At 39.7% G+C, this 144,179-nt stretch overlaps 1 protein-coding gene across 8 annotated transcripts; it reads left to right on the plus strand.

Annotated features, from left to right (window-relative positions):
* Positions 1-13,957: 13,957 nt before the first annotated feature.
* On the plus strand, positions 13,958-74,784 carry ELAVL2 (ELAV like RNA binding protein 2). Of its 8 annotated transcripts, none has more exons than XM_075725880.1 (7): positions 13,958-13,972; positions 19,877-20,117; positions 43,152-43,255; positions 64,557-64,710; positions 67,228-67,453; positions 73,943-73,981; positions 74,415-74,784. In XM_075725880.1, exons 1-7 carry the CDS (start codon positions 13,958-13,960, stop codon positions 74,782-74,784), a joined length of 1,149 nt encoding a protein of 382 aa, XP_075581995.1. The 8 variants fall into 8 exon arrangements, with proteins under 8 accessions (XP_075581995.1, XP_075581998.1, XP_075581999.1 ...); XM_075725883.1 differs by having other exon boundaries at positions 74,457-74,784; XM_075725884.1 differs by lacking the exon at positions 13,958-13,972 and adding an exon at positions 17,356-17,439 and having other exon boundaries at positions 74,454-74,784.
* The last annotated feature ends 69,395 nt before the right edge of the window (positions 74,785-144,179 follow it).

Genomic DNA, 144,179 nt, shown 5'->3' on the forward strand with positions numbered 1-144,179 from the left:
GAAGAGAAGGCTCAGAGGGATCTCAGTGTGTATAAATATCTGTAGGGAGGGTGCATAGAGGACAGAGCAAGGCTCTTTCCGGTGGTGCCCAGTGACAGGACCAGAGGCAGTGGGCACAAACTGAAACACAGGAAGCTGTGTCTGAACATCATGAAACGCTGTTTATTGTGGGGGTGACTGAGCATTGACACAGGTTGCCCAGAGAGGCAGTGGAGTGTCCCACCTTGGAGATGCTCAAAAGCTGTCTGGATATGGTCCTGAGGAACTGGCTCTAGGTAGCCCAGTTCGAGCAGGGGAGTTGGACCAGATGATCTTCAGAGGTCACTTCTAACCTCCACCATTCTGTGATTTAGTTGGTCAGGTATTCTAAGAATACTGTGTATGGTGGTTCATTGAGCTTAGAATTTCAACTTCGGAAAATCTTTGGAAAAAGATGTTACTGCAGGAGCAGCTGTGGGAGTTGAAACATGGCTGGGTCTACAAAATCAGGCTTGCAGGTGAAAGGTCTCTTTTGTCTGTGTTCTGTGCATAGATTCTGAAATCTTCTATAATTCAAATTCAGTTAAGTTTGTGTTTTGTTTTTTGTTGTTGAATTCTGCTTTTTGCAGGTGACTGTACATTTCATAGACACTGGGATTAAGAACCAATGTCCCTTACTAGGACTTCAGTCTTTTTTCACTTGGTAACAAGACACAGTTGATGTGCTAAGTTTAGAAAGCCCCCACAAAGCCCTCTAGCTAGAGTAAAAGTATGGTGTGGACAGTCTGGGTTTCCAGACAGGATAGAGGCATGCTCTTTCTAGGAGCAGTGATTGGATTGACCGCTCAGTACCACTGACAGTCTTGGGATGGCTAGCGTGTGTCTAAAAGCCATTTCCTAAAAGCTGTTGAGACACATCCAACTATAGCAGGCTGTGAGGATTGATAACTGGTAGCTTTTTTTTTTTAAAGGCGTAAATGAAACATTCAAATATGCGAGTCCTGGAAATAAAGATTGTGTGTAATGGAGGGCTCCCAGCATCCTAGAGCTCACCTGATGAAGATTTTGTTCATTTCTCACTGACATCACTTACCTTGTACTGATATCATTTAACATTTTATGTCAGTTTTGATGTGGGATATCCTTCTCTTCTTCTTGAAGCTTCTTATTGTAAATATTAATAGTAAAATGTTGAGGTGTTGAGTCTTCAGTTCATTTTTTTACACCTTCAGGAGCACCTGTTTTTAGCTAGAAAAACTTGACTAATATTCTCTTTCTGTTTTACAATCTTGTGCAGCACCAGTGTTTGGGGGACACAGCTTTGTGGGGTGAAGCAGTTTGTTTCGTGGCGGTGGTAGTGTTTCCCTCCATGATGGACTCCGCAGATCCCTTGATTATGTGCTGTTGAATCACTGAATCACACACACCTTGCTGAAAACCACAAAGATCAAGCAGTCCCAGGAGCAGATTGCTCCCTGAGGTGAACAGAATTTGCTAGGTCAGTTTGCACTGGCGCAGTTTATTCTGGGTCAGGTAATCCAATTGTGATAGGCTTGCAAAACAATTGATGCCACTTTTCTCCACTTGTCAAGCGGGCTCTCGCAGCCAGCTGAATCACTTCTACCACTTACTCCTTTCTGAGGTCTGTTGAAAGATTCCTGCTGCTTCTTTTCTGCCACCTGTCTCAATAAATGCAAAAATCCACCCCCAGAGTCATACCTTTTCTTAGTGCTTCAGAGAAGAGTTTTGCTAATAATGTTGGTTTGTGTAGCTAATCCACTTACTGTAGCGGTTCTGTAGAGAAATATAACAATCTGTACTTTGCATAAGCAAATCAGAATGTAACAGACTGGTGTGACAGTTGGGAGACTGTACCACTTACTGTTTTTTTAAAATATTGGAATGAAGGGTAGTTTTTGGGTTTAGTTTTGTGTGTCTACCATTTTATATTAGTTTAAAGACTGTTTTCCATCCAACACTGTTGCTGCTGGGTATGGGAGCCTGTAGGGGGTGGTAGGGGGAGAAATCCTTGCTACCTGTGTTGTAAGTCAGCTATGAGGAAGCGCTTCACTGAACAGATAGTGCTTACAGATGCTTTTTTGAAGTTCTGGATAAATAGAACATAAAATGGTTTTGGTGCTGTGTGGAAAGTCAAAAGGGAAGAGAAATACAAGAGCAATTCTGGGGGAAACAATCCTCCCTAATTTTAGGTTGTAGTGCTTGAGCATACTAACATACTTCCGAAATACCTGTTAGTGTCTCTTCAGCTGGAAGACTGTTTAAAGGCACTGCTGCTGTGTGCTACAGCTTGATGTGTGCTTGATCTACCTCTCTTCCTTGAGGCTTACGTGACTGCCTTCTGAAGGCTTTATTTAAGGATGCTGACTTGTGTATTTTCGTTGACTAATGAAGTAGAAAGCTCAAAGCTCTCTGTAGCACAAACAAAAAACAAAGTTTATTGTTAAACATTGTGGAACAAAATCCTTCTTGTTTGTCCCTTGTTCTGTCTCTCCTCAGTAGATTTGTGAATCTTTCCATGTGTTAAATGCTGTTGTGAATCAAGGAGTGTAGCTGTCAAGAGTAAATTGGTGAAGTTTCTTGTATTGAGTGTGTCACTTTCTTGTTACCAGAGATGGAAGGGAGACCTTTAATCTTACTGATTTTCCATATAGACAGTGCTTTTTGAAACGCCTGGTGTGGATCAGTCTTTGTCAAAGCTGAGTGAGTAGCTTCTGAAGCTTCTCCTGGATCACATCCCTTCCTTCCCTCTCCCTTTCTGACATAGAAGATGAACAAAGATGAACTAAATGCATTTAACTTAGTCTTGAATACTTTAGATTACTTAGTATGTTTTTATATTTATGTATTTTATGTACTATATGGTTTGGGACTGGATAACTTGCAGTCAAATGACTTAAGCCAGGAGACACTCTGGAGACCAGAAGTGTTTTGTAAGACTGGAAAAATGCTTGTAAAATGTTGGAGGAGGATATGATTAACTTCTTGACACAACCCTGGTCTTAAACAACACCTTCATAAAAACATACTAGTATATCAAAGGCCAGTTGATGACTCCCAGTTGTTGCCAGTAAACTACTCAAGCTCAGGTTTGATAAGTTCTTGGTGGAAAGAACTGACAATATGCCAAAGTCTTGACTTCAGTAGTCTGTCACTGAGACTTAGTGTGTGCTGTACACTTACGATCACTTTTATTTAAAACTTTTACATAGTTCTGTGTGGGAATCTCTAAATAGGGTTTTTTGTGTAGAACTAATGCACGGATGTGTTCTTAACCACTATTTGTCCAAGTTGCATCAAGACCTGATATTTTTAGATCACCCATAGTCACCTGTTGGAAAGATGAGCTTGAGAGTCCTGCAGTCAGCTTGAGTTGTTCACCTGATTTCAGTGTGGCTATTCACAAGCTCCTGTGTCGAAGCCTGTGTATGAGTTATCTTTACAAGAAGGACTTGTTTGTCTCTGTAGTACAGACATCATTCAGTAGCTGATGCTGAGTATGGCCAACTGAAGGATGCTGGAAACTTAGCCACTGAGCTCTGGGCTGTGTTGCTTTTATTGTAGTAATAAGCTTTTCTTTGTGGTTCATTAGATGCAGCTGCAGTGAATTAGAACCAGCTTAAATATAACTCAGCTGATCTACTTTGAATGCTCTAGGTATTTTTGTCAGAAGTTACAGGCTTGCTTTCCTTTCAGGTCCTTACTAGAAAGAATGTTTAGTTGTGGAAGCTAAACACACTTTGAAGGGGACACAGTTTTTGAGTTTGAGCTATGTTAGTTCTAAAAAATACCCCAACTTGCTTTTTCTTTATGCAAAGGATAAAAATCAGCTGAGGAGCTGGTAGTTTGGAGGCACCCATGTGATTTCTCTAACCTCTGATACTTAACAGTCTAAAAATAGTTACCATATGGGATGTCTTTATTGTGAGGACAGCCTCTGCTACTTGAGAACCTTTCTGTGTGTAAGCACTTTCTGTGCCTAAGCATTTTTAGCTATTTCTTCAACTAGATGAAGTCGTCATATGGTTTTGAATGAGAGCTGCTGTCATTGTCCACAGATCGAGGAGGAAAGGGAGTTATTTTCTCTGAATTTAGTAGGGGTAGATATGGCAGCATTCTGTGTTTGATCTTTTTTTCTGCCTGGTCTGTTTTAGATCTCAGTTAAAAACAAAATGTAAAAAACTTTGATCTTACACCAGTGAAAAATGCAACAAATTTTAATCTTAACACCTGACTTGTATCTGTTTCAAGCCTGTCTGTTACAGTTGTTTAACCTTCTAGCAACCTACTGAGAATTTGTAGCTTCAGTGGAGGTTATTCAGAGATATGCCTGACAGACCCTGCTTCAGTAGTTGTTCTTGCTGCTGTAGGGAGTTCACAGACTGCTGAGAAAAGTAAGAAAACATTTGATACTTGGCCTATGCTGAGTCCATTTTCCATTAAGCTGTTGTATACAAACAGAATAATCCTTACAGAGCAGTTGCATGTCCTTTCAAAATGCACAGTAAAGAAAGCAAAATCTAAATTTGTGTACACTTGTGTGACACAGGTTATAATTAGTGTATGTAATCTATTTAGTATTTTTCTGCTGGCAGTTTGTGGCAGGTTTGGGACAGAAGTTACCAATACTCTACTTTTTGCAAATTGGAAATAGTTACTGTACTACAAGGTCTTTTCATCATCAGTCAAGTGATGCTTGATGGTAGGTCCTTGGTGTCAGGATGCTGCTCTTCATGTTTTACTTGTGAGGTATCCTGATCTCAGCCTCCTTTTATCCCTATTCTCCTGGTGGCATGGACTTTCTCTAAAGTGACTTGTAGGTTTGTGACTTCAACTTTTCCAACCTTTCCATCCACTGGCTTTTTAAAAGTCTTTGCAACATCAGGCTCCAGAGCTTTTGTATGATTAAATTAACTTCTGCAGTCATGAGTCTCTAACCAATTTTCTTTTAATAATTTTTTTCTGTAAATTAAGAAGTTTACTGCAGATGCAGCGACTGCTAATCTTAGGCAGCTAGCCCTCATGTGCGCTCTCTGCCTAGAGTAAAAGAGCTGTAAAGCTTTTGCATTACCCATTATATGTAGGCTGAGCACTTCCAGATCTTTCAGCTGAGGCGCTGTCTTGCAGAACTAACTTGCAGGTAACTTGTAGTGACCATGCATTTTGTACAGTATTTATGCAGGATTTGCAGTAAGAAAAGTTTGAATACCTTGTTCCTTACTGCTGTTGCTAGGAAGCATACTTGAACCTATTTTTCTACTATTTTCCCCCAATACTTCAAAAAGCAATGAATAAAATTCTGAAGGTTAAAAGTTGAGCATTGACTGAAAGGTCCATTTAATGTAGAATGGTGTAACATGCCTGCAGAGTGAAATAAATAGATGAACATCCTTTTTGACTTCTGAGTTGGCTTAAAAATAACCTAGCAACCCTATGTTCTTGTTCTTTTATGTTGTACCTATCGGGACAACGAAATACAGTTTTGATCTTTCAGGCAGAGATGTGTGGGTCATTAATATCAGGGCTTCAGGACTGGTTGGTGCTGGTTGGTGTATTAGGAAATAGGTGGAAGACAGTTCCAATATATTTTGACTACTTTTTGGTAGCAAGAGGGGAGGTGGAATGATGGCACTACTTCTAGGACAGTGTAATGTCTTTAAGTAGTTAACCTACAGTGCAAAATTGCTTTCTGGCTGTGAGACAATATAGCACTTTGTATAACTGACTTCTTTCAAATTTTGGCTAGCCTGACTATGAGTTCATTTCCAGAAGTGGATGATTTGTTTGTCTTATGCCTATGTTCTTAGTTAGGCTATTCTTTTAAATGCCCACATTTAAAATGTGGGCAGGAGAGCTTAAATGAACAGCCTGTCCAAATGAATAGTGTGGAGTAAATAGTTTTCTTCCTGATTGGCCTTCCTTTAGAGCTAGATCATGCTGAGACCTAATGAAACAGACTTTTTCAAACTCAGCTGCTTCTGTTACGATTCGAAGAATCTGTTCAAATGTAACCTGGATGGCACTTTTCTGACAGTGGTACCTATGGAAGTTCAACTCCTACAAACTACTTAAAACAGTAGAAGTTACACAACTGTTTGGGACTCTTGTGTATATTTAGTGGGAATGTATAATCATATAGGATGGTGAGAAGCCATGTCTGATGCCAGCAAGGACTTTAATACTGACAATAGCAGTTTGCTCAGACTTCTCCGTAGCACTGATGACTTTTGACCTGTTGTCAGCATGTCTCCACTGCTTACTTTTGATTTATTGTTTTTCTGTTGTAGTAAAACACATTCTTTACTTGATGCTGGTAAGGTGTATGTATAAGTACCCTGTACTTTAGAACATTCTGTATAAACCACTGTCATCTTTTTTTGCAGGATAAAAATGCCAGGAGGGAAGATGTATACTGTTTATGAACAGCCTTTATTAATTTATTGATGCCTTTGATTCACAAGACATCCCCTTCCCTCCCCAAGCATAACGTTCACCTGTGAAAGTTTTGGAAGTAATTCATTATTGAAACAAAGACAAAAACTTCCAAACTCACATTCCTCTCTCCATGTCAAAGGGATGTCACAGCATAAAATCCACCATGTGGTTTATTTTGAGGTGTTCTTCAGTGCTTGAGAGGGTCAGCCTTTGGGTGCCATGGCAAATAACATGATTTGTCAGGTCTGCTATAAAGTGTGCTGGAGATAAGCAAGGTCTTAACTTCCTGATCGCAAACTTGGGTGCTGGGTGAGAGCGGCTGCCCTTCTCCCATGCCTCAGAGTTGGTGCATTACTGTAGTGAAATGGTAATAAAAACATGCAGGTTAGCCCATGTAAGAAGCAAGGGTATCTTAAGTCAGATAGCATCAGCATCATATTTTCCACCTGTTGATGTTCTCAAAGTAAATTTCTGGTTGCTGCTGTATGTCTGATTTCTCTGTCCAGGTTCTTTTTTGTCCTGTAGTGTGTGATACAGCGAGATTTTTGGGGAATAAGGGGCTTCATAGTGTTTGATGGGCATTGATGCAGGGCAGGAAAGCATAAGTTTGTTCAGAGCTGTGTGCTGTTGGACTGCCTTTGTTCTTGCTGTCATGCTATCTTGAGACTTCTCACCAACTTTTTTTGTAAACAATTCACTTCATTTTTCCTTTGATATTAAAGTTTGAAGGTGAGCACAGGAGAATAAAATAAATTGGGAAAGATAGGATTCTGAGTATTTGGGAGCTCTGTTGCAGTGGTGTACCTCTGTGACTACTATTTCTCTTGCTGTTGGATTAGGCATATAATTAGTTTTACTATGAAATGAGGTATTACTTCATTTTTTGATGCAGTGATAAATATCTTAATACACTGAAGTTAGCTTTTCAAAACTAATTTGAAAGAAAATCATGTAATCTAGAATTAACTGTTACAAGGTCTAGATTTCACTAATATGTATATACAGTGTTTAGTGGGTTAGACATAGATAATAGAAATGTCTACTGCATAAATATATCAAGTTGAAGTTTTAGTAGGTTTGGGTATAACAATACATGAATCATATAGTGTAAAAACCAAATAAAAACATGTAGGTTAGCCCACGTAAGGAACAAGGGTATCTTAGGTCAATTTAAGTGATACTTAGTTTAATGGAAACTGGAGCACTGGAAAAACAATAGAGGTGGAAGGCAAATTAGATACAGTTTTCAATAAACAAAAGGTTAGGAGAAAGAGCTACAGTGTGTGGAAGCCAAATGGCCCCAGAAACTTTGTATGTTCTGGATATAACAGTAGGAAAATATGATTAGCAGTATTAACTATGATGTTTCCAATTCTTAGAGAGTTAACAAAGGGTTCTAGCATTTTGGCTGCTGTGTTTATCTGTTCTTGAATTTATGTTTGTGCAGGATTCCCATCCACAGAGGTCAGAAACCTTACAACTTGGCTAAGATGTCTGTGCTGGCTGAAATCAAGGCAAGATTATTTTAAAATAGGAAAACTTCTTAAGTATCCATCTCTCTGCATTTTAGTTAAATTACACAAGTAAAGATTTCTGCACTTAAGTCCTCTCAGTACAGCATATGGATCTGTCATGTTATGTGTGGCATTATTCATTGCTCATGGTAGCAGGATTAACAAATTAAGTTCTCTTCATCTGCTACTGGAAGTCTATGCTGTGTTCATGGAACGGCAGTGACTTCTTACTCCTGGTGGGGAAGGCAGGGAGGAGTCATAGCTGCCTTTAAGCTTGTTGCTTTTTCTAAAAGGTGTGATTATTAACTTCAGACCATTAAGAATGCTACTTGGAGACTGAATAGTCAGTCTTCATCTGTAATAGGTGTTCAGAGTAAACTGGCTTTCAACATACTTTTTCACATTAGTTCGTTGTGAATGGTTGGACAAGAAAGGCTTGTTGATATCTTCACTCTTTCTGGATGATCTTAAATCTTTTTTAAGAAGTGAAGTAATGGAAGTCTCCTTAAGGCTGTAAGTGAAGTTTGAACTGCTCTTGACTTATGAGGGCAGAAAACGCTGACTGGAAGTGTTTTGGTTTGAACACTGTTCCTTTTGCTCTTCTAACCCCGTATGCACAGCTGTGAAAAAAATTGTGCAGCTCAAGTCAGTTGGTGCCACAAATCCCTATTTTTTGCCTTACGTGCTACTTTGAGGCCTATCACGAATGAGGGAGGCAGGTAGTATTCAGGTAGTGCTTTAATATCTGTAAAATGTGATCCTAGGTCACTGAAGCAATTTTGGACAACATCATGTCCCAGGCTGTTCAGGTAGTTTGTTTGCTGTTGTATCTGTTCTACTGCTGAGTTCACAGAAAACTCTGGTGCCTCTTGCCCTATCCTCCTAGTTGAGCTCTTTACTTGCTGAAGATCTCTACTTCCCCAGAAGGTTTAACGGAAGGTTTAATTTTTCCCTTGGAAAAAATGACTTGATTCTGTGTGTATGTAATGGTGCATGTTTCAGTTTGGTTTGAATGTTTTTTTTGTATTGTATGTGAGCTTTGCTTGTCACCAGTTTTAGAACTAAAAGAAGGATGCAGTTTCCAAATTGTGACATGGCTGTCTGTCAGACCACTGGTGATCTGGGCTATTGGAGGCATATAAGTGCACAGGCTTTGTGTCGCTGTCCCAGCCTGACACCAGTTTGAAAGGACTTGTAAAGAAGGGTATGGTGGAAGGGGGAGGCATGGAGGCTGCTGGTTTTTGACCTTCAGCTGCTTGCTTTTTTCCCTTTTCATATGGGATTGAGGATGTCAGTTGCTTAGCTAACTAGCTGTGTATGTGAGGGTTTAAGGGCTAAGGGTATTCAGTCATGCAACTTCTTCCTTGCCTGATCTACATTTGAGGTCAAAGTTTACCATAACAAAAACTCCCCTGAAGGGAGGAAATGGAGGTGATTCATCCTGTGGTTTGAACGGTAGGGCTGTGATAGACATACACGAAGTTCTCAAAATCTGGCTCGCTGGTGCAGCGTCTGCAATAGTGCTGGGTTTTGGTCCCAGCCATCTCTCCAGTTTACCAGCGAGCTGTGAGCAAGAGGAGTGCTGCCATGAAAAATCAGTAAAACAGAAGTGTTCCACTAACCTTGTTGTCTTCAGCTTGGAAGATGAGTCGTGTCATCCACTGCTGGGCCCTGCTGCACTGAGGAAAATTGGGTGCATGAGGGACAAAACTTTTAGCTACGTGCTTCAGGGAGAGGAATGGGAGAGTAAATAGAGTAGTGGGTGGCCTGAAGTTGGCACATGCTTTCTTAATCAGAAAGAAGCTGTTTTTCTAACTTTTTTTTTAATTTGGGCATTTCTTCAGAGTCAGACTAACCTGCTTTGTTTCTTTTCCTGGCTATTGGTAAAACCTCAGCTTTTGAAATGGCCAGTGGGGCAGAAGGATGTAACTGCAGTGTGAAAGAGGAAGAAATTTTACATAGCTGTATTGGGCTTGCATGACAAGGTTTTGGTAGCAGGGGGCTACAGGGGTGACTTCTGTGGGAAGCTGCTGGAAGCTTCCCTTGTGTCCGATAGAGCCAATGTCAGCTGGCTCCAAGGCTGAGCTGCTGGCCAAGGCTGAGCCCATCAGCAACAGTGGTAGCACCTCTGGGATAACGTATTTAAGAAGGGGGAAGAAAACCCAACAGGACACAACCTGGTAGCTGGAGTGAGAATGTGAGGGAGGAATGCCTATGTGGACACCAGGGTCAGTGAAGAAGGAGGGGCAGGAGGTGCTCCAGGCACGGAGCAGAGATTCCCGTGCAGCCCCTGCTGAGGCAGCTGTGCCCCTGCACCCATGGAGGCCCACGGGGGAGCAGAGATCCACCTGCACCCGGGGAGGGCCCCACGCCGGAGCAGGGGGACGTGCCCCAAGGAGGCTGTGACCCCGTGGGAAGCCCACGCTGGAGCAGGCTCCTGGCAGGGCCTGTGGGCCCGTGGGGAGAGGAGCCCACGCTGGAGCGGGTTTGCTGGCAGGAGTTGTGGCCCCGTGGGGGACCCACGCTGGAGCAGGCTGCTCCTGAAGGATGGCACCCCGTGGGAGGGACCCACGCTGGAGCAGTTCGTGAAGAGCTGCAGCCCGTGGGAAGGATCCATGTTGGAGAAGTTCATGGAGGACTGTCTCCTGTGGGAGGGACCCACACTGGAGCAAGAGAAGAGCGTGAGGAGTCCTCCCCTGAGGAGGAAGGAGTGGCAGAGACAATGTGTGATGAACTGACCCTAACCCCCATTCCTTGTCCCACTGTGCTGCTCAGGGGGAGGAGGTAGAGAAATTGGGAGTGAAGCTGAGCCTGGGAAGAAGGGAGGGGTGGGGGGAAGGTGTTTTAAGATTAGGTTTTATTTCTCATTACCCTGCTCAGTTTTGGTAATAAATTAAACTGATTTTCCCCAAGTCAAGTCTGTTTTGCCCTTGACTGTAATTGCTGAGTGATCTCCCTGTCCTTATCTCGACCCACAGGCTTTTTCATTATATTTTCTCTCCGCTGTCCAGTTGAGAAGTGGAGTGATAGAGTGGCTTTGGTGGGCACTTGGCATCCAGCTGGGGTCAAACCACTACAATAGTCCAACCAGAACAGTGAGGTAAATGCTGAAAAATTGAAATAGGCATCATAGCCAGTTCAAGTGCAGCAGGCACTGTATTTCTAAAAGTGGATGTTGACTTTGAAACCCTTCAAGCTATCAAGATGCTGTATTTGAAGAGTACTCAAGTTGTCTCCTTTCACCCCATTGAATCTGTTTTCTTCTCTTACTCTCAGTAGGCTCCAGGACTGCAGATGTACAAGGCTGAAGTGAAATGTCTGCAGTAAGATACTGTTACTTCTTGCAGGATACATCCAGGGTTTGACAGAATTGCATTGCCTTGGAGAGCAGTTTGCTAGAAGGCTGGGAGGTAGCACATGAGACTGGGACAGCATGTGCAGGCGTTTAAATGAATAAGAGCAAAAATGGTAGTTGGCAAGATTTTGTGAATGGTAGGGTGCAGTTGAAAAGTCATATCCTTTCCTTTAAAATGGTCTCAATTAAAGTATCAATTAAGTGTGGAATTGTTCACAGCTTGTTTGAGGTTCGCTATTTGTTTCAGGCCTGAACAGCTGTCTGTGATCCAGTGATAGTTTTGGTGGAACTCTTGCTGAATGTCAGCAATATTGGCTGTGTTCAGCAGGCTCAACTTGACATTTAGTTAGTCTTTTGAATGTAACAAAAATAATCATTTCCTCTCAGCTGACTTTAAACTTTTTTAAATGAAACAAGGCAATGAAAAGGAAGAGTATGATTTTGTGTTGAGTTCTTTCATCCTGTGCATAAGCTAATTAATGCTGCATGTTGATGCTTTCTTGCTCAGGGAATAAGTTGTTATGTTGGTAGAAGTGGTTATGTGTCTAAATTGACCTGAGTAATTAGGAACATAAAAATGATTTTACTTTTTTGGAGTCTCACTTGAACTGATCACTTAGCAGAATGCAGGTGTTTGTTTTCTTCACAGAAGGCTGTTAGAGTTGATATTTATAGTATGGTTTCTAAGATAACTTAAATTACCCTGTACATTTCCCTCCCTTTACTGCAGTTAGTCAATAACTGCAGTCAGACAGAAGAGCTCCTGCATGGTCTCTGGATTACTTCATTGTCTAGCAAGATACTCACCTCGGTGTTCATGCATTATTTTTTCAGAACTGCTTGCAAGTCTTTATGCTGGCTTCTTTCCTGATACACTAGCAGCATTAGTGCGGCATTTAGAGCATCCCATACATTCTTAAGCATTTTACAGGAACGCCAAGAGTATCCAAAAGCATTGCATACTGTGTGGAGACATTTTTTAATCTGTGTATACTTTTTTAATATTCCCTGTAAATGCTTATATTCAGTAGATAACTGCCCTTTCTTCCTTGTGCCCTTTAGTACAGTCACCAGGACTGTCAAGCTCTTTTCCTGATAGCAGAACTCATGCCTCTACTGATGGCTGTTTCTTGTTCAGCTGTCTGCAGTTGTCCACTTGTCTTCTCATTGCCTACTTGGAATGGGCAAGTCTGTCTTAGCTGCCTCTTCATTCTTGCTGAAAGCTTCTGCAGATGAACTTTTGCAGCACCAGTCACAAGGATGAATTAAAATCCTTTTGCTTACATCACATATGGGTTTTTTCATATCTGTCTTCCATCTCTTCACTCACTTTCTCACCACGCCTTTGAGGCCAAGGTATGGGGGTGTTAAGCAGTATTACTTGTTCATCTTCTAACCTGTCACCTTAGAGAGGCTATGTAGTTGGGTTTTATTGTTGCATAGGACTCCTCTGCTTTGTGGTCATACAATTGTCTGTGTTTATATTAGTAACTTTATAAGTTACTTTGAAAATTTTGAGACCACCTTATTATCAGAAGCTAATTCTAAGTTTTCTGTGAGTTTGCTTTTATTTCTTTAATCAGTATTAGATCACAAAAGTTCTTCCTCATAACTCTGCATAAATCAAGAGATACTCTACTGGTTGGTTCTCTTGGGCTGAGTGAGGCTCCTCCTGGTGCAGTACCCTAATCTAGTTCTGTAACAGATTTTTTTCAGTAGTGTGATGGAGGGAATGATACAAATGAATGGACATGCAAGTGGGGAGGGCTGCTAATGGAGAAGTGCTGGTTTATGCTGTTTTAAAATAACAGTGAAAACACAGACTAAGAAATTAGTGGTGTTTAGCTTGTTTGTGCAGACTCACCAAGCACAATATGCGCTGTTAACATACGGATGTCAGAGTAACCATCTAGCTCCCCTTGACAGTTATCCTCTCTACAGGGAAACTGAAAGACTGAGTAGTGTTTTGTTCTGACAGGCAAGGTGGCTGACTAAAGAAGTGCCCTCTGTCCTGTGTCTGCCTTTACCCATGAAGAAGTTTGGGATGTTGTAGCAGCCTATGTAATAGTTTTGCATATGCTGGATTCAACAGTCTCCATTATCTCTTACTGTACAGCTTTTTTGAGTGTGCACGTATTAATGCTGCACTTTCATGCAGGCTCATAAGAACCTTGACCATTTGCAGAAAAAAAAGAGCCCTTCAAATTAACACTCCAGTAAAGATAAAAGTCAGTAAAGAGGAAGCATTAAGAATTGCAGCTATTCAAAACAGAAATAACTATGCACTTAAATATTTTTTTGGAGGTATTGAAATTTTTTGCCGAGTTCTGTTTTTTGAAGCAAAATTCAGCATCTAGGTTATATTAGGGCTATTACCTTTCACTGAGCCCTCAAATAATGATTTTTTTTAAGTTGTTTTAACAACACTTCTTACAGACAATAAACAGCTTATCCTTGGTAATTAGCGTCATTACTGTTGTGAGGCAAAGTAGGTGGTATAAATCCTCTGTAAAATGCACTGAGTATTTAAATTTTAAAAAGATAATAACTTTATTACAAGCTGAGACTAAAATTCTGGTTTAGACCTTCAGGTCTGGAAGATATAAAGGACATTGTACTCAGCCATGGGGTTCTGCTTCTTCTGCTATATGGTATTATGAAAACAAAATCTGTAACATCTGTTTATCCAAATAGCAATGTGATAATTGTCACATGCTTCCATTGCACTGTCCTACCCAAGAGGAAAAAGGGCAAATACTGAATTCTAAAGCATGATCTGAAAGTCTCCTGGTGTGTAACTCTTCAGGGGGATCTTCAGGAGCATGTTTAGGATCTCTTAGGATTTTACCAAGAACACTGTATCAGCTGTGCCACTTGAGGCTGGAAGCATCTAATAGTGCAGCTTCAGTTGCCTCTGAACAGTGGTTACCTGTTGGAGGACACAGATGTCTTTAATATCTGGTGTCTGGCCACTTAGATTCAGGGTGCTGATTTTTTTCTGTAATCACCTTTATGTGGTAATGCCATTCAGAAGTATGTAGCTTAATGAGGGCAGGCATCTGTGCAGTGATTCTGGTGTGGTGTGTATAAATAGAAGTAAATTCTGTATATAAAATCTATGTGAAATCATTTTTTTCCTCAATGATAGGGATGCACAGGTATGAATCAAAACAGGTGGTAGAAAGGCTGTGTTGCACTAAAGGCTTCTCCTTAGTGTATGCACCTGAGGTGGTAACAGTGACTGAAGGCTTTTCTGTTTTGTCACCTCACCTTGGTTCTGTCTCAGCACTGCCAGGATCCAACCCCAGCTTCCACTTTCAGCTGAAGATGAGCAGCTGAGTATGTTACATACCAAAATACCTGTTTTGCAGGGAAAATTAGTAGACCACTGTGACTGTTGTTTTGCTGGTCTTCATCTTGCTAGTTCTGCTTTGTTTTCTAAAGCTCTCATATAAAAATCTAGTTGATATAATTGGAATTGTTCTATGGCAACCACTACTAATCGTGTAAACCATATTGCTTTTTAACTCCTGATGTCTTTGGTCTTTCAGGGGGAAAAAAAAAAGGCTAGTTGCTTCTTGCTGCTAGGCAAACATTAACTCATGACTTGAACTGCAGCTAATTAGAAACTGGGATCCACAAACAGTGTTTAAGAGTATTTGGATTTAAAATCTTAAGTGTGCTTGGTGAATTAAAAGTAAGTTTATGGAAAGGGAGATGCTTCCAATGCCCTGTATGTTAACAAAGGGAACCACTCATGGTTTGCTGAACAGTTTTGTCTTCAGTTCTGCTTCCTTTCAGGACTGTAAAGAAGGAGCAGATTTCCTTTTCCAACTTCACTTAATTTTTCTCTTAATCTGAATATATTTCAAGACAAACTTACATTTGTTTAATAGGCATAGAGCCCTGTTTCCTGAACTTACTAATTTCTGTAGGTTTTGAATGCAGTAATTGCTGAGCTATTTTAATAATCCACAGTGTAACACTGTCTCTGAGGCTAATAGTCAAAAACTGTGTTAGCTTGTTTAATGGTACTAGTGATTCTTCAGTAGTTTAGTATTTTAAAACTTTTTTGGAGACTAGTCAAAGCTCGAATTCTATGTTAAAGTGCTATTTTAATCTTTAAGTGTAGTGTTTAGGCTGGAAACAGATTTTAAAAAAATTACATTTTTTTTTCCTTTGGTATAATTAGCTATATCCCTTATTTTTTTCAAGGTCAGGTAGAAGTGTAAGGAAAAGGGTAAGAACTCTAGTTTTTCAAACTAGATGTAAAAGAGCATTCTGCGCAGGTTCGAAAGTAATAAAAATGGTAAAAGAATTGTGAGAGCAAAGTTTGGTTTTGGGACCTAATGGTGTGGTAGTGAGAAAACTGGCTTGTTCTACGTTAATGTATCTTGTGGAACACTTCAGTGAAGATAGATGTGGTGTGCAAGCTGGAGGTACTTCAAATGAGAGGTGCTCTTTGCTTTTTTGAGAAGTACTGCGATTCTCAAGGGCATAGTGAAGAGTAGACTGAAGTCCTGTGCACACAAGAAAGATATTGAAATACTATTGGAGTTTTCCATGTGCAGCCTGTGGCTCACAGGAAGCGAATAATCTGTCTGGTTGTGCTGCTTTGCTGAGAGCTGTAGAGATCCAAATACACCATCTTATGCACATCACTACAGTGTCTGTAGGAGAAAGAATTTTGTAGATTGCTACTTTAATGCAGTCCCTTAATAAAGCTTGTGTGGACTTAAAAGAGGTCAGTTGAGACTTTCAGTTTTTTGCAATAATAAGCAATTCATCGAACATACTGGCCTGTATACAATGGAGAACTTCAGAAGTGCAGTTGTTAGCATTGTTTTTGGGTTGAGAAAAGAGAGAATGGCTTGCAAGCTTGCAGTTGATAGCAAAGTCTGAATAGTTTGCATAAAAAAGGATGATTAGAGGTCTTTATCAACCTAAGTTAGAAATAAAGACCAGACGTGAAACCAGCTAACCGTATGGACTTTGGTAGCAAACTGAAATGAAGACTAATTTACACTGCTTTAAAACAGGAGAAGTTGTGTTGAAATATGTGTTTATATAAACCCTGGATGCAGCAGCCTTACAAGATCTGAGTCCTTGGGTTTTTTTATCAAGTTTAGACTTACCTCATGTGGTAACCAGGGGCAAGAAGGATCTCTTGTATTTACACCAGTTGCAAGCTGTGGCAGCAGTCAGGAGTCTTCCTATTTGTGCCAGTATTGTGGTTATATTTAACATCTGGACTACTTGTAATCATCTGCAAATGGCCCATTAGCTTTCATGGTATCCTCCTAGCACTGTTCAATTCAAATCCAACTGGGTTTGCAATGGCATTTTATTTAAAAGCAAATGACAATGTGCTTGGGGACAAAAATACCCTTATGAACAACTCTATCTGGCATATTTTGCTACAGTTATTCCACTTGAGAAAGCCTTGAGTCTACTGCCACTTTTATGTCCAGTGGCACTCTTAAACAGCTGTTGCAAGGAAACTTACTGAATATCATCTGTGCAATATTTTAATTTACTTAATTTTTAAAATGTAGGATTTTAAGAACAGACTGGATTTTAGCAAAGTAGTTTGTCATCTTGTGTATTTTTTTTGTGGGCTGGGAAAGGCATGTAAGGGGAGTTGTTTTTCAGTGGTGCATGGTCATCTTACATGCTAATGGAAAATGAACTTGCTGCATTTTCTTTCTTTCCTCTTCCTTCAGTCTTGAACATTTAAAAACTTGGTTTGTGGTATAGTTCCTTTTAGGCATGGTGTGGTTCTGGAGGTAGTTTCCAGGGTAGATACAGGGGTAACTAGACTGCATTATCTTTTAAATCTTCTTAAAAATAAGCATCTTATTTCATGTAAGAAAAATAAATTAGAACTGATTTTGGAAAGATTAGATTGGAATTGCCTCAAATCCAATTAAGCCACACTGCATGGACGTGCTGGGAATATAAATGCAATTACTGTAAATTTGTACAAACTGATTTGTTGCATTATCTTGCTAATCTAACATACGGTACTTTTTGTGTCCATATTGCAGACGGCAACTCCAAACTAACATGGCAGTCAGACTGTGTGATGTGGCTTCTCTGCTTAGAAGTGGTTCGTGGGCAGCAGAGCCTTGGACTGGGGTCTGTGGGATTTTTCTTAAATTCTGTAGGCTGCTTTTTTACATGTTTATAGTGCTGAGGCCATACCAAACTCTCTAATCTTCCATTTGGAAAGTTAACTCTCTTCTACGTTTCGTTATAGGCTGTAGGTTGTGTCCCTATTCTGTGAGACCCTAGAGCGCACTGGCATACTATGACAACTTTTCCTATAATATGGTGATCTCCTGTGCAAATTATACTGCAGTGGCTTGCCTTTCTTCTAATGTCAATTAGATTTTAGTACTAATTCAAAATACCTGGTGGATAATTGAAGAGTAGTATTGTACTAAAATGGTTTTGGTATGGTCTGAATACTAAATTGCAGTAACTTTAAAACCTGTGTACTGTGTATTTATGATTACTATTTTAAAAGTATATTTACAAGTCTTATTCTAAGAAATTGTTTGAAAACTGTAAATTTATCTCTTAAACTATTTTTCTGGGTGGAAATATTTAGTAACTGCTGAAGAAGTGCTTTGTGTTTTATGAACAGTTGTATTCAACCTATCAATGGAATATGTATTATTTGTAAAACATATTAGTATCACTTTATTCAGAGCAGATGGTTCTATAGCTGAGAAATGCTGTAATTTCAGCACACACAGGCTACTGCAGCTGTTCACTTGAATGTTGGCTTAGGATCTCATTCTTGCCACCTGAACATGAAAATAAATGTGCAATTAAGTGAGGATTGTTTGTTGTCCTTGCTAAATCCTGTTAATTTTTATCAATGAACACTTTAAATTTGAGAAAAAAGAAAAAGAGGAGGAAAAAAAGTAATCCTAGAGAGCCTCAGTCAGAGCATGGCATTTGTGCCTACTAGCTCTGCCAGATACACTAGTGTTTCGAAAAGTAATTTCTCTTAATTGGGATCATCTACTTTTCTCATCTTTTCAGCAGACTTGTTTCGTCACTATGCCAGGAGCAGGTTACCCCTTGGAGTTTGTCACAAGGGAAGAAAATGTTGTTCCAGTTGTAGCTCCTCAGAAAAACTAGATCACATTTTTATATTAAACGTTCTTAATAGATGCATCATCCCTTTTTTGTGTTGTGCTGAACTAACCTCTTGGAAAATAATTCTGTATGCAGAACATAGAAATGTGTTCCCAGGAATGTCTGAATTGTAGTTTAAGACACTCAACTTACCCCCCTCATGTTTTTAGGAAACTCAAATTTGCGCTCCCTGAGTACAGTTGACCTAATCAGCTGATTGGGTATTCATTGATTGCATATGCTGCTTTGAACAGGACAGATAACCTCCAGAGGTCCTGACATTACAGTGAGATTTTGCAATAGGCTTTTTTGCGTGAGAACTCCTAGAAATTTAAGTATGAAGTTGGATTTCAGTAATTGCTGGATTTTTTTTTTTTTAGTGAAGCTTCTTGATGAGTCATGCTTCTGTGTTGAAATGTTTATTACTGGAGAATTAATATATAGCATTTTCTGTTGGATGTTGTCCTATATAGTTCGTCTCAAACAGGGTAGGCTGCCCAAGTCTTGGATATTAGACTGCCATTAAAATCTACTGTATTAACCAACTATGGGCATTCAGTGACTGACTGAGATGGCAGAGAGCCTTTTGTACATGCTGGAGCTTGTAGGCAAGTATTGACCCTTCTCCAAATGATTGCTGCTCTATCTGCCAATCATACAGTCAGTTACTTTGAGGTGAAACACGTTAGTTCCTGGAGTGGTAATCACCCCCTTATTTTGATGTCTAAAAGTAAATCAAGTTAAAGTATAAAATTTAACTGTTTTCAGGGTGTGGGGGAGGGAAGAAGTGAGAACCAGGAATTGTCAGTTTAATCAAACAAAAGCATTTAGAAACCTGTGGTGACACAAGGTTGACCTAGAGGTTATCAAGGAAGAGTTTGTTTTCCATCCCAGTACACTCATCTATTTCTTCAAGTATCTCTTCAAATTATTAATCTTGCTTTCTGCTATTGCTTATGAGAAATAGGCTCAGGATGCTGTTAACACCCAGCTCTTTTTGAAAATAACCAAATACTATCACTTCAAAAGCTATATTTCATATCCTTTCAGTTACCAGTTTTAAGTTACTAGAACTGATTACCCTTGCAACAGGCAACTTCTGCTTGGTAACTTCTGTATTAGAAAGGCTGTGGTGCCCCTAAATGAAGGGAATTGGGGGAGAGTGGAAACTAAGCTTTGAGTGTTGACTTCATTGAGAGAACTCTTAGAAGATTTTAGTGACGCTTGATTTGCCTGTAAGTTTTTTAAGTATTGCCTTGACTAACAGTTAAAATCCTTCTGTATTGGTGGGGTTGTTTTTGCATATGTATATGGCCCTGGCAATACCACTTCTACATAGTGACAGGTCTTTTAGATTCTTGTCTGGACTCTCCTAATGGATGGTGAGATATGAATTTTGATGGTTCTTGTTTTCTGTGTTTTTCAGCAGGTAATTGCTGCCATGGAAACACAACTGTCTAATGGACCAACTTGCAATAACACAGCCCATGGTTCAACCACCATAAACAATTGCTCATCACCAGTTGATTCTGGGAACACAGAAGACAGCAAGACCAATTTAATAGTCAACTACCTTCCACAGAATATGACACAAGAGGAGCTGAAGAGTCTGTTTGGCAGCATTGGTGAGATAGAATCCTGCAAGCTTGTCAGGGATAAAATAACAGGTATGTTGGTTTGGGGATTTTCTGCATCTTTTCATTTTCTAAGCAGTGAGCTGTCAGATGGTGTTTTGCAGTTGTCTTAAATAATGAAATAAAGTCAGAAGAAACTACTGCTGATGTGGCTAGTCAGAAGGAACTTAAGTTCATCATTATCTAGATTCTACACCCAAAAATTAAGTGTATGTATTTGTATCTCATCCAGCTTTGTATGTATGAGTGTTGTAAATGCTAACAGGGCATTTAAATGTTCTGAGCTTTAGAGCCTTTGGCAGGACATGGAAAAGCAGATATTTATACAAGGTCTACTTGAAGTTTTTATCCAACTCCATTGGAGTCATGACTGCATTAGCCCTAGTTGATGCAAAACTTCCTTTTTCAGGGATGCAGGTAATTAAACTTGTACCCTGGGAAAATGGTGAATTTCATTTATTCAGCTTTGTAGGTAGAGCCACTTTTGCATTGTAGCACTTGAGCAATTTCTTTAGGATGCACACTTAAATTGGTACATGCTGTCTGAGACTGCAAGTATGAACTGCAGTGTCATGTATTCTGTTAGTACTTTTTTTTAGCAACAGCTGGTACACAGGTTGCATGTATTTAGACCAGTTGTTTAAGTTTTGAAAGAACTAACAGATAGATGCCTGCACTTTAAAACAAGAATGAAAGGATGGTTGGCAAAGTTTACTTTGTCTCATCTCCATTTTTCAACTCTAAGCTCTCTCAAATTGAAAAACATGGGTGTACCACTTACGTTGACATTTCATTAGTTTTGTTCAGAAATGTTGACTTTGGTACTTTATTTCCTGGCTGCTTTTGGCAGAGCTCAAATAGCTTGCTTTCAAGAACACACCTTTAACATATGTTCTTGATTGTGACTCTTAAATGTGCTGGTTAGCTTCTGTGTGTCTAATACTACACCTCTTCAAGGCTGCATGTTCTCCATGCTTTGGTTTAAGGGATGGAGGTCAATACTTTCCTGTTACTGAAAGGTAGTGGCAGAACTTGAACATTTTTCTCACACTAAATAAATTTTTTTTTTGTGAATCAGTGTTCCTCCAGCAGCAGTGGTGGGAAGCAGGAAGACAAAAGCTTTAGTTGATGAAGATTGCATGTGGCTTCAGCCCCTACTGCATGTTTGTGTTCATGGCTTGGGTATGCTGGAGAGATGTGTTCTCCAACTGTGTACATGAATAGTAGAGGACAAGGCCTAAAAACCTTCAGGCAGCTCTGGCACCAACCCCAGGACTTGTCTTCGGCATGCAGCACATGCTTTCTTCTCTTGTCCTGATGATATATTTGCTCCTCTAGCATGGCAGAAACATGTTATGCCACCTTTTCCCACATGATGCAGACGCTACTGTGTCATCAGTACAAGGATGATGCTTAAAGAAGAATCTGGCAGCAAAAAGATACTAAGGGGAATAGTTCTCAACTGTTTTGTTCATCTACATCTGCACCTGTGGAGGGTGAGCAGAGTGATCTCCTGTTAGGGATCTCCTCTCCTAAATTTGACCATTTAGTCTGCTGCACAGTGAGACTGACTTTAGCCAGAGCCTGTACCTTTTTTGAATCATACAAAGTAGTTTAATTGCCAGTGTTCGCACCTGCATTCTGCTAATACACAATTAGTGAACATACTGATATGACACTGAATAATTAGTCTTTTTTGAGGATGCTTTTGTCTGTTATCATTCTCTACATGCTGGAGACAGCATTTGTGACCATATCTGTGAAGTTTTTTTACTTGTGCATGGTGTGAGAATAATCTGTTACATATAAAGGGATATTTTTGGTATTGGGCACTCTTGATAATAGGTCTTGGTTACTGTCCTCCACACAGTTCTGTTGTCAAAGTACACTTCTGTGTCCCCAGTCACCAGGTGGATTCTCAAGCCCTGCTTCTGGGACTTCCTGAAGTTTATGCTTGATTTCAGGTACCTTATGAAGTAGAAACTGAAGAAAAGCAGAAATGCCATACTTAGGCCCAGAGAGGTGATGCTGTACTTCTGAGACTGCAAGAGTGGGATTTTTTTTTTAAGTCTTGATCTTTCCTACTGGCTATTCTACACACAGTTTGTTAGTTTGAAAGCAAATTCCCCCAAAACAAGGGAATCCTGCCTGAAGAGCAGACTTTTAAAAGACGACTGCCAGGAAGTGTATCTCTGTCTTGGTGAATTCACTAGGCCATGCTTCATGGCTGTTCCTCATTTCAGTTAGTGACTGCTGACAACTCACTCTCCCTGCGGTAGCGACCATTTAGTGGCACAAAATGTCAAGCTAAGAGGCTGCTTGAAACCCAACACCGATCCTTTGGCTTCCTTCTTATTGAACAGTCTGTGGCTGACTTCTGTGCCTTTGAAGGTTGCTTTGCCTCCCCTTTGGATTTGAACAACCAGCACTTCTTACCGTAGCAGGTGGTTTGCTCTTAAGACATTAGGTGGTGGAATGGTTAAATCTGTGAAGTACCCTACTTCAGCATGGTAGCCTTGGCTAATGAAACCACTGCTTTCTGACCAAACTTCAAAGCAATCTTTACTCTTCACTGTGAACTATACTGAATGCCAAAGAAACTAGACTGGGCTGATGCCACACCTTGCCGTCTTCAGCTGAAGGCTGGCTGGTGCAGAAAACAAGCCTGTGTTTTCTATAGGTAATGACTTTGGTGCTTCAAAAGGAAAAGTCCTTTACTTAGCTGTTTCCTGACCTTTTGTTCCAGGAGTGGAAAGATATAACTGGTACTTGATCAGTTAGTGGGATGGCTATTCAAAGTGTTTATCTCTGTCTTGCAGATCTGTGTTCACATATTTAGCATTCCTTATTAAAGTTGCTTAAGGATTATGTGCTTCTCCCAATTAAGAGGCTGCTGCAGGCACACAGAAGCAAGCCTCAAGGTCTTAATAATGGATATGCAAATTGCCCACATCCTTAAATGATAGTTTTGATATTTTATATGCTAGAAGCTCACACTGCTGCTATTTAGTGTCAGAAGACTCCTTGCTTGGGAATGGAATGGAGCAAGACTTAATTGCAGGCCTCTTGTTTGAAGGTGTGATGTCTTATGTATAGCATAAATTGATACCTAAGAAGGATCCTGAATTTAAATTACATTCGTAGTAGGTGAGAGTGCCAGGGTTAGAACTATTGGCAATATAGTTGGTGTTTCTCCTTTATCAGAGAGCAGCTCATCAGCTTTGAGGCATGCTTTGAGGCATACTTTCAGCTGCCAGCGAAAACATTGCATCAGTCTTGTTCCAGAACATTTTAGTGTAAATGAGATTGAGAAATGTGGTGTCTGACCTTATAACTGCATTGGGAGCAATGCTTCTGATTTAAGTAGCCTGGGGCAAGATTACCTTGTGTTTGTGGATGCTGGGGAGAGAATGCTCTAGCTCCAGCACTGGTCTTACTCATTTCCAGGTTTTCTACAGAGTACTTGAAAAACAAATTTTCCTTTTCTTTTGACAATTCAGAACAGGGATTGTTACCAGGTTTATGTGAAGGAATAGACTTGGCATGAATTTCAGAATTATACTGGTTTAATTCCTGTGTTAAAAGAGCAATTTTTTTCATCTTAAATGAGCTGTCATGAGTACTAGATACTTGGTGAATACATTTAATTGATGAGAAGTTTAGGGGAGCATAGAAATGGAAACACACTTTCATACAGGCTAATGCAAATGAGAATCGATAAGGGGCAAAGCTTTGGTCTGCCTTTGACTGTCTAATTCAGGTTGGTCCATATCAGTATTGGATGCATCCTCTGGCTGCTTCATAAGGTGAAACTTCATTTATGACATGCTAGAACCGAGAGCTGTTTGCGAAGCAGTTGAAACAGCTCCAGTATAGGAATACTAAGAAACCTGGTAGTAGCTGCGTGGGTGAATGAAATGGAACATGCAGGGGAACCGTTTCTTAGCAGTGAAAGATTACTTGATGAAGAAAACAAGAAACTCTAACCTATCTGTCCATATTAGCAGGCAGTATCAGAGTCCCAGACCATAGCCTACTGATGTGATCCACTAATAAATTTCAAGATGTGAAGAAGCCTGCTACATACGGGTCACCAGTGCCACGTGTTGAAATTCAGAGGGATCAAGGATGGTTACTGCCATCTTGACCCAAATACTTGTCAGAGTATCCTGTAGATTTGAGCCAAATTATCTCCCACGCTGTTATTTAATATCCAGTCTGCGGTCACATCTGCAACTCTGGAGTGCATGTAAGACTGCAGTATAGTAGTGCCTCAGTTCCTTGAAGGTGTCTGCACACTTCAGGATTGGAATCATTTGAGCTTGAGGGCCTCCCTGCCTCTGGAAAACCTGCTGGAGGGAAGGGAGGCACCCTAGAGTTCACTTTCTAATTTCATGAGAGCATTTTGAAGCCCTGTTTCTAAAGGGCTATTCTAGTAGTTTCAGTAATGCTTTTTTCATGGAGTGGAATTTGTTAAAAAAACATTTTAGTTTTTTCAGCCAGTGGTTATAGTTCCTTGCAGTGTACTGTCAACATAAAATTTGTCCCTTACGGATTTTTATATAAGGGTTTAGTTGTGAGGGAGGTAGGGAAGAAAGCTGAATTGCAGGAAGTTCCTGCCAGTCATCTCCAAGCATGCAGTTCATGGGCACAACTTGCTGTTGGGGCAGCATTGATAGCTGAAGTGGTTTACTTGTTCAGCTAATGGAAGAACACTGAAACTGTTCTCAGCAAGAATTAAAATAGCTGATTGCTGTTCTGTTGTTTTACTGAAGGTAGAGAAATTAAAACTTGATACTAATAAAGATTCTAAAGGGTGCTGAACAAGAGTCTCTTCATGTGAGAATCCCATCAACAAGAGCAGCATCTGAGAAGTGGGTCATGAATGTCAATTATCTTCACTTGCTAAACAGAGAATCTGTCTGGAATGAGTCATTGTGCCCAGATATTTTGGAGTCAATGTTAACTCTTAGATGCTTTTGACTAATGCAGATGTATGTCTATACAAGGTATAAAACTACCACATGACCTGGTCTCAACACAGGTTCATAACTGAATTCTTATCAGCTGCTCTAGATAACTGTTTAATTTCGTTTAAGTGCTTTTACATATTTAAAAGCAGCAGATAACATTTTACTTAATCTTCTAATGTCAAATGTGTAATTATAAAAATTAAGCTAAGATATTTTAAATGTAAGGGAAGAGGGTAGAATGGGATGAAGTCTCATTATCAAACTGCCCCTGTTTAAGCACTTAAAAGCACAAGCTTTCTGCTTGTGCAAGACAGATGGATTTAGCAGCTGTTGACAAAATGCAAGGGACAGTAGTAGCTACAAGTTAAAAATGAACACTTACCTTAATATGGAAAACTGCATTTTCTAGACCTACTTTTCTGAAACTTGATTATAGGTGAAAATGGCAATGAATGTGGTGTCCTTACAAAAAAGAAGACTGCACTTTTTAATGCCTGCTGTCTTTAGTGTAAATTCGGTTGTATGTGTGGAAGATACATGCTTAGTTTTCACGTTGTGGAGTAATCTCCATGATTTCAGATTGTTGTGTCTTTGTCATATACACAGGAGTACCTCTGGAGTTTGTTAGCTGAACCGAAACTTTGTGGAATTCAGAGTCTTATTTCAGAGCGCAGCTGAAATCAGATGCCATAAATTTGGGAGAATTCTTTGGTTTTCTTGGCTTTAAAGCTGCTGTACTGTTCTCCTGTTATAATAATCAATGCTCATAAAATTCACAACTTTCTCTAAAAGAGAACCTGTTTGTTAATAGGTCAGTTTTTCTGTGTTTGAACCACTCTTAATGCATATTTGTAGACTTCATTTGTCGTTTAGCATGTCTGCTTGTACTACCTAGAAAATGAGGCAGAATGTGTTTAGAGATCTAGCCTGGAACAGTATTTCACATTTGTAGACTTGCATAGCTGTGAAGCCCTGGTAACGCTTCCATTTAGTACAAGGAGACAGGTGCTCCCCACCTGAAGGTTTCTTTTTGCATCACTTCCTGCTGTCAAAGTTCTTGCCTTCTAAACATAAAGACAAAGAGGTCTATTTCAGGACATTATTGCTGATCACTGTTATATGGTCCTGTTTTTCAAACCTGATCCAGCTGCCTTACTGTGAAGCTTGTGTGTTGGTTGAAAGCCTGATCCTTTTGCACACCTTTTTCCAAAAATCTGTGTTCCCATCTGGCCTGTGGCTGATACCCCACTGCAGTGTGACAGATAGTTTTCTTTGTGGTCAACGTTGTAGGCTCTCAGAGTAAAATTCTTCAGGTTTTATTATGTGACCCTTAAATTTCATAGACTTTTACAGTCTAGAAATAGTACAGTGTGATGGACAGGCATGTAGAGGAGGGGTCACATTTCTTTCTCCTGTCCTGTTAACTTTAGTCTTATGGAAATGGGCATATCTTGTTTAATTGTGCATATTTCACCTTGCCCTCTGCAAATACTAATTTCTCAGATACTTGGAAATACTGTCCCATTACTATTTTGCACATAGTACAGATGCAAAATGCAACACATAGCTCAGCAGGTGTCCAGAACTACAGGTTTGAAAAAAAATAGCCTAGAAGTTGAACACTTCCAGAAAATTGCTGATGCAGCTGTAGTTAGTATGTTTGCAATTAGTGTTTGTACAGAAATAGTTTGTAGTTGTTAATACAGAAATTTGTCATCCACGTTCTCTGTTTTCATTGAAGAGCCATGGTAATAAATGCAAAGAATTCTGGGTTGGTTACAGAAGAAAATAGAAAACATGTATGGAGTTGGACATCATGTCATCAGAGTTGAGCTCATGTTGTTAACAGCACTAATAGTTCTAGTGACATCAGTCATAATTCAGTGTGTGCAATGTATATGCATACAGTCAGTGCAACGTTAGGAGGGACTCAATGCTGTCAGATGCACAGTTAGAGTACTATTCTCTGGTGCAGAGTCTGAGGAAACACCTGGTGGCAATGCTAAATTGTAGTCTGCCCAAACAACTGAAGCTGTGAGATGGAGAAGGGTGCTCTGTCTCAGTAGTGCATGGATGAAACACTGATCTATTATAGCTCTTATGCTTGCTGTGACTTCTACAGCAGTCTTCTGGTAATCAAGGGAAAGATACTGTGTGTCCTCACTGGAAGCAGTAGCAAGTGTGTTGCCTGATTGGCTGCTTGAATCTAACACATGAAACTCATTAACATCTGTAGTTTTCTCTACTTCTGTCATACTAATGCAAAAACTCCTAACCCTTGTTAATGTCTGGCAAGAGTAGAACTGTTGGAAACCTTATCCCTTATCAGTGCTACTGCAAAGCTCCTGACTTTCTGTATGTGAGCTTTCTGAGTGATCCCATTGTTCTATTGAGCCTAGGCTGGCAGTTTCTTTCCAGTTTCTTGCCACTGTTGCTTTGAACAGTGTTAGCTTACTCTCCAACCCGAAACCTTTCACTTGCCTTAATGTAAGATTAATTCCAGGGCATCTAAACGAACCTTACAGGAATACGGGAAGAAAGTATGGTCATATACTTATCTGAGACTCTAGACTTGTTGGCGCCTTGAAGTGTACTGTATGTGGAAATGAGGTAGGAGACAAACTAGGCAAGTTGTTTTCCTTTTTTTTTTTTTTTTTTTGTCCCAGAGGAAGAGAGGGGACACAAATAGTATGGCATATCTATGGAGTGGCTTAGTCTGCAGAGTGACTATTTATGTACAGTGTAGAAAGCTTTCAACATTCCCATGACAAAAATGAAAATTTTGAGGATGGTAGGGCAGTGAGTAGCTGCAATTCCAGCTATTTGTTTATATAGCACAAGTGCCAGATACAGGGAGGACCACATGAATCAACAGACAATTACAACTGCCTCTTTCCAAAAGAGGTTTGCTGTTTTTGCGGAACTCCCAGCTCTTTTTCCTACTCAGCCTTTACTCCAAACGTGCATGATGTTTGCAGTCCTATACCACTCTAATCTATCAGATGTTTCTGCAGGGTTTTGAGTGCACTTGTCATGGGACAGTAGAGTAGCTTGGCTGCTAAAGGAGGAGCTAGCTGGATGCTCTTTTGTAGTGTGTGGAGTCTGTGAGAGGCAGCGGTTCTTGCTAGCTGCTGCTTAGTGGTGTGGTGAGATAAGGAATATGAGCTCTGGCAGCCTGACAGTTTCTGATTTGGGCAGGAATGTGGACAAAAGGTATTGCCTGGCAAACTGTATCTTGCCAGCAGGATGACTTGTGCAGACCTTGACTAAAATGTGGAATCAGAATAAAAATGGAATGAAGAATAAAAACCCAGTGGAGTTGGAGGCAAATTTATACTTACGTATGTTGACTGTTTGATCTCTTCTCTGGAGCAACTTCCTCGAGACCTTGAAGCGTAGATTTTCTGGGGATGGGTGTGAAGAGGAGGGTTTTTCTTAAAATCAACTTTTTAATTTTCAAGGTAGTCCATGTTTTGAACCCTGCAGCTGTTAAAATGCAGTCTGTAATGTGGCCGAGGGACTCTGTTTTGTAGCACTAAGGTGATAAAGTAATTTTGAACTTTGTGTGCTTGTTGGAGGAAAGTGCAACAGCAGAGCGTTGGCCTACTTAGCTGGTAGTTGTAGTACTGTTCTATTGTCTGGACTGCAGGAATAATCCTGAAGGAGTTACATTTTCAAACAAGTCTTATGCATGGATACAGAGCACTATTAATGGAGACTTGTCTTAAGCCTGTTAATATTGTGTCCTATAGTTACTTTTCTCTGATTCTGCATATTGCTATTTAATGTTATTGAAAAGGACTTAGAGGCATTTACTGTGCTTTTTCATAGTGAACTGCATAATTTATTGCACTTTGCATGTCTCCTGGAAGTGAGTCATGCAAGCAGGTGGAAGCAAAGGAACTTGTTTCATCTTATGTTAATCAAGATAGCACTTGATTGACTTTGCACTTCCATGCACTTGCATTTTCACTCTTTTGCAGGCACGACACTGTTTTGACCTTTTAGAAGTTTATAGGCTTTGTTTTTACAAATACAAAGGTAGCAAAAAGCTTTTTGACTAAACTTGCATAGTCTGTTCCAGGGATTCGATTAAGTGCTTAGTTAGTTCTTACTACTGACATTATGGAAACAAGCTATTTTTAAAATGGTTAAACAGTTTATTCATCCATATATATTAACCTGAATTAATGAGCTGATCTCAATATACAGTATAAGCAAGGACTTAATGTTTTAAAACTGGAACTGTTTTTATAAGGCTAAATACGATTAGGGACCTCTCTGAATGTAGTGAATCAGAAAATAATCATTAAATCACTCTGCTTTTCAGCAAGCACTGTGTTTTTTGATGGGGATTAATGCAATATACATTCTCTTGCACTCTTCTGCAGACAAAATTCATTCTTGTCAGTGATTGCAGTAAGTTACATGAAGCCCCTGAAAGCATTGGGTCTTGTAAATTGGCACTGGTATGTACTGTAGTGATGTGGGATATCTTGTGTGAATTTAGCAGAGGTAGTGCTCTTTGCTTCCACCTTGGGAGTCCCCAGACTGCCTGTTCGGTGTGTCTTATCACTGCTTACTCTTTCATAGGTGTTTGTAGGTGTATGCTGCTGTTATGTCCTGGTGATTCTAGGTCAGCTGTTTGAATAAATGTTAATTCTAGTAGAAACTAGTGTGTGTTAGAGGCCTCAGGTAATCTGTTTTTATAGGCACCACTGCCTTTCAAGGTAACTGTATTGTGAGATTAATGCAACATATTTATAATAATCAAGGTGTCTTTCAGTGTTAACTGACCTGCATGTCCTGAAGCCCTTTTACTCCAGTGGTGTCATGTGGGTTATAAGGACCTGGGTATCCCTACAGAAAGTGTGTATTTCCTCTCAGCCACCCTAAGCAGAACAGTAAGTAATAAGACTTCAAGCTGCAGATGGTCCTAACTGGCTCATGGTTGGTCCATTATGTATCAAAGCAGCTAGTGTGTGTATGTATACATATATATGCAAGGAACTTCAATTCCATGTATTTATACTTACCTTGCTATATGAAAGCACTTTATATTTTCTTTCATCATGGTACACTACAACTGGTGGTTCTTAGAATACCAATTTGCCAGGTTGACATCATGTTTCTTTGTGTGCAACTGCAGAAAAGGATTTATTATACTATTTTCTATGGATTTTTTGTCGTCTTGGAGTATGCCAAGTGTGAGTAGAAGTAGGTAGAAAGTTGTAGAAGGCAACAAAAGAAACATGTGCAAGCCTCTAGCTTTAGTGACATAATACTTTAATCCATATGTAAAGGCAAAATAACTGACACAAATCCAGCTCAGATGCTGCATTTTGTTTTATGATACCTTTAACAATTTTTGCAAATCTGTCAACTCCCAGAGTTATCAAAGGCACAGCCATGTTATCTTCAAGCTTTCCACGCTATTGGCCAGTTGTTGCTGTTAACTTTGTTTTTACCTTTTCTTATTCGAGACATTTGGTAGAACTGACTAAAATAGAAAGAGGCTTGTAATTGGAGTTCTTTCCTGTCTTCTGAGTTTCTGGAGCTATTGAAGATAAAAGTGGCTATTTTTTTCTCCTGGTCTTTCTGGTACCTATGGCTTTGGCTTCATGCAGGTTAAACCACAGCCCTTTTTGAAATGCAGTTGAAGCCTAATGTAGCTGCACAGTGGTTATGAATTCTTGCATCTGTAGCAAGAAGCATTGATTATTCCCCCTTTTTTAATAAAAAAAGCTTCCTTCCAGAAGAATTGTGCTGTGTTCTTATAAGAATTACTTTGTGGAGACATATCTCAGTTTGAAGTAATGAAAATGTCAGCTTTTCTCAGCATATCCTTTTCCTGTGTGTATTTAACAAACAAGAACTACTACTAATCTGTGATACCAAATAGTAGAAAACAAGCCATTTCTCATTGTAGTTGGTAATCACAGCTATTAAAACTGAAAGAAGGATATTCCCCTTTGACATACTTGCAAAGACATATTTTTTGAGTTGACAGTTAACACGTAAGCTAGGGAAAGATTTTATCTTTTGACAACAATTTATCATTTTGTTACTGTTTTTCAATCATCAGTAAAGGCCAGGAAAAAAAAAACATTTCTGAAAGCAGCACTCTTAAGTTAACTTTTGCAAAATGTGCCTTGGGGGGGGGAAATAGTTTTTTCAAACTTCTCATCATGGCACATTTCAGGATGTCTTTCAAAACTCTTGAGATTAAGTAGCAGAGAGTCTCAAAGAAAAACAAAACAAAACCCCAACAATAGTGTATGTTAATGTGAAGTATGGGAAAAGGATTTATGTTCAAGTGTCGTGCTAGTTTATCAGTTGGATGCACAAATTACTACATGCTTCTAAACACCCCAGCAGCAGAACAAGATGCTTTATCCATCTGCTTATTATTTAAGGTGACTAGGTGATACAATAGGGCAAAATATTTAATACTGCTGGCTTTATTCTGACAAGGAACAAATTGACTACAAAAGACAAAACTTCTCAGCTGCATAGAACATGTTACTACTAATAGTGGTAAAAATTAAAGGGTAAAGACAGCTTTCAGTAAAGTAACTGATGTAGCAAATTTCATGGTGTACTTTCACCTTAGCATAATAAGGAGTTTCTACTTGTAATATGACAGGCTAGTTTGTTAGAAAGCATGGTACATAGGTCAGTCATTGTTATTTCAAGTAGTTCATAGTTGTCACTAGTTTGAACACAAGAGGCTGTAACAGGCAAGACTGTCAGTGTTCAGCCTCCTGTAATCTCCATAAGCAAACAGCCTGTTACTTTTGCTGGTGTGAAGGCATACGCTTTCCCATGCAGTCCCTGCTTCCAACTGTGTTTTTTGGGGTTGAGATTTCCTGTTTGGACACAGTGTTTCTGTTAGTAACTGTCAGCTAACATATCTTCTGGCTTACTGAAAATCTTTGATTAGGTTCATGTAAATCTTAGCGTCCACAATATCCCCTGCCCTTGAGTTTCTCTGCTGTGGGGAAGAACCAGAGCTGCACCCTCATGTCTGTACCTGACATCAACAAGCTTGTGTTGATGAAGCAGCAGATGATGATGTTCCTTACATGTGAAGAACCATGCAAGATACAGGGCAAGAGGATGGCACTAAGTTAATAAAAGGGTAGAGTTGAATGTGGTTGAGATGAAACTTCAGTTTCTCTTCCTGAAAAACTCTGATTTTTAGGATAACTTACAGCTCTGTTAATAGCTGTTTAATTACAGACATAATCTTATTACTGCATGGCAGGATAAACTGTCAAGTACTTTGATCAGTGTTTGATCCTTTTCATTCAGTCTTCGACTTTCATTTTTCCAGATTCAGAGCAATAGCTGAGAAACTGGGTTTGGGAGAAAGAGGCATCAAAGTAGTGATCATGGTTTACATAAGCTTGCTAGCTCAGTGGTGTATGAATTATGAGAGTTTCAGTAGATGGATTCTATTTATTGAACAATGAGTAAACTGCACTTAAATTGGGGATTGCTCAGTGGCTCATGTAGTTTCCCTTATTTTGCTGAAACTGCTTTTCAAATGCAATTCAAGCCTGAATGCAAACTTCAAAGGACTGCGAAACTTGAACAATAATTTACGTTAGAAGTAAACGGGAAGAAAGCAATACCAATGGTATTCTGTGCTTATTCTTTCAGCCATTCTTGTTAGAGAGACCATAGGTATGTAGGTAGTTTTAGGTACAGTTCTGCAGTTAAGTGAATTGCATGTCTGTGTGTGTGCCTTCTGGCCTAATTCAGTGTGAAAATAATATCGTGGTAGTCTCAGTGGCTTAAACTGGATGCAGTTGGCAATGGTGACTTATGAGGATGCAGTAACTTTGAAAAAGCGCTGGTACCAACTGAGTGATCCCCCTATCTTGGCACAGAAGTGCTCTGTGGGCTTGTCTCTCACGAGGATCAATCACCCTAGCGTATTGTGGAACATTTCGATGTCTTGAATTGCAAATCCAGACAAACGAAAGGTTTGAGTGATTCTTAGTCCTGTATCTGAAACTGTTTTATCAAACTTCTCATGCTCCTGAAGTTGGATAGGCCAGAAGTGCTGTTGATCTTCCCATGGCCACACTGGCTTGCCTGCAGGATGTCATAGGCTATGACTACTTGGAGTTTTTAGGTTGATCTTAACATAATGCTGTGTCTCTTATGCAGTGCCACTTCTGCTTTTGTGTGCTGGTCAGGGAACACATCTCCGCTCTGAAATTTTAGGAGACTTGAGAAAAATTAAGCATCCATGAGATGGATTCAAAGAGCCTTTGTATATAGGCTTGTGATGTTGTTGTGTATGCTTCTTCTAACAGTGTTCTTCCACCAATGTGTATAACTTCAGGAGTGATGAAAGGCAGAATAAAGCCTAATGTCAAGTTGCTGTGAACTTACCTTTGTAAACAGGACCAAGTCATGAAGTTGACTTGTTCTTAGAGTACTTTAGTGGATCATTACCAATTTACTTCGTACACAGAGAGAGAAATTTATGGCTTTAAACAAAGTTATGCTTAGTTTTTGAAATAGTGTTTGATATAAAATGAACACTTGCATGGCTGGTGGCAGAAGATGTATTAATGTTCACTAGGAAATGGACTGTTCTCTTTCAATTAAGAACTGGCTGACAGATATTCAAGGAGTAAAGCTCTGAAGGCACCATATGTAGCTGAAGTAAAATTATAAAAAATGAAGTCCCCGGTCTGCTAGAATTTTTATGGTCTTTTTTCTGTAGACTTACAGACATTGAATTACAGCTCCTAGACTTTATTACTTAACCTCAGAAGTATGTTCTTCACTGTCATATATTGATGCAAATATTATGTAATTTTTTGGAAGACAGGCTTTTTTAGCGTTTCTTCTATGTGATAGTGTAGTTCTTGCCCGTTATATTCCTTTAATTTATTATTTTGCAAGAAGATCTTTATTGCATAAGTTGAAATAGCCTGAAATGTCTGCAATGTCACCATACTGAAATCAATGACTGTATTGTAGAAAAATCTTTTTTTTTTTTTTTTTTTAAAAACCTGTTTATCTTAAAATTTTTTGATTGCCCTCTGTGGAAGGTAAATGTGTGACTATATATTATTTGCTATTGAGATTTTTAATTTTCCAGAGTATGATTAGCATGTGCTTGTGGTAAATTTTTGTGCTAGACCGTGAAGCTAGTTTTATAGCTTAGTGGTATGTATTAGTTTTCAGATGTATTATTAACCAAAAGTGTTCTTCTGGGTTTTTTTTTTTGCTTTATATTTAATATGTGTATCGGGATGATTGTTTGAAATAAATTATTTTTTGGTCCTTTGTCTTCTAAGAATTAGCATTGATAGCACTCAATTAGTGGGGCTTCTTTTCTTACATCACTTTTACCTGTTAAGCAGATCAATAAGTGGAGAAGGGGAGGTGGAACTTACAAATCTAGTTCTCCTTCCTCCTTAAAATGACCCAGTTTGTTTCATAGAACTCATTCAGTCTTACCTTATAAGAAGTTGAGTACATACTGAAAAGGTTTTGAGAGCTCAGCTGATTGTAGTATTCTTTTTGGCTCTATTGTTTTGTGTGTGTGGAAAAAAAAAAGATTACCTGAAATTGTTGGTTTGGTCTGCAGACCTTACAGGAATGCTTAAGAATTCCAGACAAGGCGCAGGATTATCTGGGTGGTCTGGTAATTTAATCAACAATTACTTCCAAAAGGTAGTTTGCTCATCCCTTGCATTGGGTGTTTGATAGCTCTGATGGGAAACAGCAGCCAAGGACTCCCTCGTGTGGCGGGTGTGCCAAGCTTTCAAAGGCATCTTGCCGCATTGTTAAAAGGCGAGTGTTTCGGTTCACGCGAGGAGGGAGAGCATGTTCAAATAATGCAGGCAGTTGACCCTGGGAAGAAATGCAGCAGTAGAAACTCTTCTAGTACCGAAGTTCCTGTTTTTTCAGCACCTGTTAGTCATCTGGTAGTAATACCATTGTACACTAGTGAAGTAGTGCTGAAAAAAAATACTAGCTGTGTGCTGAAGCAAAGATAAAGTTCTACAGTATTGGCTCTGGATTTTGTCAGCAGTAGCTAATTAGAGAGAAGCATCATGAGGAGACAAATTCGGTAGACAACTGGACAGCAAGAGACTTCAAGAACAGAAGACAAGTAGGCTTGATATTGGCTAGAAATTTCTGGGGTCAGACTTCATGTTTCTGCCCAAAAAACATCCAGAGAAGACCTAGTAATTTACCAAGATGGTTTAATCAGCCGTGAAATAAAACTACCATACTAATCAGCTGCTCTCTAATCATGATGTTAAGCAGAAAACAATATGCATTCTTTTTTTAGGAGTGATAAAATGTTGCAGTACTGCTGAAAATGCAGCACTTCACTGTGTAACCTCACATTTGTAACCTCGCAGGGATTTTTCCTGTGCGATAGACCTCTCACAGCATTTCAGAAGCAGCTTTTGAAAGGACTTACTTAACATCTGTTAAGTTAAAGCTCATACTTGTCTACCTTTCAAGCCTTTGTTTTAAGGTGTAAATGACACTTAAGCACTTCCAAACAAACTCTTGTTAACAGGAATGCATAGTTCAGGTGACTGAACTCTCTCTTGCTATGCATCCAGCCCAGTAGCACTGAGTAAAGAGCTGCCGAAGATGTTGCCTTTGGCACTTGTGTCTGAAATACTATTTCTTCTTGGTTCTGAGGTGCCTACAGGCTTTAGGGAATGTTCCTCCTGAAACTGAGTGGTAGCTCATGGGTTGAAAACACAACAGAAGCATTTTACAGTCATTGTGCACTCCAAGGTGTGTTATAAAATAGACTGTCATCCTTTGGCTGCTGCACAAGTGAGCAGCTACACAGAGACATTTCTGCATATCTGTCTAGTTAGAAATGTTTTCTCTTGTTGTGTGCTGTAGTCCCACTTTTTTATTTACTTTCACCTCTTTTCCAGCTTTACAGGTACAGTAGTCAAAAGGGAGAGGATGTCTTTTAACTTGGCCTTCAAGGGAGCTGTCTGACCTGATGGCTCTTGTTCTTTCTGCCCTTCTTTTTGGAAGTGCAGCATGCAGGAATTTAACTGTTACGTGGCAGGTATATTAAAGATTTAGAAGACAAGCCACTGTTTGTGGCTGTTGCAGCTGCTTCCAAGGAGAAAAAGGAAGGAAATGAAGACTGGCAAGTGTACTTCTTGCAAGAAAAGTTGTCAGGCAGGCCACTTCCCAGGGAGGTTGAGAGGAGAGATGAGGCTGTAAAACATCTTAGTTGCTGGCCTGTGGTTTGCTAAATGGTCTGGTTCAGCTGTTTGTGTAACTCCTTAACATAACAGTAGAATCTTAATGGAGGTTTGTTGGAAAGAAGAAAACAGGCTTGGTGAGGGTATATAATTTAGTTTGGAATGCCTTTCAGTTTTCTTACATTCCAGTGTAGTTGAATTACTGTTTGGAAATAAGTTCTGGATGTCCCAGAGAAATGGGGAACTTAAAAGATGCAGTAAAAAGTATTTGAGAAGAACAAACTACAAAGAGGTGGTAATTAAGTATAGATTATCTAGGGACAGCAAAACCTTTGTCATGTTATCCTGCACGTGTTTTAACTGTTCATTACTATTTACAGGTCCTGCCCTCAGTCCAGTTGAGGCATATATTGCTGCCTTGGACAGGTGATCACCCTAGTAGTCCAGCCCTTAAAACTGTCTGTCATTAGACAGACGGCAGCAAGGAGACACCACCAGCTTTTAGAGTGCAGACACTTCATTGAATCGAGAAAAAGAATTACGCCTCATTTTAGAATCAGAATATATGATCTCTAAATTGATAATGAAGTAGAAGGGGGTGTGTATGCAGCTGAGAATGGTAGCAGACACTGCAAGAAACAAGTGAGGTCGGATTCAGATGGAGGAGATGAGCTGTAATTACTGTGGAAGTGGACTTCAAGGGAAATGTTTAGACTACAGCAACCAGCAGGAAAACAGGTGACCTGTTGCTCTGCACTGCTACTTGATGACATCATATTAATTGTCCTGTCTAGAGCAATCTCTAGTCTTACATGACAGGTCTCACTAGCTAGTCCCCCAACACTGAACTGGGGGATGCTACAGGACACCTGGGCTGTTTCATGCAACCAAGTGTTTCAGGCATGAGGACTTTTCTAGGTAGTAAGGTGCGTCAGTGTTCAGACAGCTTCAGTACTTTTTCTTTCATGTCACCAACTCTCTTGCTTATCTCTCCATTATGAATAATTTGGGTAATAACAGGGCAATAGGAAGAATTGCCTTGTCACTAGATCTCCTGTTCTCCCAAGTTCATGAGAGCGCTTTGCGTAAGTAATTAACAGTGACCAAGTGAAGTGAGCTGGCTTGTAATTGCTTTTGAGCATTCAGTAACTCAGCAGTAACCTCTTGTAGATGGTGTAAGTAGTTGTGCCTCATGGAAATGTACAATGCAGTGTAGTGATGCCTTTTTTTTTTATTCCACAATCGTTCTGAGTTACCTTAAAGAAAAATTAGACTTGGCTTGGATTTTGCTAAACAACCAGTTAAGTTTCTCAATCTTTTTGTCATTTCTTCACTTGTCACATCTCCAATATTCCAACCGAGGTCTTGATTTTTACTTTTAAAATTCAGTTCTTGCAACAGGACTCTGCTATAATCTGTCTATAATCTGTCTCCTTAAAAATGTTGAAGCAGTTGCTGGAAATAACCAAGGAGTCCTTTCACATACGTAGAGTTCTAGAGTGAGATTATTCCTATTCAGAAAGTTGAATGATTTTGTTGTCAGAAAGAGGAAAATGTTGTTTTACCAATTATATTAAAAGGGCTCTATTCTGCTTTAAGGACTATTGCTGCTACTTTTAAAAGCAAAACATTAAGAATAGACAACAGGTGTCACTTCTTTACATCTACTTTCTATGACCATTTCCTCTGGATAGCATCCGTTTGGGACTTCAAACATTGTATAGCAGAGGATTTTCTTTGGGTTTTTACAGCTATGTGCAGTATTTAAATAGGCTTCGTTTATAGTAAACAAGTAAACACTTATGAAACAACTTGGGCAGGATAGAACTAGTTTAGTTGTGATTCTTCCTCTGATAAATATTGTGAATTCGAGCCTGTGCATTTTTAAAGCAAAAAGAGTGACATTTTTCAAGGCACAGTAGTAAGTTCAGGAGCACTGTGACCATGGCTATACCTTCCTACTTGTTTATTTCCCTCTTCCTACTTGAAACTTTTTTGGTCTTTCTCTGACCAGTGCCTGTGAAGTCTGTCTACTTTTCTTTCCTAAATATTGAATCACTGTTACTTACTTGCTTCTTATTTCATGATAAATTACTTCATCTACACTTTTCTAGTGTTACATGTGGACTTCCACTCAGTGTCTTGAGTAGTGCTTTCAAAGACTGATTAGAATTAAATTGGTTGAAATTACTTTTTGCCCCTCTCCTCTCAAAATCCTTTCTGTATATTGACTGTAATTCCAAAAAGTAACTTGGCATTATTTAATAAATCACTCTTTAATTTGCATCATCATCCTACGTGGTGGTCAAGTGATACTTGTGAAGCTCATAAACTTGAAACATAAATGGAACAGTTTCCCCTATTAAAGTGAGTAGCATAGTGCTTTCCAGCTCATGTTTTCTTGTAGGCCGCATACTTCGAGGCTGAACATTTGTCAGTGACCCACTTAGTGGTGTATATAGCATGCCTAAGTTCAAAGAGATGCCTGACTAACAGGATTTTTTTTTTTTTGCCACTTACGCTTGAATTTGATTTTGTGGCAAGTTTCCATTACATATGAACTTCCAAATCCTAACCTTTGCTCGAAGTCCTTCGCTGTGTTACAGGCTTGTGAGGTGCATTTCTGCTGCTATGTGGGTTTGGGGTTTTTTCATCAGATTTTGTTGAAGCAAAATTCAAGTCAAACTGCTTTTCCTCATTCATTTCCTCATTCCTTCCAGATCATTTTGTCATTCTGACTTTTCCTACTTCAAGTGATTTCTTCTTTTACCAGTCATTTAGCTAACTGTTGTTTTATTCTACACCCATTGTTTAATACTCAGTGTCCTAAGCATAAAATCTAGTAGAAAGTATACGGAAACAGCTTTAAATAGTGCTGTGAAATAGCCACAAGAACTATTGAGAAGAAGCTCAACTGACAGTTTGGGCATGTAACTTCTGAAGTATTGCTCACTTCTGCAAATGAGGAGGGTATTTCCCTTGAAGGTGGCAAATTATTTTCTTCTTACTGGCATAAGTAATAACTCACAAAAACTAAGAAATTCACAGTCATTTCTTTCTTTGGGGTAAGATAAACTTGTTACTGTTTATAGGTCTGAGTTATGGAATAAATAGCTGATGTGCACAGATAGTCTCTTGTGTGTGTTGAGGTTGAGTAGGCCATAATCTTGAAGGCCTAGGAAAAGCTAAACTGAATATTCAGAATACCTCAACATGTAATAGTAGACAGAGCACCAGGACAGCTCACTTGGAGAGGTGTCAGAGATTTTCCAGACTGTAGTGTCATTAAGCACAAGTTGGAAAAACAAAACTGAGGCAAGAAGCCAGATGGAGCTGACCCTGTCTTAAAAACAGTAGGAGACTAAGCTGCTTTTTGATACACATTTAAGTCTGAGGATTATTTAACTTGTGGATGACGATAGATTTACCTTCTTTCTTCCATCACCCTGTTGTGGACTCAGACACAAAATCTTCAAGTGTGTTACTAGACTTGGAAACAAGTGTGTGTTCTGCAGGAGATTTCTGTCTTGGTGAATGGAGTTTGGTGTAGAAGAGGCACAGATGGAAGAGTGCAGAGCTGTTTTCTCAGTGTTCAGTTTAATCTTTGGCTTCAGGCAACACAAATTAGTCATTACAATTATTAAATAATGAAGTTTCTCTTTTTAGATATTTTGAGTGGTGGCTGATTTGGTTTAAGTGCATCTAGCTTCTGCTTGGTTTGTCTTAAAACCAAAAAGTTTAGATATTCAGGAGGGCGAAAAAGCTGCACAGGAGAAATTGTTTGAATTCTGCTGACCAGGTGTGTCTAATTTTATTTGAGTAAAGCTTGTGGGCAGTGGGTATACTGCTTTTCCTCCATCTGAAATCCACAATCGGGCGGGACTTCTGTCTGGCTTGTACAGCCACAGTGGTACTAGCATAAATTTGGACTGAAGTCCTGTACATCAGTGACACTTAGGAAGAACTGAGCTTCTAAGTTCTTGTAACTGAGTTGGCACTTTCCCACCAAGTGAGAAATACCACCAGCTGTCAGACATACTTTGCAATAATTGAGATATCTGATCAAAATAGCTGCTTCTGCTGCATTTTGTGAAATGCTGGCCTGGATTTTCTAAAACTCGGCCATCTGTATATGAACTGGCAAACCTCTAAAACAAGCATCTTCCCTTAACACAAGCAGGAAAACTTAGGAGTGGTCCCTCAAGCATCTGATTCCAGAAATAAGGTTCAATTTCCAATTATTTGTATTGGTTGTTGAGAGCCAAGATTCATCATATGTGCTTCTGTAACAGAAGTGATTTTTTATTCTGAATTATTGATAATGTGTGATTGAACCGCTAATCTTCAGGCAAAATTTCGATCTCTTTAAGAAGTTTTAGTTTTTCTTAACCTTTTAAAATACATAAGGCCTTTGGAATGTCAGATATGAACACCTTTGAATTTTAGATGATAGCCCAAATTAAACAAAACTGAATTAAATAAATAATTTACATAATCATTGGGGGCGGAAGGGACTTCTGGAGATAATCTAGTCTCATGAATTGACTAGAGGAGGGAGTTGACTCTCCTCAGGCAGGTTCTCCCTGAGCAGGTTGCCTGGGACCGTGTCCAGTCTGACTTCGAGTATCTCCAGGAATGGAGACTTCACAACCCCTCTGGGTCGCCAGCTTCAGTGTTTCACGAACCTCACAGTGAAAGCTTTTTTTAATTGCAAAATTGCAGAATAAAGCTGCAGAAATGAGTTCAAGCTTGTCCTGAATAAATTACTGGATTTTGTTTGTGCAGCTGCTTAGGTTATCTACTAATATTCATCAAGCTTAACTAATAGAATGTCTGCAGAAGAACTGGTCATGAATTTATCCTCTGTAACAGCTGGGTATGTTCTTTGCCTGCAGTGGTCCGGGTGTTTTTAATGTGAAAAATAGATCACATGAACAGAGGGGTAGCAGAAATAATTTCTGCACATTTTTTTTGTTCACTCTGGAATTAATGAGTAGTCTGTTGGGAACATCTTACATGAAATAGCTTTCTCTTAGAGATTTTAACGTCTTTTAAGATTGTGGTTTAAATGGGTTCCTTCCTAGAAGATTAATAATAACACCAAAAATCAGCATTTCTGTATTGAGAGATAAGACTAAAATAAAAGCCATGCACAAAAAAGAGACATTCCTTTAAGATGCTCTTTTTTGGAGACACTGCTGGAAAGAGCTTCTGCAGACAGTGGGAGTAATGGAGGTGACAAGTATAGAAACTGCTCTACTGTAATCATACTAATAAGGAAAAAGGCTCTTCTAGGATAATGAACTTAGCTGTATCCAGGTAGAGCTGTAAATGAACACAGAAATGCTTCTGCATATTTCCATATTGTTTGTTACAGAAACACTGAATTACTGAGGTTAGAGGCACTTCTGGAGATCATGTAGTCCAACCTCCTGCTCAGAGCAGGGTTGTCTAGAGCAGGTTGCTCAGGACTTTGTCCAGTTGGGTTTCATATGTTTTTTTGTTAATAACTTTGGATATATGAACCTATTCATGGCTTCATCTAGAAAATTTATTTGTGTTTGTGTGTGCTGTTTTGGGGAGGAGATAGGGAAGAATGGAGGTAGCTTGAGGTGGGTAGGGTGGTGGTGGCGTCCTCCAGCTTTTGGTGCTATGGTGGACTAATTTGTACAAAACTATTAATGCCAGCAGTGGTAGGCTTGTTACTAAACCATCTCTTGTCTCATTTAATCAATTACAAACTTCCCATCATTTTTTTACTTTCTATACTATTCAATACATGCTTTATAGATACAGCATAGGTTCTTTTATATCTTTGCTGGCAATAAATGAATTTGTCATTTGTGTTTTATGTAATAGTGTTCGTCCTTTTATATTTTTGTGTCTCTAAGCTAATCTTTCAAACTAGCATTTTGTGAATTAGATATATTGGATGCTTTCCTTTGACTTGTTGACTGATTTTTGGACCTCATCATTTCTGTTTCTAAAAAAAGAATGGTCAAGGAGTATGAGAGAGTGTTTCTGAAAAGGTTCATGCTAATGAAGGATAGTATTCTTACTAAGTGGTATCCTTTTGCTCTGCTAATTTTTTCTACCTATTTGCGTTCTTATGCACTAAAATATTTTTAAACGTGTATGCTGAAGGCAGGTGGTTAAGGATGGAATACCTTAGGTTTTGAAGTTGTCAAGAATGACTACTGCTAAACTCTAAGTGTTTAGTAAGTGCTTAGACAGAATACACTGTTAGAAATGGGCTGTGGTTCAGTGATGAAGAGCTAATTAAAAATGCTTTATGTCCTTCTATCATCTGAATTATCAATGCTAAAAGAACCTGAAAATGTTGAATCTTTGGATGATATTTAGCTCATAACCAGTTACTTGTGCTAGTCGTTTTGAACATAGGAACAAAATGAGCCTTTAAACTCCTTGTTACTGAGAGGTTCTATCTCGTGTGTGAATAACATCCGTAGAAATGTTCAGCTTCAAGTTTGGCTCAAATTCTGATACTGAAATATATTTGAAACACGCTCATTTTCAAGCATGGGTCCAGAATTTTGCCACTCTACTGTCTGTTCAATTAGAAAGTTCAAAAGTGAGTAATAGATTTAAGTTTTTCATTAAACTCACTGTAGGCATTTCTGCGTTGAGCTTAGGGCAATCCATGGGAACCGGGGAAGCTAGATAAAAACACTAAACTTACTAGAACAAGTAGGTATTGTGAGCCTCTGAAACTTTGTTATCTGGGACAGATACTGTTCTTTAACATAAGCAGCTTTTGCTCAGTGTGTCTGTATAGATTTTAAACACCGTTAGTTATCCGTTATGTAGCACTGCAGTACTAATGATCACTATTCTTCCTCTTTTTTAATCAGGACAGAGCTTGGGTTATGGTTTTGTGAACTATGTTGACCCCAAGGATGCTGAAAAAGCTATCAACACTCTGAATGGATTGAGACTTCAAACTAAAACCATAAAGGTATGTAGTCTTAATTATGATTTAAAGAAACAGAAGTGGTTTGACTTCTTGTTGATCAGGCACATGATTTGTTTTCCATTTCCAGGTGTAACTTAAGCATTCTGCTAATGTCAGTAGAATAGACTAGGACTTCACCATGTAGCAGATGGTTAGTCCTCTGTATTCTCTTTAGACCTAGAGGTAGTTTATGATTAAGGATAGAAAATGTTGAATTTTTTTTTATGCACTTGATAACATTTTAGATGTGCATTTGAATTGGTTTAACTGAGAAATTGTATGCTGTAGTTGCAGAAATGCGATATTGCATATATTCTGGGCACTGCACTTTGTTTCCTCCTTACTTTTTCAAAGAATATGGTATAACTTGCTTATTAATACTCCCTCTTTTAGGTTGCTAGTGTCTTGTTTCTCTTACAAATCCTTAAAATGAAATGCTGAAATAACTCTTTTGGTTATGTATTAATTACTGGACTCCTAGGGCTCTAGTCTCTAGGTCTCTAATGTTTGGGATTCCTGGTTTTTTGTTTGTGTTGTAACTCCTGCACCTCTTGTTTACTAAATTCAGTTTCTTGAATTTCTAGAAGCAGAGATCTTAAGAGTTGCTTTTTCTCATCTACTGTCTTGTTCCATTATCAGAAGAGCGAGGATACTCATTTGAGCAATTGTTTGGGCTCTGAAATGTTGAGAGAGAGAGGAGATGAAATAAAATTTATCAGGGGTTGCAGACTTTTGAACATGTTTCACAGGTGTTTGTGCCTGAAGGCAATCCATGTTCCAACCAGCCCATTCTTCCTCATTAAACAGCAGGGTTTGCTAGCTGATGACTTGGATAGTGACTGCCCTTTAACTAGGATCATGTTTGAGCCGTAAGATAAACTTGCCTCTGTAAAGGTTTGAACTTAAAAAGCGACGCAGAGCCACTTGAAGATGACTGAGACAAAAACAAGACAGCAGTAATTATGGTTAGAATGCCCTACCTGTTCTGCATTTGTAAGATTTAATAAAGTGGATTACACTATTTGAAACTTAAATACTGCTGTTTAACAAATGATGAATCATGGCTCAAATAATAATAGATGAAAGACACGGATAGATGCTTTGCTGCAGAAAGGTCCTTATGTGCTTCTGGCAGATTTCTTGCCCACAGGCAGTCTTTCTCATTTTCTGCTTTGGGGGAAAATTGAGGAAAGTAATTTTGTGCTCCAGGTTTTTTGAAGCTGTCTTTTGGGTGGTGGTGAGAAAGGGAGTGGGTTTGCGTTCCAGTAGTATTGCAGGTACACTGTATCTTTGCATTTAATGTCTTGGATTAGATGAGTAAAAAATGCATCTGTCCAGAGTGATAAGTTGGAAGTTCTGGTGACTATATAGCCAGGCAAAAAGGATGTTATTATGGAGAATCAAGCCAGGTCTCCCAAATCAAAATGATCCCTTAAGGGGGCTTTCAGTGACTTACGGTATGCTGCCAGTATATGAATTCTTAATCCTCTTTCACCTTGCTACGTGATTAATGCAAACAGTCACTGTATTTCTGCAACTAAAAACTGGTTGGAAAAAAAAAAAAAAAAGTAGTCCGGGGGAAAAAAGTTAAAATGGAGTAGACAGATGTGGGTGATGACACTGGCGGTTTTCCTTTCCTGCCTTCCTAGGACATAAAAGTAGAATTGTAGGTTACAAACAAATACCAGATAGTGGCCCTTCCAGTGAGACTAAAGCTTATGTGTAAATTTTCAGGGATGTATACCTTAGATGTCCTTAGCTAAAGAAAATCTGAAACATTTGAGTTATCACAAGGTGAAATGATGACCTCTTCACCAAAATAAAAAAAATCTCTGTTTAGTTAGGAAAAAAAGTATCTGTAAATGTTGCTTGTTCATGTTACATGTAAAATTCTGACTCTAGCTACCCATATTTAGCCCTGTTTAAATTCAGCATCTTTGTGTTAGTGTGCATGACTTGAGGGGAAAAACTGCTTTGCTCCCTTTACTCCCTTTACTCTTCTTCCTTCTTGGCCTGAAACGCAGCTTGTGTCCAAGTTTTCATGACTGGGTTCTCCAAAGATGCTGTTCAAAGAGGCTCGTTTTACCTCCTTCGACACTGCAGAAAGGGCAGAGGCTAGGGGGATCCGTAATAGTTTTAAGACCAAGGCATTTGTGCATTGGACAATTGCTTCTCCCGTTAAAAGAACTAAGATGTCTGCGTGGCAGTGACTTGAAAGGAGACTTAGCAAGAGCGTCTGCCTTTATCTGTAAACCAGTAGAAATGCCCAGCCTGCTGTGAAGCACTTGTGATTCACGTATTCATCAGGTCAGCCTGGAGGCAATACTGAGCAGAAGTAAAGTTGATGCCTGAGGCCTTTGCTGCCTCTGGGGGCAACACAGGGGTAGAGAGAATCACTTACAAGATCTCATTGCCAGGCCCTTTGCAGAGACTACTTACAGTGTGTAGACCACAGTGTTCCTATTTGTCCAGAGTTGATACTTCAATTAAAAAAAAAAAAAAGAAAAAAATCTGTTTGGCAAACTCAGAATCCAACCCTTAGATTTACTTTCAGCTTTAAAGAATGGATACCATTAAGATTTTTATGTATAACTTAATATGAAAAATAATGGAATAGGATAGTATTAGTGGATATTTTGACTTCAAAAGAAAGAAGTTAGATGCTTGTTCTCCCTGTACATTTTTAGGACTTCTGTAGAAATGTTTAAGTAGTTCAGTAGATTGATGGTTGAAAGTGTTTGTTTCCTGTTAGTCTACAAAACTGGAAGGAACCTCATTGGTTAGGTGATGCACCCTCACATTGTGGCTGAACTGAGAGCATTACCACTCAGAGGGAATTGTCCTGATCCTGATGTGTGATTATCTAGATTGGGGCCATGACACATACCTCTGGTCCACTGCTTCTGTACTAGCCTGTTTGTCATTGGATATATTTCTCTGATCCCTAAAAGGGGATGCCACCTACTGTTTTCTTGAAATAAAATATATTGGAAAGGTGGATTTGCAAAATGCTGGCTTAAGTTTTTCTGTATGGGTAGAGATATTAAAACCTATTAACCTGATACCTTTTTAAAAAGAACAACATTGTGTGGAATGCTTTATGGAATACTTTATTGAGCTGTTTGCAGCCTTAATCTTAACCAAGTTTCAGAATCATACCTTCAAAACAAGTCATAGCAGTCTTAGTTTTGTCTAACATGGTACCAGTTGTGTTGCCTTCTGATATGACCTGAATATTAGAGCTGTGGAGTGGGTACACATTGATGTTGAAGGCAGATCTAGGTGTATTAGATACCTGATCACCCCTCTGCTAGGCAATATACCTACACATATTAGATGGTACCCTCTGTGGTATAATTTTTGGTTTATTTTATATTTGGCTTCATTAAATTATGCAACTCTGTGGTGAAAATGAGTGGTATCTTAGACTCTGTTCTATTTAAGAGCCAGTGAAAATGTGGATTTCTGTGTCTGGAGTGGTTTGTCTGCTTACCCACTTGCTTGTCCATGACTTTTTGGGTTGTCCTGGAAAGATCAGTTCTTCCCAAACATGGAAAACTCAGAGGAGCAAACAGCATGTAAGAGTCACTGACTTGCACATAGTCATAAGAAAATTAAGTGCATGTTTTGTTGGCTTGGCTTCTGCTTGGGAGAGGGGAAATCCTCAGTGGCTTCCCCTCCCCTTGCTCCTGGGAAAACTCCTTCCAAAAAAAAAAAAAAGGTGACTTTATTGTGAGATTATCTGCATAGCAGTGTCTTTCAGTGTAGTGTAAAAGATTTCTACATTAACAAGAAAGTGTAGTAATATTCTCTGTCTAAAGAGAAGTAGGCAAAAAAATGGCCTATCCTTGAACTGCCATAGAGCTGTTAAAGATGCTGAATAGAAGGCAGCTTTTTACCTAGATTATTAGGGGTAGCAGGAGGACACAGGAAAATCTCTTTGGCTTTTCTCTGTGGATGCTAGACTGCTTGAATGATGGACATGGTCTTTTGTGGATGGTAGCTGCCAAGGGGACACTGCAGATGGCAGTAATGCAGTGCCTGTTCCTCCTAGGAATAAGCTAGGTGAACTGGCATTGAGGAGCTTCCCACTGTCCTGTGCCCAGCTCTCCTGTGTGAGAGGGCCTGAATTGGCAGTGGCTCTACGTCCAGGAGCTGGCAGACAGTTTTCTTACTCATTAATGCTGGTGATGCATGCATAGACATGTATGCAAATACATGTTGGAAAGAGGAAGGAAAATTGTCCATGTTAGAGGCCTAGGAGTTGTCATTTTTTTGTAAGATAGCATTGTTTATCTGGCTGTATTTTATCTAGCTAGTGCTTCTTAAAAATCAGATTTAGTAAGGTTTCCTCCTCTTCTAAATTCTTTGGACTATTAGGGTGTTTACATGGGTAATTACTACCTGTCAGGGGAATAGAGATTTAAGAAATATTTTATCTAAAGTATTAAATCTGTAGGCTTTCTTCCCACTCCATTATAGCTTTGCATATGTTTAAAAAAAAAATAGGTTTAACATGTAATGTTCTGCCAACTTCCTTTTGGAATGAAGTTTGACAAATTCTTTGGCTACAAGTGCACATGTCCTACTTTGCCATCATCACCTAGTTAACTGCCCTACTGTAGAGAGCTGCATAATGAGAAGAGCTAGTTACGACTTCAGTTGAAGAGTGAGTACTAAACTATCAGCTTTACAAATGCCCAAAGGAGTGCAGTACAGCAAGGGAAGACTTGAAGTAAGGGATGTGCCACAGCTTCATTAGTGTCCTCTGAGGCAGTGTGTCCTTAAAAATTGGCATTATGCAATGCAATTTCACCTGGTGCCTTGAACCATTACTTTAGATTTACAGTAAGGTTCATTTTAAAGGAATTATCCTCTAACTTAACTGCTCAAGGTCTACACCCTTTATGAACTTCTACCTATGATAGTACTCTTGAAAAAACACTGTTCACATAATGGAAAATAACAAAATGCTGAAAAAAAGAAACATGCTAGTTTGATTTCTGAGTTAGTGCAGCAGGTAAATGACTGAGATTGTTCCTGTCTTCACCATTGATACTTGTAGAGGAAAATTTGGGTAGTATCACTTTTTGTAGTAATTTTTTCATTAACTAACGTCCCTGGGGAGCAATGAAATATATATGAGTTGTATAAAAAGTCTATTAAAATACCAGAGGCAAGTGAGCTGTGAAGGTGAGAGAAACCCTCCTTACCATCTCAATTTTTTTTTTCCAGCACTAAAGAACATTGATCTAGTAGTGAGTAGCAAAAGGGGATCCTATTTGGAGCTTTAATTAAAGCTAGTGAGTTTTACTGATGCTATCAATCAGCAAAGATTGAGAGGGGGCATGGTGCCAGACCATTTAGTGGTCTTGACAGAGTAATTAAATACCTCAGGACTGTATTCTCAAGGTAGAATTGAAGTGCTCTGGCAGATCTGAAGCAGAAGAACAATTTGTCTTGGAACAAAGGTAAAGGTGTTTTTTTCCCTTAAATTTCTGCAGGAGTTATATAAATGGTAATTATACAATCTTTTAGCTATGTTACAGTTAAAGCTTTGACAGCATTTCCATTTTAAACCCCCTCCCCACCCCACACATGCCTTTTCACCCCCAGGTAAAATCTGTTCTTCACTGAAATTCAAATCCCCTCAGACTTTGAATGTTACTTAACCAGCTTAAGCTGGCTGCTTGTTTTTCATGTTGCTGAATAATATTGAGAGGAGGATTCACTTCTGAATGCATATTGCTGTCACTTCCTGTAAACCACATTAGTCACACAGTTGTTCATTAATGCTTAACCACTCTGAGAAAAATAACACAGCATGTCAGACTGAACTACAAAATGTGCTAATCTCACCTTCAGCAACCGCATAGCTTGTCTTCTGTTTGGACCCCAAGTGCTTGTTGCAGCTGATTAGGGTTTCTTGCAGGTGTGTGTCCCTCCTTTCCCTGGGCCAGAGGATCCTTAGACCAATGCAGCTCACCCTAAGGCTGCTGAGTAGGTTTGTAGCTGAAAACCTCAGTGGTGCAAAAGGTCCTTTCTGAGCCTGAATAGGGGGTTTCTGATACAGAAATGGAGATGTTAAAAGGGGCCAACTGTACCATATAGAGCTGGAGGAAGATGGCAAACATTGCTTAAAAGCCAAGCTTGCAGCAAGTGAAAAAAGCCAACAAAAAACTGGTTGTTACTGCTGAGATCGGTAACTCACCTTCCTGTCCTCTGGCCTCCCCAATGCTATGCAAAATCCTTTAAGTGGGATATGGCTTTCTGCATGTGTCCAAAATGCTGCAAATGCCAGGCATGGATATCTGAAGGGGTTGTGTTTTTTAAAATCCAAGTAGTTGTTTTCTCCATAAGAATGCTTTTACTGTTGTAAAACATGGCTGCACTTATTTTTGAAATTATGGGAGTCTTGAGGCAAATTGACCTCTATTAAGCTAGTGGCTTTCAAGTTTTTTGACATAGTAATTAAATATTGACTCTGGGTATCTTTCATTCATGCTGTAATAGTTTTTCCTGAAAGGTTGTAAGGTAATCCAGTGAAGCGGTAACTGTAAGGGGCAAGGGATACATGTTTTGTGCATTTCTGTAAGGTGTGTCTGTGGAATGAATAATGCAAGAGAGACCCAAGGGATGTGCTTGCCAGTGTCTGTCAGCAGCAGCAGCTGCCTAGACACAAACATGGAGAAGGTGAAGTATACTTGTTTCCTTCACAAGAAGGGAAAAAGTGAATAGATTCACCTCAACTCCAAAAACAAAAGGAGAATTGGGGTCTGCTGGTTTTGAGATTTTTGTTCTTGTTTGTATTATCCCTGTGGAGGGCTGGATATTATCTTGTGTACTCTTGTCCTCTAAAATATGAAATGGTATGGGGTTTTTTATTGGAAGTGTCTGAAATTTGTGGTGCTCACGCTCACTGGTTGGGCATGAGTGGGGAGGAAGCGTACAGCAGATCAGAATCAGGAATGCAAAGTATGGAGGAAGGACTTTGAGACTATCAGAAAGTGAGAAGTAAGAAATTGAAAAGTTCTGGAGACTGGATCACCTTTTGTTTCTTATCTTTTCTTTGTACTTAAATTCTAAGTCAAGTATTCCTTATTTTTAAAGAGACAGTGATAATTACAACTGCAAATTTTAAAATGTTCTTCTGTATTAGTCTTTTTAAAGGCAAAACAGCAGAATCGCTATTCTGTGATTGTAGTGCATAATTCCCATCTCCTGTTTGAGTGTAGAAAGAGGCTAGTGAACTTACTGTCTTTCTCTTAAAGTAGCGTGATAAACTTTTGATAATACAGGTAAACTGTTGTACTGTCTTGAGCACTTCTGGGAAAACCTCTGGTTCTGTTTTCATCCATAGTAGGATTTCCAGTTGGTTTCTGTTGTCAACATGCATGTACCATTACATTTGCTTCTGTTTACCAAATGGCATTTTGGCTCTCATGTATCCACTTCAGATCAAGTCTTGTGAAGCCTGTTTCTGGTATTCCTTGGTGGTACATACAGCAGCAAATTTACAAGGTCTTCCTCTTTGAGCAGTGTGCTGTCCTTAATTGGTCATATCCCTAAGACAGACTCCCGGTCCTCTTCCTTTCAGCTGTATAAAGACTGATCTTAAGACTAAGTTCATCCTGGAAGGAGGCTGTGGTAAGAGAGTGCTAGTGTAATGGAAATGTGTAGACCCTGAATCTAATGAAGAGAAACAGAAGAGAAAAACACCAAACAACGCAGAAACAAAACACAGAAAAAAGGACCATGATCAAGAGCTAGGAAGTGAAGCTGCCAGCTGGAGATGAAGTGCAATGTCAAATTTGTGAAAAGTAAACAACAAATGTGGTGAATTCTGTATTTCAGTTATTCTCCTCATCCACTCTTTTCTTACAGTGGAATACATACGTCTAGAATTACCTGAAGATTACAGAATTAATTTAAATTCTAATAGAAACAATGCACTTTAGGGCCCATTCTAACAAGAAACAGTGCAGTTTAGAGCCCATCCAACCTAGTCATCATACCTCTCCTTTCTGATCATAACCTTTGCAGCAAACAGCCTGTTTTGTCTTCATCAGTGCTTATAGTAGGAAACAGAGAAGGAAAGCCAGTTCACCCTTTGCGAGGTCAATCTCTGTGGACACTTAGTCTAAAATTCATTGAGCCATCCTTGCAGAACATGGTAACCATTGCTCAGAGTTGTCCTCTGGCTTGATTGCTCTTTCTGTCTCTCACACACACTGTCTCTCTGAGAACACAAATGCAGCTTTTGCATAAGATGACCATATTCCAAATACATTGTGCTACCATTTTACATTTGGCCCTTAGCCTAAGCAAGGCCAAAAACAAATTTAGGAAGACCTTTTTTTCTGTCATGTTGGAAAGTCCTTCTCTGGTACTGTGATATATTCTGTAAAGATCCTCTTGCTAACTTTGGTCATGACTGACTTTTTTCAAAGTCTAGCCATGAAAAATTCTAAGGACTTAGAGGTTTTTGTGTCTTAAGACTCTTAAGGCATATTTGTAAACTATGTCACTGAAGTTTGAGGAGTCTTTTCAGAGAGTGGGTGGAAACACACAAACATGCAAGATACCAGGATAGTGCATTTCTTAAGAGCAAGATCAATTTGATCTGTTGTTGCTTGCTGAGTCACAAATTTAACACTTACATGAAGTAAATTCAGATACTTTTGAAATAATCGTCCGCAGAAAACTCTTACAAGTTGGAAGAAACTTCTTTTAGAAGCCATGTTCCTCCTGGGAGTTGTGGAACAAAGGATTGTTTTCTGGTAGCTACTGAAAGTCAGAACAGGCCTGCTGATTTAATTGAAGCATCTCCACTACCCAAAGAGCCTTCTGTTGCTTGCAGACAGCCTTGTCAGAGATGCAGTGAACTCCAGTTGCTAGTTTTCTCTGGCTTGTAAGAGAACTGAGGGTATAAATCCTTCTGGATCAGGTTTAGCTGCTGGGAGCTGCTGCAGAGAGTGATGCCTGAAATCCCATAGGGATGTCACTTTCCAGCATCATGGCTGCTGCTTTTCCAATGAAAGATGGTTCTCTTGGGATAACGCAGTGTTATCCACGGTGTGAGACTGAGATACAATTGAGGCTTCTTGAATCCAAAGTAAAGGGCATCCATCTAGGCGGGTACCTTCAGCATAGGGTGGAGGAGGGGAAGGGCCCATTAAAGACTCCTTTGAAACTGTATCTCTGAATAGGCCTGTTATTGCTATGTGTTTTGAATTTGATTCCATTATTGATCAGTATTGCTCCTGCCTAGTGATGAGAACTGGCCATATCTTATTAGAAAACTCACAGCATAATGGCTGGCTTGATGATGACAGGGAAGATGAGTTGATGACTTACTGGTGAAAGACCAAGGGTTCATCTTACCTGTGTCAACATGAGTGCTCAGGTGCTTTACATAGTGAGTCTTCAGCATATGGGTAAATATCTTGACTTCACAAGGAGGTATTTGAGTACTTCATTTCAAGATAACCTTGGGAAGACTACTGGGGAAAAAGTGCTTCCCAGACTGGAGAATCCCATGCTTTCTTACAAAACCTTTCATCTCAAGAAGAATTAATTATGGGCTTTCTCAGCTTCTCAGTCTGGTTTTCTTTAATGTCTCATTGCTGTCCATCAGTCTTCTCATACAGACGAGACCTGCACATGGTCTGAGCTTCTCTGAAAACTTGCTTTGCTGTGCTGAATTTGCTGCTGCCTATGCTTTAATAATAGCTAAATCATGTCGCATTCTGAGGAAATTGCAAAGGTGAAAGGGAGGAGTGGATTAAAATGTTGAGTTGGGACTTACAGCCAGAATTGAAACCAGATTTTTTCCTAGATCTAATGCTGATCCAAATAATCTGAGCAACTAGCTCAATTTCCTAGCTTTATTGCGGAGCTAGGACTTTTGACCCGCTGTCCACTGGAAAGCGAGGTGAGTGTGGGCTGTGCTGTAGGTAAGTAGCACAAGTGGCTGTGGTGGTTGTTTCCAGACCGACAAGAATCAAATATAGAAACGTGGTCAGAGGAATGAAATAAGAGGGGGGGGGGGGGGGGAGAATCTTTCTGAGCCTCAGTAGTCATTGTATCAGCCATGTCCAGTAACTAATCTGAAAATTGGTGGAAGCCTCAGATGCTGAAGACCTTGTGTCCAGTGTCCGTTCTGTGCACTAACATGCTTAAGAGTGAAGGTGATAAATATGTAAAGGTGGAAGACTTTCCTGTAAGCAGTTAGTTATCAAAAGCTGCAAAAGACTGCACCTGTAAGGAGATGTCACTTTATTTCAGTGGACGTTACCTGCAGAGAGGTCATTACTTAGTTTTGAAAAACACATCCCTGTGGGGTTTTTTTTCCCCCCAACTCAAAAAACAGTTTGGGTTTGTATTTGTGAGTCTTAGGTGTAGTGTGGTATTTCTAGCCTACAGCTCTTTGGCAAATTCATATTATCTAGGTAAAATTATTCTAGTTCAAAGGAAGAGCTTTATAAAATACAAATACTCCTATGTTGGCTAGTCATGCTCATGTGAACTACTATGTCCATCAGTAATCACTTTGAACATCATATTTTAGGTCTGCTTGTGCAAGAAGCTTGTAAAGGAGGTAGAGCTTCAACACCATTGTAGCTGGGCTGTTGATTTGGTCATGGAAACGGCTTGCCCTGGTCAGTGTAGCTCTGCTTGTGTGCCAGGGTTGTAGGGGATCCTTTGTCAAGAGTGCATGTAGCAACTGATATAACTACTCTGCAATATTCTGAGACAATCACTGACTTTACATGTCCCTTATAAATATACTCTGTTCTGTGCAGCCCTTGAGGAGAATATCAGGGCAGTGTATTGATGAGCCATTTGTCTCTGAAGTGTAGCTTATCATGTTCCCCCACCAGTAACTACTTCATGGCCAGATCTAGTTCTAATTGTCTGTTTTGTGGAGGAACAAACTGTCAGGTTGGGCCGTTCATGCCCCCAGCTGTGCAGGCACAGAACAGATGTGGATCCTATGGCTGACCTCAGGGCTGCAACTCTGGCACTGGTTGTAGCTGCCAGAGCTGGCACTCTGTGAGATGTGGACTAAAATAGCAAAACCTCTTCTGATGGTAGTGCTGAAAGGCTCTTATTTCTGTGTCCATTTTAAGAGTATGTTACATATCACAGGGCAGGCTGTAAAAGCAAAGCCTGTGTGGGATACGGTTATGTTTATTAGCTTGATCTACACACATAAGCGAAGCTGTGTTGAGTAGTATGATTTTGTAGTTCCACAGAGGGAAATCTATGGTGTTTCCAGTTTGCTTTGCACACAGAAACAAATGCTGCTGCAAGTTTGTGCCATGAACTTAGCAGAGCATGTACGCGTTTAACAAGGCAGTTGTGTATACTGGGAAGAGTGGCCTTCAAGCTTTGTTTGGAATGGAACTAGCTTTCATTCCAGGGGAGACAGAAAGTAAACTTGATCAATGTATAGCAATGTACATGTCTGTTTCAGACAACAACCTGTCCCTGGCTAGTGACAGCTGAGACCCAGTCTTTGCTGTGTACTGCAGCATCTTGTTACTAGAAATCAAATTAAGAAGAGGAGTTCTTGAGTCATGGCATCTCATGTACCAGTTTAGTGCAAGTTAGGAACACTTGCCTGGCACAAGGGTCTCTAAGAACATTGCTGTAACAAAAACAAATAAATATGTCCTTGTTTTTATTGTGCTTGCCAAGGGTTTTTTTTTCCTGTTTGACCAACCTCATTTTCCTGCTTGACCAACCTGATCTCCTTTTATGACCTGGTGACCCACCTCGTAGATGATGGAAAGGCTGTGGATGTTATTTACCTGGACTTTAGCAAAGCTTTTGACACCATTTCCCACAATATTCTCCTTGGGAAGCTGGCAGCTCATGGCTTGGATGGGCGTAGTCTTCGCTGGGTAAAAAACTGGTTGGGTGGCCGAGCCCAGAGAGTAGTAAGTGGAGTTAAGTCCAGTTGGCAGCCGGTCACAAGTGGTGTTCCCCAGGGCTCTGTTTTGGGGCCAGCCTTGTTTAATATCTTTATTGATTATCTGGATGAGGGGATTGAGTGCACCCTCAGTAAGTTTGCAGATGACACCAAGCTGGGTGGGAATGTTGATCTGCTGGAGGGTAGGATGGCCTTGCAGAGGGACCTGGACAGGCTGGGTCAATGGGCCAAGGCCAACTGTATGAGGTTTAACAAGGCCAAGTGCCAGGTCCTGCACTTGGGTCACAACAACCCCATGCAACACTACAGGCTTGGGGAAGAGTGGCTGGAAAGCTGCCTGGCTGAAAAGGACCTGGGGGTGCTGGTTGACAGCCGGCTGAACATGAGCGAGCAGTGTGCCCAGGTGGCCAAGAAGGCCAAGAGCATCCTGGCCTGTATCAGGAATAGTGTGGCCAGCAGGAGCAGGGAGGTGATTGTCCCCCTGTACTTGGTGCTGGTGAGGCCACACCTGGAATACTGTCTCCAGTTTTGGGCCCCTCACTACAAGAAGGACATTGAGGTGCTGGAGCATGTCCAGAGAAGGGCAACAAGGCTGGTGAAGGGTCTGGAGCACAGGCCTTATGAGGAGCGGCTGAGGGAACTGGGGTTGTTTAGCCTGGAGAAGAGGAGGCTGAGGGGAGACCTTATCGCTCTCTACAACTACCTGAAAGGAGGTTGTAGTGAGGTGGGTGTTGGTCTCTTCTCCCAAGTAGTTAGCAATAGGACGAGAGGAAATGGGCTTAAGCTGCGCCAGGGGAGGTTTAGATTGGATATTAGGAAAAATTTCTTCATGGAAAGAGTAGTCAAGCATTGGAACAGGCTGCCCAGAGAGCTGGTGTAGTCACCGTCCCTGGAAGCGTTCAAAAAAGGGGAGATGTGGCACTTCGGGACATGGTTTAGTCTAGTCTACCCTTGATTGGCTTAGAGTAGACTTGGTAGTGTTGGTTAATGGTTGGACTGGATGAATTTAAAGGTCTTTTCCAACCTAAACGATTCTGTGATTCTGTATTCCTAATGTTTTCCTCTTCCCAATATAAATCTGTCTGGTTTGCAGGAAGGTTTGACCCATTTTCATTTGCACAGACTGGCTGGTAATGTATTTGGATTTTTTGTTGGATTTTTTTTTTTTCACTGAAACATGCATTTTAAAAGAATTGGATACTATGCATAACGCAAGCAGTGTTCTAAGCTGAAAGTTTACGCTGGAAGCTGTTGGATGCAAAAGTTTACTGTAATCCTGATTTTAATGTTTAAAGATTTCCATCTTAAAGACTTGCAAGAAATACCTTCAGTAGAGGTGTTTGTAATTTAATGGCACTTTTTCCTAAAGTTCTTGCAGGTAATACAAACACTCTGTTTGCCTTCTATACTACTAATAAACTATAAAATAAAAAAGATGGAAGTATGGTGCTGGGGTGTCTAAAGGTAGTAGCAGAGTAAGAAACCGAAACATTCATTTGTAGGGACTGGGTATCTTTATTCTTTTTGGCACCTTCTTTGTTTAACCTGTTAACTTTCACAGTTTTAACTTGAAAATTGTAAATCAGTTCATCTTGATGTCAAGAAATGAAATATTAAAGCACTGAAAAAACTTGGATTTGGTGTTGTAATGTTTGCATTTCTAGAAACAAGTGTCTTTCCTACTAACTGCAGTGGAAAATTCCAGTGAAACTCTTTTTAAATTGGTGTCTCCAGAGTAGCTGTGTTCAGTGTTGTACAGCATGTGTCATTACTAAATATTTAAAACTGCAGGCTTTCCTGGCTGCTTCTTGGCATTGTGTTCAATGGTTTTGACATTGCATAACCTTAATGTTTAGCTGCTTCAACAGTTGAATATTTAATAGTTGTGGAAGTAATATTTTAGGACAGCTGTTAATTCAGTGCATATGTGTATTGTTTGAAGAGATTGAATCTAGAACTATCAGCAAGTAATTACTGACCAAGCGAACTGACAGCATACAGGTAGGGAGATGAATCTGGAGAGTGTCTGCTTTAAATCTGTATCAAAAGTGAAATAGCTGGACTTTGACATCACTAATGAATAGAACATGTATATCCCATACTCCAGGCAAGCTGCTTTTGGATGGGAACTAGTTCCCTTACATCAGTAACATTTTGTGGTGTCCCTGTTTTTCTCTAATGATGCTGACTTGCAATAATCACAGATTACTAGTAATGTTTTGCCAAAGAAGGTCAAACTTCAATTACATTAGGTTTCTGAAGTTCTATGTTTCTTTCAGATTTCTTGCCTGGCCAGAACTGCTGGTGCTTAGTAAGATGACTAGAGATAGTGTTTGAATATTGATAATGAGGTACTGATTTAATTTTGATGTATGTTTATCCCTGTGACTAACCTGCCCAGATTCTAGTATGCATCAGTCAGGATACAGGAGTAGTCACTGGGAGACTTTCCATGTAGGGTAATCTGTGATTGGTATATGTTCTTAGATGTGAAAAATATCTTGTAAACACACTTCAAGAATTTAAAGGGAATGACACTGAAACTGAAGTTGTAATGGTAGTATTTACTGGTTAGAGCTTACTGCTTTCATTTACTTGCTTTCTTTAAATTGCATTCAGTATAGGCCTTGACTGTTATGTCAAACTCTATTCCAAATAGCATTTACCAACTAGGGCATGGGCAATAAACATCACGATCAACTGTCACCATGAAAGAATTCATACTCATTTGACAGAGGAAAAGTGAGAGTTTTGTAGATACTGTTTTATATCTTGACAGATACCAGTTCTGGAGCATAACATAAACTTGCAGTAAGTTAGCAAATATTTTTTGTGGATTTCCCCTCTTCTGAGAGGCTCAGAGTGAATTTATATCCTTGATGCATGACAGCATATGTCCGGCAGTGTGAATTCTGCTTTGGAAGACAGTATCTCTATTTTTAATTCTTGGAAGGAATAGGGGGAAAATTACTGTATCACTGGTTTTTTTATACAAAAAGCTGAGTGGGAATACTCTGTCTTGGCTTTGTTACCTTCACTTGATTCAAGTTACTTCCAGAGTATGGGTAGACATCCATTTCAAAGAATTTCCTTAAGATTTGTTGTGTGTTGCAGAATCACAGAATGGCTGAGGTTGGAGGCACCTCTGGAAGTCTGCTAGTCAACCCCCTGCTCAGAGCAGGTTTACCATAAGCAGGTTGCTCAGGCCTGTGTCCAGTTGGGTTTTGACATCTCCAGGGTTAGACTCTACAATCTGAGTAACTTCTTCCAATGCTTGACTGTCCTTTACTATGAAAAGGTGTTTTCTTATGGGATTAAATTTATATGGAATTTCCAAATTAACTTTTCTGTATTTCAGTTTGTGCCCTTTGCCTCTTGTCCTGCCACTTGATACTACAGAGAAGAGGCTGGCTCCATCTTCTTTACTCCCTTCACCAAATTTTTATGGCTAAGATCTTGCTGAACTGCCTTTTTTCCAGATTGAGCAATCCCTGCTCTCTCAGCCTTTCCTTGCATCAGAGATGCTTCAGTCCCTTTATCACTTTTGTGGCCTTTTACTGGACTCACTCTAGTTGTAAATATCTGTCTCATATTGGGGAGCCCACAGCTGGAGATGGCCTCCCAGGAGTGTCTTGCTGAGTAAAGAGGAATGATCACCTCCCTTGACCTGCTGGTAATGCCGCTACTAATGCAGCCCAGGTGGCTGCTGGCCATCTTTTTTGCAAGGGTACCTTCTGCTGGTTCATGATGAGCTTGGTATCTATCTTGGTGTAGGTTGGAAAACAATTCTGTGATTCTATGATATGTACTTAAGTACACATAGGTGCACTTACTGTGCACTTTGTGAGGGTATTACGGGAGACAGTGTCAAGTCTTGCTAAAGTTGAGATAAACAACATCCACTTCTCTCCCCTTGTCCATCAAGGCAGTTGTGTCTGTAAAAGACTATTAGGTTGGTCAGACATGATTTCCCCTTCATAAATCCATGCTTACTACTTCGTCACCTTCTTGTCATTAATGTGTCTGGAGGAGATTTTCATGATTAGTTGCTCAATCACCTTCCCAGGGATTGAGTTGAGATTTACTGGTCTGTAGTTGCCCACAGAGCAAGGGAGTTTCTTGCCACTCTTGAAGATGGGTGATATTTGTTGCTTCCCACTCCTCAGAAACCTCCTCTGTTCCCCATGACCTTCCAAAGACAAGCAAGAGTTGCCCTGCAATGACATCCATCAGTTCCCTCAGCACTTGTGGGTACAACCTTTCAGGCCCCATGGAATTCTGTCTGTGCAGTTTAAATATTCCTCAGTGTGATTGTCCTCCAGTAAGGGTAAGTATTCCTTGTTCCAGATTTTCTACTGTCTTGTGGGCCTGCGATCCTTGAAGGCCAGTTGTGCTGGTAAAGACTGAGGCAAGGAAAGTACTAAGTATCCTATCCTTTTCCATGTCCCTAGTCAGCAGTTTCCCTGCCCTGTTCAGCAGTGGGTTCATGTTTTCCCCAGTCTCCCTTTTGCTGCCAACATATTTGTACAGATCTCTTTCCTTGTGCTTCAGATCTCTCACCAAATTCAAATCCAGGTGGTCTTGAGCTTTCCTAACCTCATCCATGCATGACTGAACACCATTTATATATTCTTTCACATCCTGTACATGTTTTTATGTTGGAGTTTAATCCCTTGTTCATCGAAGCAGGCCCCCAGACGCCTTTTCTTGATTTCCTGGTTGCTAGAATGGAGCTTTGGCTTGGAGGTGATCCTTCAATCACTGGAGATGATGGGCAGGGACATTAACATGGTTTCCAGACCTATACAGCTGTGCTAGCAGCTTGCTTTGTAAGAACTGTGGTATCCACACCTATGCTGCTGGACTGTGGTAATCACCAGGGAGGTCCATCAGTGTGATGTATGGGTAAGAAAGGAGAATTTTAATCATAGAATCGTTTAGGTTGGAAAAGACCTTTAAGATCATCCAGTCCAACCATTAACCTACACTACCAAGTCCACACTAAACCAATCAAGGGTAGACTAGACTAAACCATGTCCCAACGTGCCACATTTCATTCTCACTACTGAACCTGAACCACAGATCAGGCAGACCTTGTGAATTAGTTACTCGCTTCTAGCCTACCTTAGCATCACTGACCAGGAAAGAAAGAAGTTTTAGGTATTAAGCACTGCGTAACAGGTTACTTATTTGACTTAAGGGGTTTTTTGCTTTTCATGTGTGTGTCCTCCTCCCTTCATAAAGAACACAACTCTTACTTCTGCTCACATCGTACTTCCTCAGTTTTATTCTATCCAATGTGTCAAATCAGAACGACTTTGACAGCAGTGGGTGGCTGGAGGAAAAGTCCAATAACTGCATTAGATCTCTTAGAAGATGGAGCTATTTAGTATATCAACATCTATAGAACTACTTCTAGAGCAAAGTCTGGATAGTCTGGAGACTTGGAAAACAGTATCACCATAAAGTATGGCTTAGGGGGTTTGGCAGGCCTTTGGTATCTTCTATTCATACAGACTTCTTTTGTCCAGTTTGAAAGGAGTTTGTGAGGCATACATTCTGCAACCTCTGAGTGCTTGCAAGAATGAATTCTTAGTAAACAGCTTAGTAACAGGTATTTTTCTTAGTTCAGAGCTAACATAAAGTCCACAATACCTCCTTAATCTTCAGCAAACCATGGGGATTTTTTGAGTTTCTCAGTGAAATGTTTGACCAGTAGTTGCATAGCTTTCTTGTTAAATATAAAGGTAAGTCACATCTCAATTCCAGAGAGAATTAAAAACTGATAGATAAAATTGAGATGTGCCAATGATGCATGCAGCTATACATCTAGTTTATCTATAACTAGTGCCTGTCCTCCGCTGCTTCCATTGGTGTCAAACTTTAATAATAGTTCATTGTGTTCAGTTACAACATGGACTTTGTTGCTGTGCCCTCCTACCATATAGAGTTAAATTTGGGGAGGTGGAAGGGTTCCTTTTGAAAACAAACATTTACTTAGGTGTTCAGAACTGCTTGGTTTTGATAATTAAGGATTTTATTGTGTCTAGTCCTGTCCCCGAGGCAGTCTGCCTCCATTCTCTGGCCTTGGATCTCCTTAAGGTCATCCTGCTAAGTGTTGCATGGAGCTTTATTTCCTAAAGAAGCTCATAGCCAAGTAGGCAAGTTCTTTCATTCCTTAGCTGTTGTATTTTTCTACCTCTTTGGTAGCTGTTGCTGTCCTTGCTGCCTCTTTGGCTGAATGTAGGCAAGCTTTACTCTCTGTTTTCCTGTCTCTGGTGCAGCTTGCCTCTCGGACTCTCTGTGCACCTGGGAATATCATAGGTACATACTTTTGCCTGTAGAAGAGTAGGAAAATGACTCAAGAATGAGAAACTGTTCTTTCAAATATGGGCATATGTAGTGTGAGGGTTGAATATACAGAATAAAAAAAGAATTTGGTTTCAAACACAACTTGCAAGTATTGGGTTTTGGCTGCACAGCCATATAATGGTAGCAGATTTACCAGATTTACCACTTAAAGAAAAAAAAAACTGTTTTTACAAAACTACAGTGTTAAACCCTTCAGCCTAGAACTAGCAAAATCAGTCACTTGACCCAGCTGTGTCAGAATCTGCCATACAGCTGGTAGCTGAAGTCTGATTCCTCTTCTTTTTGACTTGCAAGACTGTGCTTTACCCTCATCTTTATTTCTGTAGTTCCAGTGGTGATAGTTGCCCTTGACTTTGCAAATACTCATCTAAAGAAAGGGCATGGTTAGTTAAACAAAAGCAGCAAAATGATACAACAGTAGGGTCTCTCCTTTCCTTCTTCCTCTGAAAGAGCTAATGTTGCTGATGAGATTTGGACTTGACTATTGAATCTACTCTAGCAAGTTTTAAGAAATCAGAATTATGTATTTGCCATTCCTGAAGGACCTGTTAAATTTCTCATCTACCTTGCAAAAGACTCTTGGGAATCAAGTATTCTGTACGTGCAGGAATGTGACTGCTGTTCTTACAACATCTGTTATCTGGTGTCTTGTTTCCAGTAGTTTACAAGATTCCATTATTGCTGTAGTTTAAAGTGGTGCTGCTCAGCATATGAATAAATTAGTTACGAAGATGGAAAATGGCCATAATCACTTTTTACTACTACAATTCTGGTCATTAGAGGGGCTTCCTATGGTGAGTTGCAGGCACTTAAGTTCTGAACACTCCTGCTGTGTGAATAATAATAATAATGTGTGTTGATAATTGTCTTCTAGGAATAATCCTATGTTGTCTTTCTCAAATAGCAAGAATCAAGTCAAAATAGAAAATTCAGTTAGTCTACAAAATGAACTACTATTTTCTGTTCACACTGTATCTTGAAAAAATCACAAGAGATATCAAAGACATTTTTAAAGAAAAAAAAAAAACTTACTAGAAAATACCCATTGTCAGTGTATGTGACTGGATCATAGAAGAGGTCCCTAGGACATGGGGAGCTGAGGTGGAAAGATTTGTCCAGAGTCACATAGCAGATTCCTGCCATGACCAGATGTCAGGAATATTTTTTAGTATTTGTTGGGGTCTTGTCTTTCTGTTGGTTATTTTTTTTCATGCTTAGCATCATAGACACTGAATCCATTTTTGCTAAATGGTCTGTGGCTTTCTACCTGGCATGTTGACGGTGGTAATTTTCCATGAGCTCTTCTGTGGACAATTCCCTAGTGCATATTTCTAATAGTATAAAAAAGTGAGGAGACATAGAAGAAAGAGGACTAAGTAATCTTTAATTCAGTGGGCTCAGCTCCAGTGGACAATAAACTGTTCTTCTGTGGCTTTACTGGAGTTGAAACAAACTGTATGGAAACTGGGAAATTCTGTCATTCCTGCTCTAAAACTGGACACTGGCAGCTGTTCTATTACAACTGAATTTGCACATCTCCACAAAAAAGGAGTAAATTAGGAGAAAAAGCTGAGGTTATTCCCAGCTGCCTGTGTGGGAGATCAGAAGACACTAAGTACTTTGAACACAGGTCTTCAGCTCTTGTGTGGCTCTCACGTTAAAAGAGCAAGGCACTGTGGCTCTGTTGGATAGTGTGTTATCTTGGACAGCTACAGTTTTTGTAGGTCAGCCCTGTTCAGCCAGCTTTGGAAGATACCTTGCACAAAGCCTCTAGGTAGAGTGTCTAACAGTCACAGCAGTGTTCAGGGTACTGCTTGTTTAGTCTCTGGAGTGCTCTATCTCAATTGTCCTTTTTGTTTTGCTGCCGCAGGAGTCTTGAGAGTCTGCTGATCTGTATGGAAATGAGACAGGGAGTGGATTTGAATATAAATGTTAAAGGATTAGGCAAAAGATGCATTACAGAGTTAAGTTCCAGCTGCCCAGAGCTAGCTGATCCTGCGTTGCGGGGAGGAAAGGAAAAGAGATAAATCTGACCACTTCTTGAGGCTCCTTTTTACCTTTATGTTTCGTACAGTGAAAACCCCAAATAAAGTATTTTGTTCTGTCCTCTTCCACAAGCATGGATGTTCTGTTCTAACCTTCCTGTAATAAGGATAAACCACTTGTACGGATTTCAGTGGGAGGTACTGAACTCCTCAACATGCTGTTTTTGTAGCATGTGTCTAAAGGTTGAAGAATCTAATTGATAATCTTTTCTGACTGACACTTTGAGGCAGCAGCTAAAAATGTGTCCAGAAGAACCTGAGAAGCTCACTATTACTTGGCATTTGGTTTTAAGACCTGCGTGGCAGAAATTGGCAAGCTGCTGAACAGCCAAAATGCAAGTTGCATTCCTACTACTGCTATTCATTCTTAGGCCTATAAAAGTGATGTAGCAGAGTTTATCTTGACCTCAGGAATGATTGTGTGTTGTTTGATAGCAAGCTCAACACATGCACAAAGGGCACAGCACTTGAAAAACACTTGCAAACCTCTGAGTGCTTTGGACTGTCTTTCTGTGGTTTTGACCTAGATATCAAAGTGAAATCTTTTTTCCTTGGTTTTTTTTTTAATGCTTTTTAATAATAATTAAAAGGAAAACGTTCTTGGATCTTCCTATATTTGTCTTTTTCATCTCATAGTAAGCTAAATGAGAACACTTTTTCTCCACCAAGACTTGCTGGAGTGTGTACCTAGCTTTTCTCCTTTATTTGAAAGTACTCCTTAAATTATATATGAGTTCATGCAGTCAGCCTCTGCTTTGTGGTCTGTGTTGCATTCCCTCAGTGTTTTCACAGAACCCAGCACCAAAAAAACCACTTACCTGTCTTTGCAAGACAACTTTTCTGGCTGCCCTTAAAAACATTTCAGTGTATCAGAAGGAATGACACTGTCCTATTTCAGCTGTTTTTAAAGTGTTTGATTTCTAGGATTTTTTACTTTGTTTTTCTGAAGGTTTCCTATGCGCGACCAAGTTCAGCTTCTATCAGAGATGCAAATTTGTATGTTAGTGGACTTCCAAAAACAATGACCCAGAAAGAACTGGAACAGCTCTTTTCCCAGTATGGACGCATTATTACTTCTCGTATTTTGGTTGACCAAGTCACTGGTAAGTAGGCAGTTTTGCACTTCCTCTCATTTTTGGACTGGCAGTTTAAGAAATATTTCACCTTTTAGTACAATAGTCCTGTCTCTGGAATGTATGGAAGGTGTATGTAGGCCAGAAAATGCAATTTTCTGCTGGAATTGTTCATAAATATGCATGGACAAAAATAGATTGTGGAGTGTACTGAGCCAGCTTGAGTCATTTCCACCCTGAAGGTGCAGGTTTGAAGCCTGTTTTATGGCTTGTAATAAATTTACAGCTGCTATAATCTTCCTTTCCAAGCTGCTGTGTGAAAATAGTCCCTATGCGCCTAGTGAAATGCTATTAAACACTTTTTTTTATAAAAATAAAATTCTATGCAGAAATGCACAGCTGGCTCTCTGAGGCTAGGATTACAAAAGACCCGGACTGGTAATTGCTTTTAAGACTGTTTTCAAGGTTGCCTCATTAACTTTGGGCACACTGAAGAACAAGAACTTTGAGTCCTCAGAGCAGGTTAAGTTCTGTGCTTAGCACTGCCTTAGAGAACTAAGCTGTAGCAGGTTAGTTGCATTGTTACAGTATGTGTCTTAACCAGTGAGTGGGTGTCAGATACACTCTGTGGTTACTCTTCAGACTTGGACAGTAATGCATGTGTGTTTGCTGTCTCAAATGGCTGATCTTGAGGAGCTTTATAATTTGCTGCCTCACCTGCTTCCAGTGGGCCTGTTCCAAAAATAAGCAATCAAATGGAATGCCAAGTACACAACAGAAGTATTGAGTGTGCAAAGCAAAATACAAAGGAGCAGGGTTCTCCAAATTCTCATCTTTCCAAAAAATAAGGGGTGTGGGGTGGAAGAATTAATTTACTCACATAATTATTCCCTGAATAATAAGCTAGTTTGGATGATTTTATAGTTTTACCTTTTCGAAGTCACATGTCATTGTGGGTGAGAAACAACTTTCAGCTCTAGGAGGTCATAAAGTTTTCAAATGGTCTTACTTTGAAAGGATTGTGCATGCTAGCGTTCAACACTTGGCTGAGCTGTAGAGGACCTTGTATGTACTACTTCACAATTCCATTATGGTAACAGAAATCTCAATATTGACACATAACACTTATGGAGTGGTTTAATAGTGTGAGTTGGTGAGAGTGTACAGAGGCAGGGAAAGGAAAGCTAAAAGCCAAATAGCAACTTGTAGAAGCAGCAGGTTTGCAGATCAAATTTTCAGTCTTTGTGCAATTAATAGCTGTTTACAGTATGTTCCTGTATGTTCATGCATAGAAATGGTGGGGTTTGGCAAATGGGCCAAATAAGTAAATGTAATTGAACTTTTAAATGTGTACTCTAATCCTAAGTACTCATAAATCCTAGTATGTGCACAGTAGTTCTCTGGCATGGACTGTTGTTCAGGTTTAAGCTTTCTTACCTCCTCCTTCTTAGTAATTTGGAAGAGGTAGAGTCAAATGGTATGAATAATAAGGTTGTGACACAAACTGACAGATGAAAAATGCAAAGTTGAAGCTGTAACGTTTGCCTCTAAAGCTTTCTTACGCCTGTTCATTATCACTTTGATGGTTTAAGTCATCATTGTTGATGAACAGAATACATTTCTTGTTCTCAATGTCTTAAGTGAGGACAAGTGTCTATCTTGTCTGTTTATTCATGACCCAAAATAAAAGGATTTAGGAATATTACAACAAAACATGCAACTAGTGTTGGCTGTAGTAGCTTTAATATTAATTGGTTCAATTTTTGACACCTCAGTGTTTCTGTATTTAAGCTACGGTATAGATTTTTGAGGTGCAATATTCCTAAGATCTTCCATAAATACTTGCTGATCCCCTTGCATATTGTCTTTGACTTTTCTGTATTTTGCCTTTTCCTGTCACGTGAAGAATCTATGGCCCAAGAAAAGTTTCCTTCACAAGTAACACCTACAAAAGTATGGTGGTATGCTGAAACTGAATCATTTACTTAGAGGTAACTATGGACTGATGGAACAGGGCCATAATTCCCATTACTGCGATCTAGAACCTGCATTCTGTTCTTTGTCCTCTCAGCATATTTGCGCCAAAGGGAACTTCAAGGGGTGCTGCAGGAGAGCATAAGCCATTTCTTGCTGCTGGGGAGCAGATGACTAAGCTATTTACAGAATTTCTGTGAATTTAGATACTTCAGAGCAGCACGAACTGAACAGAGGTTACAGTGCAGCTGGTTCTGGGTTCACCTTCATCCCTCCCAAAATTGCTTTGTTTCAGAAGTACCCTTTGGCTCACTGTGTTTGTCTCCACTGTGTTTTCCCTCAACCTTTCAAGCTTTCTACACAATGTATCTTATGTCAGTTAAATTAAAAAAAAATTACAGTGGAAAAGTCTTACTTCTTTCAGCAAAAGCTCAGTTCTAATAAGCTCAGAATTATCATGTGTTCACAGCAGTTGGTCATTAAGATAGCAATTGGTTATGAAAAACAAATCTTAACATCTAATATTCCAGAGTCTCTGAATTAATTATTATATGCTTCCTTCACCCTTTGCAGGGGTATCAAGGGGCGTGGGGTTTATCCGGTTTGACAAGCGAATTGAAGCAGAAGAAGCTATCAAGGGCTTGAATGGCCAGAAACCTCCAGGTGCCACAGAGCCCATCACTGTAAAGTTTGCTAACAATCCAAGCCAAAAAACCAATCAGGCCATCCTCTCCCAGCTGTACCATTCTCCAAATAGAAGGTATCCAGCACCTCTAGCTCAGCAGGCTCAACGTTTTAGGTAAGTCAAATACATACTTGAGTGCAACTGTGCTGGAAGCCACATGTTCCCATGGGCCTGTTTGTTTCCCTCCACCCTTTCCCTTCCCTGCTTGTCTGATTTCTGTGTGTGAAGGAAACACATGAAAATGTTGAAATTCAGCTATGCTCCTGTAATACAGCTACAAGCGAAAATACATTCCATCCTATTGATAGCATTTCAGTATCTAATAAACCTACTTAAACCAAGATGACATCTTTTTCTTCTACACAGTCACTAAAAAAAAAAAAATCCCTTTTTAAAGGTTATTTTTAATTTTCTAGATTATTGTTGACTAATGTGCAAGTTGATTCAGTTAACGTTGACCTAGGCAATTCAATTTTCTTAGCCATATGGCATGCCACAGCCAGCATCATCTTCTCCACCCCCCACCTTTCTTCCCAGTTCTGGCTTTCAGATTTTTTCTTAGTCAGTTGTCTAAATCCTGCGTGCCACACTTTGTCTTCTCTTATTACAAACTTCTCGTGATGAAGATTATTCAATTATTTTCTGCATGTGGTTTTTGTGGATATATGTTCCCATCATGTTGAAACTACAGCCATACAGTTCCCTATAATATTTAGTATATTGAAAAGGACAGATGGTGAAAACAAAGTGAAACAAAACCTACATTCATGAGTGCCTCAGATTTTTTTCAGTGATTTTGATCGTTTCTTCCCATCCTCTGCCCCTGGGCTATGTGGTTGGAATCTGTTGAACAGTAATATACTCAAACAATTTCTGTTCTGTTTTTCAAGAAATAAAATCAGCTGGCAGTTTGCTTCAGTGAGAATATGACAAACTTCAAAAGCTCTGCATTGGCTACCCTCGCTTTTAGGCTGAACATTCAGAGTTCATGGACTGCACTTCTGGCAGATTCTGAATTCTTGCTTTCTTCAGCTTTTCAGCCTTATGTGCTGCAAGTGTCTCACAGGTGTGAAGGTCAGCACTAGAGTAGGCTTTCTGCCCTAAGTGAAAGGATAAGCAATTTTATTAATTATTTGGTGGATTTTTTTACCATTTGTTAGGGAATGAAAGGTTCAATTTAAACAGTGTGCTGAATATGAAATAAAAGCAGGCTTACTGTTGTTCCATAGACAGAGCATGGGGACAGAAACTGCACTTGCAGGATGGACCCAAGTGCATTATATGACATAAGATCATGAGGGAGCTGTTGTACAGCCTGTGTGTTACAGCATTCAACATATTCTGGCAAGTCTGGCCTGCTGACTCCTTGAGTTCTTCTGAGTGCCCTTGTTTTCAGATTCTCTGCTGTGTTCAGTATTACTGTGATACTGGCTGGGATAGCATCTGTACTTAACTGATACTCCACGTAGATCTATCATGATCTGTAAAAATTCTCGAACTTTCAGACTTCTTTTTCTTCAGATAGGACCTAAAGTTCTTTGCAGTTAAGTAATTTCAATAGACGACCCCTGTCCTTCAATATTAGGCTTTCAACCTTAAAAATGTTATTTCATAGAATCGTTTAGGTTGGAAAAGACCTTTAAGATCATCCAGTCCAACCATTAACCTAACATTACCAAGTCCACCACTAAACCAATTATGGGTAGAGTGGCAACCCCATGCCTCCTGACTTTGTGGCTGGATCATTTATAATGAAAGTAAAAACTAGGAATCATTAAGGTTGGAAAGGACCTCTAAGATCATCATTCCAATCATCAACCCAACACCACCATGCCCACTAAACTGTGTCCCAGAGTGCCACGTCTACCTGTTTTTTGAACACTTCCAGGGATGATGACTCCACCAGCTCTCTGGGCAGCCTGTTCCAATGCTTGACTACTCTTTCCATGAAGAAATTTTTCCTAATATCCGATCTAAACCTCCCCTGGCGCAGCTTGAGCCCATTTCCTCTTGTCCTATCGCTAGCTACTTGGGAGAAGAGACCAACACCCACCTCACTACAACCTCCTTTCAGGTAGTTGTAGAGAGCGATAAGGTCTCCCCTCAGCCTCCTCTTCTCCAGGCTAAACAACCCCAGTTCCCTCAGCCGCTCCTCATAAGGCCTGTGCTCCAGACCCTTCACCAGCCTTGTTGCCCTTCTCTGGACATGCTCCAGCACCTCAATGTCTTTCTTGTAGTGAGGGGCCCAAAACTGGACACAGTATTCAAGATGCAGCCTCACCAGTGCCGAGTACAGGAGGACAATCACCTCCCTGCTCCTGCTGGCCACACTATTCCTGATCCAAGCCAGGATGCTGTTGGCCTTCTTGGCCACCTAGGCACACTGCTCGCTCATGTTCAGCCAGCTGTCGACCAACACCCTCAGGTCCTTTTCAGCCAGGCAGCTTTCCAGCCACTCTTCCCCAAGCCTGTAGTGTTGCATGGGGTTGTTGTGACCAAAGTGCAGGACCCAGCACTTGGCCTTGTTAAACCTCATACAGTTGGCCTTGGCCCATTGACCCAGCCTGTCCAGGTCCCTCTGCAGGACCATCCTACCCTCGAGCAGATCGACACTCCCACCCAGCTTGGTGTCATCTGCAAACTTACTGAGGGTGCACTCAATCCCCTCATCCAGATAATCAATAAAGATATTAAACAAGGCTGGCCCCAAAACAGAGCCCTGGGGAACACCACTTGTGACCGGCTGCCAACTGGACTTAACTCCACTTACAACTACTCTCTGGGCTCGGCCACCCAACCAGTTTTTTTACCCAGCGAAGACTACGCCCATCCAAGCCATGAGCTGCCAGCTTCCCAAGGAGAATATTGTGGGAGACTGTGTCAAAAGCATTGTTGAAGTGCAGGTAGATGACATCCACATCCTTTCCTTCATCCACCAGGCAGGTCACCAGGTCATAGAAGGAGATCAGGTTGGTCAAGCAGGACCTGCCTTTCATGAACCCATGCTGGCTGGGCCCGATCCCTTGGTTGACCTGCACCTGCCTGTTGAGTTCACTCAAGATGAAACGCTCCATAACCTTCCCTGGTACCGAGGTCAGGCTGACAGGCCTGTAGTTTCCCGGGTCCTCCTTCCTGCCCTTCTTGTAGATGGGCATCATATTGGCAAGCCTCCCGTCATTGGGGACCTCCCCTGTTAACCAGGACTGCTGAGAGATGACGGAAAGTGGCTTGGTGAGCTCCTCTGCCAGCTCCCTCAATACTCTTGTGTGGATCCCATCCGGCCCCATAGACTTGTGAGCATCCAGGTGGTGCAGCAGGTCATTAACTGCTTCCTCCTGGACTATGGTGGCTCCATTCTGCTCTGCATCCCTGTCTTCCAGCTCAGGGGGCTGAATACCCTGGGGATGGATAACTGGTCTGGCTGTTAAAGACAGAGGCAAAGAAGGCATTAAGTACCTCGGCCTTTTCCTCATCCTTGGTGACAATGTTCCACCCCCATATCCAGCAAAGGATGGAGATTCTCCTTGGTTCTCCTTCTATTGTTGATGCACTTGTAAAATCATTTTTTATTATCTTTTACAGCATTGGCCAGATTAACTTCTTGCTGGGCTTTTGCTTTTCTAATTTTCTCCCTGCATGACCTAACAAGATCTCTGTACTCTTCCTGAGTTGCCTGCCCCTTCTTCCAAAGGTGGTAGACTCCTTTTTTCCCTGAGTCCCCGCAAAAGCTCCCTATTCAGCCAGGCTGGTCGTCTTCCCCACCAGTTGGTCTTACGGCACATGGGGACAGCCCCGCTCCTGCGCCCTTAAGACTTCCTTCTTGAAGAAGGCCCAGCGTTCCTGGACCCCTTTGCCCTTCAGGACTGCCTCCCAAGGGACTTTCCCAACCAGGGTCCTGAAGAGGCCAAAGTCTGCCCTTCAGAAGTCCATGGTAACAGTTTTGCTGCCCCTCCTCTTTACATCACCAAGAATCAAGAACTCTTATCATATCATGGTTGCTAAGCCCAAGACTGCCTCCGACCACGACATGTCCCACAAGTCCTTCTCTGTTTGTAAACGGCAGGTCAAGTGAGGCACCTCCCCTGGTAGGCTCACTTACCAGCTGTGTCAGGAAGTTATCCTCCACACACTCTAGGAACTTTTGAGACTGTTTCCTCTCTGCTGTGTTGTATTTCCAGCAGATGTCCGGCAAGTTCCCCAGGAGAAAAAGGGCTAGCAATTGTGAGACTTCTGCCAGCTGCTTGTAGAATGCTTCATCCACCTCTACATCCTGGTTGGGTGGTCTGTAGCAGACTCCCAACAGGACATCCACCTTGCTGGCCTTCCCCCCTCATCCTTACCCATAAGCACTCGACCTTATCATCACCACTGTGGAGCTCTATACAGCCAAAACACTCCCTAACATACAGAGCCACCCCACCGCCTCTCCTTCCCTGCCTATCCCTTCTGAAGAGCTTGTAGCCCTCCAGTGCAGCACTCTAGTCATTTACTGGAATCCATGCAGTATTTGATCAATTATGATTTATTTTCATTTAAAAAGAAAGTGTATTTTTATGAATGCCTATTTGAATTTCTAGTGAAATCCTTTTGCTGGAAGGTTGGGTTTTTTCTGAGGTACTAAGTGTAAAGTGATGCCTGAAACAACCATAAGAGATACTGTGATTTGCTCCACTTAAAAGTATAATGGTAACAAAAACCACTAAGTAGGTACCAAGTCTGCAGTGAATAGGAGGAAGAGTAAAATCTTTCTTACCTTTATCGATGTAGAAGGAAGAACAAGGTTGAACTGACCGCTCAAAAGGTAAACTGGCGTTGCAGACAAAATTAGGTTTTTTTTTTAAATGTTTTTGGGGGAAGACCTTCAAGCTTCTGTTTCTTCTCTAAAAGAGACAGACCCTGCCAAATTTTAAATTTTTATAACCTTAAAGGGAAATCTGTCGTCTTCGGGTTTTCTGATCTTTGCTTTGCTGTTGTTGCAGCATTCTAGCTCTGTTGCTGACTACATAGTTCAGATTGCACCGATGCTTCAGATCTTTCAAGTCTTTCTCATGCAAGAAATCTTAGCTGTTGATATTTCATACGGGGCTATCTGCTGCAGTTGCCCTGTCTCTGTTAACAGTTGACAAAGGCCTGAAAACAGTCAGCATAATCTTCAGTAGTGAAGAGCAGTAGGATCACTTACCTTTTTCTTATTAAGAAAGATCTTAAGCTGGACTTTCAAAAGCAGCTATATATAATTGTTCCTCAATTTCTGTAGGATGTGTAACTTAAAGCATTTAAAAAAATTGTCTGGTGAATGCCCCTGAAAATTTTTCCATTTTTAAGTCATCCAGGTAACTGATGAAAACTGTTACACTGGTATCATTACTGTACCATTACAGTCCTCAGCCGAGTGCTGTATAGCAAGGACCTGTAAGTGGTGGTCTATCTGGAACTCTTCACCTTCCTCTCCACCCCCAAATGTTAATGACAGTAGACTTCTGTCATCCACACTAAGTCTACTGAGAGTAGTCAGCCATTTTTTGATTTCCTCTCTTCTGCTCTTTTAGGGGTTCAGTGGCTTGCTTTCTTGTCAGTGCATGTTGCAAACCCTGCTCACTGCAGAACCATAATGCTCTAGTTTGAGACCTTTACTTAGCTCCAGACAAGACCAGATATTTTTTCTTCAAGTTTTTTGTGCACAAGTGTATTTGCACTACTGCAGCACTTGAGTTTGGATTCTGTATACCAGTAATGGCTCTTAAATACTATAGCTCATTACTGGAGAGAAATCACAATAAGGTACAGATCTGTAAGTTAGCTGTAAGCTAAAAAATAAATCAAGTGTACCTTTTTTACCTGAGCTTGTATTTTGTGGAGTCTTTTAACAAGACTTGCTCTTCACATGTCTGGGCTTTGCCAGGAAGAAACCAGAGCTGCTTTAGGGCAGAAATTTTCTTAAAGAAGCACTTTAAGGAACTTCAGGAATAAGATTAATAGGATTGGTAGGCACTGCATGTTCCAGGTATTGGCCTGGTAATTCCAAACAGTTTAGAGTTGCGGTTGCATACTACAGTTTAGCAGCTTGGGGGAAGGTAAGGGAAGAAATGCATGGAGAAAGCTTACAGTCTTGTGTGTGTGTGTATTCTAAAAAAACCTGTATTCAGGAAGAGGAGGAAAATGAAAAATCTTTTTTGCAGTTCATGTTCTAACATTTGTTACTGCTCCAAAACCATGCATCTGTCTGGGTATTCATGTCAGCAAACTGTCAGAAGCCTCAGTAAAGTCTTCGTCCAAAACAAGTTAGTAACCTGGAAAATTTCACTAAGGTGGTCACTGACTGTAACTTTATGCTAACAGTATTTGACTTAGGCTAAACTTGTGGTAGTGGTGCACTTTCTGAACTGAACTATTTATGGTTGTGGACACTACACAAGAACATCTATTTATTATACTCACTAGCTGTATTAGGTGTAATAAGGTGCCACAGCTTTCAGTGGTGATGCTTTAATTTTGCATGAGGTTCTGTACAGTGCAAGGGACACGGCAGTAATATACCAAGTTTCCTTAAGATTAAAGGGTGGAAAAGTCTGAAGACTGAACACTTTGCTAAATGTTTTGCAGGTTGGACAATCTGCTCAACATGGCTTATGGAGTAAAGAGGTAATAAAGGACTACTAGGTTCATGATAACCAAATTATTGTTAAGTATTTTGTGTATTCTTACTTTTTCAGTAAGACTTACACTGGATTTTTGCATGTTGAGGCTTCAGCTGAAATTGTTCATTTTGGTGCATTGTGCATGAAAGTGACAAACCTTTTGTAGCTCTTCCATGGAATTCCTGTTTCAAATGACTTACTAATCCTCACTGGTTTTTATAGCATGCTTTTCTTTTGTTTTTCTATGTTACTTCATTTCAGACAGACCTAGCGCTTTTCTCCCTACTTGTGTATAGTATGGTACATAGTATTTGTGCAGTTGTGGGAAAAATACTTGTGATGTTACCTTATTAGTCTGGCCTACATGTTCATGATGTGAAAAGCCCTGTATCATTTTCTTTTATATTTTGAAATTTCTTTGGGATTTTCTGTGAACAGCTACTTTATGCTTCTGTTTTGTTTCCTCCATTCTTTAGTAGGTTTCCTCCAATGACCATTGATGGAATGACCAGTTTGGCTGGAATTAATATCCCTGGACATGCAGGAACTGGATGGTGCATTTTTGTGTACAACTTGGCCCCTGATGCTGATGAGAGTATCCTCTGGCAAATGTTCGGACCCTTCGGAGCAGTAACCAATGTGAAGGTCATCCGTGACTTTAACACCAACAAGTGCAAAGGTTTTGGATTTGTGACTATGACAAACTATGATGAGGCAGCTATGGCAATAGCTAGCCTGAATGGATACCGCCTCGGGGACAGAGTGTTGCAGGTCTCCTTCAAAACAAACAAAACGCACAAAGCCTAACATGTTATTCTCAGTGCATTAATACATGAAAACTATACAACAAAGGCAATTTACAAGAAGCTTTGTGCATTAGTAAATGCCTTTGTTGTATGCCAGTGTGGAAATGGGGATAAAATGACTACTTAGCATCCTAAGAATATGTGAGATTTTTTATTGCTAATATTTGAATTAAAACTTCTTAAATATCTTTTGTGTTTGAATATTGACAAGAGGTACAGGGTTTTTACCTGTCAAAATGCATATTCTATTGCCTTCTTTGAAGAAGGTGGACCTTTTAAAATGTTTCAGCTAAGGGAAGAAGTTTTTTCTTTTTACATGCTGCCTTTAACCTATATTGAGGCTTTGTGTTACACTTTTTAGGTTGGGTTTTTTTGTGTTATTTCTTGATTTGCCTTGTGTTTAATTAACATTTTAATGCATTGCTGTTTTGTTCAAGAAAAAGTATTTGAAGTTTACATTTTATTTATAAAGTTATAAGCAGTATTTATTTCATAATTATCATTTGGGTTGGGGAATGGGAACACATTATAAAAGCTTATTGTAAGAATACTGGAGAACTTTTCGTAAAGCAGTACCTTGCCAAAGAGATAAGAGCCTCTTTGATGTGGGTTTAAAAAGCATCTATTTTTATAAAAAAAAATAAAAAAATTTGGAGAAACTTTTTACTGGTCCTGGAACAAATATTTTGACTTGAATACTTTGAGAAATCTCTTCATATGACACCTAGTGAGCTTTTAAAACTTACCAGGAAATTTGCAATTGCTGGGGAAAATTTAGAAAGATTTATGATGTAGAAATACTTTTGAGACCTTTGTATTAAGAAGTAGAGTCAATCGGATGCACTGTTGGTTTCATTTTTGTAATCATCAGTGGAGTCTTCGATCATCCTGGTTATTAAGTGATAGGTGGCTCACATTAATTTGTGATTTTGAAACAAATGAAAATTTAAAAAAAGAATATAAGAGCAAGCAGGAAACTTAAAATACTGAGAGATGGGGGAAAAAAAATCTGTTCTTCCTAAAGAATTCCCTTCAGATAGAGCTCATGGTGTTTAGTGATGTACTTGCTATTGTTTGAAGAATTGTTTTGTCTTAAGAAAAGACATCGAGCATGGTTTGCGCAGTAGCAAATCGGCAGAAGTGGCCTGAGTTGGGTATATTTGGAGGTATTTTGAAAGTTATGTTCAAGGCTAACACCTGAGCTTTGTGTAATGTAAATAAGACCTTGAGTTATGAACCTTTCAGCTAATTTTGATTTTAGTTTATTTTTTAAGTTACATGCCAAGTGATGTTCAATTTTGAATGTATTTGTATGAGTTTTTTCTTTGTAAATGGCATTAACATTGTTACTTGAGGTCTGCTTATTCATTTTTGTTGTCCTGAGGACTTGAATTTACAGTGCATCAGATCTGTTGCTATTTTTGTCTGTAGATAGTCTAGCTTCAGCTGTTTATGGTGATGCTACATTTTTGTTTATAAATATGTTTGTGGTAAAAAACAAGTATAATCATAGGTTTTGAACAAATTTCCTTACATTTTTCATACAAAAACCATAAATACCTGTATGCTATTGAAATTTAACTTTGTATGATGCTTAAATCACTATTTGGGGAAATAGAAAAAGTCTTTACCATGTATTGAAGAAATTTAAGGGAAAAAATACAGAATATTTTCTGATTAGCATCTAGCTTATAATTAAATTTTTAAAAAAAAAAGCTGAGGGTTTGATGCCTTCACCAGGATGCACTGACAACTATGTAGTTACGTCCTGCTTTTTGTATAAACTGAGATGCTCATATGCTTCCCCTTAGAAAAAGCAATGTTCTATGCATAACATAGTTGTACACTATCTTTGCAGTTGCTTTTGGTTCTTATTCTTTTAAATTGTAGTTATAAATTTTTCAGTATAGTACAGTACATATACTGTGAAGCGCGTGCTAAAGTGACTAAGCGAGTTTTCATGCTGACCCACTCAATGCTATTCAAAAATCAATTGGCTTCCTGAGCACTTCCTCATTCTTAGGTGCATTTAGATTGTTAAAGCTAATCCTCTGCATTAAAAATTGTATATACTATAGAAATCACAAACTTTCCAATGTGGGGAAAACAGTAGCTACATGCTTCTTTCCTATACTACTGTAGCAACTAACGGCATTGATGAGAAGGCATGTAAATTGGGCTTCACTTTACAGTGTTTATCAGAGCACTTAGTAAAATATAAGGCTGGTATTTATTTGAAGTTGTATAGTATGACTTAATTCACATCTGTTGGAATAGAAAATATATTCTGTTGAGTATTTAAGAGGTTGTACATGTTTTCTTTTGTGTTTGGATCCTTTGTACTTTTTCATGTTCAGTACATCAATAAACAAAGTTGAAGGGAAAACAGTGTCATGAGCAGGTCCTTTATTGTATTGTCCTCTGCTTTAATGGGTGAAAGTTTTCAGCAAAGCTTTCGAGCTCCTTTTAACTTAGCTTAGGATTCTAGTTACCAACAAGGAGGTAAGACAGTGGAGCTGTGTACCAGTTCTGTTAGAATCAGTGTCAAATCTTTTAATTTTGGTTTTATATGAACCACTCAATACTTAGGCTGCTATAATAAATCAGGGTCACTAAACACGTTCAGTAAAAATTAGTTTGCTCTCTAGTCTAGCAGACTGCTATTCAGTGTAGCTAAGTTAATGCCCTAGTGTGTTAGGGTAAATACGGAAGAGAGGGAGGGATTTACTCTTTATTGCAATGTCTATTTGTAGTTTAATTACTGCATTAATTTCTGGGCTCCATTAATTGAGCGGATATTCAGTTAACATTAGTTTGCTGTTCTTTTGCCTTTCCAGCTCTGGAAGAAATTCTTTAAAAATTAGTCAACTGTCTTTTGCCCTTTTAAAAGTACATATACTCCTAAATTCATTTGTTTTGCTCAGTTGAATGAGGGTGAATTTCCACCAGTGAGAATACAATACCAAAAGTGGCTAATGCAGTATAGTTTTTATTTTTAAGCATTTTCTTTCACCTTCTCTTTTACCTTTTTACTGTGAAATTTTTTTGATACAAAACCTTGTAACGTGTTGTGTGGAGCATCTCCCATCACTACAGTGTGATGGAGTCAAGTTTATTTGGATGATGGGGTCATAAGTCTGTGAGCAATGCACGTAGGTAATAGTACCTCAAGATGTCAGTCATAACCAGTGTTAACAAACTGACTCTTTACTTACAGAAATAGTATGTACTGATGACTTTTTATGTGATTATATCCTTTGGTGGCTGGAGTAATGAAACAATGCAACACACAGTGCTTGGCAGCAAATGAGGAGTTATATTTGGAGTTCATATTCCAGCAGGGACATCTGTGTGTTCAGCTTGCACTCTTTTGTGAAAGGATAGTTTAGTTCTCAGCTTACACAAGCTTGAGTACAATGTAGCTAGCCACAGTTGAATTATTTGTTACATGGAAATGAGGATAAAATGTGTTTATGTAATTGCCTTCAGTTTAAAACTGATTATATTTTGAGAGTTAGCTGCAGATAAGCAGGCAGTCAAGGAGCAACAGTAAAAATTATCAGTTAATAAGTGCAGTTGCCTAGAGGAAAGGTCAGTGCTGAAAAATACAAATTTGGTAATAGGTAGCTGAGCACCTCTGGATAGTCAGAGCTCACGAGTAGGGAAACTGGATGCATATTTATACAGAGGTAGTACTTTTCTTCTTGTGTATAAAGTTTTGATAAAGCTAAGGAAGAAAATGCAAAACTGCCTCATGTGATATGGTGGAGGAGGACTAGTTCCTTTTGTACCTAAATAGTAAGAATTCCAGGAATGTCTATAAATGTCTGTGTGGGACTAACAGTGATAGGCAAGACAAGCTGGAAGCATGACTGTAGCAGGGGACAATGGGGGACATGAGTGTTAGCTGGGGCACTTCTGGAAGGGCTTCATTGCTGCAGAAACATGCTTGAGGCTTGTGTGGCCTCTTCTGCAAAAGAGGCATGCAATGAAATCAGCCATCACAGGTGAACTTGCCACCTGTGTCTAGAAAAGCTTTCCTTCGGCAAGAAAGCATTTTCCCAGTATGAATGAAAAAGGTGCATTTTTTTTAAAGCAGACAGCTGCCTGTTGTACATGGTGCGTATTCATTGTGTAACACCCAGGTGTCAGGTACTAGTAAGTCTGGGATACTCTTACGTGTACTGCTGAGCAGGCCTGACGTTTAAAATCTATTTCCCTTTGTCACTTCAAATACACTGCCTGAAGGGGACTAAATGTCTACAGAAATGGTCACTTAAGTTAAATCTTGAAAAGCAGCAACTAGTTAGGACTTACTATCAAAAAATTTATAGCTTTATGACTAGCAGAGAGTATCTCAGGTTTTTTTCACTATAACAGTTTGAGAAATCAACACAATTTGAGATACACTCCATCATGGGTAAAATAATAGGCTGGGATTGTGCTATTTCAACCCTGTCAACACTGCTGATCCAACGGTGCTTGCACCTTCTTTAACATTGGGCTTTGTCTGCCCAGTTGTGGCATTCGGACTTCAACATTTCAATGTGTGTGTCTCAAAGAATACAGCTATTTTTGCACTGAAATTTTCCTGAGTAAACTTTGCTGTAGAGGCACCTGTCTACAAAACTACTGCTGTGATGACTAATGCTTTGGGCCAGCAGATATGCTAACACATCAGAGGTCGTCTGGGCCAAGCAGCTTAAAAGAAAGCTGGGGGAGAAATGGGTCTTTTTGTGGGAGGAGGTGGAACAGGTACACTGTGATAACATGTGGGATGTCTGCTGTTGGGATGAAGAGCAGTTTTAATCTGAAAATCTTGACTTGTTGCCCACAGTTTTAGTAACTATGACAACAGTTGAGGAAGCAATGTAAACTTTCAGGTACCTTCAAAACAACATGAGTGACATCAGCAGGTTAAGAGGTTGCCTAACTTTATGCTATCAAGTCTGATACATTACTGTCTTCTCTTGTAACTACTCTCCTATTTTTTGTTTTTGACCAATGTTCTGCTCTGAGACATAAGTGGGAACAAGGAAAACTGTTGATTTTTTTATACATGTAAGGCCACTCTAAAAACCAAGCATAACTGCAGAAAGTTAAAAATAAGAAACCAGATGTTTTATATGTACTATATCATGTGACTCCTATATATAATTGAATGTAAGTCAACATGACATTTTTAGTGACCCTATAATACTGTAAGGAAAGTTGTTACAACTGCTGGCAGAGTATTGATTATAAACACTGCATACTTTACAAAAAGATAAGAGCTGAGTTTTGATTTGAAGCAACTCTTATGAAATTATTCTCATTTATGCAGTAGGACCCTTGCTTGGCACAGCAGATGTATTTCTGTTGCTTTGAGTGCAAGGATGTTCTTAGTTTCAAGTGTTCAAATGACTGTTCTGCTGATAAAAGCTTCCTCAGGTCACACAGCTGCTGATACAACAGGGCTATTTGCCAACACTTACGAAAGACAGTATTCTAAAATAAATTCAATAGCCCTGAAAGCTGGTCCACCACTTCTTGATATCTACCTGTCTCAAAAGTTTGGTATTAACTTTTAGAAATGCAGGGTCCCGTAGCAGCCTGTTCTGTCAGAAGGAAGGTGGAGAATGGTCAACATGAAACATCTGTGCTTTGTGCCATTATACAAAATACAACAAGCAAAAGTATGGTGGCAGACTTTTTTTTTTTCTGCCCTTGATTAACACTGGCACTATTCTGATGGATCCAAAACAGTTCAGTTGTACTCTTCACTTCAAGCTGCCTGTCTTCCCTGTTCAACAGTTCATGTTTTCTGAGAAGTTATGACTCCAGATGCTTTCTGGTTGAACTACTTCTTTCTTGAAGTGGTGTGTTGCATATTCCTTGCAAACAGCTGCAGTATCTATTTTTATTGCCACAAACTCAGATATGTTATAAATCTGAATTTTGAAAGTAACTAATGCTTGCCATAAATGATTCCTACTGATGGTGGGCTTTTTTTGTATAGGTGAAATATTTAGTAAAGTGAGTTTACGCTTCCTCACATTCCTGTTAGTTGTGCTAACACTCAACAGCCACATGACACTTTGGTTGTGCCCCATCCTACCTCTCTGATCTGTTATTAACCAACCCATTCATTGTGCCTCCAAGCCTTGCAAATAGATTTGTGCAGGTAACAGAGGAAAAGCTTAAGAACAAGAATGTAGGCTATGTGTTTTACAGACTCCAGGGAAGACCAGAAAGGGCAAAATTAATCTCCAAATTAGTTCCATTAGGTTGCCTGTATGGCACCTACATAAACTGATCCACAGCTGATTAATAACTCATTTTCTAGTGAGAACTCATTCCTGGATGCTACTGCTTACTTTGCTGATTGAAAACAGGATCTTCTACATTCTAGATAGCTTAACAATATTTGCCATAACCCTGAAGCTGGTGCCTTAGTAACTTATGGTCATCCCTCAGAACAAATGGTGGAAGAGAGGAGGGAACCCCGAAAGGGTCATCTGGACCAGAAAGGAAAGTTAAAGTTGTTGAAAAGTCAGGTTGTGTCTGAGGCTCACCGAGGCTTCTCTTGTTTCAAAGTTTATCTCCTTTAGTCCTTTGGCTTGTTCTTGCTGTCTCTGGGAAAAAGGCTATTTCATTTCCTGCTACCAAGACAGCTTCTCCAGAAAATCAGAAGCAAAGCAAAAAAGTACATGTAAAAAAAAATATAAAAGCAAAGGCAGCAGAAGCCTGAAAAGGAGCTTTCAAATTCTGATACCAAATTCCAGCAGTTTTGTCAGTTGATACTGGGCTTCATTGAAACCTATGCAAAGCATGGAGAACAGAAAAAATAAATAGAGTAAACTAAAAAATTAGAAGTGAACTTCTAATGAAATAAAATTCTAATACAGTAAATAAGAAGTGAACTTCCTCTTTGGTGGGCTGAATTGCCACCTGTGAGGTGGCTGTGTAATTCTTGAGGACTTCACCTGGTCATGGTAAATCTTTGAAGAGACTTTAAGAGCCCCTGCTTTAAGCAGTTGTTCAGAGTATAATTCTGTAGCTTTTACCTAGAAAAGGAAATTAAGAGTTGACCAAATTTCCTTCCTCATTATGGAGTTTGAAGTAATTATTAGATGTATCAAAATAACTAACTTTGTTCTCCGTTCCACACATATGTTTTTCCTTAGCAGCTGCTCTAGATGAGGATTTCTATAGGACAATGAAGAAATTGGTTCATACCAGGCACTTAAAGGCAAACGCAATTTTCTTAGGAAAAGCTGATACTTCTCCAGCTATGTAAAGTCCCTGAAGATGCTGCTGCAAAGCCTTTCTTTTGCCTTTTGTCTCTGAGAACTAGCAGGTACTTTCTTCCACTGATGAAGATCAATCTTGTAAAATATTCCAGATGGGAATGTTTCTGGTTTACTTCAGGGTACTAAGGCTGAGATCATCTTATAGCATTGTCTAGTTACATTTATAAACTTTGAACTGTAAACAAACCTTACAAGGTCTAATCCAGGGAATACATGGTATATGATTTCAGCGAGTCTTGTCAAGGCATTATGTGATCATGTTTGCTGCTATTTGGCAGCGTTTTCTTCTTAGATGATTCCTAAACATGAAAGGTAGTATGGCAGTATTGTGACAGATGTCACAAAATATTCCTCCTCAAATTCTGATCTTTAGCTTTTTCCAAATACCCTGTTTACAAAACAACCCTGCAATCTGGTGAGTCTACCCTGTGTAAAGTATCCCTTCAGCAGAAGGGGCTTTGAAGAGTTGGGTAGACTTGTAAATTCAAAGCTATTTGGCAGAATCCAGCAGTAGTCACGGTAACAGGTACCAGCAGGCTTTTGGACTGGAAACTCATTTGGGATTTTGTGTAGTTTTGGGCAAAGAAGTCTTCTCTGAGTGTCTACACATTGGGAGAAAGCGGTGTCAGGCTCTGGGAGAAACCCAGTTCCTATCATAATCTGGTTTCACTTAGCCACCAAGGCAGGTGGAAAATTAAGACTTGAGACTTTGAGTTCAGAAAGCTGCTTTGAACTTCTTAGCGTTTCTCCAAGAATGCATACACTAGATATATATGCTGGTACCAAAGTGATAGTAACAAATGTGATGAAGTGAGCAGCTCTGTGCTTGGTTATAGGAACCTATTTAGCCAGAAGAGATGCACTTTGCCTGGCTGTGGAGGAGAGGAGATGGAGTCTGTTGGAGGCATCCAATGTGAATCTTCCATCAGACTTGCTGACATGCTGTTCCTTACCTAAATGAACCTGCTTGCACACCAGATCTTTGGGAAGATGGCTATTTTTTTCTTCGTGTTGGTACTGTCATCTTTCCACCTTGAGTAACTCCAGGCTGCCATAGAAATATCATCTGGGATCTACCTAGTTTAATTCTTGCTGTCTGTTCAGGCTCCTTTGCCTATAGATGAGCAAGTGTGTCATGTTCACAATGAATGGCACTTGACTTTGAAGGCCATGGAGTTTTTGTTTCTCATTAGGTCCCCTTAAATGCCTTTGGATATTGGCAAACCTTACAGATTCTGAACTGTTCTTTCTAAATGCAGACAGCTGCTCACCAGCTGAGCTCTATCAACCCCCTTAAGAATCTGATTTTCTTAGTAAATAAAAAAAAGCTGGTTTGGGGGAGGGGGCTGTTTTCATCTCTCAGCCTTAGCTGCCTAAGCTTTGGCCTGATATTTTGTGCTTAGTGCTTTATGGAGGGAGTGTTGCTTCACATTCAGATTTATTATTGTTAGTACATCAGTATTGCTAGTACGATGTTTTTCAGACTCTGGAGAAAAGAGGGGAGCAGAAAGATATGACAGTGTCATTTCATTTTGAACACAAAAGATGTCGATCTTTTTCTCTCCTTTTGGCTACTACCATGAGCTTGCAAGCTAAGCATTTTTCACCAAGGCTGTGCTCTTTCCTACTCTGTGGACTGAAATGCAGTATTCAGCTCAAACAAGTCTGTATTCTTAATTCCTTTTTGTCCTAAAATTACGCAGCGCCCTACTGCACGTATTACTGATGCAGTCAGAAGATCATAAATTCCCACTACTACAAATTAAGTCATGAAAGAAATCGGGTGCTCTGGAACTACCGCAGCTTCAGTAGATATGCAAAACAAAAACAAATCTCCCCAAACATGAGGGAGCAATTCATGGGGAGAAGGCTTAGGAGGGAATGAGAGTTACCTTGATGTGTAAATACTAACTTTTTTGTTTTCTTTACTTTAGACTGCACATGCTTTTTCTGTTGCTGCACGAATTATGGGCGGAGTTGACAAGATGTATCTGTTCAAGGTGCTGGTAGGGAGAACACCCAAAGAAAGAAGATCCAAACACCTTGTTGACTGGGGAGGGTGGAAAGACACTTTATAGAATCACAGAATCAGCTAGGTTGGAAAAGACCTTTAAGATCATCCAGTCCAACCATTAACCTACACTACCAAGCCCACCTAAACCAATCAAGGGCAGACTAGACTAAACCATATCCCGAAGTGCCACATCTACCCTAAGCAATTGGAAGCTCATATAGATTCCCCTGCCAACAGAAGTCTTTACAGGTACGAAAAGATTGCATTGTTTGCAACTTCAGCATCACGACTGTTGCTTCTGCATGTTTAGCTTACAGAGGCAGAGATCCCTCATAAGGTAGGCAAATCCACCATGTACTTTTGCTTGTGTGAACAGCACTTATGTTCCCATGTAAGCTTGGCATTTTTTCATGCCGTTCTTCCCCAAAAATTTATTTCTGGCATGCATGCTCTTGTGAATAACATAGTGAATTTTTAACAGGAGTAGGTTCCAAACATGGTAAAATGTTCACAGCCGTAATAGTTTCCTAAAAGCACACATCAGGAAATCATAAACTGTCATGCAGTGCTAAAGATATACAAGAATAGCTATATGGGAAGAGTGAAACAGGGCTCTTGTTCTTTGCCTATGAGAGGAGGGACGTTGTGTTGGGTACCTCCTGTGCCAGGTCTGGCAGGCTTGTTTAAGGAACCTGTCACCCCTTGTCCCCACCTTTGCTCAGAAGTGAAGTGGAGACAAGACAAAACCCAACTTCAGATGTAGTGTGGGAGCATGGGCATCTCTAGTTGATGGTCTAGAGTTTGCTTGATCTCTTCAGTGCTTGTACAGGGTCAAGCTGGTGTTGGAGGACATGGTGGATCCTGGTATAGTTTTTTTCTGGCCACAGGGCTATTGCACTTGTAGTAGTTTGCTATCCAGTGCATCTCTTGGCAATAAGGCAGGCCTAGACTTCAATGTTTATGGGAAGCTACTCCTTCAGAAATCTATTAAAAGTTTTCTTGGGAAACTGACATTTAAATAGATGAGAAACGTTAATACGACTTACTGGGATAGTTTTCTTTGGGGGTTTTTTTTTGGGTTTTTTTTTTTGGAGCCTTTGTCCTAGGAAATTTCAGAAATTCGCTGTGAAAAGTAGAAAATTATTTGATAATGATGAGTTCAAAAGAGAAAAATGGCACTGAGATAGAATCACTTTATTTCTTTTAGAACAGAAATAATTCTAATAATGATCATTTTTCACTGTGATCTTGTTAACCCTTTTTTCTGTAGCTATTCATACTCCTCTCTAGATTTCAAATTGAGTTTGTAAATATATAGAAATTTTTGGAAGCTGCTAGGTGATTATTTTTCCTGAAAGTAGGCCACTTACTGTGTTTCAGTGAAGATATTACAAATTGTGTCTGAAGGTTAAGGTCAAATCTCTGATTAATGAAACTACTAGCCTATGTGGTGGTATGTTCTCTTGGGGTTCAAGATTTTTCTAACAGGTTAATGAAGCATAAAGCCCATTGTGAAATCAAGAAGCTGATTTTCACAAAAAAAATATATATAGAAAAATCCTTAAGGTTAAACTAGTCTTTAAAGGCCTGTATCTATGAAAATACTTTCTCTTCCCCCAAGACCCTGGATCAAGTGGAGCTGCATTTCTTTAGTATTAGGTATTTGGAAATACTAATAATTCATTGCCCTTCAGTAAGAATGGTTATCAGTTGTTCTGTTCAGTAGAGGTAAGAGGGTTCCCTTTTTCCCAGCATAGCCAAGGGAAAAAATGTTTTGGCCCTGTCTACTGCAGGAAAATAAACAGTGCAAAACCAAACCGACATTTAGTTTGAGCTCTGTTATGTAAATTCCACTGCTAATGATTTCTTTATTGCACATTGTCACTGTGGAGAGGAAAACCAGACTTCACACTGATTTCTGCTGTACCACTGGCAAGAGAATCTATATGCAGTTTTGCTGGAATTCCAAGATCAAAGGCAAAATGAGCCTTCCAGTTCTCTGCTGTCAAAACAGTAGTTTTGTGTAGATGTTATATGATGAGCTGGGTAATCAGCTGACACTATCAGTTGAGTTTGATGCTAAATTCTGTAGTCTGGGAACACTGCAGCAAATATTCTGTGTAAAACCAACAAGAGGGAGAAGAAAAGAAACAAAGAGGTTAAGAAAATGACATCTTTATCCAGGTATATGCTATTCCAAACAGATTTGTTCTTTCCAAGATTCACTGAAAAATGGACCTATTGTATGAAGCAAAGGCAGATTGGTAAAAGCAACTAGAGGCCTACCCATTAGTGGAAATGATGCTTGAAAACAAACTGATTATCCAGTTTTTTTGGAAAACTTAGTTCTCAGAAAAGCATCTGTCTTGATTTCTTGATCAAGGCCAAGAAGATCTCCAGGCTTCAAAGTGTAACACTGATCAGCCCTGATAGTTCAGATAATGCCACAGCACTGACCCCAGTGGCATCCCATGGACGTGGTCACAAACAAAGGCTCCATGCATGTGAGAGTGAATTCCTGCTGCCTTTTTTTTTTTTGGGAGGGGGAGGTGGGGGATGTCATGAAGCCCTTGCATGTTTGCAGAACAGGAACGAACCCCTGAAATGCTGAGTCTTGTTAATCAATCCTCTCCAGCAGAAGAGCTGATTTCCCCTGACCTTCATGTGTATTAATCACTGGAGGATCTTGTTACAACCATTATTTTTATTAGACTTGCCATACCATGACTGTGGCTAGGTCCATCGCATTTTATCATTGATTCAGCTGTAAGTGCTGCTGCTTTGAAAGGCTGCTTTGAATCAGTTCTTAAGTGAAGAGTGTTTGGTTCAATTTGAACTCAAGCAGTACTATAGTAAATGTTGGTCAAAAGGAAACTGCTTTTAAAGAATTTGCTTCAGTTGGTTGAAATAATCCCTACTTACAAAGCTCTTAACATTAGAACTGATTCATTGACGTGGCATGAAAAATCTAAAAATACTGCCTTAAACTTCCTTCTGATACTTTGTCCAGTCTATGAACAAGGGCCTGGCTACAGTGATTTCATATTTGCTTTACTGCTGGGCTACAGCAGTAGCTGGAGCTCTTAGCTGGAGACATACAATAATGTATGATTTTGTGCATAATTGTGTGCTATTCTTCATGGCTTACGCTCCTAAAACTGCAGGGAGCATCTTTGCTAGTGCCTTCAGATTGCTGTACCAGTTGTGTGATGCTAGATGCCTCTGTTTTGAAATGCCTGATCAGTAACTGCTAAAGATTAAATCTGTGTTGAAGAATCACTAAAGCAGCTGCATTCATTTGGGATGAGGCACAGCATGATGTCGTGGAAAATGTGCTCACAAGCTCAATGAAGAGCAATTCCTAAGAAGTTATAGCTATGAACAGACTTCTATAGGAAACAAGAGAATGCAAAGTTTAACCATGTTTAGGGCATGCTGTAAAATATTTCTGTGAACAGGTGGTCTACAAGAGTAATTAGTTTTAGGTAAGCAATACTCTCTGAAACAGGAAAAACATAAAGCTGTTTCCTATAATGAACTTTGACTGAAAAAGTAAGTGCTGAAGTTTTCCTGAAATCTTTTCTAGACCATGCTACTCTTTTTGCTAATCTGTAAAAACAAATAGAGGAATGGCAACATACAGAAGGAGTTTTACCTCTGCGAAAACTTGAACCAAGATTCAGGGCAAGCAGCAGCTGCCTAAAAATGCATTAATATTTCACTGGCAAAGAGCTTTCTTCCTGTAGTGATTGTTTATTCTTTTTGTTGCTGGGAGTAATTAGCTAGAGCAGTCACTTGCAGCTGTTAGATACTCTGAGCTCCAGCGGAGATCATCAAGGCTTTGTGTGCATTTAGGTTCTGTTTGGAAACCAGTGAGTCTCCGGAGTAGTTTACATCAGGGAGTGCTTTTGGCAATTGGTGGGTCCACTGAAAGAAATTACATAAACTTTTGCTTTTAATTTTCAGTTGAGCAGCTGGGGTCTTACTGTGTAATCAAATTTGGTGTACGTAAAAAAAAAAAAACCAAACTAACAAACCCACAAAAACCCACACCAAAAAAACCCTAACCAACCAAACAACAAAAAACCCCGCAAAAAAACAACAACAAAACCAGGTTGACTGGTGTGAATTTCCTAGGTTTTATTGTCTGTACATTTGGAGGATGTATGTTTTTGACAGAAAATGCCCACCAGGACAGGTGAACTGTTGCATCGCAGCATCTCCTTTTTCCCTTGTATGTATAGAAAGACATTAGTATATAAAACTGTTTTCTGCAGTGATATATGTGGCTATTTCTCACCTGGAATGAAACAAACATGAGCAGCAGTTGGTCGGGTTTTTTCCTTCCTGCCGGGCTGGAAAACAGAGCTAATAGAAAGCCATAGTTTAGTCTCCTGACCTCTAGTATCAGTGTGCATACATCTGATTCAGAGGACAGGTGAACTTATTTACTCTTCATGACCTTATGCTTTGCAGCAGCTAACTGCAACAAGATCACATGTAGAAAACTGAGTTTCCCTTGCAGGTTATTCACACAAGCAACAGACAAGCTCTGCCCTGAAGTTCTATAGTTTGCTTCATACTGAGTTATCTTTGAGGAAATATCATATGGTGTGAATCCATAATAACTTCTTCAGTTATTCAGAATTAATGTAACTGCCAGCTTCTTTCAAAAAGTGGAAGAACACCAAAGTTGCGAAGTCTTCATGCTCTTCAAGTATTTGAAAAGAACTGGTGGCATTGCACATTTGATTCTTTTAGTACTTTCATTTTTACCCGTCTAGGTAAGGAACCTCATTAACTCACTAGCAAACCAGCAAAATTTAAATATTTAGTTAAAACATGGCTGGTTTCTTTTTTTTTTTTTAAATAGGACAGTTAGAGTAGGTATCCTACCCTGACCTCTGGTCAAACAACTTAAATTCTAAAATACTTGTCTTGATGGAGATGTGTCATGAATGCAGGTTTGTGAATCCTGCTGATTATGTCAATTTACTATGAATGAGTGACTTTACACAGTTTGATTTAGTAGGTTAGAATTTACTTGTAGCAAATCGCAGAATTTGATTGTAATATTTTTAATAGCACTCAATCGTCAATGATTAATAAAGTGATTAGACAAAATTGATCAAAACAGTGACTTAGTTACAGATTTGAAGATGGCAAGGTTCACTCTATTACTACATGGAACTGCATAAAGGAAAATTAAATTACACTGGGTTGGAATGATTCACAAAGGGATTGCGTATATATGGAATAAGGGGGACCCTCCCGTTGAGTCACGAGGTTCAGAATAGACCCCCTTGCTTTCTAGACTCCTTCTCAGAGGAGCCAAGGTGCAGCTGGGCCCACTCTTAGTCTCAGACTTGGTCAACGGTTTAATAGGAATAAGGATAAGGCAGCAGTATAAGACTCACTTTGAAATTAAATCGTACATCTACAGGCTACTTAAACTGATGCACACATGCATACATACAAACACGAATGCATATATGAAAATAGTATACCTGTTAAAAATTCCCCTCAACTTCAGTGAAATACGTCTAATGTCTTGGCATTTCTCAGTGGGCAAGGGTTGAGCCTCAAGGGGTGAAGGGTTTCAGCCCAGGCTCCACTGTCAGTCTTTGGCAATGGATTTCTGGTTGTAGCAAACTTTCAGAGTTTGCTGGCTCTGAGAGGTGTCTCGCTCAGAGGGAGATGCTGGTGCAGCCCGCGGCGGTCCAGGAGATCTCAAAGGGCCTCGCTCAGGACTGCTGTTTATAGGATCGTGAGATGATTGACTTTAATCATCAGTAAATTTCCATCCGAGCCACAATTTGGGTCGGTAGTTGCTGGAATTCCAGTAACTATGACACCGCTCTGTTTCAAGGCTGTCAGGGTTAGCTGTTTGTTCTCGCTCCCCTTGTTAGCCATAATATGAAGATTTTGATAAGGACAGGGCTGGACTCTGCTTCAGCCATGTAGGAGTTTCTGGTACAACTAAGGGGTGCTTAACTGACCAGCTCGCTACACAAAAGCGGCAGCCGGGAATTCCTGAGATCATGTTGAAGAGAGCTGTTGAAGAGAAAGAGGAATGGGGGGGGGGATGCACCACCACAAGATGATTTGTTAAATCTTATCAGTATTAAAATTCTTTAAAGCACAATATGTAAAATTTCATGAGATACGGGTTTTCCCAGAAAAGCCCTCATTTGCATTTCTGTTGACATATTACTTAAAATAATTTCAAAAGGAAAGGCAGACAATGTATGTGGCATGATCTTGAAGAAAATATTAACGTTTTGAAGAATACTAAGAAGAAAGCACAGAGGAGTTCACGAAATTATTAACTTCTGATGTCCTGGATTACAATGCGTAATAATTTATGTAGAAATGGGAAGGTAGTGGGTGATTTTCTTCTGGCTTTTTAAAAGTCTGTTGGTTACAAAACCATGGCTATGCTCAATCATTGCATGCACAATAACGTGTTATAATTCATCTCTCCTTTCTGCCTTGAAATTGTGACAGCTGTAATAGCTAAACGTTTAAAAATTTAGAAGGTGTAGCTTTAATAAGCTCTGGAAATATTAATGTAAACTTTAAAAAGGTCTGCAATCTCAGCAAGAAGTGGTTTATCTTCATTAAAGAAACATTTGGAAGATGATGCATAAAGAGCAGAAACTATCTGCTCAGTCTATAGTTGTTTATATGTATCTGCTTGCTGTACATAACAAAAATATCTACAGAGAGTATGATGTAAATGAAAGTATGGATTATCCTTGAAAGAGGTATTACCATATGTGAGTATATTATGTTATTCTGTAAAATACAAAGCAAACTTTATTGTGCTGTAATAGAACATTTTTTACAGGTTCCAGTTTTTGGAAGGAGTGACTTCTTCTCATCAAGATGAGGAAAGCAATGTCACTTGTTTAAGGTCTGTACAAGCATTTCACAATCCACAAGAAAAAGGTACTACAGCTAATTACTTCAAAAATTATTGCATTTTATTTTTGGTTGCTATAACCTTTTCTTTCAAGATACATACTGATCAGTAACACTGAAAGGGATCATGATTCTAGAGCTTGCATTTCTCTTCTGATCACAGCAGTTTGCATTCACAGTCATTTAACCAGAGTGTGTGTAGGAACTAATGAGCACAGAAGAATAAATGCCAGAAAGTCCTCTCCTGATGAGGCACAGGTTTGGCTTCTACTTCCCATCTCATGTACAGTTAGTCGGGACATGTCCTATATGGCCATTCACTAGTAACTAGCAAGTAAGCATCTAAGTTGTTTAAGATTGTGGAAAAATCTGCTTTTGAGAACTGAAGTCCAATAAATTTGTCTTTTTGTTCAATGAACATACTTTGAACAAGACACTGGTCCAAGCTAAAGATTTGTTTTAGTGGTAGTCTTTGCTGCTGGCAAGTGTGTTACCACTTAAAGGTGTGTATCTCATATTCCACTAGGGTTTTCCAGGAACTGTCCCTGGACTTCCAGGATGCCTGTTCCCCGATTTTGCTCATGCAAAATGCTGGAATGGATTTTTACTGGGGGATTGATATTTTTTTCTTATTCTGCATCCCTGTTCTGCACTTCCTCTTCTTAAATGTAACTCTTTGGTGCTTCTGATTTTTATTTTTAATGTTAAATCTTCTAATGAAAATCCATGAGGAGACATTGTTAATTTCATGGAGAATGAAAAAAGGGAGTAACATTTGTCTCAACTTTCCTTTTTGAGGCTTCCAAGGCCAAAGTAATTTCATGCCCACCAGTACTGTGTGGTTAGCTGAAGTTCCCTACATCTGATATTTTCCCAGAGAATAAGGTGTATTCACACAGCATGAGGGCTAATCTGGCTTCATATATTCTGTATTAGACATTTCTAGAAGAGAGACAGATAGTGGCTCTGAAATATTTTTCTCTCTGCATGAGAAATAAATAAAAAATATAAATCCTGCAGTATCAGGGCTGTACATGGTATGTTTGAAAATCTATCCAACAAAGCATGATTAAAAATTTTTAATTGCTAAGCGATTATTATAATCTAGATGTAAATTATATATAATCAGTAGTAGAGTGTTGTCCCCTTTAAAGCTAAATATTTTCTTTAACACTGGGGTAAATAAGCTCATTACAAAACCAAATTCAAATGTGACCTACTCACATCAATTTTACATTTTCAAGCTTTTGTAATTGCAATACAATCAAAATTAAGTGTTCAAAGTTAAGTGTTCAGGCCTCCAAGATTCCTTGCATCTATGTAGCACTACCTCATTAACTTTCCTGGTTTGTAAAAATGCGTCTCATGCCAGCCAAAATTGTCATTGCAGGGACCTTAGGGGTGGGGGAAAAGTAGGGAGGGAGACTGTGGGTGTTTTGTGAACCATTCAGTAAGCACTTCAAAACCAACTTGACTTGACCTCATGTCCAAGTGCTCTCTTTCCTGTGGTTTTCTTTTTTCTCCCCTCAGGAGGTTTAATTTATCAGAAGCTGCATCTACCCCTTCTGTAAACAGTAGCTTCTTTCCCTGGATCATAGGAAAACCTACAATAAGCCGGTAGAGATACTTGACCACCACTTGTAGCAATGCAGTCTCTTCCCCTACAAGCACACAGGCCATTGTTGGTCATGGTAGGGGTGAGGGAGAGGACCTTATGAGAAGAATAGCACCAAGTCCACATCCATAGCAAAGCTGAGGTTCTTCCTTTTTTTCTTCCTGTGCAGAAGCTTGTCTCTTACAGTATAGCATGAAACTTAATGGTAATGTGTTGTGACTGATCCCTATTGCAAGTGTGAACTGTGGCTACTTGCCATGAGTAGGCAAGCAAGTCTGTGTTGTTCATGAAGACAAGAAGTGATGCTGCAAGGAGACAGGGAGGTGTGACTGCAATTTGCACCTCTACTTCATTTGCCCAAAGGATCTGTGTTTTCTTTGTTGGTATTTCAGAAAAGTTCCAAGGGGGCACTAGCCAAATGCACTGTTAACAGATGTAGGAGAGGCACTCAGAGTCTGACACAGAGTCAATCATTCCTGCTTAAAGCTTTCTTCTTAAACGTAAGCATTGCAGGGGGCCCAATACTAGCAGAAAGTACTTGCTAATTGTTACCCAAACGCTGAGTTGTTTCACTTGCTGTAGCACTTTTAAATCAGAGCTGCTGTGCTATGGAGGGTAGGGTTAGCATTTATCCTCGGACAGTCTTCTGCCAGAAATCCTGGGTGCCAACGTGTGCATTTCTAACACAAATAGGTTGATACCATCAGCCCTTGATGAACAGCAGATCTAATTTTGCTAATGAGTCTCTCATTAATACATCAGTCAGCTTTTGTTAACTGACATCATAGCCTCTGCCTCTGTGAGGGCCTATGTTTAATAAAGAGATTTAAGCAGGAGCCTATTAATGGCATTGTCATTTTTCGTCACCATAACTGTCAATTTCAGTCACATAAAGACAGTCACAGTCTAAACAAGGAAAACGGGCTGTGAGGGACAGATCTGTGGCCCCAGTTTGCTGTATTCTGCTACAATGGAGCAGGTGCAGAGAGGGATATTCTGGCTGCCGGTGCTCTTTAGTGATAGGTGTTATTAGGGTGCCTAACAATCTGGGTGCTTCGGCACTTAAATACTTAACAAACATCCACGCCTGTATAGACATAGTCTCTAGCTTGCCAGCTGGACTCAAATTGGGGCAGTCCCCGTTTTTTTGTGGCTGCCACACAGGTGACTGACCTGGAGGGGGAGGCAGCTCCTCTAGGACGTCTGGGTGTCCCTGGTCAGGCTGTGAGCTGGAGCAGAGCAGACCTGCTTCATCAGTGTCTCGGTTTGAGGAAGGAGGTCTGTTTTGTTTCTTAAAAGGAATCTGCCATCTTTTACATAATTCAAAGTTATTCTGGTGTGGATCATTAAGATTTTTCCAGCTGGTGCTGTGTAGTGGGAGAAGTCCTGGTGGAAGGAGGTAAAGTGTTGTTCTCTGTTTAACAAGTATCCCAGGGGCTGTAGCCACTTGTCTCCCTAGCAGCTTATGTGCTGATGGGCGTGCACGTAAGCTGTACAAAGTGCTGTTTTTCACAGGTTTGTCCAGCTGTGCAAAGTATGTAAATTATTCAGACTCACTCCTAGAGCAGGAAAAAAAGCCTGTTTCTTAGTACAGCCAATATATCACACACATGCTGTTGCAGAAATGCTAACCAAAATATTTTTTACAGCTGGTGTATGCACATGTGTGCATGTGAAGTTTCATGTCACCGAATGCTTTGACCTTGTTGTATTAAAGCTAAGTAACCAGCTGGTATCTGAAAACTGGGAGTACCTCTGACATTTCTCAGATCTGAAGCATACACTATTCTAAAGGGCAATCAAATTCAGTCCTGTCTGTTCTCCTAAAACACATCTATGCTGATTGTATATCCTGTGGAAATTTGCCTTTACGTGATCATTTGAAGACAATTTTTGTAATTGTACTGAATACATCTTTAAACCCATAACACCAGAGTTTTCTTTATGAACAACTGAATAATTTATTGTGTGAAACTTTAGCAGTAAATGATGAAAAATTTGATTGCCATGGGATCATATCTGGTGACTGTAATGCAAGAGTACAGTACTATCTACCAATACAGCTTTCTTCTGCTGTCCTGAAATGCCAGCGCTTCCTTCTGCATGCTGGTATCTAAGAAGAAACTCAAATTCAGGGCATCTACTTCTCACACAGTTGGTTAATGTGTATGTTTGGTTGAGGGTGAAGAAGCGGGAGAGGGAATACTTACTCCCTTACTTACATAGTCATATGTAAATGAGACCAATAGATCATGTCTGAAACACTCCCTTAAACTGAAGTCCATAAATTCACAAAGAAGAGGTTTTGCTATCCAGAAATAAGGCTGAAGGGAATCCTGTGTACTATGTATGTACTTATGCATCCTGTTGTAGGTTCTCCAAATTTTTTTACTACTTTCTATAGGAATAATTTGAAGGTTCTGTGTGTATGTTGGGTAAAGTGTCATTTGAATCTATTGAAACTCTTCAGATAATCTCAGTGAAGCTAGTCCAAGAATAAGAATGACCAAAAAAGCCGCCAGTTCTCTGGATAATAAAATTTTTATTAGCAGTATTAGGTCTAGCCATTGTTGGTATTTCTGGAGACAAAAGGCTTCACTTTAATAAATGTTATCCTATGCCTGCCATTGCTCTAATAAAAGAGCGTAGTACTGCTCTTGGCCTGTCAGTCCTTTTGTCAAGGGAATCCAACTGTCCAAAAGCTGGTGATGGTGTGTTTCAGTGTTTAGTACAGAAAACTTCTGATTTGGCTTTTCTGTTAATTGTTTAATCTTGCCAATAAAAATACAGGGGACAAAGCAGGATTCCCACAGATAACAGCCTTTAAGCAAAGTTAGTTTTCAGGAAAAAGTACTCAGTGGACTGGTACAAATTGCCCAGCCCTGGCATTTCATACCCTGACCAATTTGAGAAAACTTAGCCATCTTTTTGTAAATCAGAGGACTCTAATATTGTGCATCCTCTGGTTTACATATATTTAGTCATAAAACAGTCATTATTTGAGCACTTCTTGCATTTTCTGTGGTTTTCTGTGTAGATTAGAGTGTCTAGGCCAACTTCCAAAAACTGAGGTTTATTGAAATATGTTTTCAAACATGAAATGTTGCTCTATTTCAATGTTTGAAGAAGGCATACTTAAAATGATGCAGAAGTAAAAGCTTGTTTTCATTCAAGAAACAATTGTGGGTATTTTAGGAAAAGAGCAAATCTGGTGTTTTTGTCTTAAAATAAAAAAAAACTTTCCTTAAAAGAGCAATTTAGATACCTTTAAAATATTCAGCTAAAAATATAACATTTGTCTAGAAGCAAATCAGTTGTTGCATTTGCTGCTTAAAGAAAAAAGACATTTTGGTGAATGTCATACTGTATGTAGTACATACTACCTTTTTTGAAGCTTTGGTTCCTTTTGGCCATTTAGTGGCTTGAAATGGAATATACATTCATGTTTTTAGGTAGGAGATACATGAATCTATTTAAGTGAACTACTTCTTGAAGATCAGTGCCCTCCAGATACAAAGTTTTTAGAAAGTCATGAGAGATGGGCTACATTCCAGTTTTCTTACCACAGTGTTTAAGAAGTGATTGCACTTCTGTTGCCAGAGGCTTTGTTTTCCCTTGTACAGTCAAAACAAGAAACCTTGCTAGCATTTGTTAAAGGCATACCTACAAAAAGTGAACGACAGAGGGAAGAAAATGTCTAAATTAATGTCTTAGCCAAGCCCATACCCCTACTGTCTTTCTCTGTGGAAAGTCCATTTTAATATAGAACATCTCTGAAAAACAGTGCCTTTAAAATATTAGGGGGGGAGGGGGCAATGGGAGAACCAAACCCTGAATCTGACTTTTTTAGTATTGTACTTTCTACCTTGGGGGCTGGAACCCCAGATACACAGCCCATGACCCATTTAGAGCCTTGTAACCCTTCTTATGATCTGTGTATCTTAAACATCTGTCCGCAGTGGCTTTCTGCTGTTTCTCTGGTTGTCCTGTGCAAATAAAACTTGTCACGTTAAGGTGGGGATTGTTGGCTTCTATTTCAGGAATTGCTCTGCTCCAGAAATGGTGATGTTGCCTGATTTCTACTTGTTCCCTGGACAGGCTGTTTGGGAACCAAGAAAACATACCAGCATTAATGGCGCAGCCTTTCTCTCAGCTGTCAACTAGAAAAGCTGAATTTTCTTGGTGCTCCATAATCAACATCTGAACAAGTTTTGAGGGTCAGGGATGGGTGTGGTAGGACCCATGAGGACCTCATGGGGAGCAACTCCATCCATGGAGAGCTGCCAGCAGCACAGGGGCTTCACACACCTATTCTTAGCATTCACCCCAGTCACCAAAATATTCTTGTGGGGGAGAAAAAAAAAAAGAAGTGCTTTTTACCAGGAACAGTTGCTGACTTTTCTGAATTAAACCATTACTGCAATTTATTTCACACATAGCCAAATAAGCCTTTTGAAATGTTATAAATAGTTTGCAACTTAGTCAAGAAACTTGAGCCATTTTGTCTTCCTACATCCCATGTTGGTCTCTGCATGGTTTGAGATGTAATTTACTCATGTGTCTGAACTCTTGCATTTCTGATGACTCTCAGATGTGAATTCCAAGGGAGGCTAATTTCCTGTGTATGCTGATGAGCATGTGTAACACAAAGATAAATTGTACTTATGTTTAGATAGGGAAGAGAACAGGAGATGGCATCAGCTCTTTTTTCAAGATTTTGTGAAATGACTTTTGGCCCTCTTGATCAGCTTATGTTAAAGCAGAATTTAGGGCACAGGACTACAGAAATGCTTTATTTCTATCTGAAGTGGAACTTACTGATTTGTCTCTTTACTGTTTACAAGCAATGCAGCCTTTACGGAAAATGAAACAATGAGATTATAATAGTTTTTGTGGGTTTTTTTCCTTTTGTCAACAGGGGCTAACTGTATGGAGGGAAATTGAAAGGTTCCTTGAGGAATATATAGGCAAGCTATATTTTTAGAAATTTTTTGTGTCTTTATATGTTAGTAGAAAGTAATTAAATTTAAGCTAAAATTCTTTATAGAATTTAAAGCTCTTGAAACTAAAATTTGTATTAAAATTCACTGAAATTATATACATGTGTATATATAAAACAAAGTTTGAGCAGTGTTGGGATTCTTAATGGTATTTAGAATTTAAAAGTATCCGTTCAGCCTAAGTACAAAATCAAAACAACCTGTGTGATCAACTTTTGCTGATTTTATTTTCATTTTTCCCACTTACACTATTTGTGCAAGCCAGTCCTTGAGGGCCAAAGGGTCAAACATCTAACTTACTAGCTCAAGTCAATAGCTGAAAGCAGTGCACAGTAGTCAGTCACATATGCTGAAATTAGTCATGTGAGTACTTATTTTGCATTGACTTGAAGCCTCTTTTAAAGAGCAAATAGACATTATAGTATATATTCGGGTGAGAGGAGAAGCTGTTTCAGAAAAGATTGCATATGCAGTTGTTAACTGGCAGTAAATCACCAGCAGTAGGTGGTATAGGAGGTGTAGGAAGGAACTAACTCCTGTATTCTCTTCTATACCTAGATCTGACTTTAAGCTTGGGGGGTTCTGAGGAGGAAATCAGCCTTACTGCTGGAACAAGCTTAAGATGCAAATATAAAATGTCTTTGCCTAACAGTGCTTGCAAGGTGCTTCATTTTATCAAAAAAAATCAGCCAAGCAAGCCATTTATTTTGTTAAGCATTAAAACTGGCAGGGACTATGCTAAGAAAAGGCATAGACCAGAATATATGACTGCTGTCACTTTTGTTTGTATTGGGTTTGAGTGGCAAGGTTTTGGTAGCCGGGTGGCTATAGGGGTGGCTTCTGTGAGAAGCTGCCAGAAGCTTCCCCTATGTCCGACAGAGCCAATGCCAGACGGCTCCAAGACGGACCCACTGCTGGCCAAGGCCAAGCCCATCAGCAACAGTGGTAGTGCCTCTGGGATAGCATATTTGGGAAGGGGGGAGGGTGGGGGGAGAGGGTGACGACGACCCCTGCACAACAGCAGCTGGGAGATAGGAGTGAGAAGAAGTGAGAGGCACAGCCCTGCAGACACCAGGGTCGGTGCAGGAGGAGGGCAGGAGGTGCTCCAGGCACGGAGCAGAGATTCCCCTGCAGCCCTGGTGCAGCCCCTGCTGAGGCAGCTGTGCCCCTGCACCCATGGAGGCCCACGGGGGAGCAGAGATCCACCTGCACCCGGGGAGGGCCCCACGCCGGAGCAGGGGGACGTGCCCCAAGGAGGCTGTGACCCCGTGGGAAGCCCACGCTGGAGCAGGCTCCTGGCAGGGCCTGTGGGCCCGTGGGGAGAGGAGCCCACGCTGGAGCGGGTTTGCTGGCAGGAGTTGTGGCCCCGTGGGGGACCCACGCTGGAGCAGGCTGCTCCTGAAGGATGGCACCCCGTGGGAGGGACCCACGCTGGAGCAGTTTGTGAAGAACTGCAGCCCGCGGGAAGGATCCACATTGGAGAAGTTCGTGGAGAACTGTCTCCCATGGGAGGCACCCAGGCTTGAGCAGGGGAAGAGCGTAAGGAGGAAGGAGCAGCAGTGACAACGTGTGATGGACTGACCCCAACCCCCATTCCCCATCCCCCTGCGTTACTGGCATGGAGGAGGTAGAGAAATCGGGAATGAAGTTAAACCTGAGAAGAAGGCAGGGGTGGTTTAGGAGGCAAGCTGTTTTAAGGTTTAGTTTTTATTTCTCATTACCCTACTCTGATTTCATTGGCCATAAATTAAACTGATTTTCCCCAAGTCAAGTCTGTTTTGCCCATGACAGTAATTGGTGAATGTTCTCCCCCTGCCCTTACCTCGACCCACGAGCTCTTCATTATATTTTCTCTCCCCTGTCCAGCTGAGGAGGGGAGTGATAGACCAGCTTTGGTGGGCACCTGGCATCCAGCCAGGGTCAACCCACCACAGTGTTCACGGAGTACTTTTCATCCAGTATCTTGGGTCAGCTTGTATAAGTTTTTGTTCATTCTGTCTTCTCTGTGTGGTGGGTAACTGAGGCACAAATGAGGTGAAAACACTTGTTCAAGGTCATGCAGGTAAACAAACCATCTGAAAATCTTCTTCTTCCAGTGCTTTAGCCATTGGAATGGCTGAGAACCCTCCAAGAAGACAAATTGTGCTTAAAGTGGCAATTTAAAACCATTTCTGTCTACTCCGTTGCTCTGCTTTACAGGCCAATTTGTTATTTCTTCGCTGTGAGAATGTAAATTAGGAAGAAGTTTGCAGATGAAAATTTCTTCACAGTAACATTTCAATTGCCTTGTTGGTGTAAAGCTGTTGATCCTTATAATTTAATCGGTAAATGTTCCCTGCAAATATATGAGGTAAGCTGGTAAATTAGCAGTGCATGGTATTTTTGCTTTTAATCTCCAGGAAAGTTGTCATGTTTGTGCTTTTGTTGCAATATCTTTCCTTAAATGCTTACCAAGTCTCAGCTGTTGCCTTGATTTTTTTTTTTTTTTTTTTAATAAAAGAAGCTATTGTAGAACATTTCTGTACAGATGATGGACTGCTTTATATCTGCATTCACAGACTGATGAAGAGGCCATACCAGAAATACAGATCAGGGAGTGAGTAATGCTTTTCGTTAACGATGGTGTAGGATTAGATGAAAGAAATCTTTACAGCTTCATTCCTGTTCTGTTTCCAAATGGACTTGAAACTCTTACAGGTTTTTATTCATAAATCGTGAAGCCCACAGGTTCCATTACCTGTCTTACTGTGCTTTGTAATAGCAGAGGCAGTTCTGTTGTTAGCCACAACTATAATTATTTATACACCAAGATATTTAATGCTCTTTTTCCAGTACCTAGGGGATAAATAAAAATACTCCCCTTAAAAGGGGATGTATATGGATGCACTTCACTCCAAAATAAGTAAATAACATTCCAATTTCTTTAATTATTTAAAATTCTTTGGAGTTTTTATCCAGCTTGCAAGGGATAACTGGATGTTGAAGACGACTTGGTCTTCGCACCTATCACAAGAACAGAATAGGAGACATCAAGAGTATTGCCAGTGTCCTAAAATCACCGTCATTGCAAAGATTTTATAAAATATTGTGGACGTTATTTTTAGGTGGACTGCAAGCAACTTTGTAAAGCCCTATAAAGTAATATGCAAGAAACAGGCAATAGCAGACCAGTCTCAGATTTGAAGCCTACAACAGAATTCCCTTATATATGCCTTTCAGCTGTTCAAAATGCAACAGTTTCTTCTATGATTATCCAGTTTTCCTAGGCTGTAGAAATGTGTTGAATCGAGTTGCAGGGTTTGTACTTCTGTTGCTAGAATTAATTGCAGTATCAGTGAGTCTACAATCAATCAGGAAGATAACATGCAAGTTGAGTGGTTGTATGTGTTCATATGTACTATATATTTATATCTTTCTATATTTTGCATTCTTAGTTTTCAGCTTGAATGGAATTGGAGTTTCTTCCTGTCTGAGTAGTAAGCCTGATGAGAGGATTTTAAGAATCCAGATGTTTGCACATCAGTTTGAAATAGAAATCCTATCCCTTGACCTTAAAGTCCTTGTGGCCATTAAAGTATGGTCATGCATGACCATATGAATGAACGTAGTTTCTTGGTGTGCTCTTGGGTCTTCATCCTCAAAGGATGAAGTCTGCTTGACAGAGATGGGATACATCTGACAATATGGGGCAGGAGCCTCTTTGGAATAAGGCTTGCTAATCTTGTGAAGAAATCCTCAAACTAGGGGAGCTTTCCGATAACCTGAGGCAAGTGAGGCCTCCGTGGGCAGAACAGAGGTGTCCAGGGGACTGCAAGACCGGGGGAAGTCACAAATGTGTAAAGGAAATGGAAGACAAGCTGGAAACAAGGAAAAGCCACCAGGAGGGGGTACCCATTGTCTGAGTGTGGAGAATGGGGTGAGGAAAGTCAACACGCAGCTGCAGCTGAAACTTGTGAGGCAATGAAGGGCACAGAGAACCTTTCATGTTGCACATCAACAGTAAAAAGGAAAACATAGCCCTTATGCTCCGTGGGGGCAGGAGACCCCATGACAAAGAAAGTGAAAAAAGTCAAAGTGCTCAACTGGTTTTTTATTGTTGTTGGTTTTGTTTGGATTCACTGATAAAGCCTGCCCTTGGGTCCCTGAGCCTCCTAGCAGAATCTGGTGGAATGACACTACCCACAGGACAGAGGGATGGAGTTAGGGAGCATTTCACCCACTGGGACACAGACAAGTCTGTGGCCCCTTGGGTTCACCCAGGTGTGCTGTAGGAGCTGACTCATGTCACTGGAGGCAGCTCTGTACCATCTTTGAAAGGTCATGGCACCTGGGGAGGTTCCTGATGAAGGGGAAAAAGGCAAACGTTGCACCCATCTTCAAGAATGCTGAGGAGAGGAACCCAGGTAACAATAGGCTGGTTGGCCCCTCTGTGCCCCTGGAAGGCCACAGAGAAAATCCTCCTGGAAACCACTTCCAACCACAGGAAGGAGAAAGTGACTGGGAGCTGCCAGCACAGGTTTACCAATGGCAAATCTTGTGCAGCCTGTGTACCCAACTTCTGTGATGAGGTGACTGGTACTGTGGATGCAGTGGGTGTTGTATACTTTGACTTCAGTAAGGCCCTTGTGACAGTCTTCCATAGTTCTCACCAAATTGGTGAGGTATGTGAATGTGAATGAAATTTGGGTGGGACTGATGGGCTTAGAGAGAGTCAATGAGTGAATTTTTTCTGGGATGTCTCTGCTTGGAGATATTCAAACCTCAACTGGACAAGTTCCTGAGGAATCTGATCTAGATGAGCCTGGTTTGAGCAGGGTGTTGAACCAGGTGATTTCCAGAGGTCGCTTCTAACATGTTCCTATGCTTCCATGAAGTACTACTAAAATTGTCTCTTTTTTACCTTGCCCTCAAAGTCAGGGGCATTTGTAACCATCCAAGAACCATCCAAGACTGATTTTTATCTGCTCAGATAAGCTGAGCACTTCATTGCCATGGTACATGCACAGCTGTGGATAGTATGTTGTTGCAGTTTCTGATGATACAAGCTATCACTTCTAGGTTTATACTAGCTTCCACAGCAGTGAATTGTAGCTGGAAAAATCAGAGCAGTAGTACTGCTTGAAAGGCCTTTGCAGACCACTATGTCATTAGCTTTTGCAAACTTTATAACAGGGATTATATTTGGAAAAGGAAACTACCATTGCAGTCTGCTCACAGCAAGCTTTCACCCTTCTTTGCCTTTTTCAGGTATACGCTTGTATGTTACCACAGACACACTGTCTTTGCGTGGTTGTAATAAAATTGATATTGCCTACAAGCATCTGATTTCCATGTGTAGTATGCTTTAAGGTAGCACATCTGCAATGAATCAGCTCAGAGCCTAGTGTGTGTGCCATCTCATCTGTTAGGTGCTCAGAAACTGTCTGTGGTGCACTGTACTGCTAACTCTGATATAGGAAAGTGATCTCCAGTCAGAAAGAGGACTGTGCTGCTCTACACCATGTGTCATGGAAGAAAGTCCTAGCAATGATGTGAAAAGAGGGATAATTGTGTGGAAATGGCTTTTGTCTTGCAGAAAAATTCTCATAATTTAACATGGATATCTAATCTTGCCATTAAAATACAGTGTGGAAAGTGCCAATTGTAAGCTATTCTTATTTTTTTGGCACAAGTCTGGATATCTAGCATCAAGATGATTATACCCTTTTAAAAATATGCATGTGTCAATTACCAAATTGTAATTTAAATATCTTAAGTTAATTCTTCTTCCATAAGCAACTGAAAAGCCTTTTTCAACAATTTCATTTAATTATTTAAATCAGTTTTACCCTATTTATTTTGCTAATGCTAAGCTAGGTTTCGACACTCTTTGCACAGCAGTTCTGCTTGTGTAGGGAATGAGCCCCAAAAGGAGGTTTTGCGGCAGAAAACTGCCCTGAAGTTGTGTTCCAGCACTCTCTTCTGCAGCCCTTGTTGCATGCCTCCAGATCTCTTCTGCACAGCTAATCCTTTCCTTGGTGTCATCAGTGCCCCATACCTCCATTAAACTTTTATGGAGGGGTTGGTACACAGTCTATAATGGAAAAATCCGCTTACACTAGGGTCACAGCAGATGACTTACTGTAGCAGAAAGTAGCAGCATGTTTCATGCTTCTTCAGGGCTGGGGTGAGGGGAGGTGGAGCAGGGAGAACAAGTATTTTATTAGGAAAGGGTGTAGGAACTTGCTGGGTTTTGGATTCCACCTGTGTTATAAACCATTGCACAGGCTGTTGAAAGGTCTGGATTCAAAGGAAGCTTTTAAAAGAAATAGCCTTTCTTTCTGAGCTTTGTAGGACCAGTAGACAATGGAGCTCTTAAATGGAATGAATTTTATTTACAAGTATAACAATTCTTTTCCAGTTGCTGGTGTTTTCTGCTGCGGGTGTCTCAAATCGACTCAAATTTGAATCAATAGCAGCAATAGGTGAAATGGCTCATTCTCTGTTGTCCTGACAGGTTGAAATGTTTCTTATACATATGTGTGTTTTTTCTTTAGTCTGTTACTATCCCTTTGAAAAGAGAATGGCAGTCAGATATGCTGGACAACTCACTGCTCTTAGTAGGATGCTTTTGTAAATTACATATGTGACACGTGAAAGAAATGCTGAGCTTATCTGTTTTCAGATAATTTGTTTAGTAGATAGAACCTGAGGAAACTTCTTGTACTGTACATAAGTTTGGGGTGATGAGAGGACATTTTCTATGTATGCAACAGAAAAGCGGGGGACCAGGTTAGTCTGGTAGATGATGGACTGCCAGGTAACAAAGTGAATGCTCACTCTTCTTTGTTGGCTTAAACATGTAGCAATCAGCTTGAATTTTATTTCTTTAAAGGGTTATAGCTTTTCCTGTTTCAGCTGCTTCCTTGATATCCCTGTTTATGTCCATGTTAAAGGGAGATACAATATTCAACCTCTTCTTGAATATGCAGGTTATTATACGTGTCTTAAAATTCATAACAAATGTTCACGGTTGCTTTGAGTGTTGTATCTGTGTTTTGCTAAGAAACCAAGTGCCTGTAGTTCCTTTTGAAAACGTTAAGTGCTTTATATTGCTGTATCTTTGCTAAGCGAAAACTGGAGCTTGATTCGTAAAAAACACCTTGTTTATTTCCTCCAGCTCTAGTTCTGAGGCTTCCTCAGTGCCAAAGCACTCTGGTTTCAGATGGTAGAATATTTCAAGCAACTGAAAAGAGCTGGACAAGATAGAAATTCCTGTTTTAAAAGCAACAGAAAACAAAACATTTAAATTCTGCATTGTATAAGGAGCTGGACTTAAAAAAAATAATAAAATCAGATGCCACTGAATGACTAGATTACTTCATAATTCAGATGTGTTTGTATATGGTCAAGGCTTGTGCTTATACTGAGTCCAACGTTACTGCAACCAGTCTGATCTCCGTGGGGCTGCTTCTGGCATAAAGGACACTTGCACTGTTATCATATTGATAGGGTATTGTTAAGAGATGGTGCGGTGATAGCTACTTCTTATCTTAAAATAATTGTAGAAAATAGGTCAGTGCTGGTTACAGAAACTATCAGCTCCAACTTTTCACTGCCATCCTGCAGAAATACACAAGGTATAGTTGGAAGAGAAGTTTGGCTAGCCTTTATTATTTTTCAAAGGCTTTGTTTATGAGCACAGGGTAGAAAGGATCAGCACAACTGGAAGAATTTGCTAACTACTGAAAGAGCTGAATTTCTTTGCTACAAGGTCTTGCTTAAGCAGGGCTCTCTAGCTTAAATGCTGCCTCCTCCTATGTTCCAGAAAATAGGATATTTTGCCTTTGTGGCAAAATAGAGCTCTGTCAAATGGCATTACCCCTATTTGCTCCTGATCTAACAGGAACAATCTGCAACAGCCCCCATTTTCAGCTAGCCTTGGTTCAAAGGGTTGGCAGAACTTACAAACTTAAGGCTTCTATCTCTGAGACAGGTAAGGGCTCTGTGACCTGATACGGATTTGTGTCCTAAAAAAGAAAACCAGTGAGCTTCCCCCAGTTACCTGAAAGCAGAATTATGTAACACAACTATTTATGATACATGTTAAGTATAGTCATAAGACAGCAGTCTTGTAAAACAGCCTCCCAGACTAGCAGAGAGGTATGATACTTAAAAGCTATGGTTCTTGATGTTAGGTCTGTGGACCTATCTCTGATTAAATTACATTGTGGGCAAACTCTGTGTTTGGTGTCAGGAGCATCTTTTAAGAATGTACTTTTTCAGTCACAACATTTTAAAAATTTGAGGAAAAATAACCTTTCTGAAATGCAAAGTAAAGCATTGTGCACTGCAATCTTATCCATGGTATTTCTCCATAGGTTGTCATTTCTACCTTTTAAAATTCCCATGTTCCCACATCAAGTATAATCTGGCCTCAACCTGAGTTGTGTGCACCTCAGATTAAATTAGGTGCTGTTTCTGCAGCCTGTAATACACCAAGAGTAGAATTAAGGAAATATTAAAACCTGGAGATCAGTATCTGTAGGATATAGGTTCTTTTAAAAAGGGAGCAATTAGCATTTCCTCTTATTTGCATATAAACTTTTCAACCTTCAGAATTATTCATAACTGTTTATGATTTACAGTATTTATACTGTGATTTTTTTTTTTTAACTGATGTGTTGTAGCTGCATGTTAATGGTGAAAGATTTTCTGTCTCATGCAGATTACCAAGCAATTTGTAAAGGGGAGACTAGATTGTATATGATATATGTAAAGCACATCTAAGAATGATGGTTAAAACTGAAGATTTTACATTAGATTAGTCCAACTTTAGGCCACATCTAGACTGGGATTTTCCAGTTCCTGTGACCCGCTAGTTCTTCATTGCTCTTCTGAAGCTATCTTGTTTAATAAATATGTTCGTCAGATTCATCCTCAAAGCCAGAAATGTCATAGAATCATAGAATGGTTTGGGTTGGAAGGGACCTTTAAAGGTCTTCTAGTCCAACCACCTGCAATAAGCAGGGACAGCGTCAAATAGATCAGGTTGCTCAGAGCCCCATCCAACCCGACCTTGAATATTTCCAGGGATGGGGCACCTACCGTGTCTCTGGGCAACCTGTTCCAGGGTTTCACCACCCTCATCATAAAAATTTTCTTCCTTTTAGCTAGTCTGAATCTACCTTCCTTTAGTTGAAAACCGTTACCCCTTGTCCTATCACTACAGGCCCTACTAAAAAGTCTCTTCCCAACTTTCTTACAAGCCCCCTTTAAGTATTGAAAGGCCACAAGAAGGTCTCCCTGGAGCCTTCTGCAGGCTGAACAACCCCAACTCTCTCAGCCTGTCCTCATAGGAGAGGTGCTTCAGCCCTCAGATCACTTTTGTGGTCCTCCTCTGGACCTGCTCCAACAGGTCCATGTCTTTACTGTACTGAGGACTCCAGAGCTGGACGCAGTACTCCAGGTGAGGTCTCACCAGAGCAGAGTAGAGGGGCAGAATTGCCTCCCTTGACCTGCTGACCACTCTTCTTTTGATGCAGCCCAGGACACAGTTGGCCTTCTGGGCTGCAAGCACACATTGCCGGCTCATGTCCAGCTTTTCATCCACCAGTACCCCTAAGTCCTTGTCCGCAGGGCTGCTCTCAATCCCTTCATCCCCCAGCCTGTATTGATACTGGGGGTTGTCCTTACCCAGGTGCAGGACCTTGCACTTGGCCTTGTTGAACCTCATGAGGGTCACATGGGCCCACTTCTTGAGCTTGTCCAGGTCCCTCTGAATGGCATCCTGTCTGTCAGGCATGTCAACTCAGCTTGGTGTCATCTGCCAACTTGCTGAGAGTGCACTCGATTCCACTGTGTCATTAATGAAGGTACTAAACAGCACTGGTCCCAATACAGACTTGTGAGGGACACCGCTTGTCATTAATCTCCATCCGGACATTGAGCCGTTGACCACCGCTCTTTGAGTGTGACCATCCAGCCAATTCCTTATTCACCATATAGTCCATCCATCAAATACATATCTCTCCAATTTAGAGAGAAGGATGTTGTGGGGGACCATGTCAAAGGCCTTACAGAATTCCAGATAGATGACATGCATACCTCCTCCCTGTCCGAAGGGAGATAACAACCTTCTGTGAAGTTAATTCTCAAATAGCCTAATACTTAGTCTTTTGGACTCAGAGCAAAAGTTATTGTTTTGATAATTTTGGGAGACCTCAAGGAAGGGGAATGGTATATTTTAGCAAATTTGTTGTTTTTCAGATGGTATGCTTTTAGAATATTTTTGGTATAGCCATATACATGGACTGACATTAGGGTCAAATCAGGAACAGTTTGAATAAAAGGACCTTATATAACTGTTGTGACTAAGCTTGTAAATACAATTTTGTCAAATCCTACTTTTCAAAGAGCTGCTAACAGTGTTGATGTTAACAATGTCCATACAGATTCACAAATTTAGTCTCTTTGTACCTGTGACTGTGCATGAAAACTGGCTCACATTTACCATGAATATTTATGGTCTGCAATAATCTGATTAACCATAAAATTTAACAATATGTTAGCTCTATGACCTGATAATTCTTCATCCTTGCAGGGTCAATGATGCTTTTTAACTGATATGAAATGATCAGAATTTATTGGAGGTTTTCCATGGTTGCTCCGTGATAGAAATATAACTAGCTAAATATATTGTAATATGAAATACGTAAAGCAGTGGATTTATCTAGCCAGTGGTTTTCAATTTTTTGACAATTTACAAAGGAAAGCATGAACCTTTCAGAAAGTACATCCTTCTGGATTGCTACATAGCATACACAAGCTCGTTTTTCTGAGTCATACCTCATTTGACACCCTTAAAATTGTATTATGAAACCTCCAGGATTCTGAAGACCACGAACTAAAACCACACTCATGTTAGTCAATTGTTTGCTTGGATAATTTTTTTCTTTCCCAAAGTTTCAATTATGACTAACTGATTCTAGAGGGCATAGATATTTTAGTTGTTTGACAACAGGTATTCAGCACAGCCCTCTGGCTATATTATGGAAAGCACTGCATTTTGTCCAGTGGTGTTGCAGCTGTCAGGGCACTGTCCTGTGGAGATGATTGTCTTCTGCCTCTAGTACACCTGGACAAGTGGCATTACTGGCCTTGCACAGGGTCAGGTTTACATGAGCAGTTCTCAAGTTAAAGAGAATAGAGGAAACATGCAGGAGCAAGAAAATTAGTTTAACTCAAGCTAGATTTTCTTTAATAGAGGCAAATGAGTTTAGGAAGCTAAATAGTGATGGAGAGGTATATTTTCTAAATTTCAAGAAGAAGGGATGATTTTAAATAATCTGTAACATCTGTCATTCTCAGAGAATGAACGTGAAAGGGTGTGACCAGGAAGACTCTATTCTGTGACTTAAATGAAGAAATTTAGCAGGTAATTACACTTTTTATAATTATTATGCTTTTAGTAATCAGAGTCAATAGCTTTAACCCTCTGTACTTTTTGGACCTTCAGCATCAGACACAGAACTTCTGATAGTGCTTTTCTTTTAATGACTTTCTCTAAGCCATGATGGACAAATGCTTTTTAAGAATTACCTATAATCTCCATTTGTGGAGTAGGGGGATTGCCAGACAGCCAAACTTGGAAAATTTCTTCAGAGGACTACAGTTGTAAGCATAGTTTCAATTATATATCATAAATAGGGTATTTTCTGGTAGTTCTGTATTGGACAGCATGCATTATTACATCCACATGAACTACAAAATTTACTTTTAAAAATAACTAGGGGATCTATTGTTACTGTATTTCACCCATGGAATGTGATTTAAACTTAAAATTAAAAATGATAACTTCCCTCAGATTTTTCTCTGCGGCTCTGGCTGCAGCACAGACCCTCCACTAAGCAGGAATATGGCCCTGGCTCTCCTAGGACCATCTTCCCTCCCAGATGAATTGCTTTGAAAGGAGACAGGTGTAGCAGTTCAAGTACTGCTTCTCATGGACTCCACATGCCATTTAAAACACCAGGAAAACTGGAAACAACTTTTCTTTTCCCCAAGTAGTGAAAGAGCAGCTGACTCTATTTGAATGCCTTTCTGTCATAAGTTTTTTGAAGACTTGCTGGGACAAAATCAATGCCACCTTCAACTTCACTCCATGGCTAATATTAGGAGTTGTATTAGTGTGTAGCAGTTGTTGCTAATCTCTTACATGAGTGACCTCCCAGCTGCATGTGAGCAGGGAGTTTGAGGCCAAAGCTATCTGGAGAGGGCTGCACAGCCAGGAGGTGGCAGGCTGGGTTAATCTGCTGTATGATCCCCCGCCTACGCCTAGGAAGTCTGAAGACCTGGGTTTTTTATGCATTTTTGAAGTTGAGTGAAAAGTGCAGTGAGAGTTCACAAACTGGGAAGAGTATGAAAAGCATAGCTGGTATTTGATCTGCAGCATCGAGCTTTTGCTTTTGATCTTTCTGGAGGTTGTGACGAAGTTCTCTGGTACCACTTGATCAAGCCAGGAAGAAATAATTTTCTTCTTGCTAAATGGTTGTAAACTTTACAGGATTTTATGAACTTAGCCTAGCAAAGGAAAGACAGTGATTAAAAGTATAAGAAGAAATTACTCAAGTCCCTGAAGATAGTCATCTAGGTCCCCATTGAAAGAAAAAATTTAAAAAAAGAAAAAAGGAGCCAAAATTTAACATCTAGTTATCTAACATTTAGTGATCTAAATTAAGTTGGAAGAGGAAAAGAAGACTAATTTAGACTGTCTTAACCAAAAAGGAAGCTGCATCTTGTTGACTTTTTTGGGTTTTTTTGACAACTATTTGGAGCTCTGTCACTTCCCAGGGGTTAATTTTGTAGGTTTAAAAAGTACATTTATCTAATAGCATTGTGATGTTTATTTAATAACGTTGAGATGTTATTTATTCACTAGTGAGAGAGTTTGAAAGAGGACCTACTAAAACGCAAGAGTGAATTTTGCTGTTAAAAAGCAGGATGTGAATCTTCTTTCAAACAAAATCAATCTGCATATGGCATTCTGAAGTCCATAACAAATATTCAAGCTATACTATAAGAACATACAAGATAAATTCAAGGGTAGAGAGGATTGCAAAAACTGTACAGTGCAACATAGAGTTCTTCCACACTGCATTTGACTTTATATCTAAATTTGTGTATTACATTTGACTACACAAGAAGGAAAAAATCTACTGGCTAAATCAGGTCTCTAAAGCTGATTTCAAATAGCACACATCCCACCTTATACCTTCATGTAGACTGAGTGCTATTAATGGGAACAATGTGGCTGCATTAGCTCTACATTACACACATGCTAATTGCCAGCCTCTTAACAGGTGATTAACTAGGAATAGAAGCCTGCATTAAAGTATGGTACTTGTCCTTAATCTAGCTTGCATATCGCTACGCAATTTTATTGTGCTGCATAGGCATGTCCTTAATAATGTCATTATGTTCAAGTCTGTTATCTTTGGTGTATTATGTGCTCTGCCAAGGAAGGTAAAAATCTTAACTTTACCATGACCAAAGTCACTATTTTTGGCCCTATAGAGGCAGTAAAAATTATTTTCTTTTAAATCAGTGTACACACATGCAGAGAGAAGCTGTCACTTGCTTGTAATAACATGTGTTTTCTTCCTGGGTTAAGAAATTTTTAAGGAAGGAATTTTCACAGTTTGTGTGGAAGAAAATTGAAGGAACTGTGTTCCTAATGACAGCTCTTCAGACTGCTGGGAAGTTAAAGGTAAATCTGTGGTAACCGGATGTTGGACTGCCTGCAGCTGGCCAGGCTGTATTACCCATTCGTGCACTACAGATGTGAAGGAGAACCTACAAAGAGACAAAGATGATCATATTTTTTACATGTAGAAATGACAGCTGGTCTACAGAGGCCAACTTTAAGCACCCAGTTAAGAGCCTACCTTGACCATATAGTGACACAAACTAAGTCAAAGGAGAGAACTGCTTCTCTAAAACAGTATGTCTTCTTAGTATTAACCTCTGCTCTCTTTGTAGCCTCCAAAACAAGCAATAAAAGGTAGATGGCAGCAAATGTTTTGCTCTCTATCTGCTAGTGTTAAAAAACTTTATCAAATAAGCCAATTTTAAAACCTAATTGGAAATATCATCTTCTGTGTATAGAGCTAAGGTATTCATGGCAAACACAAAGGAGCCTGAATACTTACTTAACTAACTTAATCCACTATTATTTTGATGTCCTTAAAACACCTGCCTTGTAGACAAAGACAATATATTCTTCGTGGAGCATTTCCTAGTTTAAGACAGTGGTATTTGGCTAAGGAAAGAGAGACCTTTATTAATGACAGTTTGACTGGCTTTGACAGACTCTGGTGTTGTGTAGTGATTGGCGTTTTTATGCATCAGACTGCTTTCCAGGGCAATTAGGAAGTTTGCAAGACTGCTTTTGGATGTTCTGCTGGGTATGTAATAGTACAGAGATGATGGACAATACTTATCTGAAATTACTAGGAACATATACATCGCAATGTATATTCACAAATACAAGGTCATGCTGTTCTCTGATACCATACTGTCCATCATAGTAGCTTCTATACAGTGCCTTGACTGTCTCCTTAGAGAAGCCTGTGATCTGTTCTATAAATTCTTTAGGTTCGGATATCTCTTGTAGCATATAGCATTTAGTATAAGCAGGCCATTATCTCAATGTGTCTCTGTAACTACTGCTTTAAAACAAGCCATTAAGAATGAAATACTAGTTATAGAGTTACAAGGAAATTTATTATTAAATGCAGGCTTGAATAGATAATTATATAATAATGGAGCACAGTAGCTGGATTTAAAGGTAGAAACAATGTAAGTTGATGTAGGATTCTTTAGTGATAAATGGGAGTTGGAGTTAACTTTCATAGAGATGTCTGGATTTGTGTTTTTGATCAGGAATGCTACATGTTCCATTTCCTCTACAACAGGTATTAAAAATATTCATTAAAATCTAGCATCAGTTACATGGTTCTGGGAGAAATGGATAAAATCGTGTACACTAAATAAAGTTTAAACACATTAATTTTAATAGTTTAACAAGCGCAGATGTGTCTACCTTCCTTCACAATATGCAATTTCCTTGAAGCCAGAGAGTGGGTATAATGGGTATTTAAGTTAGGCATGCCTCTTTGCCATTAAATTAGAATGAAATTGCCTCCTACAACTAAAAAGATACCCATGAGTGTAAAATAATATAATTTGTTTTGTAAACAGATCAAACGACCTTTATTAGATGACGGTGACTGTGGGAGAAGCAGCATTTTATTAACATTTGAGTGTGTATATCTTCCATTCATTATATTTAATCAAAGTATGCATTTGACAGCAACCTAGGGACTAAACTTTCCTGCTTTCATGTGCATTACACACTGCCAACTTTAACTGAAAAAAAATACCTTTTTGTGTTCCTGTTGCTGATGTGTAATATGAAGGAGCTAAAAGAATAAAAAAAGTGGAAGGGTGTGAAGAGCAGGGGAGCTCAGCAGCTGTCTAGTCTCGGGTAGTAATTTCAGGAGCTAACTGGTGCTAAGGATTTCCTTGGGGGAAAACCTGTGAGTGAAGAGGAAGAGGAATACTGCTTTGGAGTGTACTCTCAGGAGGGGCTGGTGTCTCCCAGAATTTCTGCAGGGTTTCTTTAAGGGTTGCATGTTGCATTTGTGATTGTGAAGTTGTGTGTTTAGAGCAGAAATTTAATTCCCACATCCACGCCAAATTCAGGTAATAACATTCTGTCTCCAGTAAACTATACTGGATTTTTTTATTAGTTTTCCTTTCCAAACTCTTCAGAAAAATTATTCTGTGCCCTTACATGTGAGGCACAGGCCATGACTGTAATTGCAAATAGCCTAGCATTTTAATTCTGAGTAAGTCTGGTAACAACCCTATGGGGTGCTCTCCAGCTGATATCTGAATTGCATATCTGTACTCTAAACGTTCCTTGTGCTGAGAATAGGAGTCAATTGTGACTGGATTTAGCCTCTTTGGCAGATGTCTGTCTGTTACTGTCTCCTAGTTGGCTCCATTAAGCCCCCTGGGTCAATGCTGAACTTTCAAGATACTCCACTAGCTTAAATACTACATTTCTTACTGCACCAGCCTTGAGGACATTTTAATGTTCAGGGACACATGCAAGTTGAAATAGGCACTATATCAGGTTTATAATGGCATCATACAAAATTCCTCTAATTTCAGCTGGGCAAAAGAGGTGACTGGAGGTGAGAGCTAAATGAAACTGACTTTCCATGGGCGATTTCCTCACCCATCTGCAAGGTCTTTGGGGTGTGATCAGAGAATTTAGGAGCGTTGTGTCCTCTTTGGGGACTGTTACTGAATCATAACACATTTGTGTGTGTTTCAGCCAGTTGAATTTCTTTTATCTTGGCTGATCCTGTAGCCAAATGAAGGTCATTTTTGCTAGGACAATAAGCCTATTTGTTTCTTTCTTCCCCAGGAGCTGCTTCCTCTATGAGTGCTTCTCAGTTCTCCAGTCCCTTCTGTCCTGAGCTTGAAGGGAATAATCCCATCCCTTCACACCTCTGCAGAAACAGTGGAGATATCCCTTGCCCAGCTTCCAGTTATTTCACTCTCTGTGGCTTGGTTATCTCTCAAATTACAGTGTAGTCATATATGAATACATCTGCTGCTTATGCCCTTGACAGTTATATGAGGCAGAGGGCAGAAAAAAGGTAGTCATAAGGCAAAGGGATATGGTATTTCTCAAGTTAATATTCTTAGCTTGAATATAGGTTCACAAGGTTTTCACAGCTCCTCAAACTGCAAAAAGGTCTTATCAGTTTTGCCAATTTGCATTTGGAAACTGGAATAAAATTTCCAAGGTTGCTATCAGCCCAGCACCCCTTGCTGTCTTGTGAGGGAAAGGCAGATTGAGCCATATTGTTAACAACAACATCATCAAAACAGGGCATTGGAGGCAACTGTGTATAATTACAGAATGAATAGGAGGTTGTCATTTGGGTACTTCAATTTGCAATCTTCACACTTTCTCAGTGTGAAGATTTACTTTTATTGAGTAATGCTAAGTCGTTTGCTGCCTTCCAGTGGTGAATACACTGAGCCAGGAATAAACATGGGGGCAACTGGTAGTGATCTCTCTATTTGTTTCCTGGTACACTGCATTATGAAAGCAAAAGAAATGTATGTAGTGACTGCTTCATGAACACTTTCATGAAATGCCATGGTTTGCAGGATGAAAAGCTGTGGAATAGAGAAGTGTCTTCTTATGGTGTTTCTATCCCAGAGTTCGGTTTCACTGGACTTTGAACTCTTCAGAGGTGAGAAATGGTAACTTGTGCTTTCGTTCTTCCTTCAAAATTTAGTGACATCTCAAAGAATCAGAGCATTTGAGTTGATGCTGGGACTGAGCTTGTGCCACCACCAGTGCAGGTTTGGAGGTCCTGTGCTGCAAACACCTGGAGTCCTGCGGTGGCAATCACAAGGCCTTAGAGACTCTGGGTTTACCAGACACTGCCAAGTCCAAATAATCCAGTCCCTGTCCAGAGCTGCAACTGTTTTATTGCCAGGTTCAATATGTAGTGCTTGCTACAATCAATTATTTTTCCTTTCCATGAAAAGCGTGTAAGGTACAACACATATTTGAAGAAGAAATTTAAGGCTGCAAAATCCAGGTCCTAAAGTCAGTGAAATGCATCCTTGTAGCTTTAATAGATCCTTTACATGCGTTTTAATTCCATTGTCACATTACACTTACCCTGATAAGTACGCAATCCCACGGTACTCAGAGGCACACAGGATCATACACAGTGGTAGATAAATGTTGTTTCCTGATTTTAAGTAAACTCTTCTGTATCTAAAATTTTAATATGTGCGTTTACTGTCCAGGCATGTAATCTTTATATGTTAATATACAAAACACCAACATACTACAAAGTAGCTCTTACATTAGCACACAAATTTCCTTGATCAGGCAATTAATAATACGAAAATTTAGATAGATCTAATTCTGTGGAGTTTATCTGCATGTTTTAATTCAGTGGTTCTGAGCTGTTTTCTGAAGTTCAGAGTATTAAAATAAAATCCAACCAAACCACTAAAATTAAACTGTTGTGCTTAATTCAGTAGATTTTTCTTGTCTGGGAGCATTACCTGTATATCTGAGCTGTACTGTTTTCCATCTTGCCTTAAAAAATGTTTGTTTTAAACAGGAACAAAACTGTGCTTTAGTAGTAAATCGGAAATTAGCCAACAGCATATTTACCAAAGGGATGTGCAAGGTGTTGGTTTTGCCTTCAGACTGGTGCATGAGTTGTACCAAATTCTTCTATTCCTTACACTAATGAGAATAGACTCAGACCAAAAAAACCCCCAAAACAAAACAAAACAAAATCACTTTTGACTAAAAAGAACAGGATTGTGCCTTGTGTGAGAGGGGCTTGTGCAGTTTGTGGTGTTGAATTCTCCATGCACACAAACAAGCTAGGCAGCAAAGCTGAATGTGGTGTTTCCATGCAGGGAAGAGGCCAGACAAAGTGAGTATATGATGCACTCTGGAAGTGCCTACGGTGTCTGTCATTTCATTTCCTCTCCTCCCTTGTGTTTCCAAAGGTCTATACCCACCTTCACTTTGTTAACTGTTGCTTTATTTCAGCTCAATACTTACTGTAAATTGACTGCTGTAGGAATAGAGACTTTTAGACACTATTGAGCTAATCAGATTAGGGACACAAATACTGCTGTGATCAACTAGTGTCTGTGTGAAAAGACAAATGGAAAAATACTCCCTGAACAGTGCTCATAATGAGCTGTTGCAGAAAATGTATGACTTGTCAGGACTCTGGCAAGAGACTGATCTTTATTTTTTGTCACCAACCACACACCATGATTCAGGGTTACAAAAGGTTCCATCTGTCACGTGGCAGGAGCCACTGTTTTGGGGGTTACTACTACAGGTGTTTAAATAAGCAGCTTTATACTTGGTCTGCTGTGTTGGTTTTGCTGCTGATGGCTTTTGGTGGGAGATTTTTATTGGGGAAACTTTTAAGAAATTAATATCTTTCAAAGGACATCAGCACACTAAAATACATTTAAATCCTATGCATGCTGTTCCTTGAAAATTCAGGTAATTTAATGAAAATGCCCTTGCAACTGTCAGTTACCTAAACTGGTTCTTTTTGTAAAGTGGGCTTGTATAAGGCTAATGAGTTCATCTGGCTGGACTGTCAGCGAGCAGATGAGTGATACAGCAGTTTCCTTGCCTGCAGTGGTCTGATTTGTACAGAATGGTGTTGAAGACCATGTCAGCAGTTCAGTTTTTATTCCACTGTGCTTCCTTGACTGCTTCAGATGTTCCTACCTTTAAATGCAAAAAGGATTAGGATTAGATTAAAAAAAAAAAAAAAAAAAAACTGTGAGTTGCTTTCTAGGACCTGGTTTGGAAGAAAATATGGATCCTTCCTGTCCTGACATTGCTATAATTTGTAGTATTTAGCTTACTTAAAGGACATTGCTGTCTATGTACAATGCAAGGGGAAAGGTACTTCCTGTGTAAAACATTCCCTGTGATTTTCTTGGTCAGTCCTATGCTTGATACATTGACACTATTACTGCTAATGATCTAGGAATTCAAAAAACACATATCAACAATAAACCAGTAGATTCTCTATCCTAGCTTCTCAATAAAACTGTTGCCCCAGTCTAAGACAATTGCTTTTTCACCTCTTCCTTATTAAGGGGAAAAAAAAAAATTGTATGAGGAGAAAGAGAAAATGAATTTGTTTTCATAGACCATAACATATTCCTTTCCAGTACTGACTCCTTCAAACAACTGAAACCTCCAGACAAAAATAGAAAAAAATCAAAATTTAATGTTAACCAACATTGTGATACAGTTCTAAGTTGTTAAATTCTTCTGTCAAGCTGATTCAAGGACAACAATTCTTGAGGCTTCAAGGTTAGATTTTTAGTTATTAGGGTTATTTCCCACAAAAGCCTAATAAAAGACAAATTATGAAACACTGAATAACAACTTGGTCTTTAAGAAGGCTAACTTTGGCCTCTTCAAAGACTTGAAGGAATCCCATGGGTTAGAGCTCTAGAAGGTAAGGGGGATCCAACAGAGCTGGTTAATATTCAAGCATCACTTTCTCCAAGCTCAAGATTGATGCATCCCTATGAGTACAAAATCAAGCAAAGGGGGCAGGAGACCTGCATGGATGAGCAAGGAGCTTCTGGCAAAACTCAAATGGCAGAAGGAAGTTTACAGATTGTAGAAACAAGGACAGGCCACTTGGGAGCAACATAGGAACATTGTCAGAGTAAGCAGGAATGTGGTGAGGAAGACTAAGGTCCACTTGGAAGTAAATCTGGCAAGGGATATCAAGGACAACAAGAAGGGCTTCTTAGTACATCAGTAGCAAAAGGAAGACTAGGGAAAATGTGGGCCCACTGCTGAATGCTCTGGGTGCCCTGATGATGGAGGATACAGAAAATGTGGAGTTACTGAATGCCACCTTTGCTTCAGTCTTTACTGCTAAGGCCAGTCCTTAGGAATCCCAGACCCACGAGGTAGGAGAGAAAGTCTGGAGAAATGAAGACATTCCCTTGGTCGAGGAGGATTGGGTTAGAGATCATTTAGGCAAACTGGACACCCACAAATCCATGGGCCCTGATGGGATGCACCTACAAATGCTGAGGGTGCTACAGAAGTTACTGTTAAGCCATTCTCCACCATCTTTGAAAGGTCATGGAGAACATGAGAGGTGCCTGAGGACTGGAGGAAAGCCAATGTCACTCCAATCTTCAGAAAGGGCAAGAAGGAGGACCCAGGAAACTACAGGCCAGTCAGCCCCACCTCCATCCCTGGAAAGGGGATGGAACAGCTCATTCTGGATGTCATCTCTAAGCATGTAGCGGAAAAGAAGGTTATCAGGAGTAGTCAGCATGGATTCACCAAGGGGAAATCATGATTGACCAATCTGATAACCTTCTATGATGTCATGACTGGTTAGGTAAATGAGGGGAGAACAGTGGATGTTGTCTACCTTGTGACTTCAGCAAGGCTTTTGACACTGTCTCCCATAACATCCTCATAGGTAAGCTCAGGAAGTGTGAGTTAGATGAGTGAACAGCGAGATGGATTGAGAACTGGCTGAATGGCAGAGCTCAGAGGGTTTTGATCAGTGGTGCAGAGTCTGGTTGGAGGCCTGTAATTAGCAGTGTTCCCCTGGAGTCAGTTCTGGGTCCAGCCTTGTTCAATGTATTCATCAATGACCTGGATGAAGGGACAGAGTGCACTGTCAGCAAGTTTTCTGAGGATACAAAACTGGGAGGAGTGACTGATACACCAGAAGGCTGTGCTGCTATTCAGTGAGACCTGGACAGGCTAGAGAGTTGGGCGGAGAGGAACATAATGAGGTTCAACAAAGGCAAGTGTGGGGTCCTGCACCTAGGGAGGAATAACCCCATGCACCAGTACAGGTTAGAAGTTGACCTGCTGGAAAGCAGCTCTGTGGACAAGGATCTGCGAGTCCTGGTGGACAAGTTAACCACAAGCCAGCATTTTGCCCTTGCGGCTAAGGCGGACAGTGGCATCCTGGGGTACATTAGGAAGACTGTGGCCAGCAGGTCAAGGTGGGTTATCGCCCCTCTACTCTGCCCTGGTGAGGCCACATCTAGAGTACTGTGTCTAGTTCTGGGCTCCCCAGTTCAAGAAAGACAAGGAACTACTAGAGAGAGTCCAGTGGAGGACTACAAAGATGTTTAGGGTCTGGAGCATATCTCTTATGAGGAAAGGCTGAGAGAGCTGGGTCTGTTTAGCCTGGAGGAGACTAAGAGGGCATCTTATCAATGCTTATAAATATCTTAAGGGTGAGTGTCAGGAGGATGAGGCCAGACTCTCTTCAGTGGTGCCCAGTGACAGGATAAGGGGCAACAGGCACAAACTTAAACACAGGAAGTTCCATCTGAATCTGAGGAAAAAATTCTTTACTTTGAGGATGACAGACCACTTGAACAGGCTTCCCAAAGAGGTTGTAGAGTCTCCTTCCCTAGCAATATTCAAAACCCACCTGGACGCATTCCTGTGCAACCTGCTCTAGGTGAATCTGCTTTAGCAGGGGAGTTGGACTAGATGATCTCCAGAGGTCCCTTCCAACCCCAACCATTCTGTGATCTTCTATCTCTATTTTGGTGACCAGTCAAATAACTGAGAATACAAAGGAGTTTTACAACATCTCAGCTTATCCATGGTCTTCCAGCCTGGGACTGGAAGAAGCAGTTAATACCAGAGCCAAGATGATAACTAAGATGAGAACACAAGTTCAGCATCCCATTACATTCTAAACTGTATGTTGCCTGGGATGTGTTTTTGGGATGGTTTTCTGACTGCTGATACTGATATTTCCTGGAGGAAAGGAAACAGCCTTGGCAGTAGGTAGCTCATGGGTTGTTTGAGGCTTGCAGATCTAAAGCTTACCCTTTTTTCATGCCTAAAGCTCATGAAAGTTGAAGAGGTTTGCCTTTTCTGTGTGGAAGGGAAGGTTGAACCTAAAAGAGTTTGGCAAAAGATGTAACAAAATTTAAAAGAATTGTATCACTTTTGCAAGGTTTTGCTGGAACTAGTATGCTATCAACATGAGCAAATGTAATTGGAAGCAAAATGGGAGCAATGGACAATATTAGAGCAGATGAGGTCTGCGCTTCAGTCTGGAAGCAAATGCTATGTTTAAGCTGATCCAGCAAATTAATTTGTTGTTGGAAATACTAGTAGTAATAGTGAACTAAAATTCAGTAGAACGTAAAGTAATTCATGGGTTTACTAAGGTGAGCTTACCTCTGTGAAGAATCTAGATAATCAGAATATATAAAAATATGGCAAATAAGAGAAAAACTGTGGTTTCTAATATTAGCATTAAAAATACACGGTACCAGGTAAAAAAGTAAAATCTCTCATGTTCTTAAAAGGGATGGTCCCCAGGAGGCACATGACACCAACAGGAAAAACCTCTTTCAGAGAATATGGAAGCTGTTTTGGATAGTGCAGAGTTGCAGACACCAAACTGTCCCAGCAATCTTACCTATAGGAAGAGCCTGGAAGAGGTATGTGTAAGGCTAATTGCTTTCAGCATCGTAAGTGAAGTAGGAAGAGATGGCAACAAGTCTTTGGCTGCACAAGGAGCAAAGATGGAACCTTTTCTTTATGTGTTTCCAAAATTATTAATAGAACATTGATCTCTGCTAAACAGAGAGGGACTCTGAAAGAGAAGAAATGGTGTATAACCATTTTCTACTTGAATAGTCACTTGAGGTAGATGCACTAGAAAATGTGCATGTGTGAACAATCACAATTGGGAGAGACAGTTTTCTTAGAAACATGGCACCAGTGGCAATCTTGCATGATGTGTTGCAGCAGAAAATAGTAAATATTGTTTTGATAAGTTGTTCTGTTTATTTCTAGCCTTTACTATATGAGGGTCCCTGTCTTGGTGCTGACAGCAGTTTTGTTTAGAAAGCACCAGCCTAGTTCATGGACACTACTGCAAAAAAAAAAAATTGTTAAAGACATGTAATCAGATACAGGAAGACTGCAAGGCAGCAATGTTTTATGTTGTCCTGAAATAGACGGTGACACTGAGGATGCTACTAGTGCTTGTTTTGTATACCAAAAGTTCAGACCAAATCAAGGAAAAGTGCCTATGCAGAAGTTGCCAGACACTTTTTTCCTACTTGGAGAAAGCTGTGTACTTGTTAGAGACTATTAGACACTATTAGGGACTATTACTCTTCTTTCCCTCTGATGATCTTAGTAAACAAAATATTATGGTCAAAAAGGTGACATGAATGAGTGATCAGATGCCAGAGTTTAGTGGGCATGAGTTCAAGGACTTTGCAGTGGAATGCACTTTTAGCTGCACAGTTGCCATCCCCTGTAAGACCCGGTCCCACAGAGTGGAGGAATGCTGTAATTGTAATTATTAAATCTGCAGAAGGGAGCTGATGAGGCATGAGTCATTCAAACAAAATCAGTGCAGTAAACACAACTTTGAGAACATTTGTGATAATCAAATACAAAGGGACGTGAATGCTGTACAACCAAATGAGCTGGAGATGCCAGGGGAGGAGAAGACACCAGAATGCCAATTACTGGTATGGTCAGTGTCATAATTCATTTTGTTATGTACTTTCTTTTGTTCCTCCTACTCACGCATCACCTTGATGCTGCTACAGAGAGAACCTGAGCTTTCTGAGCTATTAAAGTATCTTAGCTAAGGTGTTCTGGAATTCCAAGACCATATTTGAGCATATTCTACCCCACATTTGTGTTTGTAGCCCCATTTCTGCAAGCAAAAAGAGATCCAAGATCAAATGTTCATCTGTTGACACACAAAAAAATTGCCCATGTAGCTTATTTATCTGGTCATAACTTGGCAACAATAAACATAGTTTGTGTAGAAATAAATCCCAGAGCATGGGAAATTATCTGGAGGTTACATTTCTCTACAGGACTATTTGTTTTGCAAAGTTTTTTGCAGCACTTTTGATGAAAGCAATAAGTAGATCACATTTGGTAATTTTATCTTCCATCCTCATTTCACCCCAAAACTATTTGTGGCTGCCTCTCACTGTAAAAAATAAGAATGAAAAGTCTCACTTCAAAGATAATCCTTGGGCTTAGAACTCCTTGCTGAGGCAAAAGTAACTGATTTCCATTGCAACATTGTTTTAAAGTAAAGATTGTAATTTACATACATTTCCTGGGGTTACATAACATTTTTTCTATTAAAGTTTCTAAATATTATTATCCACCTAATTCTAATTCTTCTGAGTGTATTGTTCTGCAATGGAAAGGTGATAGTTTTGCTTGCTACCATCTTCTCTATGGCCCTTGTTTCTTTTCCTTCTGTTCCCAACTTTTTGCCACATTTTTGATGGTACATGTAGTAAAGGGAAAAACTGAGTCTGTGTCCTGCAAGTTAAAAGTCTATTTAAAACATATGAAAAAGTTTGTGTTTTGCTGATTTTTCTTTTTTATTTCTGCTAAATAGGATGTGAGATAAAACCTATAAGCTTAATACATTGGTTCAGCATTGTTTTGTTAGCTAGTGTTCTTATTGAAATAAAACTAACAAGAGGGATTAGAAATCCACTTTAATTATAAGGTTGAGGCTTGAGGGGAAAAAAAATCTGATGGTCTCATGCTTAAATCACAAATTTTATTGCTGGGAATTGTGTTCAGTTGTCCATTAAAGTATATCTTACTGATTGTATAAGTATTAAAAAAAAAAAATGCTCCTTTCTTACAGAAAAATAAACAGCATTCTCTGAGTGCATTTTCTTTTATCCTTTTTTACTAATGAATCAAAAATTTTCATTTTTGTTAAGCTTAACATCTTTCTTAGAAAGACAGAAACCACATGTCCTACCTTTACTGTTCCATTTTCTCTGCTATTGTATATATGCTTTTTATATCTTCTGGGTTTTTTTTAATTAAAATAGAAATTTTTGATCATATACACTGTTACATCAATTATCCCTCTGCAAATGAGCTTTTCATTACCTCTTTTGCTGGCCAGTCTGTCCATGGGCTCACTTTGTGTGACCTCTTGTTTTTTTGATTTCATTATACTTTTTGAATAGTTTCTTGATATCTGCTGTCTCAGTAACATGAGGATTGAACACTTTCTATTTACCATAATTTTTGAATATCCACCTTTTTCATGCCAGATCTTATAGGTATCCTGCTGAATACCTTTCAAAAGCTGGCAGGGTCCTCACAACTGCTGTTAAACTGGGAAAGATGGTGGTTGAGCTGTAGCAGGGATAAACAATATAATTGTCATGAATGAAGGTTTGTCAATCCTGCTGATTATGTCAATTCACTATGAATGAGTGACTTTACACAGTTTGATTTAGTAACAGTTAGAATTTACTTGTAGCAAATTGCAGAATTTGATTATAATATTTTTAATAGCACTCAATCGTCAATGATTAATAAAGCGATTAGACAAAATTGATCAAAACAGTGACTTAGTTACAGATTTGAAGATGGCAAGGTTCACTCTATTACTACGTGGAAGCGCATAAAAGAAAATTAAATCACACTGAGTTAGAATGATTCATAAAGGGATTGCGTATATATGGAATAAGGGGGACCCTCCCGTTGAGTCACGAGGTTCAGAATAGACCCCCTTGCTTTCTAACCTCCTTCTCAGAGAGGAGCCGAGGTGCAGCTGGGCCCACTCTTAGTCTCAGACTTGGTCAACTGTTTATGAGAGTAATGCTGTAAGAATAATACAGCAGTATAAAACTCCTTTTAAAATTAAATCATACATCTACAGACTACTTAAATTGATTCACGCATGCATACATACAAACACGAATGCATATATGAAAATAGTATACCTGTTAAAAATTCCCCTCAACTTCAGTGAAATACGTCTAATGTCTTGGCATTTCTCAACAGGCGAGAGTAGAGCCTCGAGGAGTGAAGAATATCAGCAGCCCAGGCTCTGTTTTCGATCTCCAGCAATGGAATTCTGGTAGCAGCAGACTTTCGGAATCTGCTAGTTTTCGCTGACTGAGAGACATTTCAATCAGAGGGAGATGCTGGTGCAGCCCGCGGCGGTCCAGGAGAGCTCAAAAGGCCTCACTCAGGACTGCTGTTTATAGGATTGTGAGATGATTGACTTTAATCACCAGTAAATTTCCATCCGAGCCACAATTTGGGTCGGTAGTTGCTGGAATTCCAACAGCAATGATACCACCCTGTTTCAAGGCTGTCTGGGGCAGCTGTTTGTTCTTGTTCCCGTTCCCCTTGTTAGCCATAATACGAATCTTGATAAGAACAGAGCCTCTCTCTGCTCCAGCCATGTAGGAGTTGCTGGTACAACTGAGGGGCGCTTAACTGACCAACTTGCTACACAAAAGCTGTGGCCTGGAATTCCTGAGATTGTAAAGCAGCCAAAGTGAACGGGAAAAACAGAACAGAAAAACAAAGGGGAGGCAGGGGGGGCGGAATGTACCACCACAATATTTGTCTTTTTCTTCTTTCAGGTTGTAGGTGCATAAAGAATATTCTTAATACATAAAACTAAGCCAAATTTTCCTGGCTTCAGGTTTTGTAACAAATTGAAATTGGCTTTTTTAATGGCTACTGGAATACACATCAATTCTGTATGCATGTAGGTAGGTTGGTATATTAAAGATGTGCAAAATTGAATGTTTTTTTGTTACCCAGGCTTGGCTAATGCACACCTGTTTGCAGATTCAGATTCCAGTCTTGCAGTGATGTGTGTTTACCATGTATTTAAGTATCTCTCACCATTATGTAGAAGTGAATCAAGTGCTTTCAATAGGTATGCCTAACTAACTGTGTGGGAAAGAAGGGGTCCCCTTTTCCTGGGAACAGAGAAGCTTCTACATACCAATATTTTTTGCTCTGGATGTACCAAATTATTGCCACGGTGTGAGAGGACATGGTATTGGACATTGGTGGCTCCAGTTAAGTAAAATGTTGGAGAGCCCACGTACACCCACCTACGCTGGTCTAGTCCTCTCTGGGATGTGGCAGCTTCATCTTTGAGCTGTTTGGTTTTGAATATGAACACGAGTAAGTATGTGTTATGCTCCATCAAGCAACCTGTGATTATTAGTACTTTCACCTTTGCAAATATATGTTCTATAATACCTTGCTGAACTAAGATTTAGACAGGTAGAAAAGTTTGCTTCTTGCAAACATTATAGCTTGGATGCTGTAGCACATCAAGGTTTATTCCACTGAATACACCTTTTGACCTCTTTTAGGAAGTCCTAACAACTCAAATGGCAGCCTGGCTATGCTAATCATGCACCACTTTTCAGTGAGAAGGTAGTTTTGCATTACATTAGAGAGGTAAAATATACAAATTAGGATATCTGTTGACCTAGCAAGATCCCTACAGACATAACGTCACATCTTACTTCTTGTATTAACTGACTGTACCTTTCAAGTCTCCCTTTAATTGGTGATATCTTAGCCATTCAAGTGCTAGTTACGCTCCAAAAGCTAGTATTTGATTTTGAAACAGGAATGGTGTTTATGATTAAGCACCAAATTTTGGCACTTACAAAGCCAGGACTACATTGTTGGCTGAAGTGCAGCTTTAAAATCTTGTATCTTAACCCTGCAGCACTTACAGTCTGCTGATTTCAGTTAGCTGTGATTCTGTACCTAAAACTGTGTAACAAGGAGAACTGGTATGCTAGCAAACTCTGTCTTTGTTGTGATTTTTCTTTGGCTGCCTAGATGACTGCTACTGCTTTCAACCAATTACATACACACAAAACAATCCTATTTTTCACTCCAAAATAAAGGAGAAAAAATAACTTGTCTTACAATTCTTTTTTCTACTCAGCATTGAAAAGTCAACTTCTTGTAACAGAAGTATAAAGTATTGGAGGTAAATGAACACACAATGCAAAGTTGTTATAATTATTACAAGCAGCTGAATAATTACATCTGTAACTTTGAATAAGTATTTCTTTACCTAAAGGCAGACCAATGTGTTATCACTTATCTTGGGTTCTCTCATATAAAAAAAAAAAAAAAATTCCCTTAATTTGAAAACATATGTCTTTAGACTGTATTTATTTAATTTTTTATGTATATTTAATATGCATTTGTCATATACTTATGTAAATAAAAGCTTCTACTCCAAAACAGTATGTTTGGTAACAATGACTAATTACATTGGAGCTGAACATAAACCGGCAGCTCTCTTTCAGAAAGCAAGTCAATAGAAATATTTTTAAAAAGCATTTGAAGGAACCAAAGCCATAGTCCTAAAACCTGGTGTATTTTTACTGAAAAAAGGACCAAAATAATCTTTAGAGAATTCTTAAAAGCTGCATGTTTATTTTGGAATTTAAAATTTCCAGATTAATTTGTCCACAATAATTTATTTTAATTTTTGTCTATTATGTCTAGTTATACTCTTTTCTTTTCAAATACGTACTATGTATCTTATCTCAGATTTCCTGAAGCACAATACCCTATAGTTATTGTAAGTCTAAATACAAATTAAAATGGAGAATACTTCTGCCCAAGAGGGGATGGAGTAGACAGATACTGAAAGCAGACCTAGGAAAAGGTTCTCTGCTTTCTCCATTTGGGACACAGGGAAACTATTAAATGCATCCTGGAACAGCCTATGTGTGAACCCAGGAAACATTCCAGACCTCTTTTTGGCTATATTATCTAAAAGAGAACGTTTTGGGGAAAGGCAGTACAGTGTGTTTGTGTAGTCTTACCCTTTCTATAACACCTTATGACCTGATGCAATTGCAGTCTATTTGTACCTTCTGTCACATGAAACTAGTTCTATTTCTTTCTTTGATGACTGCAGGACTGTTGTTTTGTTCACCCTTTTGGGCATCCGTTTGTCTTTAGTTTTCTTAATCCTCATGTCTTTTCTTTCTGTATCATATGGAAGAGTTTATCTTCTGTGCCTTGGATTTTTTGCAATGGGTTAACTTACCTTCATCTCTGTAAATTTCTGTCAGTTGTGACTTGGTGAAAAGTGTACTTACTGAGGAGTATTCTCATTTTTTTAAGGAAAAGTATTTAAGGCAGCTTATTTTAGGATAAAAAAAATTTTGTATTTTCTGATACTGATCATCCTGAAAGTGTCATATTCATGTTTACTAAATACATTTGGAGAAAATTAATTATGTAGCCCTTGCCAGGTGTTTCTGTAGGTTTTGCTTCATTCTTAGCAAATACATTTATTCTTGTGCAAATGCTTCTACTTGTTTATAGAAGTGAAGGACTGTAAAACGTGCAGGCACAGAAACAGAAAAGAGGAGAGCTCACTGCACATTGTGTTGCTGTAAACTCTGCTCTGCCTACTACAGAATGGGATGTGCCAGTCTGAAGGATATCTTGATGCTGCCTCCACCTTCTTTGCTCCAATAATCTCAATGATTCCAACTTAATGTTGATGACAGTCTGAATTAATGCCTTTTGCCAAATTGCTGTTTCCCTGAAGAATTAGTAATTCTGTGATTAATATATCTGGATCATTTTTAATGTTATATATTCTTTGCTTTTGAAGCGTGATGTTTCATATGTGTACAGTGAAAGGTGCAAGCCGTCAAGGAGCTCTGCTATTGCTTTCTTGGGACAAACAAGTTTTGTCCAATAAAACTAAAAAGAAAACATCTTTATTTAACCAGCTATGCAAGGGTTTGAGGATCCTCTGTTATATTCCTTGAGGTGTCACAAACACAGTAATACTTTTTTTCTCTGTGTCATTTCTTCTTGATCTAATTATAAATCTACAGCATTTTTGAAAGAAAAAGATATTAGAATAGAATATGTAATTACCATATTAATAGCATATGGATGGGTGAACACTGTGAAAGTCACTCTGAGATGTAAGCAGTATTCCTCAAGCAAATCTCAGCAAAAATAATGATGCTATCACAAAAAAAACATAGGTGAAGATCTTGCAAAACAAAGTAGTATGCTATGTATGGAAACCTGACAGATTCACTGTATATTTTAATACTTCTTTCCAGCTTGATAATCTATATTTTGAACACAAGGATAGAGTTTTTTGTGTAGATACAGCGGTAGTAAATGTGAGAATGGGAATGGACCAGAAAAAGTAGTAGCTTTGTGTTGTCTCATGTTCTCATGGTGCAAGATATACAGGTAAACCAAATTAAGATTATTCTGTGGAAACAAGAAAATCTCAAGTTGTCTTCTGTGATTTGACCTGGAAGATTATTTTGCAATTTCCATTCCTAATAATTAGTCAATCAGTTGTCTGCTGGAATTGACAACACAGATTTTTTAAACCAGCTTCAGATGATACTGGGCTGGGAAATTGGTCACTCTGAGCCTTCTTAGGATTATGGGTTAAACTAGCCCAGCTAAACTTAAAGAATTTAGGTAAGGAATTTACAGGTTCCAGCTTAATTTTCTCAACCCATTTGCCACTCTTTGCTCCTGAAGCTGCCCTGCCTACCTTGTCCCACTATTAACACATCTTGCCCTCTTCCCCCAGGACACTGTGTCACACCAGCTGGAAACAGTGGCTCCCAGGTACATGATACAGTGGGGCAGTGTTTCCAGAACATGTCTTGTAAGCTAGTTGTCCATTTGTAGAACATAACTGGTGCATGAACGAAGTCAGCAGAAATCTACCTCTAGAGTAATTTCCAGCTGCCTTCTGTAAATGGCAATGCTTTTCCTTTCTGCTTGTGAAATCTACATGTCTCAGAGCCATTTATTTCCAAACAATGTATTTCATAATTGGACACAGTCTTCAAGTTCACTTGTTAATAGGAACTTCAAAAACTTTTCTCATTTTTATGCATGAGCTGGGAGCTAAATTCTGTTTGAGCACTTTGTATATATCAGATTAACCTCACAGTGCTCAGTGAAGCTGCATTAGATTTATGGCATCATTACTAAAAGATAATTTGGTGTCTGGCCACCAAGAATGAAATGTATCATGAAACAAAGCCAGTAGGGAGATTCTCTAGAATCCATCTCTGGTTGAAGCAGAAATTCCTGTAGAAGGAGGCAAATGCCAAGTGAAGGTTAGGGTCTTTCTAAAATGTTTTGGGTTTGGGTCATATTTATATTCTTAATTTCCAAGCAGTACATTTATTAAGAAAATAATATGCACAGATATTTACAAATAAGTTGTTCTGTTCTTTGTATGTGCTTAATACTTTAAAGGCAGCTGCTATATAAAGTATCCTGGCTTTCTAGTGATGTTAAACACAAGAACAATACAACACCCTTTTCTTTGTTCCCAGGTAAAGCCTGTTCTACCGATATGGAAATACTTGTTGTACTGAAGTAGATCTACTAGTGCACAGAGTAATTGGCAACATCACCCTCTATTTCAGTATAATAATGCCATCTTTAGGGCTTTTTGCTTATTGGTAGAAAAGCACAATTAGAACCCTAAATTAATTACTTGCATTCTGGTATAACTTCCAAATGTAGATGAAGCCTTGCAAGTTTAGGAGGCTTGTTCACTGTAATTTCCATGTCATTGTAAACAAACATGTAAGACAAAGTCAACTATTTGCCTTTTCATGCTTTACTGCACCAGCTAAGTGAAGGAACATATAAGTTTTTTGAGTAAACATTTCTCATTTGAAGAACTTTGTGTACCATACTCTGGTTACTAGTTAATGAAGAGAAAATAGTAAATCAGCAGATTTTTTCCTTATTCAGTACTTTTGAAGTACATGAATAGTCGGTCCGTTTCTGAAACAAAATTTTCCAGTAGATTTGATTTCAAAACTGCATGTTGTCATCTTTTAGTCAATACCCAAAACTTTTCCTGTCTCTTTTTTGTTAAATATTTTGAACCAACAAAACAGATGACATTCTGACTTAATAGTCTCAAGGTCTGGTTTTATTTCTCCCACAGATTTGAAAGAAAATCTTGTAAAATCACAAAATTCCACAATGTAGTATTACACTGTTAGTTTATTGATGTTTCAGTGCTCTGCACCAAACCTCCACTGGCTGTAGGACTGTGTACAGAACCTGACCTACCACACCATATGGAACTGCAGTTCTGTTCCTCAGAAAAGGGATTGCATGTTAAGTGGATGGGAAGTAGGCACTCTATGCATTTTCTGGAGAGTGGATACCCTTTTTAGAAGAGAGCTGGATCACATCTTCAGGCAGGTTGATGAGCTGGAAAATGATAAGCAAGGTGTCAGCTGAGGATAGTGGTATCTTCTTTTGTCAAGTTTATAATGACAACTCTGAAAGCCATTTAGGACATCAACTTTGCTTTTTGTAATAGAAATAAAAAGTTACAGGGTGGATCTGTGGCTGATTTAGCTGTGATCTAACTTGGTTAGTGAGTTTTCTCACTGATTCTACCAACTGATTCCCTTATCTTTATGAATCTGGGCCTAGAAGAAAGTATGTCACTGCCTTGTGTCCTGTCAAATGTTTATGCAATACCTGTGTAAACTTCCTCCTGAAGCAGTGTTAATATATGTAAGCATACATCCGCAAAAACAAAAAGCCATACATGCAATCTCTACATCTCTTTGGGTGATGTTTATTTTATGACATTTTTCTTCAGTGACCTTCTGCTGCCACCTGCCTCTGAAGGATTTCCATAAAATCTGCAACTGAAAAATGAAGCTCAGAATACCCTACAGTGTGCGCAGAGCTGGCACTGGAGATTTGCTGGCCAATCTTTTAAGATTTGTGTAATAGAAAAATAGATGTTGCACTTTGTCCTGGTTTCAGCTGGAATAGAGTTAGTTTTCTTCCTAGTAGCAGGCATAGGGCTGTCTTTTGGATTTAGGATGAGAAGAATGTTGATCACACACTGACGTTTTAGTTGTTGGTAAGTACTGCTTGTGCTAGTCGAGGACTTTTCAGCTTCCCATGTTCTGCCAGGTGCACAAGAAGCTGGGAAGGGGCACAGCCAGAATAGTTGATCCAAACTGCCCAACGGACTATTCCATACCATAGGACATCATGCTCAGTATATAAACTGGGGGGGGTTGGCCGAGGGGCAGCGATTGCTGCTCGGGAACTGTCTGGGTATCGGTCAGTGGGTGGTGAGCAATTGCATTGTGCATCAATTGCTTTGTATATTATTATATTGTTATTATTACTACTACTACTATTTTACTTTATTTCATTTCAATTATTAAACTGTTCTTATCTCAACCCAGGAGTGTTTCTCACTCTTACTCTTCTGATTCTCTCTTCCATCCCATTGAGGTAGGGGGAGTGAGTGAGCGGCTGTGTGGTGCTTAGTTGCTTGCTGAGGTTAAACCACAGCATATGGAAAGCTGATCAATCAAGACTTTCATGTTTCATGTGAAGTACTTCTAGTCTAACCTTGCATTTCATACAGACAGAAACAATTGTGCAGAAGTGGTGAAGGAGCAAAGCAGTAGTGAATTAGCACAGGGCAGTGTGCCATCTCCCTACCTCAGGTATTTAAGTCCCCTGCACTGTGGTAGCCAATGTTTTCTTTCTCACTTATTAATCTGCCCTTGCAACACTTTTCCTGAGCTTGACTATGCAAAGAAATGATACATGTAAGATTCATTATAGGTATAATTGCAGTAACAGACAGATTAGTTCAGCAATAAGACTGTTCCTACAAAAAAGTTTGTGCATTTGAATTCATCTGTGATAGGCAGATATGTAGGGACAACAGAGATGATACAAAGAGGTTTTTACAGTTACGTCAAAAAATGCCCCAGTGCAGGAACACTTGAGCACTTCTCAAGTGGTGAGATGATAAGAAAGAGCAATGTGGTATAAAATAGATGTGTGCATGCATGCACGCATACCAGACGCTCACACAGCTCATAAGGATGGTTTCTTAACCAATCAGTGGGTTAACATGCCTGAGAGGTGCTGCCATAACTTCCTCAAGGTCAAGTATCTGCACTGGATAGAAATGCAAGATATAGACAGAAAACTCAGCTCCTGCAATCTACGTTTAATGGCAGAATCACTAGATTTCACAAAACATTGGAGCACATAGATATATCTTTTACCAAGCCCTGAACACATTTTGCCTGCAGGCATCCTAAATAACATACCTAGGAGTTTTCTGGAGGTAATTTGGTGATAAATTCTTGCCCTTCTGCTCTGTACAACATCTGGATGAACTTGTCTACATTATCTTTTTTGTTGTTGTTGCTAGGCACACTATTTAGCAGCAAGTAATAAGATTTCATAGTTTGATATTTTGAATGACTTTATAGTTATAACCAGAACAGTTAATGCCTGTCTGTGACCTGGGGTGGATGCATGTAAGTTCATATAACTATGATATATTAATGTGTGAGGCATATATGGATGGCCCTGGAAAAGTGCCTGTAAAATTTGTTTGTATGACATTGCAGGGCAGGCTAATAAAAAAAGAAATGACAGTATTTTATATGTGTGGAACATCACAGTAATGACAAACAAAAATGGCTTTCTGCTGAATGAGGTAATTCTTGTCTCAGTGTAAGTTCCAGCTATTGTGTGATTTTTTTAAATGTGCCACGTGACTTTTCAAAAAGATATTTTCCCATTGTTGCTTTTATATTTTCACATGGCTGAGACCATCTGCCTGAATCCATTCACACACAGTTAAAAGTGCACAACTGAACTCACAGTTGGGTCTTCTTCTGAGTTTCATCAAAAACTAGATAAATGCCTTGAATGTCAGCTACTGTGGCAAGAAGCTATGATGAAATCATAAGGAAGCCCCATGACCAACTTAGCAGTTTTGTCATAACAAGACCTATACCCTCCAGATGATACCATAGCACAGCCCATTGCTCCAAGATCTGCTGTTGCATAGCCAAATGCACCTTTCAGTATAGTCTACATTTTGCTCTTTCTACCACTGTGATGAAGGCCCATCGTTGGTGAGCCTATGCACTGAATTTTTGTCTCCCCACAGTAACTTTATGGAGGTTTGCCTTCCACTTTCTGATCACAGTGTAAAAATTTTCATTCTGTGTCTTTCTCACCTCAGTTACTGAAACAGTTTCCTGTCTTACCTCCTCCACTCCTACCATCTCTGATACCCCTTTAGATTGAAGTGTCTGCAATCATCTTTATCCATTGCCCTACTTGTTTTGACTCCTCCTGTGTGAGGTTCATTATTTTTCCTCTTCTCTCACCGCATCATGTTCAGGTGGTTGCTCCCAGCTCTTGCTCCTTTCACACCTTTGCCTCCTCTTTCTTTGTTTTACCATGTTTCTCCCCATCTGACAAATCTGCTGCTGCAGTATGACCCCTACCTTATTGGCCTGCAAATCAATTTCCTGCCTAGATATCTCTGTCCTGCATCTTATAATGACTTCTCCAATGACTAAAAAGTCCTATTCTGCAGAATGACCAGCCATGCCAGATATTTTGGGGTGAAGGGAAAATCATATGGTCATATGTACTGCAAGCGCAACTGGCCTGACTGTTGCAGCAGTATGGTGATTTTGGAGGCCTCTGTCATAGATGGGCCATTTATTGCTGGGTACAAGGATGGGCCATTTATTGCTGGGTACAAGGCTTGTCACAAATGTGGCAACAGAAGAAAATGAAAGGAAACAGTGGCAGATGCTGTACATGGCCCACTTTTTAGCAGCTGCTGCTTCAATTGTCTAGAGAATGCTGATTCTTTATTGAAAAAGGAGAAGATCAGGAACACAGTAACATTTCCCTTTCTTCCCCGCCCTGTCTATGTGTTGCTTTGCTTTTTGAGCTGTATGTCATTAGAGAGGCAGGGAGAAAGGAAGAATGTGAATTCTAGCTTTTTGGGATATTTATCGATCAAGGTGCACCTAGGTTCTCTCTAGAGACTCTCAGTTCCATGGCCTTTGACTCTGTCAACTTTGACTTTCTCAGCTTCTCTTGTTTCCTTCCATGACTAAACCACTGTACAAGTGTCAGTGCGTCCTCTACTTTTGCTTAGGAAAGGTCTACAAAATATTTTGTTACAAGTTAGGTTGAGATAGTTTCCCTGGAGATGTTATTTATGTTTTATTACTGGGGTTTTAATCCATTCTGCTCAGTGGCTTAGGGTTTTGGGGTGGTTTTTTTTTTTTTGGTGTGTTTTCTTGCATCTCAAGAAAAAAACCCACATATTGAAGTGCTGTGCAGAAAAGTAAGATTTTGTCACTTTTACAGCCAAGAAAACAGTGATGCTTCAGATCAGTTCAGAATAGGATGAAAATGGCATCTTTCTGCTTTTGCAGAAAACCTCTGTAGATAGAAATATAAAATGGTACTTTCAGTGGGTTTATATACAAGTTTTGGTAGCTTAATAGAAAGAAAAGTATCTCTTTCCCACTTAACAACTGTGGAGGAAGGAGGCTTAAGCATACGAATTGGGTTGTTGTCCTGGTTTCAGCTGGAATAGAGTTAGCTTTCTTCCTAATAGCAGGCATAGTGCTGTCTTTTGGATTTAGGATGAGAAGAATGTTGATCACACACTGATGTTTTAGTTGTTGCTAAGTACTGCTTGTGCTAGTCGAGGACTTTTCAGCTTCCCATGTTCTGCCAGGTGCACAAGAAGCTGGGAAGGGGCACAGCCAGAATAGTTGATCCAAACTGCCCAACGGACTATTCCATACCATAGGACATCATGCTCAGTATATAAACTGGGGGGGGTTGGCCGAGGGGCAGCGATTGCTGCTCGGGAACTGTCTGGGTATCGGTCAGTGGGTGGTGAGCAATTGCATTGTGCATCAATTGCTTTGTATATTATTATTATATTGTTATTATTCTTATTACTATTTTACTTTATTTCAATTATTAAACTGTTCTTATCTGAACCCAGGAGTGTTTCTCACTCTTACTCTTCTGATTCTCTCTTCCATCCCATTGAGGTAGGGGGAGTGAGTGAGCGGCTGAAACCAGGACACCCTGAAACCAGGACACACACACCTAAGAAAAATTGATGTGGGGAGGATGGTACCCTGTACTGCTCCTAGACCTTGCTCTTAGTGGGATGAATGTAAACTTTACTTTACACCTTCAGCCTTATTTTATCTTTGCAAAACAATACTACCTAGATAACAGCAATGTCAAAGCAAATTAATCCCTCAGATATTTTCTAATTCTGAACTTGCACAGAGTGCATTTGGTGAGAGAACATAAGTAGGGAGTGTATCAAGGACTAATACTTATGTCTGTACAGCAGGATGTGCAGTTACCATAGCAGCAATCAATCCGCTAAATAGGGAGCAACATAAACTGATTCAAAGACAAAGACTGATTTAGGTCATGGAATAACACTTAATAAAAAGGGAGACTTCTCTGTGACTTTTGATGGTTGTTTTGCTTTTGTGAATGCACTTGCAATGCATATTGAGAAAAGCCTGACTGCCACAAGTGTGTTAGGACTCAAGAGCCCTTGAATACAGTGAAGATCTAACCCACTTACAGCACTCCTGGCAGCTCCAGCGTCAGCTGCAGAAAACTGTAGATAAGGTGATGATGTCTTGCTTGTTTTATGTTATTTATGGGTTCCTTCTTCTCTAACTGGTGAAAAAAAACATTTCCAAGATGTTATGTGAGTGATGCCCTCTGCTAGAAGTTGGATGAGCTCACACTGAAATGATTTCCTAGAATTGTGGGAGTGCCTGCTTGCCTCTCAGAAATGTCAGTGATATTCTTTGTAGGTATGCACATGAGTGTGTGTGTATATGTACACATTTTTAAGGAGATAGCTTACTTCTGGAGAAATTGAGTCACAGGGAAATCAAAATGGCACTGATTAAATAAAAAGACCACACTTGTTTATATAAGTGTAGAGATGTGAGTATTGAGGAGTTGCTGACTGTCTTCAATTTCACTGTGTTTTGGAGTGCGGGGGCTAGTTCTGGCTTCATGCTACTAAGGACTTGTGAATGAGTGGAAGGATGTTCAGTAGAAAAGACTTTAGTTCCTGAGGATTTGGCTGTGATGTGACAGCCACCACATTGTGACATGAAGTTCTGGTGCCCACAAATCAAGGCAGAGGTTGATAAATGGGACTGCTGAAGCCTCAGCAGTGATGTGTGACTGGTTAAGGAATTAGGTAACCTCCTTTATAGGGAAACAATAAAGTCAATCCATTTAGATTATGAAAGGGAAGATTAACGAGTGTCTTGGTCAGTCTTTTAATTTAGTCTTCACATGAGAACAGAAACTTAATAAGAAGGGCTCCTCACTGTAGTAACCAAAACTATAGCAGTAATTGATGAAAGTTGATGCTAGACAAATTCTCATTAAAACAGGACACACAGTTTGGGCAATTGTCCTGGTTTTGGCTGGGATAGAGTTAATTTTCTTCCTAGTAGCTGGCATAGTGCTGTGCTTTGGATTTAGGATGAGAAGAATGTTGATAACTCACTGATGTTTTAGTTGTTCTAATAGTCAAGGACTTTTCAGCTTCCCATGCTCTGCCAGGTGCACAAGAAACTGGGAGGGGGCACAGCTAGGACAGTTGATCCAAACTGGCCAAATGGCTATTCCATGCCATAGAACATCATGCTCAGTATAGAAACTGGGGGGGGTTGGCCGAGGGGCAGCGATTGCTGCTTGGGAACTGTCTGGGTATTGGTTAGCGGGTGGTGAGTAATTGCATTGTGCATCACTTGCTTTGTATATTATTATTATTATTATTGTTGTTGTTATTATTATTATTATTATATTGTTATTATATTGTTATTATTATCGTTACTATTTTACTTTATTTCAACTATTAAACTCCTCTTATTTCAACCCAGGAGTGTTTCTCACTCTTACTCCTCCAATTCTCTCCCCTTTCCCATCGGGGCAGGGGGAGTGAGCAAGCAGCTGCGTGGTGCTTAGTTGCCGTCTGGGGCTAAACCACAACAGCAATGATGATAATTAATCACAGGAATAATTTGTAAGTTCCTCCATGACATACTCTATCATTGGAAAGTTTTACACAGAAACTGTAGACTCCTCTAGAACACATACTTCAGATTAAGCCCTTGCTACAGAAATAAAGGTGGTAGGACTCAAAACCATGGCATGCTGTCTACAGAGGTAGGGTTAGACCCTTCTCAGCCCATGTCCCCAGGATCTGCCTGTTCAAACTGCTCTATAAAACCAAACGCAGACAGCACTGCAAAGATGGGCACATCCAGCAGCTTGCCTGGAAACTCCTGCTGTGGAGATGTTTCTGGGATCTAGTTCAGCTTCCTTGCCAACTTAACCTCTGCTCAAGGCAAAAGGAAGGACACCCATTACGATGATATTTTTCTTTTTTATTTAAGCTAAGAACATCTGCACATTAGAGTTGAGGCTGCAGCTACTGACTTGGGTCACAATGACTCAAGACCAGCTTACAAACAGCAGTAACTTTAGGCCTAGTTGGCCTGGCCTGGTATTGAACCACTGACCTAGTATGCAAGCTTGCTGTTTATGTTTTATTAACTGCCCCCACAACCATCAGTGCAACATGCTATTTTCTTTAGGAATTATCCTTCATTTCATTTTCTTATCATGACATGACTGTGGTGCACCTTTCTATGTACACACAGAACAGCAATACAGTAAAATGAAGATTTATCTCCTAGGCAATACATTTTCATAAGAGTAGCATTATTTGGTACTATTCTTTTTGGTGGCCTGATTACAGATTTGACCCAGAGATTCAACTGAGAGCAGAACGTGCTATTTGATAGTGCCTCCAATTCAGTTATTCATCTGTCCCTATAACTTGCCCTCCACAAAATAAATTGCTGAGTGCTCTGGTAATGTGATGAATTTTGTGGGATAATAAAATTACCTGGGCTCCAAAGTTATCGACAGCAGTCTTCCTGGACACAGACTGATTTCTTCCACAGTGCAAGGATCGTAAAAAAACAGTGCGTTCTTCCAGCATCTGTGATGGTAGCTGAAATTTGAGATTAGTGTATGAAATGTCAGCCTGTACTTTTCACCCAGTGATGAGTTCTGGTGCTGAGGTTACGTTCTTTTACTCCCTCATTTATGTGTACCAGCTCCTGGCTGTGCTTATTAATTTTTACTTTGTCAAAAAAACCAAAATTCTCTTAAGAAGAAAACAAAATGAGCTCAGGGTGAGGGTAAATGAAGTGGCAGAAAAACTAGAGCTCAGAGGTGATACTGCTCTTCACTGCTGTTTCCACCTCCTCTTTCCCAGATTTAAGCATTAGTACAGGAAGAAGACATGTTTTATGCAAAGGTGCTTTCCTAAATTCAAATCATACTGTGGAGCCAAATATTCATCCATATTTACTGATCTTAGAGCTAAGATATCACTAGCTTACCCCGCCATAGACCAATGTCATGCCTATTGCTTTACAATGAACATGTACCCTATTCTAAAAAATTTCTGGCACACAGACTCTTGATGGGTAAGGGAAATGGCTTTGGAGAAATGACGCTGGGCTCTGCAGCCTGTTAGTCTGGGGAATATAATCTCTTTTTTGGTCTACTCAGCATTCTTTCTCCATCCTGCTTTGAAAAAGTATTATTTTGGAACAACTTGCAGTAGAAAGGTTTGGGATTAGCATCCTCTGCCTGTGGTGGGGAGATCAGTTTGGTGAGAGTTCTCACTGCTCTTCTCACTCTGTCCTGTATCCAGTGCTTCAAACAATTTCCTTGTCCTTGCTGCCTCAAGTCACTATCTCAAAACTGTTTATTATACCTATTAATGGAAGAGGTGACACTGAGCTACTGGGTCAATGAACAATAGAGGCATGGTGTCTATGGCATATGAACAATAATGTTTCTCTTTACCTGGACCTGGTCAGTCCTTTTCTCCATACCCTGCCATTTTGCTGATTACCCTTTCATTTGTTATGGTACGTGACAGAAACAACATTGCAAAAAATTTGTTTCAACTCTGTGATCAGAGTTCCAAAAGGCATCAGGTGTTTATCAGCTGATTACAGTCATTGTTCTGGTAATTGAAGAGCTGCCACCCTTAATTCTGACAGTGAATAATTCTGGTCGTCTTTTTTAACGTGCTATTTGCTTACCTCTGTCCCTTCCACATCTCTTCAGAAAAAAAAAAAAATGCTTGAGTGGCTGCCTATGGAGCAGGAAAAATCAATGGCAGTTTCCCAAAACTCCTGAAGAACTTGTAAGCAAACCCCCTCTTAACAGCAAGTTTTCAGCCATGACCCTGGGTGGGGGTGAGGGGATGGATTGGAAAGCTTCCAGGAAGCTCTTGCAAACTGAGGGGAAAAAAAACTCATTTCTTCTAATATATAGGTAGGTCATCCAAGCATGAGATTTTCTCACTGTGGAGAAAATTACCTGTCCACAAAAGCACTATTCTGATATTTGAAATTGAAGAATAGGCAGAGATTTAAACCTTTATCACTCGGATCATTTGCTCTGTGCTGTTAAGCTTGAAAGACTCTTAACATAACTCAAGTTTGTACAGTACTCTTGAGCTGGTGATGTTTTAGGAAATCCCATAATTTGAATTCAGATACAGATTGCACATTGTGTTATGCAAATTGCATGTGTGTTATGTTGAGTTTTGGTACTATGGCCCATGTAGCTGCATCAATGGTGTAAAACAACCACATCCAGCTGAAAAACCCCCAAAAAGCAGTTTACGCTCTTGTGGGAACAATCCATCTCAAAATATCGAGTTCTTTCTAAATTTGTGTAAAACTTATACAATGACAAACCTATGACTGAACTTTTTCCTTGCTTTCATGTTTTGATGGTGTGTTTTGCATATGATGATACCTGCAAAGTTAAGACGACCCATGAGTTATAGTTTCCCGATATAGTAAGTTCCTGCAAGCTGATGTGCAGTTGAGCATAGGCAAAATGTTCTACTAATATTAAGCAATGTATCATTATACTTACCTGTAGCACTTTTAGCCTTTATTAAAATTTCTTATTGCATAAATGAAACATAGTGGGTTCAGCGCTAACTGAACTGATTGAACTAATTGAAAATTGTTCCTGCCGATCTTTGTGCTTTGGAGAAAGTGGGGCTTCATAGTGCTGACTTTTCCCTGTAGTAATGTTGCAAATTTAAGAGAAATAAAATTTCTAAATTTGTGGTTGTTAGTTTTGTTTCCTCTACTACTAAGAAAAATTATTTTGGTCATAACTTGATATAGTTCATGATAAATGGAATTAAAACCCATATAATGTTGGAGGTACTGGGGTCTCAGTCACTGCAACAAAGCCATAGGTTTGTGGCTGCATGTGGACCTCCAGTCCCTCCTGGTTGTTTCCCATTTGTGTGCATTTCTGTGCACCCCATACCCTGGGGTGGGAGCCATCCATCTGTGATACCCTTCCTGAGGTCTCTCGCTTTTGCCACCCTGCACCCGATTACTTTCCAAGCAAATTCCTCTCTGATTTTTCATGTGCTTCATGACCAGACCTTCCCACATGTCAGTTGCTTCTCTAACCCTAGAACAGTTTTGCAGGGAGGCTCAGTTTGGTTATCTGTATGTCAGCATTGTAGTGCTGGCTTGAGTGCAGGAGAAAATGTACCTGTGACTTGACTATTGGGCCTTTTGTTTTCTGTCAGTTGCTCGTCTCTCTCAACCATCCTCTGCCTCACCCTGGGGAGCCTACAGTTTCTTAAACTCAGTGGTGCAGCCTGGCCATTCATGTTCACTTCTATGATATGGCCAACCGTGACACAAGTTGTGTCAAGTTTTGCAATGATCTTCAGCAGACCAAGAAAAGGGATGAAGTTGATATGTCCATATATTACTTTAGAAGACAGCAGTTTATCAGTGACACTGAGTCTTGAGGCTAAATAAACAAGACTGAAGTGGAAGAGGTGAGTAACAGTGAAGTGACAGAATAAATCACAAACATAGCTCTCTCTGTAATTGCATGTCTTTTAAAGGAAAGAGATTGTGCCCTGGGGATTGCTTTGTGTCAGAGGAGCATCTGATAGCCTGTTGGCTGTCAGACATTGCTGCAGCACCAGACACACCCAGCCTCCAGCTCACACCTGATCCTGGGGCTGCATCCCTTGCACTTCACAGTCCCATGCACCACACAGTGATGCTAAATTGCTGTTCCTGTTTGGCAAAACCAGCTGTGTCAATTTCAGTTCCTTTCAGAACACAAGCTAAAAAAAAAAAACCCCAAAACCACCACCTGAAGGGATAATGTGTTTAGGGGAAAACAATATTTTCAGGTTTCTAAAAGGGTAATATAAACAATTAGAACTACAGAGATGCACATAAAACCAAAATATTATAGTGTCTTTTAGTGGGCTTGGGTTATGTTTTGTTTTGTTTTGTTTTTATAAAGCTACCAAAAAGTAGGGCTAACAAAGCTCATTTGCAACACTGATTTTTAACCCAAAATATAATTTTCCCACTTCTGGTTTTGTGTTTGTCACAAAGCAGGAAGAAACAGTCTAATTGGTTGCTTTTCATCAGTACAACTAAGTAAAAAATTATGAGAGAAACTAGTAAGACTGTTTGTGTGGGCGTACGCATACCAGCAAACACTTTTTATCCATACGAGGTGCCATTTAGAAAAAGGCTGTTTGAATTATATTTTGGTATCAAACTTATTTCTCTGTTTCAGGTAGAAGGAAAAAAATCTGGTATTTTGATACCATTGTATCAAAGTGGTATTGAGAATTGCTATTTCTGATCAATGTTCTCTTTTTTATCTTACCTTTTTTACTATAGAAATATGCAGTGGGCAGCTTTTAAAATTCACTCCAAGCTGTGTAACCAAAATGAAAAAGCCCTGTATTTCGCTGGCTTATAATTTCATTATTATTGCAATGGTGTGTTTGTACATTCACATGATGACAATGCACACAGCCCCAGAACAGTTTGGAGTCAAAGGCTGAATGTTGTAAAATCAGGACAGAGAGAATTCATGCCCCATAGAGAAAGTGGCCATTCTCACTGCTTTCACCCAGACAAAATAATGCATCTCTGTTGAGTAGAATGAAGTTGTTCCCATAGGTCTGGTTCAGACCACACAGTGGTAGAAGAAAAAAAAAGCCAACAGAGGAAATTATACTATTTCCACACACTGCTCTGTACCTGTGGTTTGCTCACCAAGGACATTGTAAAACTCTAATTAATTTGTGTTCCCAGTGGTATGAAAAAGGCAATAGGAATCTCTCCTGGTAGAGAGAAATACTGTTACAGGCAACTACAATGCAGTTATCCTGCAAGAAATACAAGGAGTATTCTTTTGGAGTACTTCTGGATTGCTGGTAGTGCTAAGTTAGTGTATACCAGTAGTACAACGACAATCACTGTGAATTACACCAACCTGGTTTTCTTTTAATATGAATTGGAAAAAATATTGAATTAAATGAAAATCAGCCATTCTTAATATTTCTAAAGTTTTCTCTTTAATTTGCCTTCTCTTTAATTTGTGATGGAAGTAATGTTGCCAGTTGAGGTTTTTGTTCCTTTTTTCTTTTCTTCTTCTGCTTTTTTATTGTGTTGCACACTTTTCTGTAGAAGAGCCGTATGGCTTGTTGAAAAGTGAAATTTTACACATTGTAAATTACTACAGTACACATGGAGGACTTATTTATACTGCATATGTCAGTTAAAATTTAGTGCTCACAACTTTCAGTAAATAATACAGCAGCAGCAGTTATATTGAGAGACGGAACTCCTGTTGAAATCCATATCATCCAAACTACCTGCTCCTTATTACTTTAAAGCAAATAAACATGAATTTACACATTGTTTTTCTGATGCATACTCTTTGATGGCAGAGGGTGTCAGGTCCTGGTTCCAGTGACTTCAAAGAGAGGTTTATCACATATTGATAATTCAATCAGACAGTGATAATGTATTGCTAGAAAGTAGATTTGCAGTTAGATGTTGGGGTGGGAATTTTATCCTTTACCGACATATTTTTTTTGTCAGAGAAATGATTTTTCTTCTTCTTGGTTCCTGCTAGTAGGTAATAAGACACCTGCTCTGCTTTTCAGGCCCGTTCAGTTATCTTGCATCTCAGCATACCTGTCAAATGGCTCTTCAAGCACCTTTTCTGTTCCTCTAAGAAGCATAAATGTGACCTTCAGTTCTCTCAACAAATGAAAAAATGCTTGTAGCTCTGTTGTACAGCTACTTGTTATACTTTTGCTCTAGCCTTGTATTTTCAATTTTCTCAGACATATATCAGACTTCCACACTTTGCAGCCTGTATATTTGAGATCTGGGAAAAGCAGTTCTTTAGAATATGTCATGAATGACAGGGTGACAACAAACCTTAGAAAGCTCCTACTTGTCCTTTTGTTGTCTCATCGGTAATATGAGAAATTAGTAGTTTGATTGTTATGGATCAAAAAAGATCATCAGGCAGAAAGATGTAGAAGATTGTGCAGAATTTCTAGTAAAATGTATGAAGAACAATCTGCAGAGCTTAGCTTTGATCCCATAAAGCTGGGTCTAGTTTCCTCCTCTATGTGTATGATGAGTGCATCCGATGTCAAAAGTAGAGCCTATGTTTCACAGTAGATTCTGAATGCTTATTAATTTGTATAATGGTGAAAGCTGGTGGTTGCTAAATTATGTTAGCCAGAATAATCACATTTAGGGGTAGAAAGCAAAGGGTTTGAAAATCATGGACATGTTTTGATGACCAACATGCTATTTCTATTCTCATTCCAGATATGTAACTTTTTTCTTTTTTACAGCTCATAGGACAATGGATCATTGCTGGTAGCCTAAGCTTTCCTTTATCTGGGTTTTGACCCTAGAGACTTTTTTTTTGTTGCTTAGCTTTCATGCTTATTTTCTGTCTTTCTCTAGGATATCCATTGTTTCCTACCTCTGTTCACAGTATAGTATGCGATCTAATTAGCAAGCATTCATTAATTGTAATTCATTGGTAATCTTACAATACATTGAGATCAGTTTTCTTTTGTATTGCCCAAGGTTTTCATCCTCCAGCTGAGCAGAATTTCTCTGGCCAGCAAGATCTGCAATCATGCTCTTGGTCTTGCACTTAACACCATCTCCCTGTAAATGCTGTTTCTCCATTTGACTTTGTTCTCTTGATCATTTTTCTCCCTTGTACTGATATTTTCCAGAAATGCT

The sequence above is a fragment of the Pelecanus crispus genome, chromosome Z (genome assembly GCF_030463565.1).
Source record: "Pelecanus crispus isolate bPelCri1 chromosome Z, bPelCri1.pri, whole genome shotgun sequence".
NCBI classification, from domain to species: Eukaryota; Metazoa; Chordata; class Aves; order Pelecaniformes; family Pelecanidae; genus Pelecanus; species Pelecanus crispus.

Bases quoted from the DNA above. Each gene is read 5' to 3' on its own strand.
- ELAVL2 (XM_075725884.1), top strand. From the start codon at position 17,368: ATGGCAGTCAGACTGTGTGATGTGGCTTCTCTGCTTAGAAGTGGTTCG. The intron at 17,440-19,876 runs GTCTGTGGGATT...TGTGTTTTTCAG, and splicing joins CAGCAGAGCCTTGGACTGGG to CAGGTAATTGCTGCCATGGA. The intron at 64,711-67,227 runs GTAAGTAGGCAG...CACCCTTTGCAG, and splicing joins TTTGGTTGACCAAGTCACTG to GGGTATCAAGGGGCGTGGGG.